At 39.0% G+C, this 144,179-nt stretch overlaps 3 protein-coding genes, 1 long non-coding RNA gene and 1 other non-coding gene across 9 annotated transcripts in view; 3 read left to right on the top strand and 2 right to left on the bottom strand.

Annotated features, from left to right (window-relative positions):
• Positions 1 to 15,010, bottom strand: part of SERINC3 (serine incorporator 3) — a 16,000-nt gene extending 990 nt beyond the window's left edge. Inside the window, 12 exon segments of the mRNA XM_032218601.1 lie at positions 56 to 272; positions 2,819 to 2,993; positions 3,630 to 3,668; positions 3,671 to 3,719; positions 5,054 to 5,223; positions 5,912 to 6,049; positions 7,251 to 7,330; positions 7,797 to 7,818; positions 7,821 to 7,953; positions 9,992 to 10,032; positions 10,035 to 10,152; positions 14,969 to 15,010. Of these exon segments, the coding sequence (XP_032074492.1) occupies positions 80 to 272; positions 2,819 to 2,993; positions 3,630 to 3,668; positions 3,671 to 3,719; positions 5,054 to 5,223; positions 5,912 to 6,049; positions 7,251 to 7,330; positions 7,797 to 7,818; positions 7,821 to 7,953; positions 9,992 to 10,032; positions 10,035 to 10,152; positions 14,969 to 15,010 (1,200 nt within the window). The 3' untranslated portion in view covers positions 56 to 79.
• Positions 15,011 to 24,857: 9,847 nt separating this feature from the next.
• LOC116509070 lies at positions 24,858 to 44,909 on the top strand. Its single transcript, XR_004255457.1, has 3 exons — positions 24,858 to 25,200; positions 41,370 to 41,544; positions 42,245 to 44,909. It is a non-coding gene; the product is annotated as an uncharacterized LOC116509070 (long non-coding RNA).
• A 505-nt stretch (positions 44,910 to 45,414) lies between these two features.
• Positions 45,415 to 73,614, bottom strand: ADA (adenosine deaminase). The gene is given in 12 exon segments (XM_032217983.1): positions 45,415 to 47,084; positions 48,729 to 48,858; positions 49,092 to 49,159; positions 51,190 to 51,291; positions 52,212 to 52,283; positions 54,586 to 54,707; positions 57,160 to 57,217; positions 57,220 to 57,277; positions 58,759 to 58,902; positions 62,624 to 62,746; positions 64,288 to 64,349; positions 73,491 to 73,614. Coding segments are annotated over 12 exon segments (1,080 nt in total). The 5' UTR covers positions 73,527 to 73,614; the 3' UTR covers positions 45,415 to 46,979.
• On the top strand, positions 61,690 to 61,794 carry LOC116509823. The gene has a single exon (XR_004255545.1). It is a non-coding gene; the product is annotated as a U6 spliceosomal RNA (small nuclear RNA).
• Positions 73,610 to 143,079, top strand: CCN5 (cellular communication network factor 5). 5 transcript variants are annotated; one of them, XM_032217978.1, is made up of 10 exons: positions 73,610 to 73,681; positions 82,525 to 82,708; positions 83,856 to 84,245; positions 84,674 to 84,799; positions 109,581 to 109,744; positions 132,412 to 132,628; positions 133,827 to 133,829; positions 135,539 to 135,790; positions 138,718 to 138,908; positions 142,305 to 143,079. In XM_032217978.1, exons 5-10 carry the CDS (start codon positions 109,616 to 109,618, stop codon positions 142,326 to 142,328), a joined length of 816 nt encoding a protein of 271 aa, XP_032073869.1. In that variant the 5' UTR covers positions 73,610 to 73,681; positions 82,525 to 82,708; positions 83,856 to 84,245; positions 84,674 to 84,799; positions 109,581 to 109,615; the 3' UTR covers positions 142,329 to 143,079. The 5 variants fall into 5 exon arrangements, with proteins under 5 accessions (XP_032073869.1, XP_032073868.1, XP_032073870.1 ...); XM_032217977.1 differs by having other exon boundaries at positions 83,856 to 84,799; XM_032217979.1 differs by lacking the exon at positions 133,827 to 133,829 and having other exon boundaries at positions 83,856 to 84,799.
• The last annotated feature ends 1,100 nt before the right edge of the window (positions 143,080 to 144,179 follow it).

The raw sequence follows: 144,179 nt of genomic DNA, 5'->3' as shown, positions 1-144,179 counted from the left end.
CAATCTACAGCGGTAAGGTTTTTTTGGTTAAAATTGCTGTCAAGAATATACTCACCTGTACCAATTGTAAGAGTCATCATTATGTAGAGGAAGCGAGAGTTAACAAGAAGTGGAAGACGCTATAGCTGTACTGGACACCATCCTTTTCATTGAAAACCCGGCGGACTTCTCCATCTTCTACATCAGCTGTATTTGGTGTATCATCCAGAATGACACTGTCACTGACAGATAGCGTCAACTTGTTCACTTGGCTGTTGTTAGAAGACCGGATGCTGCAAAACAAGGAAGGAGGCTTCAGAAATCTAGCTTATAAAAAAAGGACACTTTTAACCAAATTACAGCTGTTCAGCATTATTCAAATTCTATGAAAATTCCTTCAGCTACTGTTGGTTCTGCAAACACAGTACGCAGTTAAAGGAAACAATTATATGGCCCTTCTCAAAAAACCATCATTCCAACCCAGCAATCGCTCAACCTGTCTCTAACCTACATGAGGAAAGTGGTTGAGAAAATAGTGGGTCTGAATCAAAATTCTGCAGATTATCTGGACTTTTTCCATCTGGGTTTAGGTCAATGTTCCCTCTAAATTTTTTTCAGTGTGGGCAGAAAAGTATAGTGTTTGAGCGGCATATTTTCATGTCTGAGCACCTGAATTTTTTCACAGATGTCACCTAAGACAACAACGAAATCAGTATTATTTAAAGTTATGTTTATTCAAGGTACCCGCTTAATTAAAAGTGTTATATAATATCAGTATCACTTAACAACGGTCCTGCTTAGCAACCAAAATGTTGGCTCAGAAACTCTGGCATTGAAGCATGCAAGTCTTAAAGCTGTTAAAGTTACAAGACCCTTGCGCCCCTAACCCTTTAGGAAAAAAAAAAACCCAGGGGTCTTCAAACCTGACAGCTTTAAGCCTTGTGGACTTCAACTCCCAGAATTCTTCCTCCAGTCATGTTAGCTCAGGAACTCTGCCATTGAAGCATGCAAGTCTTAAAGCTGTCGAGTTACAAGACCTTTGCACACCCTTTAGGAAAAAAAAAAACCAGGGGTCTTCGAACCTGACAGCTTTAAGCCTTGTGGACTTCAACTCCCAGAATTCGTCCTCCAGTCATGTTGCAGCAATGTCATCTGCGTGGATCTGCTCCATCTTCTATTTTTTTCACAGGGGGCAGGGCTGCCGCTGAAGATGCCAATGAGCCCCCACCGCCACTAGAATAGCTGTTGCCGCCGCCTCCTCCTCCTCCAACAGCACCAACATATTTGCTGCCCAGCGCTGCAGCCGAGGTGAAGCCCCCAAAGCTCCCGCAGGCGGTGCCTCCCCCTCTGCTCGGAGCATCTCAGCTGGGCTCTGGGTTACCCCTGGGACAGGTACCTCCACGCAGAGCACCTGAGCTGGCCCCCGCGTTATCCCTCCCCCTTCCTCCGCCGTGCTTTTGAGGAGCCATTGGGCGGGAGCTAGTAGGAAGGCGGAGGGGCAGGAGCAGGAAACAAGGCCTCATGGCTTCTCAAAAGCACAGTGGAGGCGGCAGCAGGGGTAACCCAGAGCCCAGCTGAGGTGCTCCGAGCGGAGGGGGAGGCACCACCGCCGCTGCCATGGGTGGGGGCGCCTGCGGGAGCTTTGGAGGCTTCACCTCGGCTGCAGCATTGGCGGCAAATCCGGCAGTGCTGTTGGAGGAGGAGGAGGCGGCAGCAGATATTTCCCTCAGCTACCGGAGCCTGTGACAGAAATCACTGCGCGCAGTTAGAAACAGCTGCGCGGTGTTTTCTTGCCACGTGCACGGCCGCGCACCTTAGAGGGAACAGTGGTTTAGGTCTGTCTGGATACAAAATTAAGACCACACTCACTTTCTTGTGGGTGGCCTGTGGTAAGATTTGAGATACAGAAATGCAACCTCATGCTCTTTCCTTAATTCTGGTATCTTCCAATTCCAGTAATATGCCAATTTTGATCACACTTCCTTGTTCAGAGATGGTAAATTATCCTGTTTCAGAGTTCACGCTTGAATCACAGGTAAGCTGGGGCTAAATAGGCTTTTGCACAGAAGTGAACTGCAACAACCATGGCCATTCCTGAATCAGAAGACTGTTTGGTCTCCCAGAATACCGACTAATCTGTTCCAGGCTGCGGGAATCGCCACCACCTATTGCCACCTCCGTGCACCCTGTTTCTGGCCTGTTCCAGTGGTAGGTATTGCTGCTGCCGGCGATCCCCGCCGCCTGGAACAGGCCAAAAATAGGATATGCGGAGGCCAAAAATGGGACACACGGAGGCGGCGATCCCTGCAGCCTAGAACAGCTGATTGTTGGTATTCTGGGAGGCCGATTCAACCGCCAATCAGCTGCTTGTGCTAAATCAGGCTGTGCTGAAGCTGACTAGTCTTTGCTGTTTGCTGCAAGGAGGCAGATTTTTTTTCTTGTTTTCCTCCCCAAAAGCTAGGTGTGTTTTATAGTCCAGAGCATCTTATAGTCCAAAAAATACTGTAATTGGAAATGTTATGCAAGCTCTTCAGAGCTCATTAGAGCACTTTAAAACGATCATTTTCACATCAAGATCAACAATGGTCAAATTTCAGCTAAAACAAATTGAATTTTAAAAACTAATATTTAGTCGATTAACTCAAAAGAGTTTAATCAGCACGAATCCTACTACAATTAGAAGACACTGTAAGTACTTTTAATCAGGTAATTGACACCACTTCAATCAAAACTAATTTCCCTTCATTTAAAGAGAAAGTTTCTATTTCATACATCCAAATTTAATATAATATATAATAGATTATATTAGAATAGTTTCAGAAAACAAAACATATCTTACCTTGAATACAGGAGACAAACTACGAAGATAATAAGCCCAACAATGCTCTGTGTATCCCACCACTGAGGTGATTTTTCTGGTATAGGAGTAGGAATAGCAGTTGCATTCAACGAGATGGAAGTAGGTGCAGATATTTGGCTGATAATGTTCAGAAGGCTTGGGTTACAGTGGTGTTCTGAAAAGAAACATTTTAAAGAGAAAATATACATAAAACATATATTATATACAATTCTGAGAATTACTGTTGTCTGTTGTCAAGTAACCTAAATAGGCATTTGGCACTTGTTACAATGAAGTCTCTCTACAACAAAGTGTTTGCAAGATGTTTCTTAAGGAATTCAAGTACTTCTAAAAAAACAATCGAAATGTATAGTACTGAGTGAAGTGAAAAGGAAGTGTTTGTGTGCATGCAGCTGGGGCGAAACCCGGAAGAGGAACTGCCCAGGGGGCATGAGCGTGCTGGAAAATGAATTTCTGGTTTCCAATGCGCGCCAGCCACCTAATCTTCCGGTTACTAGCGAATATGCGCTCATGATCAGCTGGCCGGCACGCATGCTCATGCCAGAAAATGGAAGACCAGCTCTTCCAGTTTCTGACACTAGCACATGCGCAAAAGCCAGCTGATCATCGAACGTGCATGTGTGCAAGAAACCCAGAAGAAGAACGGGCGACGCTATGGGTTAAAAGCTATAGCTAAAAAGGTGATATGGCTCCACGTGCCACTTCAGGCACGCATGCCAGAGGTTCGCCATCAGGGATATAGCATAATGGTTTTGTTCCCGTCATACTATTTGCATTGATAGAAGCTTACCGGGCTCGTTAGACATGGCTGACCAAGTGAGGTACATGGGTAGAGAGTAATCACAGAAGACTGGAGAAGCCCAGAATGAGGTTGATGTTCCTATTTGAGAACAAGTAATTTTTAATAATGTAAATTATTTTATGATCATAATCATGAAGGTTTAAGAGGTTAAAGCTGTAGCTAGAAAGGCTTCATTTCTGCTACGGTATCAGGCTACAGGTAGTCCTCGACTTATAGCCGTAACTGAGCCTGGAATTATGGTTGTGAGTCAGGCAACATGTGAACGGATCTGATTTACACCATGTTTTGTGATAGTTGTGAAGATGGTCCATTTTACCCAATGGGCATACTTTGTCAATAATTGGAAGTAACTACCAGAAACCAACGAAAAATATCAAAAATTGTGATGCAAGATGCTGCATGTAGCCATGAGAATTAGCTGCCTAATGCCTAAAAATGAGATCACATGACTGCAGCATGTATTCAGCCATTATAACATTGAAATTGGGTCATAAGCTTTCCGTGCTCTAAGTGGCCAGTCATAAATCAAGAACTACTTTTATTCAGCATTAAGCATTGTCAGAGGCATAAAAATGATCTGGGGCTACTATCCACATCTTGCTTCTTGCAGCCACAAGAACACTCTCTTATCAGCCACAGAACCAAAGTATCAGTAACTCACAATGTGATTTTCACCATTTTGAAGAGGGGAAACGCATCCAAACTGTTGTACATTCCACAAATATGTTTAGCACTTAAAAAAAACCTAACCATTTTTTTCTCAAAACTCAAAATTGTGTGTCTGGCTTATTATATCAGCAGATTGCTCCAACCTTTCCCCTATCCCCAAAGTTAAATCTAGTCCTTATGTTAAAAGGCTACTCAAACTTGACCAAAATAATTTATGTTCTGTATTCACTGATTTATTCTTAGAAGCATTTGCAAGATATACAATCCTCCAATATAACACCTAAAGCAAATAAACCATCTACCGTATTTTTGGGAGTATAAGACGCACCAAGATTTTGAAGAGGCAAATTTTTTTTAAAAAGTTTTTGCACTCTCCAAGCCTCCCAAAAACGGCCCATTTTTGGGAAAATGCACCTCCCCCCCCCCCCAAGGGCATGAATAGCCTTTAGGAGGCTTGTAGAGTGCTCTGGGGGGAGGGGAAGAAAGCAAAATTGAGCAAAGAAATGGCACGTTTTCCCCTCATTTTTGCCCTCCCCAACCTTCAGCCTTCACTCTGGAAGCCTCCTAAAGGCAACACACGACCATTTTGGTGAAGGGGGCGGGGTTTCGGGAAGCAAAAATGATGTATTCAGTGTATAAGACGCATCCAGATTTTCAGCCTCTTTTCTGGGAAAAAGGTGCGTCTTATACTCCAAAAAATACTGTAAGTTTGTTCATTTGAAAGCACTGCTTCATCATCATACCTGGACTTTGGGAAGGATTGATGTGATCGATACAGCAATGCATGCGATCATATTAAAGCTGATGAAGACCTTGTTCTCAATACAGCCATCTGGTTTTGTGTAGAAGACATAGAAGAGTACGATAGCAATGAACGACATAATGTAGTTCAAAATGGTGCAGGACAGGAGAGCTGAAGAAAACAAGCAGATCCCTTAGAAGTACTCAAGTGCTAAACTGGACCAACAATATTGTTTAAAGATGCAATTCATTTGTGGAAATTATTCTCACGAAGGGAGAGCCTAGTTTTCTCCTCCACAGAGAGCATCATTTTATCCTAACAAATGTGCATAATGCTACTTTCTAAAGCAAATGTTTGCTTATAGTGGCAGGTTTTGTACTTTTTCAATATTAAGACACACTTAACCCTCACTGCATTTGACAATCACAGCATTATCCCTCTTTAGCATTATCCAATACAATCAGGAAGCAAAATCAGGAAGTAAAACTGACACGACCAAAGATCAGTAGAATATCCAAAAAGCTGGATGCAAATGGAAACAAAAAACTATACCCAGTTCTTAAGAACATTCTTCGTATACAAACTTTGTTTGCTATTAACTATGTCTTCAGATGAATAATGCTGACATTTTTTAACGGCAACCCCATTTTTTGTTCTATGGAGTAGGGCAGGTTTTTCAAACTTGGCCTCTTTTTAAGATGTGTGACTTTCAACTCAGTATGTTGAAATTTACATGTGTGTCTTGGAGTTGCCAAGTTTGAAAAGCACTGTAATAGATGGCTCTAAATACAGTCAATAAATTGCCCAAGCAATTTAAAGCTGCTGTTTCATTTTATTATTCATCAGCCAAATGACTTACCAGCATACCAGCATCTGGAATTTCCCTCTTCCATCCGTTCAACCCAGGATTCATTCCAGGAATGAGCAAAATCCACAAGCAGCAGCAGCTGGATGAGAATGAAGAGGAAGGCACCCCCAGTTCCAAAACCAAATAATACTAGAAAGAAAGAATTTACCATCATGACAGCATCTGAGTAACTGTATCTCAATGGAGCCAGAGAGAATAATCATCTTCCATGTAATGTACTGAACAGGGATGTGAATGATGGGGCTATAACCCAAATAGGGGAGGACAGAAAGCTGATCAATCGTTATCAGCTTTCATACTGTACATACTTTAATTTGTATGCCTGTTAAAACTCATAAAGCTATTTCAGGTGCTATTTCAGGTGACACAAAATGTCTTTCTGATTGGTGCTGTGCCAGGGAATTTACTGATCAGCTAAAATCCATTTAAAACAATTCACGAGCAATCTTTTAAAATAAATTCAGGTGCATGCAGCACAGGAGTGCTTTGAACTGCATTTAAGGATAAGCCATCCTACTTGAGAACTATCAGAGCTGAGAACTCTAATGTGGATTTGAATATAAATAGGAAAGCCACTGTATGCAGTGGCTAAGTTGCTGGCCTAGAAACCAGGAAGCATGAATTCTAGTCCTCTCTTAGACTGGCTTGGTGGCTTTGGGCTAGTCACTCTTTGGCATCCCTCTCCACCAGATTATTGTTGAGGAAAATAGGACATGGGAACATTAGGCATGTATGCCTTGAGTAAATTAAAAAAAAGATGGGATAAAGACCTATATTTGAAGAGAACTTAGGATGGCAAATTGGGAAAGGTTATACATACTGCAGAGGACATATTTGCACTTCTATTGTTATCTCTTAGAGCGGTAACATACTACTGGAGTAGCAATCCTCAAGTCTGATAATCTTAAAGAGGAAGAAAATTATAGCTTGCTCACATCACTCCCTTTCCCTCGTGATCATACTGGAAGCCATGTTTTATAGCCTAATAGAATTTGGAGTTTGTCTCTCCTATACAACATTTACCTTTGCTTTCTTGAAAATGTGTGTATGTACAGAGGGTGTGCCTATGTACATGAAAGGAGGGTTTTCTATTAGATGTCTCTCTTCCTTGAAGCCATTATGATTGTAATAGCTTGGTGGAGCATTCAGTACCAACCACTGGGTGGTACACATTCATCAAATCCCCCTCTAGTAATTCTTCCTTGGACTATCAGACGGCTTTGTCTATATAAGCATTTCATTCAGTGGATATTATTTGACATTTAAAAAAAATACTTCCGGCTATTATAGTTCAATAAATGATGACATTTCCTGATCCATGCACACTTGCCTCTTGTGAAAGACCCTTCTGGAATATAAAATGCCCCAACCATGATTCCAACAATTGCAGCTACTTTGAAGAACCAAAATCTATTGAAAATAAAGAAGACAATGGAGAATTATTTCTCTGCCGATATTAAGCTAACAAAAGTAAATATTTCAAATGGGATGCATCTGGCTATAGGATAAGTCTCATTGGTGATTTTTAACTGAAGGACTATTAAGAGGCAGTTTTTAATATCTATGCCCTGAGAAAATGAGCCAAATTTTGGATGTTGGGTATTTATTTATTTACCATCATAATCTCCGGAACTTCAGGCAATTTACTAAACATACAACAATCACACTACCAATATAGCCAAGAATAAGGAATTGTTATTTAGTCATTATCCTGTTTCATTTCATGGGCATGTAGTTATTCAATTTTCCTGCTTGGAATAATGAATGTTTCCTAGTTTAACATTTGAATTAAAATGCATTCAGTTTTGGAAAATTATTATTTCAGGTGGTGGGCAAAATAAATAAGGGATTAGTCCCCATTTTCCATTTAACTCACCCATTGTGGATGGCAGCCCGTGGGTCTTACTTGATTTCACTTGTATCATAAGTAAGGCAAAGAGGAAGAAAAACACAGCCATAGCAAAACTGATTCGATAGACAGCTCTATATCCAACCAAAGCTTCACAATCAAAGCCATCACAAAAACCAGGCACCTAAAAGAACAATACATTCAAAAACTTTAATTACCATGTTTCCCGAAAATACGACCTGTCCTGACACTAAAGCCTTGCCACATATTTTGGATGGGCAAAAATATTAGCCCCTCCGCCCCAAAAATAAGCTCTATGGACAACCCCCGCCCCCTCTCTGGCCAGGCAGAGCACCGCTTGCCGACCTAGCGAAATCCCGAAGGCGCCAAGCTGCGGGAACGAGGTGGGGTGCAAAGGCACTCGCGTTGCTTTTAAGTCGGGGGAACGAGGTGGGTGCAAAGGCACTCGCGTTGCTTGGTGCTTTCGGGGTACCGCTAGGTCAGTCAACGGCGCTGTGCTCAGCTGAAGAGTGGGAGTTGCTGGGCAATCCCCCCCCCCCCGATTACGCTCTATGGCTGTGGGCTACGTTGCAGCTTCCAAAGCACGGACATAGGATACTGCTCTGGGAGTATGCTCTATAGTGTACGCTACCATAGACCGTACTTCCAGAGCAGCATCCATCCTCCTTGCTTTGAAAGCCACAAAAAAATAAAACCCAAGCAGCGGGCAGGGCACCAACAGCGAAGATGCCCTGGCTCTGCAGGTACTGTAGAGTTAGCCAAGGGCATTGTGAGCCTGCAAGTTGCGCAAGCGGGGAGCGGAAAGCCGCTAACGTAACCTCCCCCTCCAGCCATGCAGAGCCCCATTCACTCACTAGTAGTCAGAAGGCGCCGAGCCGCGGGAGGACAGAGGGCAGCGAACAGGCGCTCACATTGCTTGGTGCCTTCCAGGTACCACTAGGTCAGTCAGTGGCACTCTGCCCAGCTGGAAAAAGGGGTGTTGCCGGGCGGACTGCTCGCAAGTGTGGTCATCTCATGGCTGCTGTGTTGCTGCTGTGACAGTGCAACACAGCCATTCGACCCTGAGGCTGTGCCCGGCTCTTCAGGAGCCCAGTCGCAGGGAGCAGCTGCCCGGCAACCCAAAAACAATAAGCCCTCCCCTTAATAAGCCCAAAGCCATATTTCGTGGGTCAAAAAAATATAAGACCCTGTCGTATTTACGGTATATGCAAGTAGATTATACAATATTCATTTTCTTCAAATCCTAGTCTTACAGATGATGATCATGATTGAAAATCCATGGTTTATAAGTTGTTATTTTGTACCGCTCCAGGTATGACATGTTGTCAAGCTGACCATCTATAGGTAGTCCTCGACTTACAAGCGGTCACTTAGTGACAGTTTGAAGTTACAACAGGGCCCCAAAGCTACTTACAATTCAATGTTGAAGATACAACACTGTACAAATCCCCAACTGGTCATGTGATCACGTTTCAAGCACTTAGCAACTGGTTCTCCTTTATGGCCATTTGCAGCATCCATAAGTCTCAGGACTGCAATTTAAAGTTTGGCCAGAGTTTACCTCCAGTTTCTGGCAAAAAGAAATGCCTAGTGGGTAAAATGAATTTGCTTAATGGCATCCACTGATGTAATGACTGTGTTTACTTAATGACTGGTAAAAAAATACTATATGACCCACTTAATAATAACAGCTTACAACTGTAATTCAAGATCAATTATGATCTTAGGTAAAGGCTACCTGCGGCCAGAATGCCAGGATCTGCTGGCTCATCCTATCCTAAAATAGCTGTCACATAAACAATGCTCCCATTAGTATAAGCATTCCCAGTATATTAATCCGAGTCTGTGAAGATGCTGCCATTGTTTACAATTCCAAGGAGATAAAATATTGACTGGCTGCAGATTCTGATTCAGGACTTAATGCTGGTACAGACCAAATCAACTCAGTTTTGCTCATGTCTAGGGCTCAATGTTTAATAACTTCCTAGTTTGGTCATAGCTCCTAACTTGAAATGCTGATCTTTCAAATTAGTCTGGACTGGAGTCTTATTGCGCCTAATAAAATGATCTTCTTCTTATTAAGAAGACAACAAAATTCCACTTTTTTTTTTCCTTTCAACTTTCAGTGTGCCTCTATCTTAACTGGAGGGAATCAGTGCCCAATGATGTGTATTATAAACAAGATTTTAAAACCTCAGGACCTCTTTGAGATGTTTCTCCATTCCTGGTACCAGCATGATGCATGCACAAAAGTACTAAGAAGAAGCAGGGAAGCATAAATCAGCCGAGTAACTGTAGAATTCTTGCTGTTAGGACAACAGCCACATAACAAACATGATGCACCACTGCAAAGACATGGAATCTATAAAAAAAAAGAGGAATACATGAGAATATTTAAGTATTAGCAGTACTATACATCCTTCAAAGATATTATATATAATGGTCTTAGTGTAGTCATCGTGCTATTGGCCATATGTGACCAGGGCACACAACCATGTGAAATGCATTGAACACTGAATGCCAAATTAGAAAAAGCCAATATAGAAATGTCTTATGATTAGGAGGGAACTAATTTCTAGCACATTAACAGTCCAATACCAGTTTAACGCTCTGATTAGCATGAACAGATCACTTAGACATCCTAAAGAACAATGGCAAAGTACTCATATTGCAAGAAAGTTGTAGGAAGTAAAGCCAAATGAATAAATCATGCCAATCTCTGCAGGTAGCCACCTTAATGAGAGGTTATATAGTTCTCTTAACTGAAGCCTTCAATTAAACTTATTTCTGGTGATATATTTTTACTTTCTCATGACATAGTAGATTTAGGGTTAGCGTTCTCTACAGGAGGGGTCCCCAACCCCCAGTCCATGGACCAGCATCGGTCCGTGTCATGTCAGCAACTGGTCCATGCAAACAAGTGAATGCCCATCCACTGACGCAGGCAGCACATGAACCATGCCCCTCTGATCCATGGAAAAACGTCTCTCCACAGAACCGATCCCTAGTGCCCAAAAGGTTGGGGGCTGCTGCTCTACGGGCAGTGGTGGTTTTCAATGATTTAACAACCAACTTTTCTGTCCTAATGATTTCTTCCAACAACCAGTTCACCAAACTGCTCAGAATGTTAACAACCAGTTTCTCTCCGAAGTGGTGCGAACTGGCTGAATCCCACCACTGTCTACGGGGGTTGACTCCAGTCAGCCCTACTGAATTGCTGTAACGTAGTAGAAATGCTGTACTTCGTCAATGTGTGCATTGCACATGCTCCATATCTTAATTCATACCTAATTCACAATTTGCCTGCTCATATTAACTAGAACATTGTTGAGCACTCCACCTAACCTGTATCAACTCTGGGCAATAACCAACTCCATGTTATTAAATTGCCACCCAAATTAAGAGAGTAGGGTAAAGAAAAATATTGTTATACTGAAAAGATGACTGGTGAAGATTAAATGTAATATCAACACTAAATAACAGAAAACCCTTAATTTTCCAATAGTTGTATAGAATGGATGGAACTACTATATAAATTAGTGTAGCATTGGTTATTTTTGAAAGTTTAGTAATTCACAACATACTAATATATTTTATTGTAGGAAAAATCTATACCAGCCAACTAACATAGCACTTTGTACTTTGAATAAGTCTTAGTTCTGCTCAGACTGAAAGCAATCCAGAGGCACTCAAGTGGAAGCTTTGACCATCCTGATTCCCAAGCATTTTAATGTTTTAACCTCTCTGAAGAGCAGAAACATGAAAGCAGCCCTTTGTTCACTTTGCAATCTCTGCCTTCTTTAAATAGTTATATTCCCCTTTTGTCTTCATTGTAAAGTCCTTTGTTCTAAATGCCTGCAAACCAGTGGAAATGAATAGATGTATCTCTCTCCTATACAGCCTACAAAATATCCATGGTTCCAAACTGTTTTTAGGGAATAGGGATGACCACCTAAACCTGTTTAGAATAATTCACTGGGTTTTAAAGAAAGAGAAGTTAGAAGGGTTAGAAACATGGGATGGCTCCAGTCACCTTGATGGTTTGGTTATTATGTGGACATGCCATCTACCACACTCCACTCAAAAGGTTATGACTCAGCAGCCATTTCCTGACTGAGACATAAGTATAATTCTTAGAGATTAAATCACAAGGCACAGGAAACGGATGGAAGGAATGAAAGTACAACCCACAGAATCAAACACAAACCCTTAAACAAAATCAAAGCTGTAGATAATCCAATTTTTACTACCACCTTGACAGCTATATTTACATGAAATAACTCAATGTGTATGTTTCCACAACTTGGTAGGGTTTTTTTACCTATCGCCCATTCTCTGTTCAATGGGTTTAAATTATTTAATAAAACAATTTAAATAGTTTGATCGAACGCCTTATTTTTTTACACTACTTGGAAGAATTAATATTCGTTCGAATGGACATGAGGTTCACTCCCAGGTTTTAGGATTACAGCCTATCGAACCTCTTGGGGGTCTCGCTTGTTGCTAGGCGGATACCCCAAAAGAAGAGCAGAAGACACCGCCCCCTTGTTTATGTATCCTGCTTTAGACAATATATCGCCCCCAGATCTGAAATATTTTATTCTTTATTTTGTCCAGGCATATATAAGGTAACAGATATAAGTATAAACATGATTATGAATACAGGAAATGGATACAGAATAAGTGGGGATAGTAGGACAGGGACGGTAGGCACGTTGGTGGCTTATGCACGCTCAATAATAACAGAACAATAATCGGGATGTCCGAATTGCCAGATTTGCCATAAGAACTCACAGCAGGATTTGCTCCTTTGTAGGATACAAAGCTACGGATGTTCGTCTTTCATTTCCCTCTGGTTGCTGGATTCCGGGTCCCGGAATAGTGGGATCCACCCCCATCTGGACTGGGATCCATCTCAGTCTCACCCCCCCCGCCCCCCGCAGCACCCATCCACCCACCCGGACCTCACCCAACTGGCAAAGAGCAGATCACGAGCACAGCCCCCATGGCGATAGCGATGCCCCCACGGAGCCACTTCCGACTCTCTCCAACCTCGAGCACCCAGCGCTACTGCTAGCCCAGTCGACACCCTGTCGGGACGCGCTGATTGGCCGCACCTACGCTGCTCCCCGAGCCTGTCATCGGGGTGGGGGCGGAGAATAATGAACCGACCAATGGAAAGATTCGGTCCGCTGTTCCGCGAGCCAGGAAAGAAAAATAGCGGCCACCTTAGCAGCTGCTAGGGGGTGGGGGAAGCCTAATAAAGGAGAAGTGCGCTGATTGGGTGGAGGGTTATGATGGATGGGAGATTATTGTCTGAATTGACCAATGGGAAGTTAGACTTCCCAGATGATGAAAAGCATGGGGCAGAAAAGAGATGAAATAAGGGCAGAAGCATTTCCGCCCGTGTTCAGTCACGCAGACCTGGATACAGTACTGTATCTGGGGCGACCGTTGGTAAATGCGCGGTTGCTTCGCCTAAATAAAGAAGGAAGAGGTTCATTTCGTGGTATTCGTGGTATTCGCCATTGCGATCTGCTGCTCTAAGAAAACCTTGGTGTGTTTTAACTGCTTCTACCCCGCTGTATCCAGGGTGGTTTGTAACTGCAATCCACGTGCTCCATCCAAGTAAAAAAAAAATCTCGGATGGAAACGAAAATACAGCTGAGTTTTTTAAAATGAATTCACAGACCTTGCCAATGCTTAGTGACTTGAAGGGTTCAGTTTTTAAAGCGAGCAAAATATTTTAGCAAACAATTTCCGAATTATGTTGCTGCTCATTGCCATTTTTATTAGTCTTGAGTGAGACGAGCTCAAACTTGATCCATTTGGGTGCATTGTTTCAGCAGCTTGGAAGATCAGGGGCAGAAAGAAGATATTTCTATTGTTTAATTATTGGGATTAGAAACAACATTTACCATAGCAAAGGGGTCATTTTGCAAAGGGATCCAAGATATTCCTTAAATCCTGAACAATCAAAACCAAAAATTTCTGCTTTTATCCAAACTGGATTATCCGATTGCAGAATCCTCTAGCAGCTATTTAGCAATAAATCTGTTCCAGAGCCTCATTCAAATTATAATTTAATGAACAGTTGCCTGGGAGTGTTATGACACTGAACATAGTGGGATTTATTAATAAATGCTTTGGACTTGATTTTATTATTCCTTGGGTGAAATCAGGGATTTCATGTTTCTCCAGGCAATGTGTTTATCATTTGAGGTTTACAGTTTTAAACTTGGTTGTCATTAGCGATATATTACTATTGTAGCATTAATCCTTGTATACTACCCAGACATCTATCTGTTGGAGATAGGCAGTTAATGTAAATCATATCAATAAATAGATGACATTCATTTGCCTCAGTGTGTAACAAGAGACTACTGGTTTTGTTCAATGTTATTCTTACTACATACTTTTTAAAAACGGAGATTAGCTCTCTTGACTGTTGTAGGAAAAGAAACAGAAAGTGCCAGAAGGTTATCTCAATCAGCCGAGCTTGCAATAAATAGCTTAGGCCAGACATGGATTCCCTCTTGAGAAAATGAACTAAACTATCCTCTGTACGCAGAGGTGCAAAATGGAAATATTTGGATTTTCTTAATATTCTGTCCTTATCTTTCAAGCCATTTAAGTTTTCCTAACAGCTTCAGTGTTAGGAAACAGACAGATGTTCTACAGTTCACCAGATCTTTTGAAGTGAAGAGCACATTTGCAAAATGATTGGGAGAGGGAGCCTATTTGTGAACAGCATCTGCGTTGGAGAACTTTAAAACAGGCAAGATGGCAATGAGAGATGCAGTCAAACCCTGCCACTGTTTATGCAAATTGGCACATATACAAAATGGATGTTTAAAGTCTGGTGTCTGTTATGTACAAAATAGTATAAATAACACCAATTCACATTTCCAATTGCTTTAATTCGCCCTATGCTGACAAGCCTATATCTGATCTTTACTATTTCATTAGATAGGAAAATACATGACTTAGAAAAAAACAATAAAAATTTTAAGTTAAGGCAAGAAAAGGAAAACTAATAGAAAAAGAGAAAAAGATAGAAAAGGAGGAAAAGAAGAATAAATAATTTCTGCTCTTTTTAACAGCTGTTATATGTACATTTATATTTACTGTTCATTCTTAAAGTTGTATAATACAGGTAGTTCCTTTCCTTAACTCACCTGCCCTAAGCCTTCCAAGGCTTCCCCCACCCTCTGGGGCATCTCGTGCTCCACTTCCTGCTCTTTAAATCCCTAGATATCTTAGCCTCAAGGGAGCCTAAAGCTGAGCAGCAGATGCTACTGGGACCTACAAGGCTGTAAGAGCTTGTAGACCGAGATCATCTTCCCATTCTGTAGACACTCCATTTATTTTGAAGTTTGTGGCGCCTCCTTATAGAACTGAGCTGCCTATAGGACAATAGAAACTGCTTCAGAATAGTACATGGTTACCATGAGGCAGCCTCTGCAAAACAGCTGAGCCTTGCATTACATTGACCAGGTGCTCCCTACAAAAAAACAAAGATGATGCATGCTGTTGGACCCTGGATCTGCTTGAAGAGCAGGCTGAATCCTGCAGGTCCCCGGGTGGCTGAATGGGAAAAAGGCCTTGGCCTACAAACTCTCATAGTCCTGCGCAACTGGTAGCGTCTTCTTGTCTGGCTTTAGGCTCTTTGAATGGCTGAGTGGGAATACCAGCCTTAAGTTGCAAGCTCTCACAGTCCTGCATGCACAGTAGTATCTGCTACTTGTCTTTCAGCTCCCTTGAGTGGCTGGGTTGGGAGCAGATCAAAGCCTGAAGGGACTGAGCGGGATGGGGAGAGATATGGGGGTGTGGGTGGACTCTGCAGCATCTCTGTGGTTGGTCGTAGAGATGAAGAACGGTGCGAGGACTGCAGTGGCCATAACTTTGAACTGGGGTGTTAGTAGCTTTTGGAAACAAAATCACAAAACTGCATCTCACTTATTTTGGCCATATCATAGGGGGGAATTGCCTGGAGCAATTATTTCTGGGAGAGTTGGTGCCTGGACACCATTAAAGCAGACACCAGCCACAGCATAGAAAAACTCAAAAGAAGTAAGGCATGAGCAGAAGATGTGGAGAGACCTGGTCCATACAATCAACAAGAGATAGGATTGATTCAGTGGTGAGATTCAAATAATTTAACAACCGGTTCTCTGCCCTAATTATTCTTCCAACAATCAGTTCACCAACTGCTCAGAAAGTTAACAACCAATTTTCCCAAAGTGGTGAGAACTGGCTGAATCCCACCACTGGATTGACTGTATATTGGATAACATCATGAGTAGTTGTTGGAGTATCTATCATAACTTCTAAAGGATGCTAAACAACTGTAGTAATTCAAGAACCCCCTGGAAAAGTCTCCTTCCCCCCCATAATATACTCTTTCTATTTATCAAATCCATAGATCGTTCATTTTCTTTTTCAAAATCCATAAGAGATTTCCAGTCACAACTAAATGTAAGAATTGCCGTTACTCTAAGTAAATTTTGTCATTATCTGCTCATTCTGTCATCTTCACCAACTATTCCTCCATTGATAGTATTTCAGAATCTTTCCACTTTTATGCATATAATGGTTTCACAGCAGTGTTCACATATAAAAATCTTCCATGGTGTGACATTTAGTTTTTAAGATTAAATTACTATTTTAGGTTCAATTAATTTCAGCAAGTAGCAGTCACTTAGCTGGGATCCAACTCATTGTCTCTTTTTTCCCTAGCATATTTATACATTTCCAAATTCAGTGACTGAATAAAAAGAGTTAATAGTTTTCCCCTTAAATAGTTAACGTTCTCCTTAACATCATTGCTAATGTTTCAGATTCCAGATTTTTATAGAACACTAGAAAGTACTTCAGATGTTGCATGTTTACACAATTTTGCGATATGAATCCCCCAGGCTAGGAAATAGTTTCACATGATCTCCTTGGTATACAGCTCTCTTCCATGACTTTTTATTTGCTGAACTGAATAAGATTTGTCACAGGGCAGGGCAATATATTAACTGTATTAGCTGACTTTCTCAATTATTTCATTTAGCAACTTCAGGATATTTGGAACAATTTAGCAGCCAAATTCTGGACCAGAACAGCAACATTTAGCTATTCTTATTTTGGGTTTGTTATTTATCCAAAGTTGGCTTTGTCCTAAGGCAGGACTTCATAAATATTTAAGATAATAATGAATGCATTTGGACCATCAGAAGTGTGGGCATGTCTGCATTTCTACACATAATGCCATTTTATCAGTCTCAATTTTATTTTAACAGGTTAAAGTAGCTGCATTATGTCTGTGATAATCGGCTTCAAACTCCTGTACTATGAAAGTTGTTGGATGAATGTGCACCATGCACTGAGCCTTACTTATCAGCAGAAAATGTATGCAACCATGAGCTGTTGGAAGGAGATAAAATATATGGTAATACAATACCAGAGTAGGAAGAAACAACTTATAGTATTTCAAAGTTAAATAATCTATAATTAATGAATAATAAATGGCACTTAACTCATAGTACCCGAATTGTATATCATCCAATTACTACCAAGTTTTCCCCTCCTGGACAAGTTTGAGACAGGGATTGCAACTTGTCAAGCAGTTTAGGAGAAAAGACTTCGCACACACATATCCGATTTACTTCTCATAACAGTCAATTAACATTTAATGTAGGACCAGGTGGGGTTTTCTCCCTTTTTTAGTTTTTTGAATTTACATTTGAATACTCAAAATACTATGCAGTTCTTAATCTTTATAGTACCATTGATATGGACAGCTGCCTTTTCTTTCCTTAATATTTCTGTGTTTGCTGTGCTTCTTCTGTACTATGTGTTGTTATAGAATTGAGAGCACATTGGAACAAAAGATCTATGTGCGCCATCTGTTTTGGGCAATTGGTTGCTTTCCACTAATCCGTTCTAGTTAGGGCAGGTGAGACTCGTAGTCCAGACATAAAAGTGCGTCTCTGAGCATGTAACTATATTAAAGAGTACAAATAACCAAGTTCAAATTACTATATTTTGGACACATAGTCCAATGATCTAAGTCTCTTTAAGAAAATCTATAATGCTGTGAAAGAGGAAAGGAAGGAGAAAAGAGGGACAATCAGCACAAGGTCAATGGACTCAATGTCATGGTGGTACCACTGAAAAATCTGAAGGACCAGGTTGGGGGCAGGTCATCCTGGAGAAAAACTGTGTGGTAACTAAGAATTGACAGCAACACGATGACACATAATTTTATCTCACTCATACCTGAAACCAGCAGCCCCCAACATTTTTGGGCAACAGACGGTTCTGTGGAGAGAGGGTTTTCCGTGGACCGTAGGGGGCATGGTTTCACATGCTGCCTGCATCCCAAGAATGGAGCTTTGTTTGTGTGGTCCAGTTTCTGGTATGCTGTGGCCCAGTCAATGGACTAGGGGTTGAGGACCCTGACTGAAACTATCTTTAACTTACTTTTTACTAAAAAAAAAGAGCCTGTATATATCTCAAGGGTATAAATGAAAAGTTTAGAACACGTTTTACTCCTGTACCTTTTAGATAAATGCTCTGTTTATATTTTAATTATATTTTACCATGAATAAGTGATTAATAATGTAATAGACCATTTAAGGAACAAACATGCTGCTGATATACTGCATGAGTTTTTCTACATGTCCTGTACCATTTAACCTATATTTCTTGAAAGACATGTACTTACTATGGAAACTCCTATATATAAAATCAAGGTTGGGTTTCAGGAGTCTATGAGCTTAGTTTTCCATTTGCTGACATTTTATTACCATGCAGGTAACAATTTCAGTAGTGTTTACCTCTTCAAGAACATAACACTAAAGATATTACCCAGGCCTGCAACAAAACATTTACAAATGAAAAACTGCTTAGAGAACTCTTACACGTCAACTTTTCATTCTGAAATATATTCTGTATGACCTCTACAATTGTAAAAGAATGAGTGGCAGATCACTTCCACTTGTCATGTAATCACCGGGAAGTGAACTCAGTTTAATAGCATGTTTATTATCCTGTTAAATGGATAAAGTAAAAAAAAGCTGTTTTATTGTAGTGTAATCATTATATTCTATCTAAAGTATGGGAAAATCTTTACCATCTAGTTTGTGATTGCAGATTACAATTCTCAATGATAAGGCTTTTGATAAAACTTTTCTTTCACATCAAAGACTTAATAAGTATATATTATTCAGTGCTTGGGAAATTTGCAACTGTATTCTAGAGCTTGTCTAAATAAAATGTTTTTTTTTATTTCTTGTTTCAAATGTTTTTAGCAATGGTTAATTTGTCCAAATGCTCATTAAAATATATTAGATGCATACTTGACTTTCTCCATAATATATGAATAAAAATACCTGTGAATAAATCTTAAATGCCTTAGCAATCATTTCTTATGCAAGTTTCTTGGGTATGTCCAACACCAGTAATGTACTAAAAACTATGAACAAAGTATTCCTAATTAAAATACAAGTTGCTCATAACCTCTTCTATCAGAATGCAGTAACTTGCAGGTGGGAAACATTTTGTGAAACAACTGCAATTCAAACCGGTTTTTAAGAAGAGATTGGACAATCATTTGTTTGAAGTGATATAGATTTTGTGGTTGAGGAGGGGGTTGGGCTAGATACAGGGGTCTCCAACCTTGGCAATTTTGAGCCAGCTTTGCTTTGCTGAGGAATTATGGGAGTTAAAGTCCACAAGTCTTAAAGTTGCCCCTGGACTAAAAGACTTCCAAGGTCCCTTCCAATTCTGTTATTTTGTTATTCCACCTGAAGCAACAAAAAGAAAGAAGAAACAGAAATACAGTGTCAGTTAACTAACATTTGTCCAAATGAGAAACAGACCCAGTGGAATACAAGAAGGACCCTTCTATCTATTTATCATTATTTGTCTTAGAGGTCAAATAGGCACAGGAACAGATTGTACAGTTCTCAACAGTATTGAATTCACACTCCTCTTTTATGCAGCATTAGCATTAGGCATTTTTTAAACAGTCAAGTTGGTATAACCTGTAACTATTCTGTTATCTAAAAGGAAAGAGGCATTTCTCAAAAAAAAAATGTTTTACATGAAGGAATGGCCTAAATTCAATCCTCAGCTCCTGCTACAAACTCTTGTTTGAAACTTTAGAAATCACATGTTGGTAAGTGTCAATAATGCTAGGCTAGATGTACCCAGTTGTTTGAGCCAGAATCTGTTGATTTTTAAATCATGCTCAAACTCAATAGGACAATGAATTAAAATATCCCATCTCACCATCCCAGTCTGGAATCTTCTGTCTGCTAAGTGACTACTAAAGTCTGGCATACAATACCTATTGTATAGTTGCCATTAGGTCTAGTTTTGATCTTAGGCACATTCATATATGGAGCAGCAAATACGTACACTCACATAATTCTATAAAGAAATATTTTAAGGGCTTGATCCATGACTTCTTCCCATTACTTCCAGCTAACATAAGGTGACCAGACGTCCCGCTTTTGGTGTCCCGCACACTTTTTAAAAAGCACGCTTTTTTTGGCGCTCGCAGCTCCCGCCCATCAGCTGCTAGCTTGCTGGGCTGGCTCATCGTTCTGTTTCTATCTGCTACCTACAAATTTAAGCCAGCCCAGCCTGCCGCTCACTGATTTAATTGGCCAGGACTCCAGCCAATCAGTGAGCTGGCTGGGATGGAAAATTTTCCATCCAACCAGCTCACTGATTGGTGGACTCCTTAGCCTGAGGACGCCTGCGCGAGTCTCCATTTTCCTTTCGTCTTTTGGGGTTGCAAGCTGCGCTTGTTGGTGAGTAATGATAATCTAATCTAATCAGAGAATTTTCCACTCGCCGCGGCAGGAGGAGAGGGTGTGGGGGGCGCTGGCAGCCGCCCGGCAGAGGTTCTCTGCTGGCGTCTGCCGCTGCCCCGACCTCTCCTCCTTCCGTGGAGTCCGTTCGTGAATCAATTGTGATTCGCCGGGGAAGGAGAGAGGTCGTGGCAGCGGCAGACGCCAGCAGAGAACGTCCTCTGGCTTCTGGGGCTCCCGCTGCTGTCCCGACCTCTCCTCCTTCCGTGGAGTCCGTTCGTGAATCAATGGGATTCTGTTAAGGTTACAATTGGATGTGTTGGACGAATCTTAAAAGATGAAACTTTTATTAAAACGTTTGACTTAACTAATAACGTCTTCCTTTTTCTTCTTCTTCTTAAATATGATTTATTTATTTATTTTTACTTCAGAAGTTTGATGACCGTTGTACAAACTAATCCAACCTAAATGTAGAGGAGGAGAAGAAGGGGGGGGGGTTTAAAAAGAGCAGAGGAAAAAGAAAAGAAAGCATGAAGAAAACCTAAAGAAAGGGATGGGAGGGAGGGAAGGAAGGAAGGCAGTTTATGTTGAAACAGAAATATTATATAAGGAAGAAAATGGAAATAACTCAGGAAGGAAGGAAGGAAGGAAGGAAGGAAGGAAGGAAGGAAGGAAGGAATTGCACTTAATATTGAAGGAAAAGAGAATGAAGGAAAAGTATTGGAAGGATTGAAAGAAGGAAGGAGGAACAAAGAATTACACTTAATATTGAAATGGAAAAGAAAATATAATGAATGAAAGAAGAAGTATAGGAAGGAAGGGAAGGAAGGAAGGAAGGAAGAAACAAAGACTGTTGAAACAGAAAAGATAATATAAGGAAGAAAATGGAAAGACGTATAGGAAGGAAGGAAGGAAAAAAAGGAAGACAATGTGAAATGGAAAAGAATATAAGGAAGAAAATGGAAAAAATTATAGGAAGAAAGGAAGAAATGTACTTAATATTGAAACAGACAAGGGAATGAAGGAAAAAAATATTGGAAGGATTGAAAGAACAAGGTTTTCCTTGTATGGGATTGATAGTGTCATTCTTAAATTTATTCCCCAAAATTTTTCCCATTTGTCTAGTTCAATGTTATAGCCAAAGTTCTGTGCCCATTTTATCATTGGTTCTTTTACAGTTTCCAATTTCCTCTTCCATTTGATACTTCAAGAGGAATTTGTATATTTTCCCTATCATCTTTCTGTCCAGACTTTGAATAATTTTATTCAATTTGTGTGGTTCTGTTTCAATACCATATATTTTAGTGTCTTTATTGTATTTAGTTTTAATTTGGAGGTAGGTTAGCCAGTCACCTTTCATATTCTGATCTGCCAATTCTTCAATTGTTTTTAAATTTCCCTGTCTGTCAATTAGATCTCTGTATCTTAGAATTTTGTTCCAATCTGTAAAATTTGGGTGTGTCGTTCTTTCTGTTGGTGATAGCCAATTTGGGGTTTTCACATAGTGGATTTTTTTGATTTTGAGCCATTGTTGCAGTAAAGTTCTAATTAAATGATTTGAAAGTATTTGTGCGTTTTATGTTTGTCATTCATTCCATAAGAAATTATGCAGCCTGCCTGCAGGTCATGGCCTTCTAAGATCAGATTCTTTTATTCTTTACTCAATCCAATCCTTCATCATTGTCATTGTTACTGCAGTTGCGTATATATAGGCTCCCTGTGTGCTTCCATCCATCCCTACGAAGATCTGCTGACTCTGCCTGCCTGCTGGTAAGTGAGCTGGGTTTTTTTCTTTTATTTTTTTAATGTATTTTAAAATAATATTTTATTTATTGTGCATATGATTTTTAAAAATAGTGTTATTCTGTGTTGATTCTTTTTTTAAATTGTCTTAAACTATTTAAAAAAGATTCTATCCAAAATAAATTGAAACAAGCCATTTTTAAAATTTCTATGCACAATACTTTGAAATGGACTCAGGAGTCATGATTGACACTGAGTGAATTTGCACTTTTAATAATCAGGAAGATACAATGGCATTGAAAAAAGTGACTGATGATCATTTTTCACACTTAGCGACCGTTGCGACCATTTTTCACACTTAGCGACCGTTGCAGCATCCTCATGGTCACGTGATCAAAATTTTGTTTGGCAACAGATTCGTATTTATGCTGGTTTACACATGTTTCTAGAGTTACCACTAATACTGTTGGACTGAAAAGCAAAGTCATGCTAATTAAGGCAATAATTTGTTGGAATCTATTTGTAAGACGATTTGTCAAGCTGAATTTTGTGACTTCTTCCATTTCAAAGTAGACATTGAATAAGTTGCCATTTAGTAGCATTATTTATTCCACTATTTGCTAAAGATGAGGGACCAATTTTCTGATAAACATTACATTTGAGAAATATGTTTGCATTTTCCCAAGAAAATATTCACATACTTCTGTTAGCAAAGAACTGATACTACATTTAAAAAAGATGTTTGTGCAATTTAGGACCACAAGCAGTTTTTCTTTGGAAGTAACAGACTATACTTGTGGAATGAAATCCCAAGGGATGGGAAAAAAAACGCACTATCTTGCCTCTCCTCCGTAGTTTATCATTTCAATACAGATTACTACAGCTATAAATAGCTAGTTGAGAATAAACATTTGCCTTGGTCTTCAGTGCAGTTTTCAAAGAATCATGTTTTCTCTTTGCACGTCCACACTTCAGAGACCAAGAGGTACAAACCCCAATAGTTAAGATAATATGCTTTTAACAATACTTTTGTACAGTTGAAAATTATTTGTAGAATTCTCAATTTCCAAACCAATTTTGGTTTGGTGGCTGACAAGAATAATAAAATAGCAACTTCCCAGGGTTTTTATTTTGCCTTTAATAAAGTTTCCAGGCAATCTGCTAACCTAAAAAAGTATTGAACTATAGTTTTCATCATCCCATGTTTTATTTTTAATGGAGAAATAGTAATTTGTTACTGTTTGTCATCTTTGTAAGTCCAGACAGACAAACAGACAGACAAACAGTCAGACAATCTTTTAAATTAATAAATTCTAAATAAGGCTCCAGGGCAGTGTTCCCAACCTTGGCAACTTTAATATACGCTGGATTTCAATTCCTAAAATTCTCCAGTGAGCATGGCTGACTGGAAATTCTAGGAATTATAGTCTACACGTCTTAAGTTGCCAAGTTTGAAAAACTCTGCTCCAAGACATTACTGTTGGCTGAGGAATTCTGGGAGTTAAAGTCCAGACATCTTAAAGTTGTCAAGGTTGAGCAACACTGATTTGTTCTTGCATCCCTTTTCTTAAAAAGAAAAGTAACCTGCCTGACCTAGAGAAAGTTGCTGGTACTTTTTTTAAAAGGAAAGAAAGAAATGCAGGTTTATTAGAATCAAGTATTATAAACACCTAGTGTTATATGGATTTTGGAAATTCCTTGAAACAAAAGATTATACATTCCCTGCAATTTAAAGCTATACTCATTCCCAGAGCACTCACTGAACTTTAAGAATAACCGTAGTGACTGAATTTGCACTCATAATATGGCTTATTTGGCTTTGACTTGTGTGAACCCAACAATCATGGTTTGTTAAGCATATTATCGCTTAATTATAACCCAGCCGACTATAATTGATTCAGCAAGCCAGAATTAAACAAACTATTATTTTAGCCTATCAAAGGCCATCTAGTGAATTCTACAGTGGTTCATATAGAGAATACTTAGATAAAGTACCTGTTAGATGGCATCTAATAAATCACAAGTTTTACACTCTGTGTTTTGAATCTAATGATAGTTAGATTGCCCCAGATTTAATACAGTGGCTCCTAAGTAGCCAGACTATTCCATGTTTATTCAGCACCTATATCTCAAGAAATATAAGTTAAAGAGTAAAATGTACTCTAAACATTTCTGTTAAAAGACTTGTGGTAAACAGTTGGTGTGAATACTTTTTCATGCAACATCAGGCTGATTACATTTTGCATCAATAGTTTAAGTAGCAGTTACACAATGGAGTTGTATGTGCCTGTTGGGCTAATATATTTCCATGTGGAAAGTGATAATCAAATTTTCTAACACCTAAGCCACATTCTAGTTTTGTTGAGTCATAATTCACATGCATTTGACCCAAAGAAGGACATTCCTGCAGAAGTAGGTCTGCGCCTAAAAATTTGGTGAGTGCATTAAGTCGGAAGCTCTGTTGAATTAAAGAGAAAATTGGAGGAAGGATGTTTCAGTGCACACAGCTGTTGGGAGATGAGGTTACAATGCAGCTAAACAAAGCAGAGGAAATAGATCCCTCCTGTGTACAGTGAGATGGAAGCAAGCAAGAAGCTCTTTGACATCATCCAGACTGAGCATTGGATTACAACAAACAAGACTTACTGACAAAGGAGTAAGGAAACGCCTCCTAAACTCTAGAAAGGGCAGCTTCGTCAATCTGCGTGTAGAAACAGAAGCAGCAAGTCTAAAGCAAGAATACATCTAGGAACTCTGGCTATTTGCCATCATATGCACACATGTGGGACTGAACTGTGTCTGATCCTTGAATTTTAAGAGACTAACTTGTTGGCCTGAGAGCTGCTGAAGCCATTTCTGTGAGTAAAGTTGTGCAGCATGCTAAACTATGCTTGATAACAGCTGTAGAAATGAGTTTTACCTCACAGAGTTAAGGGAGTTATATTGCAAGGACAGCCAAATTCTAATAGAGGCATGTTGGACTGATGATATCAAGTCCTCAGGAATATTTCTTTCATATGTATTGTACTTTTTCTATAATATTAATGTGCTAGCCTCTTACTAACATAAATTTTAATTAGGGAGAAGTTTTTGCTTCCTGCTACAAATCATATATTATAGGAACAAATTTGAAATAAATATATGAAGCATTTCTTGGAGAAAATGGAGCAGATTAAAGTTATTAGAAAATTTGTCTTTTTCAGAAATAGCAGTGATATATCTCATTGTAGTGATCTGTATACAACTGCTTGCCTCTAAAGATTATTGCATTCTGCTGATGAAGGAACTGGAAAAAAAGAGAAGCTATTAATTGTTATCTTAATGATGTCACTGATTGTTTGATTCATTTATTGTATTAATATATAATCAGTTAATATTAATATGTACCATTAAAACTCTTTTCCTAATTAACAATGTATTACATAAACCCAAGATTTGTGTTGTTTATCCTTACAATTATAGTAAAGCATTGAACAATATCAATGAAATAATAATTTGGAATATATTTGCTAATGTTTGATAACATTTGAGTTTTGAAATACTGATTATATGATCAAACACTGCTTAATGTCCAAAATAAAAATAGAAAATATGAAATGATCAATTGGCAAAGCACTATTACAAACTCAAGTATACTATGAACTTGTCTCACATAAATCATTGATTCCTCTGTAATCAACTATTGCAAATTCTAAATTGGGAAATATTATTCTCAGCCTGTGTCGGAAGGATTTCCGACTTATTTTTTTAGGGGGTAAATTTAAAATGTTCTGCATTCAGAATGTGGTTTGATACAGCAAAGTGTAGCTGCAGTAACATGGTCCTATTCTTTTAAAAAAAAACGGGTATGACTAACTTGAATAATCCAGGCCAAATATTATTAAATGATAGATGGAACTGCAAAGGGATTAAAATCATTACAAAAAAAAATAACCCTAGGCAGACATCCATTTTATCATAAATTGTCTTTAACTGAAAGATACTTTGTCCTAAATTGTGCTGTTTTCTGCTGTCCTTTTTAATGAAGTAGTTTCTCTAATATATAACTATAATCAGACTATAATTACACACACACACACACACACACACACACACCATAAAAGCATTGATCAAATTACTGAAAAGCATAAGGCAAATGGCAAAATATACATCATAATGCAACCTGTGCCACTTACATAGTTGTGTGTGAGATATCGTGAAAGAAATACAAATGGGTGGAGATATCATTTTGGCATCATTCTGTCTGGGTGTGAATGTCTATGCTCAATAAACATTTTTTTTCAGTTTAATGGCAAGATGCAACCTACTGTTCAGTCTATTTTATCTAGAAATCTATTGCTTAACATTTGATGCAGATCTATATTGCATAATAAGTCATTTTTACTTTCCTTAAAATGTCCACAGTTCTCCTATAGAAGATTTATCTAAGAAAAAAAATTCCACCCAAAATGCAGTTATGGCCTAAAGTTATATTAATGTTCATTCTGAAAATTTCAACACAAAATAATGCATCCTCAGAACAAGTTACAGCTTGAATTCTTGAGCAACAGTTGCAATCATCTAGTATTCTATGTTTTTTGAAATGATCAATATGTGTAAAACAAAAAAAATATTTTTCACTTTTTAAGATGAAATAAATTAAACGAATAAAGTAAATGTTCATAATTTCACAATCACAGAGCCATCTATCTCATTATCTCTCAAATAATATAAATAATTACTATGAATTTCATCTATTCTTATGTAGTATCCTACTGGCTTTAGAGCTGCAACAGGTTTTTCCAAAGGTTTTAACAAGTATGGAATTTCAGAAGCAGCAATGGCCTCATGTCCAGATAATAAATGCTTAAATTGAATAAACTGCCAAAAAGTACTCCAAGTAAATTAAACTTGATGTCGAGTCCAAGAAATGTTTTAAAAATTACTGACAGAACTGAATTAGTCCAAGATGAATAATAGTCACGCGTTTTTATATCCAGTCAGTTACAGTAGACCTACCTGGGGGCAGGGGTGGGTTCCTGCCAATTCTAACCTCTTCTATAGAAGAGGTCCCACAAATCTACAGTGCCGTTTAGAACCGGTTCCAGCTCGCTCCCCTCACCCGTCCACACATCATCAAGATAAAGAGCGAGAGGAGGAATTCTGGGAGTTGAAGTCCACAAGTCTTAAAGCTGTCAAGTTTGAACACCCCTGGGGTTTTTTCCCTAAAGGGATAGGGGTGCAAGAGTTTTGTAACTTGACAGCTTTAAGACTTGTGTGTTTCAAATGCCAGAGTTTTGGTTGCTAAGCAAGAGCATTGTTAAGTGAGTTTCACCACATTTTACAAGTTGGCCATGCCCACCCAATCACATGGCTGGCAAGCCACTCCCACCTGGTCACATGGCCGGCAGGCCACTCCCACCTGGTCACATGGCCAGCAAGCCACTCTCACAAAGCAGGCCACACTTACAGAAGAGGTTCTAAAAAATTTTGAAACCTGCCACTGCCTGGGGGGGTACTTATCACCCAAATTTGAAGTTCCAGTGATCAGTCTCCCCCTACCCACACAGTCACATGATCAAATTTCAGGCCTCATTTATGATTGTTTGCAGCAACCAATAGTCACATGACTGCATTGTACAACAGTTTTACTGAAAACTGGCATTTATTTCTGGCTTTCAGCAAAACCTCACCCATAATGATCCATAGTTTCACTCTAAAAACTGGCATACACTTGACAAAAGGTCTGCAAAAAGGGGCATAAAATTGAGTTGGTCATGAATGACCCGTTTTAAGACTTATAGCTGTGATGAGCAGGTTCTCTTACAGTCATAGTTGAGGACTACCCGTATTCCTTAAAATATGTGATATTTTTCATTATATTCCTTAGTATGATTCCATAAAGGGACTCATTGGCTAAGACGCTGACCTTGTTGATCGAAAGGTTGGCAGTTCGGTGGTTTGAATCCCTAACACCGCATAATGGAGTGAGCTCCAGTTACTTGTCCCAGCTTCTGCCAACTTAGCAGTTAAAAAGCATGTAAAAATGCAAGTAGAAAAATAGGAACCACTTTGGTGGGCAGGTAACAGCGTTCCATGTGCCTTTGGCATTTAGTCATGCCAGCCACATGACCATGGAGATGTCTTTGAACAGCGCTGGCTCTTCGGTTTTGAAACGGAGATGAGCACCACTCCCTAGAATCAGAAACGACTAGCACATATGTGCGAGGGAAACCTTTACCTTTTACCTATAATTCCATAATGTAAAGTTTTACTGTGTTTTGCAACGTAATAGTTTCCATATGTAACAGGCAGCATTAAATCAGATATTCAAACAGATCCCTAATTTAAAAAGGTTTCCAAGATTTCAATGCAATCAAACAGTCACTTTCAGATTGTTTTTTCCCCTGGATTTTCAGCTGACCAAAGCTAAAATAAACACATAATAATAGAACTGCATATGTGGAAAATTAAATCTATCTTTTCCAATATGCAATTTATGTAGTGAAACTCTCAAAGGATGTTCCTGTCAAAAAATGTTACTTAACAGCATATAAATTCACTTAAAATTATGTGTAGGAATAAAAATAGGGAAAAAATTTAAAATATAAATGAAACTCAGATTTAAATTCATGTAATCAAATTATCTCACCTCTAACTCTCAGAGGAATGCTGGATTATTTAGAACTTCTTTAATTTATGTAAAATTGGGATATGCTAAAATTTATCAGGTTAGAGGTAAAAAGGGAATATTTGTATCAAGATAAATAAAGGAATTAGAGTAAAATCTAAAACGCAAACCCCAATTAGTTTTATGTCTTCTGTATATGAGTTCCAGCTCTCCTTTTTAAACATACTGTAATTCAAGGAAGTGAATATACCTAATACTCTTGCTACCTACTGTATTTAACCTCAACAACAGCCCTGTGAGGTGATAAGATGTGTCTTTAACAGGGTCTCTTTTTTAGCAGAGTCCTTGAATCACACAGTGGCTCAGTGCCTAAGACACTGAGCTTGTTGATCAGAAAGGGTTGGCAGTTTGGCGGTTGAATCCCTAGTGCCTCGTAACAGGGGTGAGCTCCGGTTACTTGTCCCAGCTTCTGCCAACCTAGCAGTTCGAAAGCATGTAAAAATGCAAGTAGAAAAATAGGAAACATCTTTGGTGGGAAGGTAACAGTGTTCCTTGTGCCTTCAGTGTTTAGTCATGCCAGCCACATGACTACGGAGAGGTTTTCAGACAGCGCTGGCTCTTCGGCTTTGAAAGGGAGATGAGCACTGCCCCTAGAGTTGGGAATGACTAACACATATGTGCAAGGGGAGCCTTTACCTTTACCTTTTTTTTCAGCTTTACTGCATGCATTTTCAAAACTATGTGGATGGATAAGAAATTTGTTCCATCTCAAATTTTATATGAAAATACTCATTTTGAACTTCTGAATGCAAGGCATATTGAAATCCATTTTCACTGCAGTTCACATCTCAAGATAACTTAAGAAAAGCCCTTACAAATAAACATACATATTACTGGAAGAATATGTTGGAACAAATGGCATTTAATCACAGAATATTCCACAATGAATATTTAGCATCTTTTGATAAATGACCCCAAAACAGAGGGAGAGAGTCATGTCTGTTCCTTAAAGATTCTGGGAATTGTAGTTCTATGCAGGCAACAAAGCCTCAAAAGAGAGGTCATGTCTATTAAATCAGTTTATAACATAAATCCTTCATAATGAAATGAGCCCCTTGAAAGGCATTGGTTACCAGTTTGCTTCTGGGTCCAACTCGATCATTATGTTTAAAGCCCTTTATGTCATGGATCCAGGGTATCTGAGGAACCATCTCACTCCAATGGGGTTAGCCTGCCACAGTCGTTCCAGCAGAAGGGACTTACTGTAGATCGTCTGCTAATCATCTGCTAAAGAATTTCAGCTAGCGTGATTGAGGAATAGAGCTTGTTGCACTGTGGCCCCCACCTTGTAGAACATTCTACTTTTGGAGGTGAGATCTGTTCCCACCTTTCTGGCCTTCCAGAGCAATCTAAAAACTTGTTTTTGCCCGTTGGCTTGGTGTTCTGATGGGAGCATTCCTTGCTAGAGATGGTTGACACAATAAGACCACCTCTCAACCCCATGCTATCCATCTCCTTCATAGGTAGCATTTTTAATTGTATTTGTGTGTGTGTGTGTGTGTGTGTGTGTGTGTGTATATTATAATATATATATATATATATTAATATATATATATATATATATATATATATATATATATTCTTTTGTCATTTATAAGCCTCCCTGTGTCACCTTATCAGTGAGGTGGGCGCACATTAAATAATAAATAAATAATAAATAAATAAATAAATAAATAAATAAATTGAATGAGATTATTATGGAGTTTATTCACATTGTTGCATCAGTTTATGCTAATTCAACTTGGTTCACCAGAGGAAAGGATATCCTTTCTGGAACAAACAGTAGCTCATACAGCATTTGCTTAGCAGCTGCACTTTAAAACATCTGGACTGACATCATTGTTGTAACTCAGATAATAATCCTTACAACCTTCAATTACAATTTATATCAAAATTGTATTCCTTTACAGAATGACTTGTGATATCTTTATAAATATATTTATATAAATTTTGCACCAATATGGAAATAGTTTACTATTGTCGTCTTCTCTATGGTCTTTATATTTCCATTCTAGTCTTCAGGTCTGGCATTTATTGATTGTCTTTCATCTAAGTATTGCTTAGATCCAATCTTGCCTAAGGTTAATGCTTAGTGTTGATATACTGTAGGTCAATTAATATAAGTACATTTATGAATTCTAAAATTTAGTTTCTGGATTATAGAAAATTATTAATTACTTGTAGAGCATAGACCCGTGATGGTGAACCTATGACACGTGAAGCCATATTTGGTGGTATGCCAGCCGTCAGCTCTGGCGCATATGTGCGTGCTGGCCAGCTGAGTTTTTGCCCTTCTGGAGGGCCGCAGGAGACCGTTCCACCCACCCCCAGGCTTCAGGAAAGCCTCCAGAGCCTGGGGAGAGGTCGCGCGTGCATGCGCAGGGGGGATTGAGTGACACACGCACACACTTTTGGCACACAGTAAGAAAAAGTTTCACCATCACTGCCATAAACTAAATTCTATAATGGTGGGTTTTGCATGGTGGTACATTTACTAAAAGGCCCCAAGGAGTATGTCTCTTGGTTTATTGATTTTAACAGGCCTTAGAGCCTGAAACTAGTCATGACTAATCTCATGGAAAATCTGCTAAATGTATGGTGAGTTACTTTGAACTCAACAGACATACAGTCCTAAATCTTAAGAATTAAAAGGCCGTTATTACATAACAGCCCCTTGGACAGATTGAACTAAAGCTGAGATAAAACTGTCAACTTTATCCCGAGAAGACCTATTATAGCCACAGAAGACAGAAACCTAGGCATCATCTTAAAGAAGGTTCCTATACCCTAGCTTTACTCAGATGTGTTGGATTATGCTGTCATCATCTCCAAACGCTGCAACAGTGTCTGGTAGGTCTTGTAGCCCAAGGCATCTGAATGGCAATAGGTTATCTAGTGACCATGAAACCAGGTTTTTCATCAGTGGGAAACAAAATGCTTTACTCTCTTGGATTTCTGGAACCATTTATAGTTAGTGTGTTAAATGAAGTCTGCTCATTTCCCCCCAAGATCTTTGAATTCTTCTTCAGTCCTGGGGAAGTTTCCTTTTCAATCCTCTTTAATTTCTCAGGTTTCCCTTGAATGTAAATACATTTTCTTTAAAATAGGCACAGAGTACCACTCAGGATTTGTAAAGAAACTGGAAAGGGTGAAAATCCCATATGAGAGACATACACATAAATATGCACATGCATACTTTTTTCAGATAGCACAAAGATAAGTACCTGACCACCAAAAGTAATTCAAGGCAGAAGAAAAGTGTATGCACTCTAAGACAAATATATTCTGATATTCCTTGATTCTGGTGTTTTTAGTATAGATGATTTAAAAAATGACTGGATCTTGTAATGTGCAACAAAACTCAGTCCAGTGCATAATATTTGTACTAAGAATCATATGCAACAAAATCTCACGTTTTAAAACATATTTATTCAACTTGTACAAAGGGTGTTAACTGCTACTTTTCTCTATTGTAAAAGGTACACAGGAAAAGAAAATGTAGATAGGGATCAGTTGTGATACCCAGCATGAATTTGGAAAGAGCTGGAGTTCACTGGCGTTACAATAATACAATAATACAATACAATAGCAGAGTTGGAAGGGACCTTGGAGGTCTTCTAATCCAACCCCCTGCTAGGCAGGAAACCCTATACCGTTCCAGACAAAGGGCTAGCCAACATCTTCTTAAAGACTTCCTTCATTTGTCACACCAGCACAGCCTATCCCATCAGTGAAGGGTCCTTCCAAATATGTCCTATTAGAAGCCTCACTGATGGATGGATTATGTGCCATCAAAAGGTACATTCATCAATTCTGTAATTGAATTCATGCATAATGCTGCAGAAGTTCCATAATCTTTACCAAATATGGCTAAACCTTGTGGACTGGGAACTTTGGGAAATGAACACATTTGATCAGTTTGGCAAAGTCTAAACTATGTTGAAAAGATGTTTACTTTAGGTCACACTGACAGTGCTAGTTCAAATAGAAAAAAATGTTTTAGTTTCATTCATACCGAGAAGTTCAGAAAATAAATTATGAAACCCTGTACAATCTAGAGTTTAGTAACTGCATATCTACCAATTAATTGTGATTCATTAATTGTTTAGAATTTGAAACTTTCTATTGAAGATACAACTTCTGATTCAAATCTCGTTTTATTTTAGCATTTGGAGTCACAGATAGTTGGTCTAAAAAATCTAGATGAAGAATTTGCTAAGAACTAAATGCCTTAGGAATTTTTATTATGCTTATTTTATTTATTAATTTATAAAATTTATATAGTGCCCATTTCGCTTACAATATTCTTTTTCCCTTTGCTCAAAGAATTTCTCAGAACTATGCAGTATTGTTACTAGACATTTATGGGCTGCACTATATAGAAATAAAATTAATTTTATTTCAAGAGGTTGGCCATCCTACGGTTTAAGGGCAATTTTCCACTGGGCACATTATAATGGAGTGCACATTCTATAATTTCTGTACATAGACAATTAATAGAAAATTAATTCTTTGCTTTATGAATACTCTACCATGTGATGTCAAGTAGAGTAAATTGCCTGAATATAACCTAGCTAGATTAGTATATATTTTGCATTCTTGCCACATAAAGCAATATGTCCGTAAAAATTTTATCAGTTTTCTAACAATGTATTCCAAAACTGGAATTATTCACGTCTTTCAGTGGCAACTAAGAGAAAGATTGCTGGCTTATATATTTTTTGAATCAGGATGATAAAGGAATAAAAATAATCATGTCTTCAGAGAATAAAAATCTCTGTGCTGCCATTTGGCAAAATCTCTTTCCATAGTGATGCCCTCATGGGTGCTGTTTTATTTCTGTTTACTAAAAGCTGGAGAACTGTAGAGTGAAGGGAGTTTCCTACTTTTCTGTTTCCTACAGACAAAGTGAAATTCATTTTCTCACAGGTCAAGGATAGGGGAGAAGAGATTCATTTCCTTATTTACCAGATGAAACCTCTTAGTTTAGTTTGGGAATTTAATGTGAGACTGTTCTAGATCTCTTTGAAGGGAATCATGGGGATATAGTACATAGAGAGGTCCAAAATCTGCAGGCTTCAATAATGTGGTTTCTAAAACCTGGATAATGTCATGAAAAGGAACAACAGCATTTGTCTGAGACAGAAAACAGCAATACCGAGATGCAAGAGAGAATGAAAGCGAAAGTGACACAATTCATTATAGAGGTGAGCATTTGATGTTGTTCTTCTCCTAGAAGTCAGAGATAATATAGTTCTGTGATAGCAAACCTCTGGCACCATGGTGGTGCAGAGGTGGCATGCACAGCCCACTCTGTGGGCACATGCACCATCACCAGCTGCTCTTCTGGTTTCTGGTGCACATATGCGCGCCAGCCAGCTGGTCTTTGTGGGCACCGTTTTCCGGGCCTTTGGGGGGCTTTGGGGCAGGGCGTTTCCGTGCCATTTTTGCCCAGAAAATCAGACTGAAAACGGCCCCAAAAATAACCCGGAAAACAGACAAAAACAGCCCAAAACAAGGCATGCACATGCTGGCCAGCTGGTCTTCAGGTTTCCGGTGACCAGTTGGCCGGTGCACGTGTGCGTGCTGGAAACCCGAAGACTAACTGGCCGGCATGCACACCCGCCAGCTGGTTTTTGGGTTGCCGGCGCTCCAGCAGGTGCCCATGCATACGCATGCACGAACATTCCGGTTTGGGCACTTAGTGCCGAAAAGGTTCACCATCACTGGTATTAAAGTAGAAAAATATATAAAATGGATTAAAATGAATGAAGACATGGCAAAAGGGACAGTTAGAAGCTTGCTTAAAGGGACAGGGAAATGTCATCAGCCTCTAACCACAAGATGTTCCAGCCAACCTCCCTATGTCAAAAGTCTAAACCACAAATAAAGTTCGTTAATGACACGTAGTCCATACCTGTAACAAAAGGAGAAGTAAGACCCCATCTCCTTATAAGGCTTTTTCCTCAAAGGTACCAATAAGAAATGAGTTAAGTGTTTCCGGGCCTTTGATAATGTATAAGAAAATGCGTGCTTCGCTAATGAAGGTTGTTCAAACTTGCAATGTTACCATTTTGCTAACTTTCTGAACCTGGCTGCCAAATAACACTTTTCCTGTATCCTGAGAAGTCTAAAGCCTGTCAGTTTCTGCAACAGTATAGTTGATGACATCATGCTATCACAGTATGTCAAAGGCAACATGTTGGGGCCATTTTTGGTTTAAAGGGTGGGGTGGGGGTAAAGTATCAAAAGCCTTGGATGAATTTAGCCTGGAGTGGTGCCCATTTTAAGGGTGAAATGACAAAGTGTCCAAGCCACCTTAGAGAAAGTGGGTAAGTGGAGTACCAAGATTGGGAGGGTCCTATCATGATGTTACTTCAAGCAGCAGAAGTGGGTCATTATGAATGGTCATGTTTCCTAGTCGTATAAGCTGTCATACTTAGATAATTGATGCCTGCTGAGAACTTTTTAAACTACATTTTGGGGATTTCAGTGAGAAATTTTCTGCATACAAAATACTGTATATTGTCTTCTTTCCATTAGGACTGTAGACCTTCAGTAGAGGTGTCTGCAAATCTAGGTGCAGAGGCTGGTATTCTTGAGATGCATATTGCAGAATAAGCTATGCAAACGATATGCAAATCTATTTCCTCTTACTATCTTTAGGTGACACCTTTCCTTTTGGAAAGAATAGTGTATAATTGAAGTCTAACCACAATACAACCTCTTTTCCCGAAAGCTACAAATATTGTGAGTCTGGAGACTAAGTAAGGAGTCTGGAGCCTAAATCATGTTGATGAATAGCTAAATGAATTTGGTATGTTTAGTCGAACGAAGAGAAGAATGTTACTTCTAAATAAGTTTAAATTAGAAATAGCTAGTGTGCAACTTTTTAAGTGTTTATTAAAGTCCCCTTCTGTGTAATGTGTGTTACCTCTTGTTCTAATGACAGTGTTGTCCAGTTATGGAATCATTGGCCAAAGAAAAAAAAAACCGAATCAAGCCAAACTGAAACAAATAGGGAGATCTCACAGTCTGAGAAGAGCTCTCCTTTATCCGACAGCATTGCTGTTTTGGCACCCCTAAAACCCAAGGCAATATCCAGTCCCGCATTTTACAAAGTCAAAATTGCGAATGACTCTGTTCTAACCCCCAAAGCTTCAAGAGTCATGGGTGAACTTCAGGTGGCCTGACCATTGGAGTGTTGGAGCCTAACTGCCAGGGCATTTGAATGGGATGCTGCTACACAGAGAAACACAGGAGGTACAAGTCTTCCATTCTCCATGCCTGAAGTGAGATCAACAGGGCTAGGTGGATGAGGAAGGTGGTTTTGCCTGAAGCCAGCACAAGGCCTAACCTGAGGCCTGGCTGGCTTTCCTCCTTTGGAAATAAGCCTTTGGTTGCCATGGCGCTCCCTTATTCTATAGTGGGGGCTCTGGAAAGAGCAGAGCCTCAGACTGACACCAGATCCCACAGTAGTCAGGTCACCAGGTAAGGGTAGAAAAATAAGCCGGGAACAGATGGGACACGTTGACAAGGAGCACTTCAAAGCAGAAGCTGTAAGAATAATATGCCCTGCTAGAGAAAATAGCCAGGAGAATTTCGAATGAAATGACCGTTTTTCATTTATATGTATATCTGTGTCACCATTGCTGCATTAGCTAACAGCAGCAATCTGGGAAAACACTGGTTTCTGTGTACTTGTTTGGTCCCTATTTTTACCGCATCTCAGGAAAATTATCTTGATGTGGGTTGCTGCAATAATTATTGAGGTTTAAACCCCTCTTGAGTTCATGAATTAAATCTACAGTTGGGAGAGGACTTTGTCTTAAGCCCCTATGGATAATAAGGTGGAATGCATTGCATGTGTCCTGCCCTTTTAATACATTTTGTTGCTGCAATATTTTTTTTGAATTACTAATGCTCTCCTAAACGATTGTATTTTATTATCAGATAGATGACTAGTAAAAGAAAAGTAGCTTATTTTAATAAAGAAGGCAAGAAAAACTCACACATACACAGAGGAAGAGAACTAACTCCACACATGACAATTTTAAACATGCTTTTGAAAAAGGGTGTTTAAAACTATGACTTACATTTTTGAGGGCAGAGCAGAAGAAAAAAAGTTTATTTCTAGGGAGTGTCTTAAAGAGTTTTTTAGCATCATCCAGCCATTGTTAAAGTCTTATTGTTGTTACAGTGGCACAAAAATGTGGGTAGTTCAAGAAGACAGTATTAACTCGGTTCCTGCTAGGGTAAATATAATAGTAAAGTCACAAGTATTTTATTCAGTCTCAGGAGCAGAGCAGCTATGACTATTTCTTTAGATGAGTAATTATTTTTAGTTGTGCTCTGGAGAAAAAAATGAAGATAGATTTCAAAGTCCTATGATTTGGTTGCCTATACTATGGTCTAGCAAGTGGACTTAAGCATGCTGAACTATAATATATTATGGATCCTACCTATTACAATGGATAAAACTGCTTTGACCAAAATAACTGTTATTTTTAAGTTGATATAAATTTTTCACATTCCCATTCGCTGCAGTAAATCCAAGAGCTGAGCAGACCAAGTTAACATTTAGAATGTCTGAAAACATAAAGGAAACCTGTCTCAAACAATGTCAGAAGTGCGATGTTGACATGAATGGAGACATGTTAGACGCACAAGGTGTTTGTCTTCACTGCAAAACTGAGGCAAAAGAGGAGCATCAAAAAAATCAGAAAAGCAGAAGGTAAGGTACAGTAAAGAATAGGCTTGGATTATCTTACAGATCACAAGAGGAAAGGTGATAGCTAGTGATCAGTTAAAATGCCTTTGAAATAACAAGCAATAAACAAAGAAATCCATGGACAGGTTGCCTTTCATAGTTGTTGGCCATGGTAAGACAAATATTAATATTAAAAGGCATTATAACTCTAAATTAGGTGTGGACAACCCACCAACTGCACGCAGTCCCCAAAGTCCTACTTTGCTGTTCCTGGAAGTCACTAAATAATGATCACACTTTTCACTGATTTGGGTGGAAATTTAGTAAAGTTCTGTAGATATTTTTGCAATTTTCCCCCTTCAACAAGGAATTTCATCTATCAAAGTAGTATAAGCATAGGAAGTTGTTGCTTAGCAATTTTAATTTCGGTTTCTATTTCTTTATATCCAGTATTCAACTAAACTTCTCCTGTTATACAATATACTGTCTCTAAATACAAGCAGTTTTTTGGGGGGTGGGGAGGAATTGTTATTTTCTAGCCCTGTAAATGTATTGAAATCCTTTGGAATCACTAGTTGTTGACATACAATGCTTGATTCAAAGCCTCTTCTTTTTGATTGAGGATGGTTTTATTTAAGGACATCAAAAGAATCTTGATAAATGAGGCTAAATGTTGACTTGTGAAGTCAGGGTTCGTGATATAAAATAATCTCTACGGTTTCTTAGTTGATTATCATCTAGTGCAAATGATACACTTTTTGCAAGCATTTGTATTAATATTGACAAAACATGGAGGAGGAGGAGGAGGAGGAGGAGGAGGAGGAGGAGGAGGAGGAGGAGGAGGAGGTGGAGGAGGAGGAGGAGGAGGAGGAGGAAGATGATTTTGGAAATGAATATGAATTCATTTCATATTGCAAACCAATTGGCATAAGATGCCTCTTTCCTGTAAGATTTTCAGATGGTGATTTTCATTTTGTTAAGTTGTCAAATTGAGCAAAAAATAACTGTAAAATTAAATCTTAATTATTTAGTTAATATTATTAACTCTTTTCTTCAGGTATCTTCTGAGAATCTTGCTTTGCCGAAGATTTGGGTGCAAACAATTTATAGCCATTTTTTGGGACCTACTTTCTTTATACCAATTTTGTTTATTATCATATCAAGCTTCTGGAGAAAAAGTGTTCAACCACATGACACTATATATGTAGATTTTCTTCCTTCTCTGCTTCTGACATTACCAAGCCCTATGTATACCAATTGAGTATTTCTGCTTGAAAACAAAAATATAACCATTTCATATGGGAATCTATTTTCAAAACAGTTCCATTGCAATTCAACCAACTCATTTATTCTGATTCAAGAGTAATCAAAACTGTTTTATGAGACATTGAGATTGAGTCAACACTCCACATATGTTATAGTATTGGGGTGGGGGGGTGAGTGGTGGTGGGACAGTAATCCAAGTCTGCCCTCTGCTGGCCAACACATACCAAATCTAACCACAATTTTAAAATCTAAACCAAGACTTCAAAGTTGAGACCAACAGTTGTCCTCTTAAAAAGTTCATATTTAAGAAGTACAAGTTCTATCCAACTGATCAAAATGCTGTTCCAAACAATATATTCTACCAAAAGAAATGCATTAGTCTTTAAGATGCCATTACTTTCTGTCTTTAAAGTATGAATAGCACTTTGTCACATAAACTAGTATTATCATATATTTTAATATTTTTTGAAACTATTGATAAACATTTAACTCTTAATATATTTATATGTTTATCAATAAACACACATTAACCTTTTAATACTACATTTATACTACCTCCAGAAGAAAGTTGGAGGCGGCTTATCAATTTCATCAGCCTGTTTCTCTTCTCTGCAATTAATTTAAAATGTGATCAAGAATAATAATATAACAATTCAAAATCTGAATCAACTAAGAGTGCACATGAATACATGCTTTTTAAAAAATTAAATGCATTTGTATGTAGTAACACTTTGAATATATGGTTTTGCTATTATTTGTAGCTTTTATCCTACTCCATTTTGAGTTCGGTAAATCATTTGCATTTCTTATTTGGAGGTCTGTAGTTTACCTTCAGTCTAAAGGCAAATACTTTCCTTCTCCTGTGGACTCATTATTTTGTGAATTGTAGGTGTGAATCATTTAATTTCCAGAATCTTTCTTTGCATTCTGTCCTGTTCACTTCCTTTTGATGTGTAACTGGTGTTTCTAGGGCAAGACATTCTTTATTTCTTTTCCTGAACTATTTATTTTCTTCTTTGCTAAGAATGATCATCTGTATTGTACTGTCTCCAAGGGAGAAAACATTGTGAAAGCCTTTGAATTCTATAATGTGTGAGCACCCTATTTGAATTGTTTGAGGGGGTGGAGAGAGCTGCATATATATCCATTCCACCTTTAGAAATAGTATAGTTGGGTAAAACCAGGATATTAGCATAAGCTGCTTTTCAGATTTTTATGAATGTATTTTTCTTCTGTGCATATATTAAAAATGAAGTTTGTTTGGTTCTGAATGGCTGTTTGAATGATTTATGTTCTGCTTTAGAAATAATAATTCTTCATTGTCTGCCTCCATGAATAGTTTCCCCAGAAACTCAAAACAATACAGCTAGGGAGTTACATTTTATTGCAACTCCAGAAATGAAACTTACTTCTAGTAGTTGTTTACCTCTGACTAAGCTTTCATTTTACATTATAGTATAACACTTTAGGTTCAATCTTGGTGACTTTCCTTCTCAGCTTTTCCAAAGGTTAATAGAAACTTTGCTTTACATTTTCCACGGCGCATTGTAAGAGACCATGTATTAATAGCAATAGCAGTTAGACTTATACCACTTCATAGGGCTTTCAGCCCTCTCTAAGCGGTTTTACAGAGTCAGCATATTGCCCCCACAGTCTGGGTCCTCATTTCACCCACCTCGGAAGGATGGAAGGCTGAGTCAACCTTGAGCCGGTGAGATTAGAACTGCTGAACTGCAGATAACAGTCAGCTGAAGTGGCCTGCAGTACTGCACCCTAACCACTGTGCCACCTTGGCTTTTGACATTCTCTACTACTATTCTGAGAAACTATAGTTCCACATTTCCCTTCACTGAAAGCCGGTATATAAATCTGTGATTGTAAAAGAGAATGCATTGTAATAGCTGTTTCTAATTATCATTGGTAACATCTGAAGAATTCAACAACCATTCACAGTACTTGTACTTGCCTCAGTAATAGAATGTAAATGTTTGGTTGGCTGATCTTAATTTAATTGGGTCCTACGACAGTTGCAAAATATTTTAATATTTCAGTTCTACATGACAAATTTAAATTTTGGAAATTTACTGACATGATAGGATGCTGTCACTCATAATGGTCTAACACAGTATCATCTTGGTAAGCTGATAAACAAACATAGGATAAGGAAAAAGATAGGAATGTAGGATTTAATGCTGACCTTAGCCAAACATTCTAATCTTTTTCCTCCCAGCAAGATTCCCCCCTCCTTAACACTTACTGTATATTCCATTTTTTGTATCAGTCATATCTTATGACTACCTAGGTAGCTTTATGTGATCAATATATTTTAATAAGAAGGTATCCTATGCCCATTAATAATATTGCATTATTGTACTACCTAGGGATTCTGCCACATACAATGTTGGTGAGATGATGGAGACTGAGCCTGCCTATGCTGACTTCATCACCTGTGATCGGACTGGTCGGAGAAATGCTGTTCATGTTCTTCCAGGGGATGCAGTTGCCATTAAGTTGGAGAACCAGCAAACACCATGGATATTTCTGTTGCAGATGAAGGTGAACTCTTCTTTGTTCAATCAAAGCTTTTCAAGGACCGAATATCATTCAGGAAGCTCAGATGTAATGTTATAATTCATATTCTACTTGTTTGAATGTTTATGCAAACTGTATTATGCAATATCATATTTGCTGGCATGCCATTATCATGACTATCAGGTTTCTAAGCCAACCATTCAAATGCCAGGAGCATGCCATCCTTCCTTTATATAAAGGGCCTAGTATATCTTTTAACACCTGTTCATTGGAAGAGTCTGTCCTATGTGGGGTGTTTTTTTTAAAAATCAGTATCCCTTCTTTAAAATTCTGAGTAATATTATCCTATGCTTCTTTGTGATCATAATTTACTGGTTTTTATTTTGTTAAGATTTTTTCTAAACCACCTATGTAAATCTTTTAAAACTAAGCAGTCTAATTTTGTACTGAACTTCTTCCATTATCATATAAACCCCATATAAATCTTGATCCATAATCTTGTACCAGGCAGCCAACTGAGTATCCAATCTCCGTATTTATGAGCATTTCTAAACAAGACTTCTCTCTTTTTTGTAGATAAAAGTCTTATACTGAATTAGCCAGTTTGGAATAAAATATTTCTCCCAATGCAAATAATTGTAGGCAAATAACATTTATGTTCAATTATTTTTACTGGATGCATTTATTGGATGGGAAAAAAATCCACTTTTTTTTTTTTTTGCAGAAAATCAACCAAAGGAAGCTGCTAATGAAAAAAACCCTGGGCTGATTCCTGAAAGGAAGAATGATAATTCAACCTTCTAATTTAGGATGCAGAAGGTGGAAGACTAGATAACAACACTTGATAATTACTCTATATGCTAAGAAATCAGACTGCAACAGGAAAATCTTTACTTACCATTTGGATGTCATAGTCACTTTGTGCAGCAATTAATTGGTATCGCCGAAGTTATTTCTTTCTTTAAAGCTACAAATAAGATCTGTTCTGGTAACCTGACCCAGTTAGAGAGCGTTAAGCAGCTATTTTCTGTACAGTTAAACAACATTTCCATAATATGTATTTCAGATTTTATTGTAAAAGGTGCATTTTGTTCACTTAGTAAATTTAAACTATTTATTTCTATCTCCTGTAAATTATTAGATGGTTATTGTGTTCCTCACGATACATATATAAAATCCCACACCCGGTTGATCTTTTAAGCTATGAACATGGGAATTATAGGATATAATATACCAGACATTTCACCAGCATGAATCTCATTAAATAATTGAGCTTGATATTGGCAACAGTGCTTGTATATAGCTCTAGTTCAGTTCACCTTATTCTGTTTTAAACAAATACTATAGAAATTCCTGCTATAGATGTCACCAAGTGATTCAGTATTTCTGAACAGGTACACTTAACATTTGGTTTGCTTAGCTTTTTTTTTAAAGAAAAGGTGATGCAGGCTAAGGCATAATATTTGTTGTATACAATTCAGATAACTCTGATATATTTGCATTATCTGTTAATAGCAATTTCCTTTTAGGTAAAAGTATTGAGCCAAGGTTGACTTCTGGTGACTACATAGATGCATCCTTGCTGGTATCCTTATAATAATCCTTACATTTTCCATTGCCTTCTTCAACAGTTCCAGTAAATATTATGCAATTCTATAAATTTGTTTTTCAGCAAATAAAACTGAGTATTATACGTTTTGCTGTTTCCTACATTTACCTCTATAGGCTTGCAATTTCCTTTTCTGGTTTTATAATCTGACATTAAAAATCAATAGAACAAAGATTTTCAAAATATTCTGTGATGCTAAGATTGGTATAGCAATCTGCAGAAACAAATACAGAAATGTCGAATATGTACTATAGAAATATATAAAACCAAAGTATTAATCCTGTCTATCCACAGAATATGCCAGAGTTTTCAAATAACATCAGAATGCAGGTCTGTATGAAGATTAGGAAACATATATTTAATTGCGTATACTACAATATGAATTTAGCAGTATGAATATTGACAACTTAAACACAAAAATTATCTGAAACTGGCATAATGTACTCCCAGGGATGGGTGCAAAAAAATTCAATCCTCAACATTTTTACCTTTGTGACTTCAATAAAAAGATGGAAGCAAAAGCTCATAATGTAATAACATATATAACCTATAATACAAATTGGCAAGAAAGCTAATGTCCTAGAAGTCAGAAATAAAATTCAAAGTCAACTTGTTAGGTAGAGAAATGCACTGGAAATAGTATAATTTAGTGAGATAAAGGAAAATTTGTATTCAGAAAATGCAGACCAAATGCAGAGATTCAGGAGCACAATACTTGTCTGGGTAATATTACATATGAAAACTTTAGATTACTATTTGAATACAAATAGTATGAGCCAGAAGTCTGATGTAGCTGCAAGAAATGCTATTATTTTAGGCTGTATCCACATAATCAAAATTTTTCATTGAGGAGAATACCACCTGATTCCAAATGCATTTCTGTAAATTTAGACATTGTAGGAAGATGACCAAGTTCAACTGAGGTAGCAAACAATCAGAGTCTGATAGCATCTTCTCCAACTTACAATTTTTATTATGTACTTTATGTATCTAATAAAGTGAGCCATGCTCATAAATGCTTAAGTCTTGTTAGAAAAGATGCTATACTGTATATTGCTATGTCACAGAACAATACTAAAATTTTAGGCCCCTTCTAGCTTAATGAAAGTTTTTTTTTGCTTCTTGTTTTACTAAAACAATGAAACATCTTATTTTGTAGTGAAACGTAAACAAAGACTCAGACTCTACTTTTCATTTAATGTTTTTTAAATTATTTTATTTGTAGATTTTGGCTTGACTGTTTTTTTCTCATATGCCAGACAAAAATGAAACATACCTTTAAGTAAAAATGGACTTTATTTCATTAAATGAAGACTTAAGTTCTGCTCTTTCCTCAAAATGAATTCTGAAGATATATTGTGTTACACAGCAAGAATATGGATCACAATATTAAAACCATTTACAAGCAGGATAATTTTTTACTGGTACTAAAAAAATATTAAACAATTCTTTATATAATCCTGAATATAGACGATATGCTTGTTGACATTAAGAACTTTTTATTTAACATTCATATAAACCAGTATTTACTGGCTTGCTGTTTTCTGAAATACTTAGTATGCATAGCTAAGCCTACACCTCTGCACACATGACACTAATGTAAAAACTATTCTTCAGACAAACTTTTGATTTTAGTCACCAACAACATGGTATCACAAACATGTAGGAGTTCCTTAGTATTGATTACGAACTTTTAAAAAAAAATCATTACCAAATCAAATCAAACCAGAACCATTTCTATACACAAAATAAGTAATAACAGTGTGAGTTTGTGTTTAGAGACAAGCTCTAACAAATTACAAGAAATACTACATAACTAAAGATACAGAGAAAATTATAAGAAGTACAAGAAAGGCTTGGATTCTATGTTTTAATCCTCTGGTCAGTTTTGCTGAATTATATGAAAACATTCCAAATTAAATGTTTTAAGTTCTGGCAGCAATGTCAGATTTCTACTTTCATTTTTTTCTAAAACTTGGCTTAATTTTTCAAGCAGTCTCTATCATTCATGTATTCAGCACACTTTCATAATGTCCCAAGCACAAGTACTCAAGTCTAGAAATATCAAACCCATAAAATAAACGAAATAATCTTGTGATGGTTGAGGAAAAAGAGAAGAAAAAAAATGAAGCAAATGATTCTTACATGGCTACGGATTTGTCTCTCTGAACTGAAATATGCTAAATATGCACCTGCTCCTGAAATAGCAGTTGAGTGTTTAGCTGCCACCCTCCCTTCATTGTCAGAAATTGCTGTGCTTTGATACTGCAATGATTCTCACTTCCAACTTCATGTTGTTGCTACTTACAAGGTATACAGAAACAAGTAATAGTATGATTTGCACGTAAGACTTACTTGAGATCTAAGCCCGTAAGAACTTATATTTGGGGTTTTCTGCAACAAAAACTGTAAATCAGTGTAAGACACCAATTTCATAATATACCAGCTTAAATCTTGAATGTGCAAGACTTTCACACTATAATATAAAAACATGGATCTAAGTTCCTGAGTATATAAATTGGGGCTTCAAAGATAGTCAATGCAAAATAAAATAAAAAAACTTACAATTATTAAAGGCATCTAGCATATTATTTGGGAATGAGAATTGTTGGCTATGATTTTAATTTGCATTTGCTATTGTATTTTCCTGCTCAAAACAATAATTTCATTATACTACATATTGGTTACAGCTTTCCTCATAATCCAGTTAACTGAAGCACCTTACAATTAACTCATTTTGTTTTTTAGTTTCCTTAGGGAACAAAATCCAATAAAATAGTCAGTTTAGTACTAGATATTTAGTTTAAATTTGTTTGTGTGTGTGGGGGGTGTTATTCCAGTTAAAACAAGGTAACTGAGCACCATTAGATAATGTTGCCTTTCTGTTAGCTCAACAATCAAAAAATAAACAAAAGTGTCAGTATGCTATAGTTAAATCACATAATTCCAGTTAAACATATAGTACAGATAAGAAAAATACAAATGGCTCAGTGAATAGGTTAGAATACAAACTTTAAATTTGCATTTCTATACAATCCCTATAAGAACAGAAATTCTATGCAATTCTATTTTTTAAAATACTGTTTTTTCCCATGGCACATCTCCAGCATAAGACATTTTAGGCAAGATCGGTTTTTGAGAAGGCAAATGTTGAATCAGCATTACGAGAATTTCTACCATACAACTTTCACTGGGTCAAATATATTTTGATACCATTGAAATGAACGAAATGGCAAAAAAACATGAACTACTATTCAGTGTAAGTAAAATAAAGTAGAGAAATAAGATCCATCTATAATCAAATTAAATGATAAAGTATGTTTGCTTTTCTGAGATTTATGAGCACAATATGATTTTCTAAAAAAAAAATCAATCTTAACAATACTTATGATCTTTCTCCCTTTTGTTAATGTAGGAGTGCACAAAAGACATCACTTGTAGATAATTTAGTGAGGCAGATTATTTTTTAAAAAAAATATTTTAAAAATGTCTGAGATAGGTTTTGACTGCTGTTTCAAATAAATAGTTTATTTGACCTACTGGTAAGTTTTGAAATAATAATGGCCTGCAGATTTGGTGTACCAGAGATGGTGAGTGTAATTGCAATAAATGTATCCCTATTTCCAATCTCTAGATGTCTGAGCAGCTTACATTCCATTTAAAATTTTTTTTAAAAATTAAACTCATGGTACCTACCATCATAAGAATACTGTTTTGTACATTCGGTAGTTATTAAGAGTAAACAAGAGTAATACGAAGTTTGCTCATTGTCTTCCAAGAAGCAAAACAAAGACTTTGGGCAAGCATAACATTGGTCAAGAAAACAAACTGATGCCTGGTACAGAAGAGTTCAGAATTCTGTGCTTTTTACCATCCCATAGGCTTTTTGTAGCTTGTACACAAGCTCCTTTTTCTCTTTTTCTTCCAAGAAGCAGGACTTTGCTGCATTTATATTCTGTAAAAAGAAGAAGGAGGCACGCCTGATCATATTCCATTAATGTGGGCTGTACTATTTTAAATAAATAGTTGACAATGCTGCTTTTAAATGCTATACTTTTATCTTTGAAAATGAATGTGTTTTTACAAAAGTTTAAAGCGGAGTTAACAAACATAAGGATGCCACAGATGGGGTTTTAGGCAAGCACTCTTCCCATTTAAAGCGCACCTGAAGTTGCTCAAATACTAAGATAAATTCATATATACAGCATATCTTAAGCCACATGCTGCAGATTTGACTACTTTTACATTGGGGCAAAGCAAATAAGTAACCCAGTAAAAAATTATAGACTGATAGCGCTCTTCAGAATCCAACATGCTGTTTGTTCTTCTGTTACGGCTACCAAAGATTTTTTAAGCAGTTAGGAGATGCACTGGCAGGATCCCAAAACAATAAAAAGTTTGAAAGTCCTATTACTCAGCAAAATGCTCTAAGGCTACGGTAATGCAAACTGAATAACACTGAGGTCATGGGATATTAAACTACAAACTTTGCGATCATATTTTGGTAGAGCTGTGGGGGCACAATGGTTAGAATGCAGTATTGCAGACTAATTCTGCTGACTGCCCACAATCGATCCTAATCAGTTAAAGGTTGACTCAATCTTCCATCCTTCCTATGTTGGTAAAATTGTTGGGGGCAATATGCTGGTTCTGTAAACCGCTTAGGGAGGGTTGTAAAGCACTGTGAAGCAGTATATAAGTCGCAGTGCTATTGCTATTGCTATTTAGCCTATTATGTTGAACAACACCTATGCATATGCTTATAGTTCAGTATGTAGTACCAATCCAGAAACTTTAACTGATTTTAAAACAATTAACATATGGTGTTAACAAGTTACATCTTCTAATTTTGAAAGCAATTAAATTGGTGTTAAACTTACCCTTTCATCTATTGTAGAGCGCCATATAAATTGCGAAGAGCCATGGAAAACACTATATCAATAACTACTTTTTTTATTAACAATCCAATATACCAAAACAAAATGTCTTTGAATATGCAGAGATTTATCAGAAATAGGATATGATTGCTAGGATACAACAAAAACAACCACAATAAAGTATAATATCATTTGAAATTAATAAGAAACAGTAGTGTGCTAATGAGCCTACACAGTTTTTTGAGCATTAATTTCTTAATTAATTCCAATTTCTTAACTATTTCAGATTAGGAGTAAATAGATCCCAGAGAACTGTGAGATTTTTTTAAAGACAAGTTGTCAGCTGACAGTGTTTGTGAATACATGAAGGTCCATATGGAATACAGAAATGACTATTTATTAACAAATACCTTGCCACAATGAGCATATGTTTACATAAGAAACCATTACCCGAAGGATGTATTTAAATGGTAATAATATTAGCATTTCTCTACAAATGAAGTAGGTAAAATGTCCCTTCTGTTCTCCACAGTATGGTCTTCATGTGACCATCTTGTTTGATGCCTATATTTCTATCTCTAAAAAGCTTGAAAAGATTAACCATATCTACATCTGCAATTTCAGTTTATTAGGAAGATTTTACTTTAAAACAAACAGATCAAACAAGTCAGACATTACAAAAAGGGCAAAGTATTGCCAATATGAAAAACAGATCAACTTACCATTTTCTCAAATTCCTGTTCTGTAAATTCCATGTATTCTTGAGTAATTCTATAGTCTGTGTTAATTGTGGATCTGAAAATGAGTGGATCATCTGAATTCAAGGAGTAATTTGCACCATCGTTCTTAAATCTGGAAAGACAAAAATGAAATGTTAAATGATTTATTATCCATGGATAGAAATATAGTATATAGTAAGCTTTCCTACTGCATTTTGCTACACATTTACCAAAATCTAAAATGGTGCTTCTCTTTTCAAAATATTTTATAACAATTTCTTGCAAATTCAAAAAGTAATCAAAAGGAAACGTAAATGAGCTGAAGTATAATTTATCTGAAGTAATTATAGTAATAGCAATACTTACCTTTTAACGGGATGTTCTTTGAAGCTGGTTTTACATGCTCCAGTGAGATAACTAGACCAAGGACAGAGCTATATATTTAAGCAGAGAGAAATGAAGATGCTCAATATAGATCTTTTTAAAAGTGTTTAATGTGAATAAATATTTATTAAATTAATAAAATGAAAATCCTACTTGAGAGTGAATGTTTTCTATAAAAAGCTCATAACAGCTGAGAATAATTCTATGCATAGATTCAGACCAAATAATTCATTTGTTCATCCTGAAATATTGTTTATAAATTACCTGAACCACTTCATATAAAGTGAACATATGAACTGAAAAATGCACATGATCCATTTGGTATTATTAATCTGTACCACTGCAGTCAATTTCTACAGACTCTTCGGAAAGATTATGGAATAAACTACACCTATCTAATTAAGAATGGACTGTTGTCAGTTGTAAAAAGAACAATTAATGCCAGTTAAAGGATAGTTAATTCAAAGATTTGAGATCAGTCAGATATAGACCAAGAACCAAGTCATGTTTGTGAAAAGAGTTCATTTACACCTTTTGTTGCAGTAAAATGCAACAGTATGAATCTGACATTCATCTTATCATTCTAGTTATATATGATGGCTCTAACATGTGGCTTTGTCTCTTGGTATCAAACTATAGACATTAATACACTTCAGGTGATATCCCCAAAAGCAAAATAAGAAGACATAACATGTTAATATAGTTTTCTTTCATTAAGCAATCAGGTTTAACATAGGACAGTATATTTATAACCTGCCGTGTGACAAATAAGGAACAGGCTTACATTATGTATATCTTGTACATAATGCAAGCATCCAAAAGTTGACTCACTCCCTGTCAAGTTGTAGGTGTCAATGAATCTCTAAATGAATCTAAACTGACACACCCTTTACATAATATTGTATACAGTGAGACCTTGGTATTCAACTGCTTTGAAACTCATCAAATTTGGTACTCAACACATTTGACACGAAAATTTTGTCCTGATACTCCTCATTTGTTTGGTACTGAATGCACAAGTTAGAACTTTTCAGTGTTAGCTGCCTTATGATTCACTACAATATTCCTTATGGGAAATTTTATTTGGTACTCATTGCGCCTCCCAGAATCAATTAACAACAAGTACTGAGCTACCACTGTAGACTTAAATGCAACATATTTGCATTTAACAATTGCACTTTCTGTGCTGTTGCTTTCCTGTAGCTAACTGCAGGCCTAAGAAATCAATCACCTTTGGAGGCCTTAAAAATGTTAATTAAGCAATGTATCCACAGGGAATAGTATCCCAATTTGTCCACTTGGCATTTTCACTATTTACTTATTAATCTTATTTCTTATAAGAAATAAAGAGTGGATTGCAAAACTAATGGAATTGGCAAAGGTAACAAAATTGATTATTTGATGAAGATAAAAGTTTATTTACTTGGTTTTTACTCAAGACTACTTTTGAATTTTTTGCTTGAGAAAGATAAAAATGAAGTTTTAGAATTTGATAATTAGATTTGTTATGATTATAGAAATATGGTATACTATAATTATTCAATATATAGATTGTATATTTTAAGGTTTATGGTTAAATTTAGAATAAGGAGTCTGTAGTTTTGGGGAAATTTGGATTTAGTTTCTATACTGTTTATATGATGTTTTTGTTATAATTTAGAGTAAGCGGTTACTATACTTCATATTTGTACTGAAGAAGATTCAAAATCCTTTTTATGTTATTTTTCTTTTGTCACTTTTTAATTCTCCCCCTCTTTAATCCCCTCCCTCTTCTTTTAATGTTTTTCTTTTTAATTTGTATTTTATCCTTTTTTGAAATTACAGGCTTAGAAGTTTTTTCTTTTATGAAAACTGATGATATGCATGCTGTATTGCAAAATAAATTTCATATTAATTCAAACCACAAGATTTTACTTCCAAGAAGTTCCTCATTCAAGCTTCAGCTTTTCCAAGAAAGGCAGAAAAAAGCAGAGAAATGCAGATTGATTAGTGCGCTGACTCAGTATTTAACAATTTTATCTTTGTCTTTAAAAATTGTTAAGGAAGTACCTACAGAGATTTGTAGAAGATATTCTATTACCTCAAAATGTATATTTTGTTCCAACAATTGTTTGTAAAGCTGTTCATCCTCAAAGACGTGGTAGCCATGGCCAATTCGTTCTGTCTTAAGAATGTTGACTGCCTATAGTGATATAAAGAGAAAAAAATAGGAAGAAATTACTATTCGCAGATTAGGCTACCTCTACAATTGACACATCAATCCCTCAACGTTAGATGGTGTTTAATGAATTTCTAACACAAAATCGTAAAGTACAGTGTAAGATACATATATAGCAATTCAAGAGTAGAGTTTAGGTATACATGAGCATGCCTTAGATTTACATATTACTTCCTTTTAATATTATTCCCATACTCATTTTTTCTGACCTAAACCTGAATTTCTCTTATGTAGAAATTCACAAATGATAGATTTTATACTCCAGATTATAACCTCAAACCATTTTTGCATAAACTTAACAAAAAACACAGCAAAGCTTGAGTAGTTTAAAACGGATGGAAACTATTAACTGATTTCAAGAAAAGGGCCAACATTGTAAGTAATGTCTCTGCCAGTAGGATTTGGGAATTTATAGTTTGTCCCGTAGAGCTGGATTTTTCTAATTCTTATTTAGACAGAAAAGAACTGAGCTACAGTGTTCTGTAAGGTACACCTTGTATAATGGAAAATGATGGCAACATTATTTGCAGTCTGATTCTAGAAAATCAAAATATATTATTTGGTTTAAAAAATAAAAGCAGAATTTTAATATTAGTAGAATAATGAATGGAAATGAAGGGGTACTACTTAATTAATGATTAAGAAACAATTTGGGGCACAGATTGAATTCACTGGATGACAAGACATTTTGCAAAACCATCCTAATTATTTATGCTATAACAAAAGAAATATTTAAATTACCTCTTCTTATCTTTTACCTCTTCTAAAAAAAATTGAAAACATTTTTTTGTTAAGCAGTCCTTACAGGATTTTACAATTTTCTACATTAGTTCTAGCTGGCAGCTTTCCAGATGACACACAAGTTATATGGTACTATTTCCTACCTCTTTGATGACTTGGGATGATCCAACCTCTCCAGCATGAACAGTCCGATGAATACCAGAGCTTTCAGCTTCCTGAGCAATAGGAATAGAAACGGTAATTTGCAATTGTTACATAAGATAACACATTTTTGACAATTGTATCTGCTATTTCATATTCTGGTTGGTAGTGAACATGGAATTGCCAAACAAATCAATCCTACTTAGAATTGTTTTTGCTCTTAAAGAGGAAAAATGATTATTAAAATGAATGCAAAGCTCAGAATGTTGATAGAGCCAGTGCTGTCCAAAGACGTCTCCATGGTCATATGGCCAGCATGACTAAATGCCAAAGGCATTTAGTCACCCAGTGTCATCAGCCGCCCAGTGTCGACTGGCGACTACCCGGAGGAGGGCCTTCTCTGTGGCTGCTCCGACCCTGTGGAACGAACTCCCCGTGGAGATTCGTACCCTCACCACCCTCCAGGCCTTCCGCATAGCCCTTAAAACCTGGCTGTTCCGACAGGCCTGGGGCTAAAGACTTGCAGCCCCACTTCAAATGGTATGATTGTTGTGTTTTTTAGCTGTGTATGGTCTTTATGTTTTGTAACTTTGTTTGTTTTTTTCCCCTCCCTTGAATTGTGAGCCGCCCTGAGTCCCTCTCAGGGAAAAGGGCGGCATACAAATAAAGTAAATTCAAATTCAAATTCAAAGGCGCACGGAACACTGTTACCTTCTCACCAAAAGTGGTCCCTATTTTTCTACTTGCATTTTTACATGCTTTCTAACTGCTAGGTTGGCAAAAGCTGGGACAAGTAATAGGAGCTCACTCTGTTACGCGGTGCTAGGGATTCGAACCGCTGAACTGCCAATCTTTCTGATCGACAAGCTCAGTGTCTTAGCTTAGTTCTTCATAGACACAGACAATTTGTATTAAGAGACAAAAACTCTTGGGATAGTCACTGGTTTGTCACTGGTTTGTCTCTTCCCTGTTGTCCAAGCCAAAGAGTGGGAAGGGAAGAGAAAGTAGGCTGGACTTTTTCTCAGCTCTGCTAGAAAACCAGAAAATTGAATTGTTTTGAAAGCAACTGGGATAAGAAAACCTGTAATTCTGATTCCATTACAGTTCTATTTCCCTTCTGTATAAATCGAAGCCCATTATGTTTCATTAATGTCATGTCTTTTTAGATTGTAAATAGAAGGAAATGGATTCTAAGTGACCTTGGAAGCCTTTCCTGATCAAAAACTAAAAGGATGAAATAGAAATGATAATAATGAACCATTTGAAATTGTATGGATTTTTCAATCACTCAAGAGGGCATATGTAGAATGGTTTCTACAGAAGCTTTTCTGAAATGAAGCAGACAGCATCTACCCAAAGTACTATCCTAGCTTCAGTGTGATAAACAACAAATCACTGGTTTCAGTCCCACAGTAAACTTTGAGTTGTCACTAAATGAACTGTTGTAAGTTGAGGACTATTTTCCTCACAGCAACAACCCTGTAAGGTGGATTGGATTGAGAGAGAGTGACTGGCCCAGAGGCACCCAGCCAGCTTTCCTGGCTAAAGTGGGCCTTGAACTCACGGTCTCGTGTTTCTAAATTGATAGTTCATAGGAGAAAATATCAGCACGTTTGAATGATTAAAGAAAGAAGATTGATATTTTTAATACTTTTGAAAACTAATACATCAAAAATTAACATGTAATTCAACTTTTCTCTATAGGAAATAAACACAAGATACTGCATGCCATGAAGGCCACATTAAAACAATTTGTGTCAAGGAAGTGTTTTGAAAGGATGGCTGTCTCACCCTGAATAATCATTACTTAGGAGAGACTGGCTAAAGATAAATAGGTTACTCTCAAATGTGGGAAAGTAATTTTGAATAAAAAAACCTCTACTCCTCCTAGTTCAAAAATTAGGTTTGTCCCAGGTTCTTACTGATGGGACTTGGAAAGGAAGAGAAATCCATTCATTAAAAATAATGTGACCAAAAAACAGTAGAGCACTTTTCAGGCTCTGCCAAAATCTGGAAAAGTCAGGCTGTTTCAAGGAACAAAAAGAAGGAAAGGCCATGTGAAAGCCAAAGGATTTCTCATTTTTAAACAAACACAACCCTAAAACGTATCAGTAAGATGCGTAAATAGAAGGGAAATCTAAAACAGAGAAGTGACCATATACATATTTTCCTCAGAGTTTTTAACCAGAGATTTTTTCATTCAAGGCTGAAACATTACTTGTAATTGAAATCTGGATATTGTATTACACATGGGAAGTAGAAATTTTGATCCGAACAATGATTTGGAACATTAAATATTGCTGAAAATAAGAGAATGATTGGTCCTGAACTACTCCCTTACTGGGAATCTTAGGCTGATTATAAAACTGAACATACTTTATAAGCTTCTAGGTGGCCTGAACAGTCAGCAATAATCGATTCATCTCCAGCTAAATCTATAGCAACCACTGTATCGTTCCAATACTTCTTACACAGTCTCAGTATTTCTGGCGACCACGCTGGAAAGGAAAACATAAATAAGGATCATTTTTTAAAATTTTTGGCAGAATCCAAGGTCTTGCTTAAATAAGACTTGTAATCATTAATTAAAAATGGTTATACATAAATGACACTTTTATTTTGTTGACTTCCCTTTGACAACTTCTGTGGAGATCAAGCAAATGTTGTAAAATAGCGGAATGGCCACAAATAATTACAATGTTTAAGATACTTTTGTTTATTTCTGGTTAGTTTTTAATCATTTCAGTATGATTGAAATTTCTAGAAGAGTTTGAGGACTCTCCATAACTATGCTACAGTGTAAAAGTATTACATTTTATCACTTCCTAGAATTTCTAACTAAATATATTTCAAGGAAAGCGCATAATCATACCAAGGACACGGAGATTCATAATCGTGTCACACAGTTTTGCATGCTGTGCAGGCTTGGTACATACAAGATAGAATCAAATATATCCAAACTTATGCACTGTTGTCAAAGCGTAACTTTTTCTCCACTGAAAGGTTATTATTTATGAAGTTTTATATATAATTTTAAGGTAACAAATATATCTTTTCTCATGTTGTTTAATCTTCAATAAAAATTATTTCACCATACTCTAAAACAGAGGAGTAGCAAAATAACAAAGTAGTTCATATAATAGCTAATTATAAAAGAAAAAATATACAGTATTACAAAGAGTAATGCAACCATATAAATTGACCACAATATAAATTATTGATATAGACTACAAACTGTTGATAAATAATCATGAGATTAATTGATAGTGGCTCACTGTACAAATGCAAGCCTTTATTCAAAGGAACACATTACCATTAAATAATAATTATCTAAGCTAGAAAAAATATTCTCTGGAGAAAATATTCTGGAAATCTTATTACATACTATTACATAAAAGTGCAACTATTACTGCCAAATTGAAGTTCTGAATAACTGGAGCATATGTAGGGTTATAGCAACAATCAAATAAGAAATAATTTGTAGATTCCCTTGACTCTGGAAATAAGATTTAGTTCAGTAAAATTATTCACTCCAGTCACTGAAACTTCCATCTTTTCAAGAAGAAAGATAGGAATTTCTTTCTTCAACTAAATAGATTGATAACTCTGTCCTGGCATTTCTCATTACATTCTATGTGATATTTATACATGTATAGACATATAGCACATAATGTATCTAGAAATAAAGCTGTTTCCAAAACTTTCAGATTGACAACCTAATTCTGAAAGGTTGGTGTACCAGCATCCAGCAGATTATCATTGCAATCATTAGATATATTGAATTGAGTTATAGGGGCACAACTAATTTATCAATTAGAATTTTTAAGGAGCAATGGTCAATAACCCATTACTACCCTGTTTTCCCCAAAATAAGACCTCTCCGGATAATAAGCCCAATTGGGCTTTTGAGTGCTTGCGCTAAAATAAGCCCCTCCCCCAAAAATAAGCCCTCCCCGAAAATATTGCAACACAACAGCAGCATGAGGTGACCATGCTCGCCACCTCCTGCGCCTCAAAAATAATAAGACCTTCCTGAAAATAAAGCCAAATGCTTATTTCAGAGGTCAAAAGAAAATAAGACCCTGTCTTGTTTTCAAGGAAAGACGATACATAGAAGCACTAAGTAAACTGGCTGTATTCCAACACATGCCTTTTGTTCAAACAAGGACCTCAACAAATGTGTTTAGGATAGAGATGTTGGGGGAAGGCAAGGTCACAAGCAGTGTTATGGAAGAAGAGAAAGGAAATCACTGGGAAGATCAGAGGACAGACAATTGACCAGCTGCATATATTACAGCAGCCACATGGCATTAGCCTTCCCATTACCTTTCTTTCACCATCATCTCCTAGTCACTGTGTCTAAGATCTAAATTGGGTGGATGGACAGGTTGGCTAGTTGGATACGCTGTGCCTGAATTAAGGGTGGAGATGATGAGCAAGTGACTTATCAGTGGCTAAATTTGTCTAGCTAGCCCTTTGGGGAAAAGTGATGTAAAGATCAGTGGGTGTGTCTGCACAAAAGCATGTGGAGAAGAGAAGCATAAAGAGCCTTGCCCTATTCATCCTACAAGATCCCAGCTGAAACCTGGAGCAACTAAGTTTCTTATTTCAGTTCAGAGCCATTTGTTTTATTCACAAAACTCTTTTACATCATGCCTACCTTTTAATGTGGAAACACCTACGAGCAGGTTCCAAATTCATTTATTTATTAAATTTAAATGCAGCAGACAACTACAGCCCTAAACATCAATCACAACTTTTATGCTGATATATGAACTACTGATTTCAATATTGCATTAGGAAATCTTGCTTTTATCTCAACTAGGAATAAATAATATTCTTTGCCTAATTACAGAAGGATTTAAATCTGAACACTCAATGTGGGGAGGGAGGAAGATGGAGAAAAGAAAACAGAGAGCGCAGTACTATCAGTAAACGGTTATACATTACATGGCTTGTCACGCATGCAGCAGAGAATAGACTTGACTTTGATGTTGAAATCCTTTTCTCTCCATCTTTTAATCCTTGATTAACACAGTTAACGACGTCATCTGGAGTAACATCTCCCCTTTGAAAAATAAATAATCAGTGTACTATATATATTAGATAATTAATTGTTATGAATTTGTTTATTGACATGAACACATATAGATATTAATAATCATATTGCTAACATTATCCAGCTTTATTTATTATGGGGCAAATAGTTTCTTTTCTACATGGAGATAGCACTCACATTTCAGATAAGCTAATTAACAACAAAATATAGCATGCCAGGCTACCTTGGCAGGAATTTAAAAACCAAGAGGAGCAGTAAATCTTCTAGACTCCTTTAAGCTTCCAAGAGGTTTCCCTACAAAACTGGTTTGAGAGCTAAGTTTGCAGTTAGTTTTCAATAATGCTTCACAGTTCTATCTAAAAAAATGTAACTGTTGTAAAGTTCTCCAGAAGGGTCAACTTACTATGTGTAATTTTATATATAATGGCCAGAAGGCAAGACAAGAAACTAAACAAGGAGAGAAACAACCTAGAACTAAGGAGAAATTTCCTAGCAGGTGGAACAATTAACCAGAGGAAGGGTTTGCCTTCAAACGTAACTGGAGGTTTATAAGAAGAAACTGGATAGCCATTTGTCTGAAATGTTACAGGTTCTCCTGCTTGAGAAGGGGGTTGGACTAGAAGATCCCAAAGTCCCTTCCAACTCTATTATTTGGTTATTCTGATTATTGATCCCACAAAGTGAGAAATTAGAAACATGAACTAGTTTAAATCCTTTAAAGTACTCGATTTAAACTGGACAGTAAAGCCATAAAATACATCCCCGTATTAATATCTTATTAATATCATAATATAATGCATCAATACTGGAGAAATATTTATAGTTGAAAGAAGTTCACAGATTGGAGCATAAAATGCTTAATCTTAGTTGCACTGTGTTTATATTTTTTGTTTGTCATAATAAATGATAAAAAAATGATAAAAAAAATATATTCATGGAAATTATAGTATTGTTAATCAGAGCTAAGTACTGAACCAGAAGAACAAATAGTAAAGAAATGTCCACTTTCTAGTGAACAAAGTAACTCTATATCAGTGTTTCTCAACCTTGGCAACTTGAAGATGTCCGGACTTCAACTTCCAGAATTCCCCAGCCAGCGAATGCTGGCTGGGGAATTCTGGGAGTTGAAGTCCGGACATCTTCAAGTTGCCAAGGTTGAGAAACACTGCTCTATACTGATCTCTTATATGCTATGAAAAATTAAAAGATACGCAGAGTCATTATACTGTCAACTGTCATTATATATCAGTATTGCATGTTCACTGAATACAAATACAGTGTGCCATTAGTCACAAAACTGCAAAGTCACCTGCCATCCAGTAAAATTTAATTGCTCCTCTTAGAATACTATAATTTATATCTTTTATTTGTGTTTCCAGGGATGTGAACTTCAATTCCCAGAACTCTCAGCAACTGCCTGGGAGATGAAATACGTTAGGAAGTTTCCAAGACAAGGAAGCATTATCTTATGCATTTAAACAATAACTCACTTTTTCTGGTTCCATGGGATTGGATCTACTTCACAATTGGCAAGAAGATGAGGGCTGTACCTCACCTCAGCATAGATCACACCCTCCTTTGCTTTCATCTCCACAAATTCATAAGCAATTTTTCGTATAGCTTCTCGGTCACCTCTGCAAATAAAAAAGCTTGTTTTAGAATCTGTAATCTGTCTTGGCTAATTCAGAATCTGTAAAACATGGATCTGCAGAACTATAAGAGTACCAGGAAACAAAGTTCTAAAATAGTAGCATACTGTTTACAACTCTAATGTGTCCCCAACCAAAACAACAACATAACCTCCCCACCCGCAATAATCTGACTTTTCAAAAAAGTTTGGTAGTATATAATAAAGATCATACAAAAAGATCAAGATTCTGATTCAGATCCAATCCCCAAAATGTAATGCAATAAGCTATATTTACAAGATTATGAAGGAAAAATATTTTCCTTATTTTAACATTATCTAAATAGATTCAATTAATGGGAAAGTTTGGAATATTTAAAATTCCAGATAGTTGAGGCATAGAATCTTTCCAGTCCTTTTTGCATCCAAGTCCAATAATTTTCCTCTAACACATGTACAGGTCCCAAGTCACATGTGCCTAGAATTGAGTAAAATAGTTTTAATTCCAGCTGTGCAAAAGAGCCACACACAAATGTATAATCAGAAATTATTGGCAATATTCCTTGCATCAATTCTGATCTGGAAACAGGACATTGTGTACTGCCAATGTTCTTTTACTGTCCATTAAATCTGTTGCTTATGATTGCGTAAATTCTAAGAATGGCATCCAAAATCTATGAGACTGTTTCGAATTAGTACTTTGGGGAGAAAAATGAGCCAACAATGTCAATATTAAACCAAGTAATGTATGGAGTGCCAAGAGATTTATGGACCCCAAAGAAATAGGCCATTTGTTCTTCCCAGTTTTTAAACACTTTGTGTTCTGACCCAGTTCCCCAAAACATGACAAACCCTCTGAAGTTAACTCAAATATTTCTTTATTAGGAGCCCCGCAACCCAGGGAAAAAGTCTCATCATAGGCTAACAAGTCCGTCTGTCCAGAAGATGAATAGTTGTCTTCCATATCTATTCATCTCTGCCCTCTCCCTTTTTCCCCCAGAACTAGGGTGGGGCTTCGCTACAGCAGTGGCTCTTCCTTCCCAAGGATCGGCTCATGAATTTCCACTGCTCTCCTCTGCCTTTTGGGAATCTGCGTGTCAGGCACTGGACCCAACTGTTCCTCCTCTTCCTCGTAAGCCACCTCCAGACCTGGGAGCTGTTGACTCTCCATCTGAGGGCTGATGGGTGGTCCAGGCTCCACCTCTGTCTCTCTCTCTCTCTGCCAGCTCCACTTCCTCTTCTTTCTTGGAGCACTCAGATTGCCTTAATGCTGGCCCTGATTCCCACGCCTCCTCTTGCCCTGATTCAGCAGCTGGAGGGGCTGGAGGCCAACAGGACACAACACTATGCCTCATCTAAATCATTATTAGCGTTAGTACCCAGTGCTAGTGTTAGTCCAAAAATAACAAAATACATGACTTTGATTTTTTTTGTATGAGATTCACAGTCATGTGTTTCCTCTCACATCTCCTTTCTCCCCTCAATTTCTCATCTTAGGCCTGGATTCTCAAAAAGTCATAATTTGTCTATTGTAAACTAGTATTAAAACCTAGGTTTCAGAAATAGTTGCCCCATACAGATGAAACAGACTTTAATTGCCTGAAAATCATGATAGAAGTTGGTATCAGGGACAAAACTGATATATGAAACCCCAAAAACATTACCTGGTGTTCTATCTAATCTAATTTGATTCAATGCAGACAAACTCGTTTTTATCAAAATGCTATTTCTCCTACCCATTAGATCTGCCATTTCTTCATTTTGCTCTTAATGTGTGAATGAATATAATAAAGACTGCCTAACTACCTGAATTTTCTTCTTCAACCCTTCCCCAAAAGATCGCCTTCAGCTTTATAGCCTATGAATGCTAAACTCAACTTTAAGAATAACTACAAATTTAAAAGAGCACAGACGGATTCAAATGCCATGGAAGCTTCAAATAGAAAATACAAACATCTACAATTTTAACTGAATTTATTCAATAAAAACTGCATATCCCCACAATTTTCCCTTCAACAGAAATGTATCCCCGAGTAAGCATGGAGAGCACTTTAAATGTTTGAAATGCTGTCTATCAGAAAAGATGGTTCTCTCAACTGATTGTGGATTTTAAACCTATAACCCCAGTCAGCCTGTTCAAAGATAAGGACAATGGAGATTAAAGTCCAAATATCTGGAGGGCACCAGATTGCCTACTCCTGCTCTATATAAATGCAAAGTATATTTTCGTATTTGCTATAATCATATCTTCTAGTAAGAATAAAACGCTATAGTATGCACTTTGGAACCAATTTATACTAATATACCTGCTATATGAATTTGTTTGGATTCTTAAGCCAAGAGCACAATTTGTTGAACATTCACTGTCCACATTGGAACCAACTGGATATATAGTGACAGCTGTGAACCTGTGAGCTCAATTCTCCTTAACCAAAATCCCACCATCATTTAGTTCAAAGTTTAAAGACAAAAATATTCCTCTGCTTTTCTATAGCAATTTAAAACACAGATAAAAATGCCATGTAAGAGAAAATTTTCATGTGGTTAATTCCAGACTTGTGGAGAAAGTAGGAGGAGGAGGAAGGAGTATCAGTTCTGTTCGCTGCACTGAGTTGTTTATAAAAATAATGAAGATGTGATAAAAACTAAAATAATATAAAACCACAAACATTTGTTACAGAAGGGTGTTTCTCTAGCAATACAAATTGGGACATTATATACATTGAAGCAAGAAAATGTGTAAGGAGGAGCATCCAATTTTAAGATTGCACTAATCTCAGGGTCACAGCAAGCAGTGCTCGCTTCGGCAGCACATATACTAAAATTGGAACGATACAGAGAAGATTAGCATGGCCCCTGTGTGGTGCAATACTGGAAGAAGGAAGATTTGCCTACTATTCAAGAATGGACATTAAAAGTAACAAACCTAGCAGAGATGGCTAAAATATCAGCATATCTCAAGGATCACTTAAATGAGAGATATAACTGGAGTGGAGAAGATGGATCGATTATATTCAAAATAAATATGGGATTAAGAAATTCCAGATAGTTTACGACTGAATAAACAAGGAATGATATAATCTGTTTAGAGTTAGCCTAGCAAAGAGGAGTTAAAGCTCAAATGAAAGATGATAGTAACTTTCTTTAAGTTTATTTTAGAAAATCTTTGTTAAAGATTTATACCCTGTATTTGTTCTGGGAAGTCGGGGGAGGGGGAAGGTTGGGGGTGTGTGGTTCGGTTGGGGAGGGCGGGGGGGGGAGGTAAACATTTGTAAAAGTTTTTTTTCTAAAAATTTTCAATAAAAAAAAAGATCACAGCAAGTTGTGCTGATCTTAAGAAATCTCTTGTGACAGCAGAAGTGCCTATATGGCTTCAAGAAATTTTTAAATACCCTTCAAAACTATTCCGCTTACATGGTAATTGATAAGCATAGAGGATTATCATTTACCAGTGAGTCATGTACAATAGATTAATATTCTCTCAAATGGAACAATGGCATTGATCTTTAAGCAGCAAATTAGATGGGGGAGGAGGGGAGAGAGAGAGAGGGAGAATCAGAGAATGCATAAATGCAAATACATAACACACCCAGAAGCTAATACAGGAAGGTAATAAAAAAGGATAAGCTTGACGTAACAGATTGCTAACCTAGCAAAATGAATATCAGTTTTTAGATATCGAAAATCTTTTTTACAATAAGTAAATTGGAACAAATTATTTCACTTACGCAATAGCTGGCATGTACAAATCAAACTTTTGAAGAAAAGTAGTGAGACATCCTGGTTTATCACAAGTAATTTGTTTCAGAAGGCCATCTGTTGTATCTGCAGGTAGATGTATTCCTCTTTTTCTAGGAATTTAAAAAGTTTGTATATCAACTGCTGAAATTAATTTAGGATTAGTTTTGAACAGTCATTTCTTTTGTGAGTGCATATGCTGATAAAAAAACGGAATAGTCAAATAGCCCTGGCTAACCATTATATAATACTTTTTAATGTATCCCCAGCTAACTTTTAACCTTAAAAATGAAGCATCCAATAAAATACGTATTTCCTTTTCTGGTATAACTTTGTTGATAAATTATATCCGTGCACATCAGATGTTTCCTGAATCTTAATATCAATTCTATTGTCTCATTTCCTCGTGCCACAAAATGCTTTAATAAACAAAACTGCCTTACTATTAACTCACAAACAGGAATTTTTAAGCTTTACACAACAGTATAAATTTCCATTAGAGTAGTAACTTTTTAGTTACTGAAATTATATTATTACGCAACAGCTTCCACTGGGATATAAGCCCTATTCTCACTGTTTTCCATTTTCCTAGCATTTTGCCAAAAATTTGTGATACAATTGTTTTATTCATAAATGTGCTTTTTTCATGTTCAGAAGTTTTAAAACAGTCAGATATAGTAGTGGAGTCAGATCCCAAATTTTTGCATCCTATTCTTTCCTAACTTTCAGATTTTTCCATCTATCTTAGGTAAGGTAAAGGTTCCCCTCGCATATATGTGCTAGTTGTTCCCGACTCTAAGAGGCAGTGCTCATCTCCTTTTCAAAGCCGAAGAATCAGCGCTGTCCGAAGATATCTCTGTGGTCATGTGGCCGGTATGACTAAATGCCAAAGGTGCACAGAACGCTGTTGCCTTCCCACCAAAGGTGGTTCCTATTTTTCTATTTGCATTTTTACATGCTTTCAAACTGCTAGGTTGGCAGAAGCTGGGACAAGTAATGGAGCTCACTCCATTATATGGTGCTAGGGATTCGAAGTGCCAAACTGTCAACCTTTCTAATCAACAACCTCAGCGTCTTAGCCACTGAGCCACCGCATCTGAGAAAATGATAGAAGAGATTATTGATACGATGGGAACCATGATGCCCACTTTTAAGTAGATTATACAGATGAGTAAATATAACTATGACTACATCATTAATTTACTTCCTGAAATAAAACCTGGTTGTTCTACCGTGTTTCCCCCTGAAATAAGTGCTTGGCCTTATTTTCAGGGAGGTCTTATTATTTTTTGAGGTGCAGGAGGCGGCGAGCATGGTCACCTCATGGCTGCTGCTGTATTGCAATATTTTCAGAGGTGACTTATTTTCAGGGGAGGGTTTATTTCAACACATGTACTGAAAAGCCCGATTGGGCTTATTATCCAGGGAGGTCTTATTTTGGGGAAAACAGGGTAGCTATATGGAATTTTACTTCTAAATTCATAAATCAACAACATCACATAAGAAATGGGATCAAACATCAAAATGTTTCCCTTTTAAAATTTAAACAGAATAATTGAGAGACAGACTGCAAACAATGTTGATTAATGATAAAGTACTAATGGCATGGTTGCTTAAAAAAAAAAAAGAAGAAGATCCAGAGTTGTTAACTTACTTGCCAAAGTGTAGAATAGTTTCTGGTTTAATGGCTCCATCCAAGTGGACATGAAGTTCAACCTGCAAGAGATAAAAAGTTATATAAGTCTTATTGTAATTAGCCATCTAATTTTCACATTCAGCTGCATTTTCAGTCCCTTATAACAAATGTGTTCTCCACCTTTTATCCAAATGCAAGCGGTTTGAAAATTTGATGAAAATTCAAATAACCTTGTGAAATAACGCAGAAAATTTCAAGTTCAAAACAATAACAAAACCCTCTGACTGACTTACACATAAACTGCCTTCGCTTGTTGAGGTGTTCTGAACAGAGGCTGATGACTATCCATGACTATTTGTTAGAGGGGAAAAATTGTGTAACTGAAAATACAACAGTACCTATTCTTTCTGTGAAAGATCTTAGTATCCAATAAAAAGTAAAGGTTTTCCCTGTCCAACTCTAGTGGTGAGGCTCTCATCTCTATTATCTAAAAACTATCTAAAATATATCTAAAATCAGTGTTGTCCAAAGACATTTCCACAGTCATATAACCAGCATGACTATACAGCAAGGTGCAGAGAAAGCCGTTACCTTCTCACCAAAGTGGTACCTATTTATTTACTCACATTTGTATGCTTTCGAATTGCTAAGTGGGCAGGAGCTGAGGCAAGTAATGGGAACTCACCCTGTTGCTCAGCACTCGGGTCTCAAACCCAGGCCTTCAAGCATTCCAGCTGACAAGCTCAGCGTCTTTGACCACTGAGCCATTGCGCCTTCTTTGTACCAATTTATTACATTTTGAATTTCCCTGAGGAACTCAAGATATGTGATCTAAGCTTCATTCATACAATAACTATGTGAAGTACCTGATCACTAAATCAAGACAATATATGTCCCCCAAATTGATCCTGTAATCGAAGTATTGTCATACTATATTTTATTATCTGTCATCTTGTACTAATATGAAGGCAGCTTTAGTGACATAGATTATTGAAAAAATGTCTTTTTCCTCTTTTCATTCCTTTCACTCTTGCAGAGAGTATTTGCAGACTAGAGAAAATATTCTGATGAACATGTAAGTAACATCCAATCCAGATGAATTCTTGTTTCCCTATTACAAGTAGTCCTTCACTTACGACTGTTCATTTAACAACAGTTCAAAGTTATGAGGGCCTTGGGAAAAATTAATTTACCACCTGTCCCTGAAGTTATGACCATTGCAATAGCCTCACTGTTATGTTATTACAATTTGGATATTTGGCAACTAGCTTGCATTTACAACTAGTTGCACCAATATCAATTGGGGAAGCTAGTTTTGCTTAACAACTATACTTAATAATCATCGTAAAAATGGTAGTAAAATCAGGTCTGGTAATATGATGAGTTGTTTTACAACATACGATGGCAATACCAGTCCCATTTCTGATGGTAAGTTGAGTACAACCGTTGTATTAATTTTCTATAAATGACACCAAGAAACATATACAAAGCAGGACTAGTGATGATAGAATTGATTTTCATAACAGTGCCAAAGGCATGATAAAATATACAGAATTCAGAATTATGAAGGAAGCTTCTGGGAAAAGATCTGTTTCAATAGGTTTCAGGTTAATATGTACAAATTAGAATTTTTGTTATGTCAAAAGAATAAAAAGATATTCCAAAAATAAAAAGTATATATATAGCTAAAAAGAAAAACTATGCAAGGGTGTATAAATTATGTGAGAGAAAAATGTAGCCTGCATATGATACAAGCAGTACCCTGTTTTCCCGAAAACAAGCCCTCCCTCGATAATAAGCCCAATTGGGCTTTTGAGCGTATGTGCTAAAATAAGCCCTCCCCCAAAATAAGCCCTCCCCCAAAATATTGCAACACAAGACCAGCCATGAGGTGACCATACTCTCCACCTCCTGCACCTCAAAAATAATAAGACCTCCCCAAAAATAAGTGCTTATTTTGGGAATCAAAAGAAAATAAGACCCTGTCTTATTTTCATGGAAACATGATACTTTTGACATTCCTGGATTGAACACCAGCAAATAGGCAGCACTGTAAGAAAATTCTTGAATTTACTAATGGAATTATCATTAGGCTTTCCAGCTGGCTTCTAACGTCTCAGTTATAATCAAATGATCTCATATGAATGACATGTACTTTTGAGTTTGTTTTACTAAGTCACCCAGCTGGTTGGGACTACAACTCATATCTCTGGGCTTCTAGGCCAGCACTTTAACCATTAGGCCACAATGGCTTTCTTACATGCTCATCAGATATACAGAAGGTTAATTTATATATAAAACATAGATATCTTACATATAATCCATGTCAGTTATTTCATATATTGTCACATTATTGAGGAAGCCAAGCCAAATCTATCAAGTTAAACAATACTAATTCTATACAACACGTTACTGTTCTGCTTGAAAGATTTTAGTACAGTAACAAGCCCACAATAATTCTACAACTGAATGCATATCCAATTTCTAATGGAGCTTGACACTCGTAGAGTTCCACTCAATAAGAATTACATCCAGTCTTTTTATAATTAAAATCAAGAAAATTCATCAATTAACTGATATACTGAAACAGTATGGTTTCTAATTAATTAAAGGAGAGCTGCCAAACTTAGAACAATATGATCCCATTAGCCTGCCCAGCAAATTATCATGAGTCTGCTTGAACATTAATTTTTAGAGAGAACATGCAGTTTAATAGTATATTAAGTTTTTGTATATTAATTCTACTAACAAAAAGGTGAGAAATATTGTACATTTTTGAATGCATGAATTGCCCAGTTATTTGATCTCTAGATGAATAGATGATTGCACACGTCAAAGTTAGGAAACTATTTAAATGAAATAAATGTGACACTGCTCGTTTCATTGTTTTCCAATGGAAGGAAAAGATACAAAATTTCTGGCTGTAGTTTGTGCGTACATTTACTTGGGACTAAGTTCCATAAAGTCCACCAGGGACTTTTAATTATACATGTACAATTTTAGGATACCACTAGAGAAGGGATCTCCAACTCCCGGACTTTGGCCCAGTACCGGGCCAGGCCCGTTCGGAACTGGGCTGTGGGAGCAGCCCGTGAGAAGCGCACCTGTGCAACTCCACTTGCACAAGTGGCTGGTGAGCAAGCATGCAGCTCCATTTGTCCAAGCGGCAGGCGCATGTTCCCACCACTTGTGCAAAGGAAGCTGCATGCATGCTCACTCATCACTTGTGCAAGTGGAGTTGTGCACACACATGCCTCACTTGCTACTTCTGCAGCCCAATTCCCTCCCTTCCAGTCCAGAAAGCCAGAAAAGTTGGAGACCACTGCCCTAGAGAATGACAACTCTTTCTGGAATGTTATTTAATGATTGAAAAAGAGTATATCTTGTCTAATATTCACTGTAATTGTACCACAAGATTGGTAATTTATCTGACCTCACAGTATCATTACCAGTCCTATAATGCTTCTTTACATAAAGCTGATGTACCAAACCTATGCACACATCCTGGATCCCTTTCAGTCGGGTTTCAGGCCTGGTTACAGCACGGAAACTGCTTTGGTCGTGCTGATCGATGATCTCTGGCGAGCCAGGGATAGGGGTCACCCCTCTATCCTTGTGCTCCTTGACCTCTCAGAGGCCTTCGATACCATTGACCATGTTATCCTTCTGCGACGGTTGCGAGAGGTGGGAGTGGGAGGCACCATCCTTCGGTGGTTCTCCTCCTACCTCTCGGACAGGTCGCAGTCGGTGTTGGTCGGAGGACAGAGGTCGACCCCAAGGCCCCTCAATTATGGGGTGCCGCAGGGTTCGGTCCTGTCCCCCCTCCTATTTAACATCTACATGAAGCTGCTGGGTGAGATCATATGCACGGGATTAAGTACCACCAATATGCGGACGATACACAGCTGTATCTGTCTGCCCCGTGCCAACTCAGCGAAGCAGTGGAAGTGATGTGCCAGCCTGGAGGCTGTTAGGGTCTGGATGGGAGTAAACAAGTTGGCACTCAATCCAGACAAGACCGAGTGGCTACTGATGTTCCCTCCCAAAGATTGGCCAAGTATTCCATCTCTCAGGCTGGGGGGTGAAATTATACGCCCCTCAGAGAGGGTTCGCAATTTGGGAGTCCTCCTGGATCCGCAGCTGACTTTAGAACACCATTTGTCGGCTGTGACCAGGGGGACCTTTGCCCAGGTTTGCCTGGTGCACCAATTGCGACCCTACCTGGATCGGGAGGCCCTTCAGATAGTCACTCACGCCCTTGTGACCTCAAGACTGGATTACTGTAACGCGCTCTACATGGGGCTGCCCTTGAAGAGTGTTCGAAGACTTCAGCTAGTCCAGAACGCAGTCGCGCGAGCGATCGTGGGTGCACCCAGGTACACCCACGTTACACCTATCCTCCGCGAGCTGCACTGGCTACCCATTAGTCTCTGAACTCGCTTCAAGGTGCTAGTCGTCACTTATAAAGCCCTACATGGCATCGGACCTGGGTACTTGAGGGACCGCCTCCTGCCAATTACTTCCCATAGACCGATCAGATCGCACAGACTAGGCCTCCTCCGGATTTCATCTGCCAGCCAATGTCGGCTGGTGACTTCCCGGGGGAGAGCCTTCTCTGTTGCAGCTCCAGCCCTCTGGAACGAGCTCCTCGTGGAGATCCGGACCCTTACTACTCCCCCGGCCTTCTGCAAAGCCACTAAGATCTGGCTGCTCCGGCAGCCTGGGGGGCTGTTGAAATAGCCAGCCCCACGGTAACTATGAATGTTGTGCATTTTAAATTGTTGTTTATCTATTTGTCTATTTATCCCCTTCCCTTGTTTATTGTAAGCTGCCCGGAGTCCTTCGGGAGTGGGCGGCATACAAGACCAATAAAATACAAATACAAATAAATAAATACATGAGCAAAAATGATCATCTCGTTCCAAATCTTTTAGAATACATAGTTGAGATTGATTTGTTCTTTTTAAATTAGAAATTAGGTAGCACATTTTTACTGCAGACTCAAGTCCTTAGTTCATCAAAAGAAGATGCCTGTCATAAGGTGATGAAGAGGCAAATAGTTTAGGTCAGTTTATTCACCAAGGGACTAGTGTAACAGAGTGAGGAAAATTTGAACATATTTAATTATGCATGCATAAGATTTTAACTCAGTTTAGTTTCACACAGGAAAAAGATTTAGCTACCATTTATTTTTCCTGAAAAGGCTTGGTTTCAAATTAAAAGGATATATGACGTAAACTGGTGGCCCCAACCATTTGGGCATCAGGGACTGGTTCCATGGAACAGTTTTTTCATGCATTCGAGAGGGCATGGTTTTGCATCCTGCAGATGGGGTTTTGCTTGTTTGTGCAGCCCGATTGCTGGCATGCCATGGACTGGTGGTGGTCCATGGACCAGGGTTTGGGAACCCTGATGTAAATGGTATAAACTTGAATTCAGAATACCTTTGAACTGTTCTGCTAATGGGTTAATTTCAACATTATAATTGTTCAAATATTTGGAGATACTTTGGAAAGATAAAGACAGTAGTCTGGGAACTCTAAGAAAAAAGAGGAATTGTGTGTATGTGGGATTATTCAGAACTTCCGTTACACCACAATTCCTTCTACAGACAGAAGGAAATTTTTGTTTGCAGAACATACATTCAGAACACACTTTAGAGTTAATTCTCTTTTGAACTGATCAGCAACTGAAAATGGCTCTAGTGTTTAAGATGGAATTGAAACCAAAAAACAAAGTCTCAGCTTAGAGAAATATAAAGAATGAACAGAGCTGCAGGGTAAAATAAGGGTAGAATATAGAATATTGGGATTCCTCTTCTCCCACAAACCAGTTTATTTGTGCCTTTTTGCATTAAAATCAGCAAAATACAATTTTTTACAATCTGTGCTGTGTACCACATATTTAGCATTCTAAGAAAGTCAATTTCCTAAGGGAAACAACTGCTCATCTTAATACAAGTTTGAAAGTTTCAGTATATAATTTTCATGATTCAATTGCTGGCAGTTAATGAATTTTTCTATGAACCAACATGGGACCAAAGACTAATAATACACTTAGATATTTTAGCTAAAATACATGAAGTGATCAGAACATCTCTAAAACAAGGGTAGAGGAGGTAGGGTGCAAATGGGAGGTGTAATTGTGGACTGCATGCATAGATACAAGATTTCAATCTATAGTAGCATCTATCACTTCGGACCTTTTGCCCCACCCCAGTTAACTCTGCAGGAGATACCAATGTTTATACATTTTGTCTGTCCATAATTGTCAAGAATTTTCTACCGGTAGATGATATTACTAAGTCTGTGTGAGGCAGTATTTTTTTGTTGTTGTTTGTTTCTAGGATACATCAGCAATTCTGACAAGTTCTTTTTTTTTTAATCTCCTTTGAGTCAATCTTATCTTCCAGCAGTTGCAGGGATAAGCCTCTGCAATTTCCTTGGCAACATTTTCAGAAGCCATGGAGTTAGGTTCCCTGGAGCTGAAAGAAAGGTTGATTTGCCTAAACGTGCCCAGCTGGCTTCTGTAACTAAGGCAGGATTAAAACTTGGGTTTCCCTGTTGCTAGTCCAACATTTTAACCACTAGAACTGGCTCTCTAGAATAGCCAAATCCATAACCTGGATTAAAACAGATAAAATCAGTGTAACAGATCATACATTCCACAAAGCATTAAATATAAAAAATAAAATATATTTTCAACTTTATTACTCATTATGACAAACCAGATTATATCAATAACATCTTTCCGCCATAACATAAAAGCCTGTAGCCCAGAATAATGTTCTCTCATTCAAAATTACATTAGATTTAAATAAGATCAGAGCCAAAACGTATTTTATAAAACTGAGGTGTTCTTGATTTTTGTTAAATAATTGGATTAGTTTCACAAGAACCTGCTTGGAAATAATTAAGCAGATTCCAGCAAATGGTTTCAGCTTTATCAGTAATGCACTATATGGATTAGAGCCATATATTTGGGAAAGAAAAATATAATGTCATATAAGTAAAATAGATGTAAAAGCTGTCAATTATTTCAGCCAACAGGAAAGGGTTATGACGTATTTTATGTTATATGATTTAACTAGGAACTCAGTTCAAGTTATGTATTGACCTGCAAAACTATCTTTGGCCGACTATATTAGCCCATCCCACCTGGTCAGGCAGGGAGGATATGCTGTGGACTCCATCAGTTAAAGACTTTTGACTGGCAGGGTCCAGGAAGAAGCCTGCTCTGCCATTGTCCCCACCCTTTGGAACATTCTCCCCCACCCAGAGATGAGGTGGGTCCCCCCTCTCGCGGATGTTCAGAAACGTCTGAAGATTTGGTTCTGCCAATTCACTTGGGGCTCAAAGAGGAACACATAGCTGTGAGGTTTGTTAGCGCCTTTATCTCCACTGCCTTTTTAACTTTGTTTTTATAATTCTATTTCTGTCTTAACTGCCCCCTGTGGGAATAGATTTACATTTTTTATATTTAATTGTACACTGCTGAGTCGCTCTGCTAGTGAGATAGGTGGTTTCCAAATTTGATAAATGAATAGAATAAAAGACCCAGAGCTGCCTTGAACTGTGAGATGGGTGGGAAATAAATGTAAGAAAAAAAATGTTCAAATAATGCATATAAACATCTCTTTGAAACATCTATCCAGATAGTAGTTTAAGAGTACAGTAATAGAAGCTACTAAGCCACACTATCCTATGAGCATTTAGAATTTGCACTGTGAAATGTAAATGCAAAAATTCTTACATACACCAGTTTTGTAAATGTCTAGTCAAACATTTAGGTATCAGTGGCAAAAATAATTTAGTTTTCCTCAAAAGTGAATATTTAACATTGACATTCACTTGTGTTTTTCAGATAAGACTTGGAGAGATAAAGTCAAACTTCATTCCAGGTGATTTCAACACCACAGTCATCTTGGCAGCAATGCACAATATCCTTGTGGGATTTTGTTTTTAATCTCCCAGTCTAATGTATAACCATATTTCCTAGCGGTGTCTCATCCAAAATTGATCATAGACAGCGCCAACTTAGGAGAAAACGATTATCCATTAGATGTTGCTACCTGATTGGACAAAGGCTAGGGATCACATAATAAAGATAATTCTTTAATTAAACAGGCAGAATTACTGATGAAACAAGAAACTGCAAGAGAGTAAAATGATGAATAGCTGAGGGAAGTGACAGCAGAAAGACAACAGAGGCAATGAAGACAGGAAAGAGATGAAATGTCAAAGGGTGAAAAATATATAACATAAGCAACTTAGGCTAATTAAGACAGGATGAGATAGCAATCTTAAAGCGTTGTTGTCAAAAGGATGGGAAAGCAAGAGTTAGGCTGGGGACAATCAAGTGTAATTTGGATTATCTGATTCAGACATTATTGGATGGAGCCAGCCAGTACAAAGTACAAGGTAGTCCTTGACTTAGAAATACAACTGAGCCTAAGATTTCTGCTGCTAAGTGAGACATTTGTTAGGCGAATTTTGCCCCATTTTACAACCTTTCTTGCTACAGTTGTTAAGTGAATCACTGCCGTTAACTGGATCTGGCCACCCCATTGACTTTGCTTGTCAGAAGGCCGCAAAAAGTGATCACATGATCCCAGAACACTGCAACCGTCATAAATAGGAGTCAGTTGCCAAGCGGCTGATTTTTGCTCATGTGACCAAGAGGATGCTGCAACGGTCGTTAAGTATGAAACACTGTCATAAACCACTTTTTTCAGTGCCATTGTAACATGCTGAACTGTCACTAAATGGACTGTTGTAAGTTGAGGACTACCTGTAGAAGGTCAGGTCCATCCAGCAGTCCCTACTCTACCCTGAATAAGGACGTAAAAAGGGAGCGTTTGATCCAGTCATGATGACCCTTGAGCTGCATTTCTGGCGGAAGGCGGGTCACCATTAAGTCGGTGGGAAGAGGCTGATGAGCAACGAGGAAAATACGCGGGAGGGAAGCGCTCCTCGGAGTTGTGGAGTGGACTCAGGCAGGGGAAGCCGGGATAACAAGCAGCTCTCCAATTACAAAGAAATAAGCCCCCGGCACTCTGCGAATCACCGGAGAGCAGAAAGGGAAGTCTGCAGCTTTCAAGGAAAGACTAGCTGGGGTCTCTCAGCGGGCGTTAGCGCCTCCAACTCCCCGCCGAAGAAAGAGCGGCTCCTCGGCGTCCAGGAGAAGCGCCAAGTCAGACCCCGCACCGGCTGCTCACTCACCTTGGGCTTATCGAAAACAGGCGGGTCGCGCTCCATGCTGCCGCCGCCTCTGACTGCTGAGTTAGCCAGGATTTCTGTGACTGTACCAGCCCGTCCTGTCAGGCTTTTGCAGGGATGGCTCCGCCCAGCGGTCGCTTCCGAGGCCGGGCCGCCCGCCCAGTGGCTCTCCGGGAGCTGGAAGCGTGGCTGGGGTGAGAAACTATTTGCTTTTTAAAATATATAATATATTTTCGAGCGAAAAGCGACTCTGGGAGGCGTGCAACAAAATTATAGAACAATAAACTCTCCCCGCTCTTTGCTTCCCCGCCAAGCGCGGTTGTGCCAACCCCGGGCTCGGCCAAAGGCTTCAGAGACAGATTAAAGTTAGTTGTGCATGGGCAGAGGTGTTTTTTTTTTTTTTTGCGGGGTGGCAGCAGGAGGAGGAGCTTTAGACTGAATTCCAGTCAGAGTTTTAAGAAGATGGGAGGAAAACAAAATAATGGCAAAGCCACAAGGGTTTCCCTGATGAACACGTGTTGCTGTAGTTCCTAAATCTTTCCAAGGGATCCCATTCAGCAATGCGGTGGATAATTTTAGAATAGATCCCATGGTTTCAAATACTGAGTGGTCTTGCGAATAAGTACCACTGGCATTCAGAGCAAAATTATGTAGTTTTAAAACGGGAAATTAAACGACTTTTGGAAACTAGGACGAATGTTTTGCCCAGCCTCATTTATTCAACCTGATGTTCCAGTAAGAATTCGGTGTTTACATTCTCTTCCTGTTATGTAAAGAAAACCAAAAACCTTGCAATATAGACAAATGAAAAGTACAGATGTTACTGAAACAATTTTACAAGTATGCTTATTGTTCCCATACCAGCTGAACAGGTTTAAATTAATCTTTGTACACAACTCAGAATGAAGTGTTTGAATTATGTACTATGCGGTGCATTTAGCAACACTGAAGGTACTAATAGTCTTGTACAAATAGCCAATAATGTGACATATATTAAACTCCACTATTTTACTGCTACAGGTGTCTACAAGATGGTTTTATTGGACATTGACATACAATGTACATACAATAAAATGAAGTATTTTAATTCAATCAGAATTATGAATAGCCTTTAGAGGGTTTTTTCCCAATATTACAATGAAATATTCCAATTACTCATTCTGTGTTAGTAAGACTTCAAACAATGATTTTGCCATTGTCAGGGTTACAAAATCTTTATGTTAATTATATAGCTGTATAAAAAGGCTTATTACTCTGTATTTCTGATTGTCACTGCTTATTTTATACTGTTATTTAATATATGTGTAAATAGATTCTAGTCTCCAGATTAAAATGTATTTTTAAGAATATCCTGCTAGTTGACTGCTGAGTCGTCCTAGGGCCTCTCCCCACCTGCATTTAAATACAATCCTGGCAACTTCTGAAGTCATCCTTACTTACATTGGACTAGCATTAAAATAATATTTTCCCCCTTTCAAAGGTAGTTTCAGCATGTACACAACCTGTTGAGTATTCCATGCATTACCTTGAAGAGAAGTCAGGAAATTGGCAGTAAAATTAAGATAGGGATTACAGCAGTAATAAGAAAGCAGATTACATGCCTATCAAATTGTATGCTGACTCAAGTGATTTGTAAATAGCCTTGTAAGTTTAAAAGGCATTACACCTTACGTTAGACCAGAAGTGAAGTTGGAAGTTTAAAATGTTGCTTAACTATAGCTTCCAATGCCCAAAATCATATGCATAATTGTAAAAGATGCTGGGAGTTGTAGTTCAAACTAGACGTAGAAAGCCATAGATTACTAATCCATATGTCAGAGTTTTAAAATACACATATCTAGTGTTTTGCTTTATCATACAGGCAAGCCAGATCTTGGTGTTCATAAGTCTGGGAGCTCCAATCTCTTCACTTCCAACATGGCTCACTATAGTTCAGACATCAAGTCGTAACAAAAAAAAATCGCATTCAATTCTATATACGCTTGAATTCCCATTTTCTCTTTTCCTCTTATTTTTATGCACACGTATTCATGCTAGCTATATTAATACATCAATTAATGCAAAACTCTTGTGTTTATTACAATTTGCAGTGAGGTGTGAAGTGACACGCCAAACCAGTACTTGAAATGGTTTAAAATGTTTTATTTATTTTGAACTTTTATTGTGGAAATTACAATTTATTTTCATTGGGTATTTGAATATTCTGAATTTGAATCTTTATTTTGTGATGTTAGTGTGGGAGAACGATTCTGGGGAAACTTGACTATGAAGGATAGCATGCAATTAAAAATAGATAGCATAATACATTGTGTGGTCAGGCGTTGGCCTAGCATAGTGTACTAACTGGTGCAAATCCATTCTAATGTCTGGTCATAAGAATACTAGGATTTCCCTTGACCTCCCATTTTTGTTAATATTTTTCATTGCTTTAATTGTTGCTACTTTCTTATTCTAGTGGGAACCTAAAACAAGAATTATTGCAAATTAATGATGATATAAACAAGTGCAGTTAAAACTGAGGAAACCACACTGAGAAAGGAAGTATGTGGTTCTTCTTCTTGCTTGGTGAAACAAAATACCAACATTAAAATAAGACAATTCCTAGAATTGGTTTCTAAAAACATGATTATTGCAGCTAGATCAGAAGGGGATTAATGCTTTTCTAAGGAAGGGCAAAATACCATATGTTTTAAAGAGGTGGTAATGTGACCTTCCTTGAAATGTGACAGATAAAGGTAAAGGTTCCCCTCACACATATGTGCTAGTCATTCCCGACTCTAGGGGGCAGTACTCATCTCTGTTTCAAAGCCAAAGAGCCAGTGCTGTCCAAAGACATCTCTGTGGTCATGTGACCCGCATGACTAAACACCAAGGGCGCATCTTCCCACCAAAGGTGGTTCCTATTTTTCTACTTGCATTTTTGCATGCTTTCGGACTGCTAGGTTGGCAGAAGCTGGGACAAGTAATGGGAGCCCACTCCGTTACGTGGCACTAGGGATTCAAACCGTCTAATTGCCAACCTTTCTGATTGACAAGCTCAGCGTCTTAGCCACTGAGCCACTGCATCCTGTTTATTCACCACTCTATTCTGATCTTCTGCCCCAAGTGCTAATTATTACCTATAACCTATAACAACCCCCCAATAGGTTATAATTAGCATTACAGTGCCAAGATTGATTATGATTATGATTCTGTCACGTCCAGGCAATCCAGGCAGGATCTGAATACGCTTCCTCCAAGAAGTCAAGCATCTCTGATTGCCATAGCATAATGAAACATGCTGCCCTAAGTGTCATGGCCCCTCATGTTTGGCATTCAGGAAAACACTTAAAACGTTTATTTGAAAATGGAATATTGGTTACTTTGATTCCTAGTTGATGGTGTCTGAGTGAATAGATATAGACTTAAATATGCTATGTTGAGAGGATGTTTTATTGATGGGACAGATAAAATGACTGGGGGATAGTTTTTATGTTACATTGATTTGTCCTGTTTACCACCCAGAGTTATCTGTTTGAAAAATATAGACATTTTGTGAATACACACAAAACGTTATAGACATGAATTGAGACCTGTCTCTAAGCACATAACTCATTAGATAGTCACTATTCTCATTCATTCTTGGCTCTCACATTGGGTCAGTCATCCTTCCTCTCATCCACTGAATTGTTGAACTTGCACAACTTAACAAAATTAATTTCTGTTTAACTGTGAACTTTACATAGAAAGGTCACTTAGAAAACACCTATTTCTTAAGAAACTAATAACTAAAAAAATAAAGGAAATAGTAACAGAAAGCCAAGTGGATGCAGTGGTTACTTACTGTATTGTGTACAGTATATTGTGTACTGTATAGTTGAAAACTGTGTGACCATGAATTCTAGCCTGGTGAGATGCTTGTTAGCTAGTCAAGCTCCTTTGGCTCTGGGACAGGGATCTCCAAACTTGGCAACTTTAAGACTTGTGGATTTCAACTTCCAGAATTCCCCAGCCAGCAATACAAGACTTAAAGTTGCCAAGGTTGGAGACCCCTGCTCGAGGAAAAAGACAGTGGCAAACTGTTTACAGAAAATGTTGCCAAGAAAACTGCATAGATTTGTCCAGGTATCTATTAAGATTGACTGAAAGACACTAAATAAATAAACACTACAGAATAAACATTTTTTTTGTAAATATAAATGTCAAATAATAGATGACAGCAACATTTAAATGTACTTTCCTAAAACTTAAACACAAACAGGCATTGTGTATGGTTTACATAGGATGCCAATTTGAAAGCATTTTACAAATAGTCTTTTTTTAGCAACCACAATTGGGACCACTCAGTTGTTAAGTGAAGTGTTCATGAAATGAAACCATGACAGTGCTAAAGATCTTACTTCAGCTTTCCTATGTTTTAAAGATTCGTGAAAGTCATAAATGTGAGGATTGGTTGCAAAGCTACTTTTCATCACTGACATAACTCTAACTAGTCACTAAATGAGGCAATCACTAAATGAGGACTGCCTGTAGTATGTTGTTCAGTTTCCTTGCAAATCTGAGAACAAATATAACCAATATGAATGGTGACTCCAACACAATCAAGTCAGTGCAGAAGAACTGCAATTTAAATACAGTGGCTGAATGATTTAAACACGCTGGCTGGGAAAATCTGGAAATTGAAGTCAATACAATTTAAAATTGCTAAATATGAGAAACTCTGAACTATGCGTAGGAGGAAATTCTGAACTATGAACTATTTTATAGCTATTTCATTATATTAAATAGAAATATAATTGATTTTATCAGTTAGCCTGGAACATGGCTTTTATTGGCCTGGAAAATGGAAGATGAAAGCAGATTTTTATTTACAGCTCTAAAGCAAGGTTTGTCTTTATAGCCTGCTGCAGAAAGGTTCAACTTTGGCAATGCTCAGATGACCTTGGCTGACTTCATAAAGCTCAGCAGAATTAAACCTGGTTAATACTTGGGTGGAGACAATCAGGAAATACCAGAACTATAGGCTTGAGTTCTTTTGTTAGGAAAGTTAGAGTTTTGTAAAGTCAAGTTATTAGAATGTTTCCTGTTCAGTTATTCTGTGTACTTCCTGTTTCTCTTACACTAAAGACGGTTTGATGGAAATTTGGAGCATCTCTGACCATACCCCAAAACTCGGGAGAGTACTTGTACCTCAAGTGCCTCAGGTTCTGTACATCTAATTTACAAGATAGAACTAAAGATCAGCACTTTCTTTGCTTTCTAAATAGTTTCCTAAGAAAGCAATAGATGATATATTTCTGATGATGCTGAATGACTTCAGTTTAGCCACCCAAATAGATTTATTCAGAATATGGCTGGCTTCCAGGACTTGTCCTTAGCTGCTATTGAAACTGAGAGAAATGAGTTGAGTCTCTCATTTGAGCCCAGGAAATTAGGAGAGGAAATTAAGGCTTACAAAGCTGGTTCTTGTTTCAGATGTGTTGGACTTTATTCTCAAAATCCCACTGCCCTGGGAATTCTGGTAGTTGGAATCTAGCACCTGGTTGGGAATGGCTGGTTAACACAGCCACTAAGGAATCTGAGAGAACTGCTAGAAACTTTTTCTTAAAATGCCATTGCTAGTTCTGTAATTCATTTGGATAGCAACACTTATTTGTGCTCTATAGCATGGGTGTCAAACTTACAACGGCACATTGCGGTCATGTGATGTTTTGTGACCTTTTCCCCCTTCTTGGAAGTGGGATGGGCATGGCCTGTGCATGATGGATCTGGCCCATGGCCCGCCAGTTTGACACTCCTGCTATATAGATACTTCATTAATATATGAATAAATAGCAGAAATAATAGAAATAGAGTAAATAGCAATAGAATAAATAAGAAGTAAATAAATGAATGAATAATAAGTGAATAAATAGCTAGCAACAAGGAAACACAATTGCTACTGAATAATGACATGTCCTCACACTTTGCTAAGTGTAGCAAAATAATGCCTCACTAGCTGATGTGGAAGGACCCATTCATGTGCGTTGGCCTTTGTCTCATTCTCAGCTTGTGGAGACAGACTATGTTGGGTTGGTTCTTAGTTGTTTCAGTTTAAAAGCATTTTTAAGCTTATCCTACCTCTGTATTCGTTGGTGATGCAATGAATGACATATTCCCATAGTGGCATCTGCCTAGCAGGATAGCTTTAGACCAAGTGGTTCGCAAGCTCAGTAAATGAAGGTGTGTGGAGTTCAGCTCCCAGAATTCCATCCAACATTTTTCAATGAGGCTGCTACAGACTTCAAGAGCTGCTTCTCTACCCCTCAAACCCAGTTCATCCAGAGAAGGTGAGAGTCCAGCATGCAATTAACAGAGGACAAAACTAATTGTGTCCTGTTTCTTCTGAGTAATGAGATTAAGGTGTGATGCTGTCCTTATTATTTGAGGCTGGACAAGTTAAAGCAATTGGCAGATGCCTTAATTTGCTCTCTCACCAAAGGTCATCAGTCATCAGCAAAAATATCCATTAAAGTGGGCTGGGGAAGAGACAAGTTTTGATAATTGCTCAGCTGGGCAGGTTTAATCATGGTCAAATGTCACTCAAACGTCAGAGGGTTCTGCACAAATATCTTGCAAAGTAAGCTACTGTACTTCTCTGTTGATTTAAGGACTGGAGGAAAGCCTATTTGAAGAAAGACACATAGAGGCAAAAGTGATCACATTTAGCATCTTTTTTCCCTGGAATCAGATTATATCTGCATTTTATTTTTCTTTATCACTAAGGTTGCAAGACTAATTAATAAACTATTCCATTGTATTAATAGTAAATGATCAAAATTTTAGAGGCATGCAACTGAATCAGAGTCCTTCTAGATTTGTTTTTGTAGTTTAAAATAAATGGGTGCCCTTCCCTCTTCCATCCTTTTGGTTTAGCATTCACCTAGTGAAGATTTCTTGGGAAATCAAAAGCCTCCTCACTTCTTTGTTACTTCTTAGCTTAATGATTGTAACCTTCTTGTTCCAAGAAAGCCTTCTTTTGCTGCTCTTAAAATTCGAACCCACCTTGAATTTTAATTTGCTGCCTTACATGCTACACTGAATGGATATTCTGTCCTTCACGTACAAACTAGGCATTAGTATGCCAACTCTAAATAGTGACTGGATGGTAATTTACTGTAGGTTATATTAGGAAAAATGAGATAAAGCCATTTTAAACTCTTAAAACCATCACAGTTTTTTGCTTGGCTTTTATTTGTGTGTGAGTAAGTGGTTTTTTTTAAAAAACAACAACAAAACAGGACAAAAATAGCTGAGTATCAGTATGCAACAAAGGGCTGTTAGAAAGCATTACGGGAGAAAGTCAAATGTAGTAGTTCTACTGAGTCAGCACAGCTCGGGATACTTTTCCAAAAGAATGTAAATACCCGTATTCTTGTTTATAAAGCACACAATCCTCTTGTGAGAAGCTTTGTCTTTAGGGTCAGGCTGCTTTAAACTCGGCTGATCTTGATCCAGGGCATCTATTTTTATCCTGTCATAAGTTGCTTTGGCTTCTCATACAGAGAATTCTATACAGCAATTATTGGGAGCAATTTAACGAATGCCTGTGTACAAAATAGTAGCATTTTTAACTAGCAGATCACATTAGCAGAAACAATTTTTTTTTTAAAGCAAGGATTTCTCGTGTTTTGAACAAAAGCAGAAATGTCTCCCAACGACACTAGAAATAGATCAACAAAATTCTTCTAAGTATTCTGAGGTTACTTTCCATGGGTATTGAGAGCAAAGGGCAGCAAATGATACCTACATGATAATCTCATCATATAAATTCTGAGGTTTACTGTATGTAATTATGCCAAATATTGGGACAAAAGAAGTAAGGATAGTATAGTATTTGATGACAATTCATGTATCATGATTTTGCATCTTCATGGTTTGCTGAAGACCACATTTACCCAAACCGGTAGCGGCGAACTGCGGGTGGCCCTGCCCCGCCCACCCGCCCAGGCTCTAAAACGTCCTATGTAGCCTCATTTTTGAAATTGCATGCTTGTGTGCACGCTGCACGCACAAGCAAAGTGCATGAGTGAATGGCCACACACATGTGCAGAAGGCGCATGCAATGAGAGCGTTGACATTTACAAACCAGTGGTAAACTTATGTGAATCCCACTGCTGCTGAAGACCTCATAGTTACATTTTAATTGCAGAAAATTAATCTAGGGTTTCAAGTAAATTCACTGAACTTTCTTAGCTGTTAGTCAGCTATCTCTTTAAAAGGCTAAATTTACTCTCCAACCTAAGTGTTAGCTTGTTTTTACTACAGTTCATTCAATCAGAGGTTTTATGTGCCTGTCTATACATACATACATACAAACAAGTACATCTAGGTCAAAACTTACAGTTTACAAACCAAAAAATTGATTGGGCCAAAATCAAATATACCATATTATGGTTTACTTGCAATATGCTAATTCAATTACATACAGTATATGTATAAAATAAACAGAATGTGTAAGCTGTTTTAACAAAAGTATTGCTTGTTGAACAAGCCACAGTTGCCTGGATTTATGCATCATGCTCCAGTAAAACTAAAATGATATAATGCATGATGCATATGATTTATGAATCCAGACTAACTATGGTATTAGAGTTTGAAAATGCAGAAAAATAATGCCTGTGTGTCTGAAAGAGAAACAAGAGAGAGGTCATTTTTACTGAAAGATCAGATAGTTTGCACTGATTATTTTCCCCGTTAGAAGAGCTCCCAAAGAGTAGGATAATAGTTGATGGACAGAATTACTTTCACTACTTTCTGGCCATACTCTCTATATTTTTGGACCAGCCACATCTGCCCTGCAAAATTCCAGACCACAGTTAAATATGCCAGCAGATATGCAGTCCACCACCTTTCATTGCCTGTGTAGAGGCGATGTAGTTCTGCAGCCCCAATCAGACCATCTCCATTTTGTTTGCTTCTTCTTTAACATTGTACATTGAATGTCCACTGAGATTTGTACAATCCATAGTAAAAATCCTATGCTAATGTTAATATGTGATGTTAATTTTTTCTAAAGTGTGAATTCATCATGTGCCAAAGAGGTGTTTAAAAAATCCTTCTCCCTGCTGGTCAAATGATCTACATCAGGAGTGTCAAACTGGCAGCTGGCGGGCCAGATGCATCATACACAGGCCATGCCCACCCCAGCTCCCTGAATGGGAAAAATGTCATGAAACATCACATGATGGCAATGTGACATGGTGAGTTTGACACTGGTGATCTCCATTAACTTCTTCCAACCTGTTGCCCATGGTATTGTGAACTTGCATCATTTCTGGCCTAGAATAATGGGAATTATACTTTAAAACAAATTCAGGGAATCTGATGTTTGTTCCTACATGATGAGTAAGACTTTTTTTAAAAAAAAATGTGGAATTTTGTTTTTGTGACTTATTGTTATATTGTGATATGTACTTTGATTCTGAATGAGCATTATTACTTGCTTCCAGTTAATGATATGTTGGATTAAATAGAGATACTTTATATTGATCAACACATTTTCTGTCTGTCGAATTCAGCAGTGTCAAATTCACGTCGTCATGTGACGTATCACAACTTTTGCCCCCCCTTCGCTAAACCGAGTGTGGGCGTTATAGCACATGACACAACCTTCCTGCGAGTTTGACAGCCCTGGTCTAGTTGAAGTCTCTCTTCCTAGGCCAAGGGATACAACACTATATTTTCTCCTTTCCGAAACTTTTTTTTATGTGAGAGAAGATCTCTAAAATAGCTGCAAACTTTTCACAACTACAACTGTAGAAATGTATTTATCTGAACAGAATCTCACTGATCCTGAGAGATTAAATCAGACTGAAATCTGGAAAAGATTAGGGAAACTCTCCTGACTTATTTGGAGGCCCAAGTAATTATTTTTTAGGAACATAAAAAACTGTCTTTTGCCAAGTCAGTTATTTTATTTTTTGTTACCGTTTACTATTTGTCTCCCAGCGGCAGTTTCCATTGAGGTGTTAACAAGCAATTCATTCATTCTCCATAGGGAAACATAATAGATTAAAGCTATCAAACCATCAGAATTAAAACAAAGATGAGGTTAAAAGCTGTTGTAGCATAGATGAAGAAAATTAAATTAAATATTCAAAGGCTGGGAGGTATTTTTTAAACATGAATAAGACAGTAAAATAGCTACCAACCTTGCCTTATACCCCTGCGATTCCCTTGCCATCTTCTTTGAATTACTAAATGAGTTCAAGTCCGCTAAGCTTTTTTTTTTAGAGCATCCGAAATAGTTTAAATTCTGTCATATGCTTTATCTGTATTTGAGATAATATATAGCCTTGTTGAATTAATGGTTGTCAATTTATATATTATTTCATTACCTATTTACAGATAATTGTCACAGAATCATAGAATGGAAGAAATGAAAAGAACATTGGAAATTATCTACTCCAATATCCTGGCGTTTTTCCTTCTTACTGCTTAAAATGTGTGGTGGCCATTATCCTTTTTCAACTTTATGGAAGACTTTGGAGATCTTACAAGGGAAGTGACTTGGATAAAATAAATGACATTTACTTTCATTATACAATCATTCTTTACAATTTAATACTGAACAAAATCCAGTGTTTTTCAGTATTTTGAACAGAATCATCTGTTCCATGAATAATGGAAGCCTTTTGAAACTTGTCAGGAATACATATTGTGTCTGCCCTGAATTTCATTTGTAATCCTTGCTGGAAGCCAAGAGTCCCCTCTGAAATATTTAATTTTATTTTAAAGGTAAAAGTTTCTCTATATAGTTGGGACACTATAATCTTTAATACCAGATGTAGCCATACAAATGGCACAGATCTATTTCTACATGACTTTTTAGGCATTGTAAGATGACATTGATTTGCGTCAGTTGCACACAATATAATGTTGTGCAATTGTTATGAGAGCTTGGAGTGTAGAAACAATTGCTATTATTTAAATTAGGAATGCATAACATTCTACTGAGTCTTAGGTGTTTTGTACAGGTTTAGAATTGGTATCAGATCCAAATCTTCTCATCCTTTAGAAATGGCTTTAATCTGCTCGCTTGATGGATAAATCCTGAAAGCTGTTTAAGACACTTGCATGCAAATGACCAAACAACGCTTGTGGAAATTAACCAGATTTGCTTTCTACAGTGATAGTATGAAGTTAATTTTGTTCATCTTTTTCAGAGGTGGGCTGCTGCTGGTTCGGGCGAACCGGTAGTTTCGACCAGCGGCTGGGCCTGCCCACCCACTCCAGTGCTATCCCGTCCTATGCAATCATCGTAATTTTGCAGCCACGCACATGCACGGAAGGTACGCAGGCTCTCACATTTTTGCATTCTGGGCAAACCAGTTGTCGCAGTATGTGGCACACGCCTCTGATCTTTTTCCATTCATTTATTTCCAGAAAAAAAGAATAAATAAAACACAATATAAAATCTATGCCTCATATATTCGAAACTCTTGCTAAATTGAGGTCTTTCTTCATTGAGAGAATGAAGAAGTTTATCAACCTTCACCATACAGTTAAAGGGTAAAAAATGATATGGCCTTTCTTCTTCTTTAGGCAACAAAAACTGACACATAATCAGTTAGTATAGCCTTTTTCCTGTGATGCAGGTCTTAAGAACATAAAAGCCGTACAAGGTAAATCCTAAAATGTATTTATCATTAATTTACTGCATTTTCCCCTCTCCCTTCAAATTTTTAGATAATGTATAGGCTCCAAAAGTTAACTTCTTGTTTCCTGCTTTTTTCTTCAATATCTGCAAGACGTGAGTTATGTTTACGTAGTTTTGAATATTCCTCTTGCTTTCCTGTGCACCGCTTGGAGAGTCCAAGCAAAGGGGTAAATTCAGTCTGGTTGCCCTGGAACTGAGGAAACATTTTCCTTGGCCACGCCTCCTGATGTTGCTAATCCCCAGAATTTTTCCTCAGTCTGCCCGTTCAGGATTGTTTTGTGTGAGCTCCAGCTAAATTATTCCCTAGGCTTGGACTCTCTACTCTAAATTACTTTTTCCTTCAGTTTTTTACCTTCCTTCCCTACTACCTTCAGAGATTTATTATACTTTTCAATTCTTGGTGTGTTTTCTTTGTCGTCGCTGATTCCTTTGGAGGCCAAGAGGTAGGTGTGGTGGTGGAAGGGGGTACTCGGTTGCTGTGCCACACTAGGTCGGCTTTGGAGGCCTGCCGCTCACTTTTAAAAAGTGCAGCAAGGCGTTTGGCGGTGACAGCGACTCCCTGCATGGTCCCCTTATTTGTTTTAGCCGAGTTTTTTCATTCCTCGCCCCTTTCACGTATGCCTGCCACGGAGAGGCATACGACCGCCATTTAAAAGTGCGGTCACTGCTTTTGCCGCCTCATTCCCCCCACGCTGCAGCAGCGGCCATTTTGGAGGACAGATACTTTTTGCGCCATTTCCTCATGGCCATAACCGCTCGACCACGCTTCAGCAGAAGGCTGCAGGGTGAGCAGTGGCCCTGTCTGGGTTTCCGGCTGGGCCTCTGTCACCCACACCGTTCACGAGGAGGCGCTGGTTCCTAGGCCACCGGTGGTCTTTGCACTGGCGCAGGGAAGGCCCTCTTGCCAATGTTTTCTGTGGCCTGGCCCTCCCTGTCCTTCTGCCAGGCATTGTAGCCTTGGCTGCAGGCATCCTACTCGCCTCCTACACCTGTGTTTTTCTGACTGAACATTTTTTCTTTTATTGTGTAACACTAATCACATTAGCAATTTTGCCATTTGTCCTTACCTTTTCTCATTATTCTTCTCTGTTTTTTCCAGCATAGCCAGCCAGAGCCTCCAGTCCTCCAGCCTTCTACCTGCACTCGGCCTATTATCTTGTGTTGTCATTGGCCATGGAGCTACCCAGCCCATCGAGTACCTCTGATGGTAGACCAGGCCCCTAGCAAGGGATCCTCCTCAACTAGGGGTGGTGGGCCTAGGAAAGGCAGGGTGGCTAGCCCGGACAATCAACCTCACAAGGCTCCCTCCGTGGCTGAGGCCAAAGACTCTGAGAGGCACCAACGGGCTCTTGACAAACAATTTGAGAAGGCCCGACGCCAGTCAGCAAAAGATTCTTCCTAGGCCAATCCTCCTGGGGAACCTTTTCTTTTCCCTTTACCAAGGGGAGATCCTCTCTCCTTAATTGCTGAGGAGGTGGAGTCCCAGGACCTGTCTCCGGACAGATCGCTGGTGGAGCCGGGTTCCCCGGCCCCCTCTTAGGTGTCCGAACAGGGTCCCCTCCCTGAGAGCCCCACCCAGAGTGGCTCGTCCAAGCGCATTCCCTTTCACCTGGACCGTGGCACGACAAAACCGCACTCGACTAAAGCGCGCCCGATTAAACCGCGTCTCTGACGTCATCAACAGGGCGACAACAGCGAGCGCGGAGAAAGAAGGGCGCTTTAAATAGCGCTTTGAAAGCAAGCCGATTCAAGTCAAGGTAAGGGTTAGGTTTAGGGTTAGGTTAAGGGTTAGGGTTAGGTTAAGGGTTAGGGTTAGGTTAGGGTTAGGTTAAGGGTTAGGGTTAGGGTTAGGGTTAGGTTAAGGGTTAGGATTAGGGTTAGGATTAGGGTTAGGTTTAGGATTAGGTTTAGGGGGGTTAGGTTTAGGTTTAGGGGTTAATTTTAGGTTTAGCGTTTACAGCGTGCTTCTGTCTCCGCGCTGTTGTCGCGCTGTGATGATGTCAGCTACGCGGTTTCGTCGAGCGCCCTTTAGTCGAACGCGGTTTTGTGGTGGAACCACCTGGAGTCCATCGGGCAGGATCCTGAGTTGAACCAGGAGCCTGAGCTTTCTGCCCACATGCAGGCCGTAGTTGCCCATGCCATAGACAAGGGCATTGTGGAGGGCATGCAAAAATGTGCCGAGCCTCCCGCTGCCCCAGTACCTCCCAGCCCAGCCAAGGGGCCCCTCCCCCTGCTAAAAGGGCCCGTCACCCCTCCATGGAATCCTCGGTAGTTAGTGAGGCCTCCGCCCTGGAGGACCCAGACCAGGAGGAGCAGGAGGACGAGGACCTCCCCCCCCCGATGCCCCTGCCTTCTCAGGACTCTTTAAACCCAGTCTCTTCAAGTCTATATTGCACAAAGCGAAAAACACGACCCGGGTGGGGATTAAACCTAAGGCTGCGCAGGGGTCTTCTGACTCACCCCCGACCAACCCAAACGCGAGCATGTTTGATGTTCAGGCTCCCCAGCAGGAGCTGGTCCCAGCCCCCGGGTTGTTCTTAGATGTCATTCAGCGGCAGTGGGCCCAACCAGCTACACTGGCTTCTCCCAGCAACAGGGATAAGAAGCTGTACTCAGTGGAACCTGCCCTGGAGGACATCCTGGTCCTCCTGATCGTGGACCCCCGCATAGCGGCCCTTACCTCTAATTCGACCCTCCCTGCAGATTTACTGGAGGGCCTAAAAGCAGAGGACAAAAAGGCGGAAAAGGCTTGCCACAAGACCCACCAAGTGGCTGCTTGAGCCATCAAGGCATCCTCCTCCACGTCCTTCTTCAACAGAGCCTCCGTTATCTGGCTGCATGAACTGCAGGCTAAACTCCCTGCGGGAGACGTCTGTCTCCACGAGGACATAACCAAGATTATCGCAGCATCCCAATATGCGGCTGATGCCTCCCTTAATGCAACAAAATTCGCCTCCAGGGCATTGGCATCTAATGTAACCTCCCGCTGTCTGATCTGACTCCGCCATTGGCAGGTGGATCAGAAGAATAAGTGGAAATTGGCTTATGCCCCGTTTAAGGGTACAAATTGTTTGGGGAGGTTCTGGATCCCGTCCTTATTGAGTCTAAGGAAAAACGGAAGGTGCTACCTTCCTTGACTAAGAAGCAGGACTGTAAGTCCACCCCTTACTCCAAAAGGCAGCCCTTTCATTCCTCAGAAGCGTCTACTTCCTTCTTCTCTCCCCCCAGCAGACCAACTGGCCAATCTGGGAATAGGTCTCAGGACAGACCGTCCTTTCGGGACAGGGGTAGGCAGCAGTTCGGGTACCGTAAGTACAACCGTGGCAGGGTCTCCAATAGGCCTTTCCGCAAGTCCAAGTGACCACCAAAGCTCCATAGGGGGTCGGCTCCAGCTGTTCGCCCTCCATTAGGCCCTGACCACGGAGGACGCCTGGGTCCTCCAGACTGTCAGGGAGGGACTCTCTCTGGAGTTCCTATCCCCTCCACCTCGGAACTTCATCCGCTGCCCCACTCCCTCCTGCCCCCTCAAGAGGGAGCTCATGAACCAGGAAGTTCTCCATCTCCTGGAGTTAAACGCGGTAGAGCAGGTCCCCGTCCCCCCCAACCAGGAAGGAAAGGGGTTTGGCTCTATTCTTTTCCTGGTACCCAAAAACTCGGGGGGTGGTGGTGGAGGGCCATCTTGGACCTCAAGAACCTCAACAGGCACATTGCCTACTGGAGGTTCAAGATGCAGTCCCTCCAATCCATCCTGGCGGGAATCTGCCAGGAAGACCTCCTCACTTCCATCGACCTAAAGGAGGCTTACTTCCACATCCCCATCCACCCTCAACACAGAAGGTTTCTGCGGTTCTTTTATGCTGGCCGACACTATCAGTACACTCACTGGCCCCGGAGGTCGTGGTACGCCAACCTTGTCAGCCTGTCGGTGTCCCCTCCGTGGCGGATCCCTCCAGATCAGGTCTCCCTCAGGCAGGGGCCATCGTCCATCCAGAACCCCAGTGGCTCCAGCTGGCTGTCTGGCACTTGAGGGGGTCCTCCTGAGGAGCAAGGACCTGTCGGAGGAGGTGGTCCATACCATTCAGGCTGCTAGACACCCTTCGACAACCAGAATCTATGACTCTTCCAGGGCTACCTTCGCCCAGTGGTGTGACAACTTGCAGCTTGACCTTGTCATTGCTCCTGTGTCCCGCGTCTTAGACTTTCTCCAAGGAAGCCTCAAAAAGGGCCTCACCCCAAATACTCTCCGCTGTCAGGTGGCAGCCCTGTCCACCATTTGGTCTGGCAATCCCGATCTGCCCCTCAACAGAATTCCCAGGGTTTCTCTGTTTCCTCAAGGGCGCTTCCAACTTATGCCCTCCAATGGTGTACCATTATCCCACCTAGCAACTGTCGATGGTCTTACAAGCTCTCACTTCACCACCCTTCGAACCTATTTGTACCTCCTCTCTTCTCTATCTTACCTTGAAAATGGCTTTTCTCATTGCTGTAACGTCCGCAAGACGTATTTCAGAGCTGGCAGCCCTGTCCGTCCGACAGGATCTGTGTATTATTCACCCTGACAGAGTTGTTTTGCAGCTAGATCCAGCCTTCATTCCGAAAGTTAACACTTGGTTCCACAGGGTGCAGGAAAGTATCCTGCCTAACTTTTGTCCACGTCCCTCTCACCCTTGGGAGCACACCTGGCACAGGTTGGACATCTGACGGGCCCTGTGGGTCTACATCAGTCGCACTGCAGATTTCCGCAAGTCAGAGGCTCTCTTCCTGTCGTTCCAGCCTGGCTCCTTGGGCAAAAAGATCTCATCTTCCACGGTAGGCAGTGCACAGGAAAAAGGCCATTGGTTTACCTGAAGGGTCCTTTTCTGTGCACCACGGGAGAGTCCAACCCGCCCTAGTTGAACCATCCAGGGATTCGTGACCGTTGTGTCAATTTGAACTTACCATTCTCTGACGCTTCACGCTTCCAATCTTCACAGCTCCAGACCATCTCAAAATTCTGGAGATTAGCAACACCAGGAGGTGTGGCCAAGGAAAAAGTTTCCTCAGTCCCAGGGCAACCAGACTGAATTAACCCATTGCTTGGACTCTCCCGCGCTGCACAGAAAAGGACCCTTCAGGTAAACCAATGGTCTTTTCAAGTAATATGTGTAAGAGACCTTTTGTTGATGATAGTATTGCTCAGTATTCATACACAATAGTTAAATAAAAAAGATAAGATTTAGCACGTTCCAGTTGCAAAGGAAAAATATGTAGTAAAACCCTCCATAAATAATGCTTTCTTTTTGATCCCCAGAGCCAGCATGGTCTAGAGATAGAAATGATGGGACCTGTAGTCTAAAACAAGTAGAGATCACAATTTTGGAGAAATTCTGGATTATTGCACCAGAGAAAAGGCATTTAAATATGTTCCTTCCTTTGTTGTCTTAATTATTTATTAATTCATTTGCTCATTCAACTTAAATGGATGCCCATCCTAAACCAGTTGCTCTAGGCATTTAACAGTAAAAATGTTAAAATATGAAACACATTGCCACTAATTACACAGCTGCATCTAAGCTGCATTGCTTAGAAACAGCAATATGACTCACTTCTAGAAGATTAAATGATTACAGCTGATTTTCATCAACTGCTGTTGTGAACAATTATGTGTGGTTCCCAAATAACAAAAGCCTAGTTTACACTATTATGATAATGTTATGTAGCATTTGCAAAGCTTGAGTGAATGAGCCCCCTTCCTAGTAAACAATAAATGGGCAATACAAGATCTTCTAAAAGAGTTTCTGGTGACCCTTTCTCTATCTACCTAGATCAGCCACTAGAGGACGTTATATGCTAGCTGCGTGAATAGTCAAACACATTGTTATATTTTATCCACATGCTGTATTTTTTGAAGTTTTCTAATATGGCACAGCTCAGAACTGAATCTTGAATCCAACACTTTTTTAGACAACTTTGTCAGGATCTTATTCCAATTTTTTTCTGAGATTGAGTGGGGATTTTTATTATATAAAACTTTTGACTATCAGTTCCAGGAGCACACTAAGAATCAGAATATTTTTGTGCTGCTTTTAGATGTCTTCTTTCCCCCTAATTTCACTTTCTTTTTAGAGTCACATTTATTGAAAAGACAATTCAGATGAGGAAATCAGAAAATGTGTTGATTCAAACTTTTTTCTGCACTAGCTTATTGTCGTTTATGATCCTCCTTCCCTTTTCTCATCTTGGTGAAGAATTTAGAAATCAATTAAGTGTGAGAATGCCATTGAGGCTATGAAAATACATTATTTTGCAATTTGAACCACACATATACACACACACACACACAGAGCAAAACTTAAGGAAAAGGTTGATTGCAAGATTTTCTCATGACTAGCTTCATCATAGTTGAGTTACCCAGTTAGCTAAGTATTTTTATAAGTTCATGATATATTATGAATCATCAGCATACAGTATAGGCTACTTTGACACAGCCTATACTAAATTCAAGAGCCATAGCATGGAAGGGATTGTAGAGGTCAGGGATGTGCAGTCACTAGAGGCAAGGGAGGCGGGGCCTCACCAGTCTCCTAAGGGAAAGGAAAGAATTTTAAATAATTTTTTAAAAATAATTAAAGCCGGGGTAGTTGCTACCAGATTTCAAGTCACAGTGGCTTGGTGTCTGCTCTCAGTATTAACTAGGAGAAGGCCAGAGAACTCGGGGCCTCCTTTGCATAAGGAATTTTTTGCCTTTTAAAAGTTAAGAAAGGGTTAAAAAGCAAAAACTTTCATATGCAAAGGAGGCACTGATTCTCCCGCCTCCTGATCGGGGAGCAGTGAATCATGCCTTATGAGCACACTTACGTTGAGCACGCTTATGTTGGGCGGACAAGAGGAGAGTTAACAGAGTTTCCACAGCTGGAAAAGGTATGTGGATCGGACGGAGGGACGTTCTCGCTGCTGTGTCCCAACAGGCCAGGCGTCTCACGTTTATGTCCGCCATAAATGCGAGGCGCCTGGCCTGTTGGACACAGTGGTGGTGGGGGGAGGAATGGGCTGGGTGGGCTGCCTGTTGGGGAGGGGGGAGCCCTTTAAAGCCCTGCTGCCGCATCTTCCCAGCAAGACTTCCTTTTGGTTCGTGGTTTCCCTTGCCTGCCTTAACTAATTTTAGAATGCCGGCAGGCAGGGCTTGGCCACCATTCAGCGAAACATGTTTCGCTGAATGGCGGCTGAGCCCATGCCTTTAAAGTGCCGGCTTGCCTTCTGGGCCGGCCAGCGCAGAAGGCAAGCCGGCACTTAAAGGCATGCCGACACTTTAGAGCTCGGCCACCATTCAGTGAAACATGTTTCGCCCAGCACCAAGCGGGTAGGAGGAGGAGGAGGAGAGTGGTGAGTCTTTGTGCCTGCCGGCTGGCCAGGCAGGGAGCAGGTCGGGTGGTGGGTGGGTGGGCTGGCTGCAGGCCGGGGCAGCAGGATTGTTCGTTGGAGGAGGCGGGGAAGGCAAGGCGGTGGAATGCGATGGCGGCGAGAAGCCACACCCCCACTGCTGTGTCCGACAGGCGTCTCGCGTTTATGTCCGCCATAAACACAAGACGTCTGTCGGACACAGCGGTGGGGACGTTGCTTCTCACCGCTGCTGCGGTCTTGCCTCACCAATGGTAACCCTCACCGCACGTCACTGGTAGAGGTCATCTGATCAAATTCCCTGCCCAATGAAGTAATCTAAACAACCACAGTTGAGACCGGCAACTCTATTGCTAAGTGATGTAGATATCAAACAAAACATCATACAACCATACCAGAATTATGACAGACTTACCACTGAGTCAGTAAGCAAACCGCCCACAGCTGTTAAGTGAAACATCATATGACTAACTTGCCATTTTACTGCTGACTTCTCCATTGAATTGCTTGTCAGAAGCCAGCTGTGAAGCTTGCAGATGGAGATCATGTGATTCTGTGGTAGTTTCTGCACATCCCAGCCCTCCCTCATGACCAGTCTGTCTTCAGCCAATAAGAGTCTGCCTAGGTGTTTTGAGAATGCTGAGATATTCAGAGTAATCCACATTTTTTTCCCCTCAGGGTGTATGGCCTTGAGTATTGCCAAACTGGTTCCAAGCTTTCCTGTTGTTTGTCAAGCTGTCATTCCCTCCTCCCAGTTTCCCATCATGTACACAGGCAGGTTGATTCCCCATTTGCTCCTCCCGCCTTCTAGCCTTTGATGGCAGGATGCCAGCAAATCATGGAATTTCTTAAGCAGCCTAAAAGCTATAATATGTTTGGCACCAACTCGTTCAGTCTTTGAGGGAGGTCTATCCTTCCATGCTACTAAATGCTAGATTTTCCCTCGATGTGTGTAAGAGTCCAATGTGTCTTCAAAACACATTGATGGGATCAGGAGAAAGGTGGATTCTGGGTGTAGGGACGGTGTGATTAGCATTTGGTTATTTCCTAGATCAGATGAATATCATGGGAAGTAAATGAAAGCTAATAAAACCCCAAAGCACAAACAACATGAGATTGAGCAAAAATCCATATCACTATGTTTTAGAGAAGTTCATTTGGCTGATGTATTCCCATAAATATTTTGGATAATTTTTCCTGAAGAATGACAGAGCTGGTAGCATTGTAAGTCACCAAGATGTTCAAAAGGATCAATAAGTTTGTCTCTCTCCCAGTGAAGATCATCCAGAAAATGGGCATAGTAGTTTCGGTGCCAAATTAAATCTTAGATTCTGGCTGAAATAGAACTATAGGCTCTATTTCACCCAAGAGAGCTTCATTCTGTTTTATGTACAGTAGAGTTTACCAGCCTTAGTAACTTACAGAATTCTCAACATGGCCATGCTGGCTGAGAAATTCTAGGAACTGACATTCCCACATTTAGAAGCTGTTAAATTTGAGAAATATCCTTAAAACTTTGAGCCAGCATTTTTTAAACTAAAATAACTTGCCGTTGTTATATTGGCTGGGGCTGTTGGGAATTGTAGATAATGTACTCAGAACCATTGTCCATTTTCATTATGTTATATGGGCAGCATTGATACCCATTTTTTCCCCAGAAATTTTCAAGAGACCCTGTCTTCACATTGTTGGCGACTCTGTATAAAAATACTAAAAGCATTTATTTTGTGTGGATCTTGGCAAGGAAAAAAAGTGTAAAAAAAATAGAAACAGATCATTGGGGAATTATCAACTTTAGTTTGCAGGCGGCTGACCGTCTCTTAGGAAATTGGCACTCTTTTGAACCATTCCTTGATTGTGATGCAATTCTAGGCTAAAATAAGTTTTTTCCCCTCTAAAGACATCACAAAACTCTGGATTTGCAAGGAAAGTGAAAATACATGCTCCCTTTCCTCTTTTCTAACACATAGGCGTGCACAAATTTATCCTGGAGAAAGATTTTTTTTAAAAAAAATCAATTTTTGTCCTGTCTTTTCTTGAATAACTTATAAGTTCTTTAATTTCACGGAATACTTAAGTGGTGGGTTCCTACCAATTTGGACTGTTTCGGCCAATAGTGGTTTGGTGGCCTGGGTCGCTGGAACAGGCAGTGACCCAGGCCTGCCACATCCCTGAACCAGTTCCCTGGGCAGCGCCATTGATGACGCCATCTTGTTTTTCAGTTCTGTGCATGCGCACAGAAGGAAACTGGCACTAGTGCCTGCCAGAATACCCCTGGAATACTTCCCCCAAGCCAACTTCCCTTTCCACAATACTTGCTACAAAAGAAGTTTGGGCAGGGGCATGGAACTTCTCAGCGCCTCTGAAGGTCATGAAGTAATACTATCGCACAATGAGGTAGGATCGATAAATCAGTTGGATTTAGGGTTCTGTGTAATGCCATTAGGGACAAAAATCTTTGCAGATGCTCCAACCTTCCTATTTACCCCAATCATTCCATTCCATTGTCTCTTTCTACAAGACAATGCTCTGTTTTTATTACATTTTTATAAGAATTCGATTTTAAATCCCAAAACAGCTATCCATTAGACCATTGGACTGGTAGAATATTGCAAAGTGTCTGAGAGTTTACTTTAGATTTTAAAATAACATTACCACAGCACTTGTCTTTTTTCTCATACTTTTTCGAATGACTATGTGACCATACAACATTACACAGTCACATGAGTGTTCCATAAAGTACCGTATTTTTCAGAGTATCAAATGCACCTTTTTCCCTGAAAAAATAGGGTGAAAATCTGGGTGCGTCTTATACACTGAATACAGCATTTTTTGCCTCCTGAAACCCTGCCCTCTTTGCAAAAATGGACGTGCAGAGGGTTTGGGAGGTCTGCAAAGTGCTCCTGAGGGCTGGAGCAAAAAATGAGCTGTTTCCCCCCTCAACCCCCAGGAGCACCCTACAATAGCAATAGCAGTTAGACTTATATACCGCTTCATTAGGCTTTCAGCCCTCTCTAAGCGGTTTACAGAGTCAGCATATTGCCCCCAACAACAATCCGGGTCCTCATTTTACCCACCTCGGAAGGATTGAAGGCTGAGTCAACCCTGAGCCGGTGAGATTTGAACAGCCAAACTGCAGAACTGCAGTCAGCTGAAGTAGCCTGCAGTGCTGCATTTAACCACTGCGCCACCTCGGCTCTCTACAAGCCTCGCAAAGCTTCTGCATGCCCCCCTTTTTTTCAAAAAAGGCTCATTTTTGAGAAAAACTGGCCATTTTTTGCTCGTTTGTGGCCTCAGCCCCCAGGAACACTCTTAAGAGGCTACCAAAGGTCTCTCTCCCCGCTCTTTTTTTGCAAAAAAATGAGGTATGTAGAGGGTTTGGGGGCCCCTGCAGAGTGAAAAAACTTTTTTTAAAAAATTACCTCTTCAAAATCATGGTGCGTCTTATACTCTGGTGCATCTTATAGTCTAAAAATATGGTCATAGACAAGTGAAGAAATGTCGAAGGGTCATTGGTGTCCTCTGAGTTTGGTTGTTTTCTTGCAGATGTTTCATTATCTGAATTAGGTAACATCATTGCTTTTACTTTGGAAAAAATCGTAGCGTTGTAGATCCTCAGCAATGGGTATTTGTTGTAAAAGAGGTAAATTAAGAGGTACCTGGCTAGAAAGCAAAAGACCACGAGTTTGAGTCCCAGCGTGGCCATGAAAGCTGGGTGACTTTGGGCCAGTCAATCTCGGGTCCTCTCAACTCATAGGATGGTTGTTGTGGGGAAAGTAGAAGGAAGAAGCTATGTTGGGTATGTTCACTGCCTTCAGTTATTTGTAAAAATAATAAGGATGGGTTATAAGTAAGTGCTTTCTTCATCCTTCTCCAATCTGGTGAGCTTTTCCCCAGATTTTTAAAACCCTTACAAAAATATCATTTCGAAGTCTTTTGCAAATTTGTTTGAAGGAAGGATAAATACTGTTCAGCCTTTATTTATGTTTATCCCATCACAGTTCTTTTTTTTTTTGGTCAGTATTATCCAGAAATTATTTCCAGGGGGATTGTGGGGATTTTAAAAATAATGTTATGCTACATGGTCCATCTGTAGGACTTGCAGTGTATATTTCCCAGGCTCCAGGAACATGTCACAGTGGAACACTACAGACAAAGCTAATAATCACAAAATGTTGCCACTTAGTTCAGTTCTTCGTTAGTAATTTATAGTGTCTTCTAAAGTCATCCAACCATTGTTGTGCCAAAATAACAGTTTTTATATCCTTTCAGAGATGACTGGGTACAGCTAAATGCCATGTCACTACTTTGGAAATGACCCCAATGTCTATATACAAATCAATCCATGGGCTGTCAGTTTTTATAACTGCTAATAACATTTGTGGTGTTTGGCCATGTAAACACTCCTCGTAGGAATTAAAAGTACCCAAAATTGTTGTTTTATTCTCTTAGTAGGTTTGGATAAGTATAACAAGTGCACCATGTTCTGCTGAAATTATGTCTTTGTTGAGGTCAAGTCAACATACATAGGGATGAAAATGTGTTCTTTGAACAAGAAGCAGGGGGGGAAAAGAATATGAAGCAGTGGGAGAAATATCTCCTATATTTCCGTTTTTCATCTGCCAAATTGCAGCCCGTATAATTACTCACTCCATCTGGGAAAGGTTTGCCATAGTCATCAATATTTTATCATGTTGTTTTAATTATTTGAAAGATTAATTAAAAATTGGTCATAAGATTCCCGGAACACAATTTTCAGTGCTGCCAGAAAAAGTTGCAGACTTTTCAATTCAGATTTCTTAAATGTCACTGATTATAGTAACACTGTTGTTAAATATTGGCTGAATTTGATCACAAATGAAGGCAAAAATCTTTGTTCCAGGATAGCGTTGCAGGATCCAATCTAAGTTGGTTACCAGAACCAAAGTTTTATTCTTCCAAGCGTTTGGGCTCATACTGGAGCCCATCATCAGGAAACTTCTCTCTTTCCAGAATATGCATTGGGCTGTTCTACTCCTTCTATTTACATGGTGCCTGGTTGTGTGTAGTTTTTAGTTGTTAATTAGGGTGTTGATGGCTGCACCGGGGTGAAATTCAGCAGGTTCTGACAGGTTCTGGAGAACAGGTAGCGGAAATTTTGAGTAGTTCTGAGAACCGGGAAATGCCACCTCTGGCTGGCCTCAGAGTGGGGTGGGAATGGAGATTTTGCAGTGTCCTTCTCCTGCCACGCCCAGAACCGGTAGCAATTTTTTTTTTGAATTACAGCCTTGGACTGCACCCTAAGTACCTGATAAGTTGCTGGTAAATCAGCATTCCTTTTGACTAATAAGGGGCCCATTTTCCAGGTTTCAATCATTTCTCTGGCTATTTTTGTAACCTTTGGTCCTAGTGACTGACTCAGATTAGATTCTGATTTGATCACCATATAAAGCAATATTTCCTTTTCACTTCTATAAGTAGTCTTTTATCCAGAAAAGGAGTTTGGGGGATCTTGGACATGAGTTTTTAGAATAATGTTACAAGAAAGGGAAGTTATATTTCTTGGTTTGCATTTGAGTATCACTCATACTGACAAAACCACACTTATGAAAAAAGCACCTTCCCTTTGAGAGCAAGATACAGTTCAATTTGCCTATTCATATTTGTCCTGTTTCCTCTCAGGTTTTCTTAAGGCTGCATTACTATTACTATTAGTCTTCTCATCGTTCCTATCACCCATCTCCCCCCACTTATGACTGCAGGACTGTACCTTTGTTGCTTGTATCCTTACGATTTATATTGATATTGTCTCCTGATTGTTCATTTCTACCCTATGACTATCATTAAGTGTTGTACCTTATGATTCTTGACGAATGCATCCTGTCTTTTTATGTACACTGAGAGCATAGGCACCAAAGACAAATTTCTTGTGTGTCCAATCACACTTGGCCAATAAAGAATTCTTCTAAACAATCTAAACATGTCAAGAAATGACCGAGGAAGGAAACACTTAATTTTCTGTTCTAAATTTGCTGCAGATGAAGATGTTTGTAGTATTTAAAAAGAGCCAGGAAAGCGTCATAGCTAGTTCCTGTTTTTTTTCCATCTTCTATTCCCTCCATCTTTTTTGCCCCTCTGAATGATGCTTGAAGTATGCAAAACAAACCATAGCACATAAAACAAGCATAAGTGGCTCTGGATCAGATTCCATATTTGAAAGCAGTGTTGTCTGCTCCAATAGTGCTGCTTAATGGTCATTGTATTCCCTGTTTAGCAATAGCAATAGCAATAGCAGTAGACTTATATACCGCTTCATAGGGCTTTCAGCCCTCTCTAAGCGGTTTACAGAGTCAGCATATTGCCCCCAACAACAATCCGGGTCCTCATTTTACCCACCTCGGAAGGATGGAAGGCTGAGTCAACCCTGAGCCGGTGAGATTTGAACCACTGAACTGCTGATCTAGCAGTCAGCTGAAGTAGCCTGCAGTGCTGCATTTAACCACCGTGCCACCTCGGCTCGGTGTTTAATAAATATTTGACTCTAATGCAGTTCATATGCTGCTCCAACTGCCAAGTATAAAGTTATTTTCCTGATCCAGATTGCAGAAATCCTGCATGCATTCATTCAGACATCGGAAGACCGTATTATGTGTTATAATAGAGGTATCTTAACTGCACCCTCTTTTTATGGAATTTTGGCTAATATACAAGAGGTGAACCAAAGCAAAGACCAACAGAGGTTACTATATCCTCAGTAACATTTGTAGGCATTGCGTAATAATTTAAAATATTATAGTGGGTAATAGGCCACCGGGTACACTATTTTGATTTCCTGGAGTATGCATGGGATACAAACCTATAAGCAACCAAATGCCTGATAACAGAATATATCGAGCTAGGTGTGAGCCCATAGCCGACTTCAAAAAGCAAAGCAAACTCAAATCTCATGAGTATTTGGATGAGGGAATCACCCACAAATATGAAGATTAGACCAAAAAATTGAAAAATATTCCAGAAGAAGGCAATGAAAAACTATATTAGGCTATATTAAACTGTTTTAAGTATTGGGAAAGAATTTAAATCCTAAATGTTTTTCATTAGGTGTGGTCTCAAGCCTCACGCTCATATCATGGTTTCTACTGGGGACCTCATCATGCTGTCTGCAAAAGATTGGACAGCAGGGATATATTCATGTGACTCCCCACGTGCAATTTTGTCCTTGTCTACTGCCATCACAATCCCTCTATTCAAACAACAGTTTTAGATAAATAGGATGGTTGTTGGATGAGTGCAATCCAGTCTCCCACAAAATTGGTGATTTCCTCCCACATCTGACATAGAAAATGCATAGACATCTGTTTTCCATAGTAGCAATGCCTGCCTGATGTTAAATGTTCATATGATGGAAATCCAGACAGTGGAAACTTCAGCTGCTGCCCATTCCACTGAGGAAATTCCTCAGATTCCATAGCTTTCCCAGAGCCTTGTTTCAACAATTTCACATTGGGTTCTTCCTATCTGGAAAGCAACTCTATTGAGAAACAAGATAAAAATTGGATCAAAAAATTAGTGAATCATAAAAGTCATAAGGGAAGAGACAAATTGACTAATGGGCTTAGATGAAAATTCAAGTTCTTTTATCTCACTATAGCTGGGGGTGGGGGCAATGACACAAGTAAAGGATATATTGGTCTGAAGTGTTTTAAACAAAGCATGTTTTGATTGCTTTCACAGGCTTTCTCTATTAGTATGTTGGCAGATAAGAATACAGAATGTAAAGAACAGAAACAAGATGAGTTGAGCTACAAAAAGGCATTACATGGAATGAAAATCTGCACCAAGGAATACCCATGTAGGACTTCCTTACGAAGCTTTTTCCTACCGGTACTATTGAGTTATAATACTATATATCCCCTCTCGAATTGGCAGAAAATTATATCAGCATAAAAAAATTCATCTCAACTGCTTCAGTTCCTAGAGCCTGACCAGAGGTGGGTTCCTACTGGTTTAGACCAGTTCGGCTGAGTGCAATCCAGTCTCCCACAGTAGGTAGTAACTCGGCCTGCCATGCCCCCAAACCGGTTCTATCGGCGGCACCATAGATGCCATCATCTTGTTTTTTGCTTCTGCGCATGCACATAAGCATTTTTGTAGTGTGCATGTGTGCAGCGCATCCCTGAACAAACCAGCAGCAGCAGCTGGAACCCACCCCTGAACCTGACCCTTTTCTGATGCATAAATAACCATGCCATAAATACACCCTGGCAAGAAAAAATCTGCCACATTTATTTATTTGTCAAACATGTACAAGATAACCAGTATAGGTATGAACATAAACATGAACAAAGGAAGTAAATACAGATAAATAAGACAGGGGCAATAGGCACACTGGTGTGCTTATGCACGCCCTCTTGACGGATCTCTTAAGAATGGGGTGAGGTGCCTGGTAGACAGTTTGAGATTGAAGCTGTGAGAGTTTGAAGCTGTAACCACAGAGTCGGGTAGAGCATTCCAGGTGTTGACCACTCTGTTGCTGAAGTTGTATTTTCTGCAATTGAGTTTGAAGCGGTTTGCCTTCAGTTTTTATCAATTGTTTGCCCATTATTTTGGTTGACCATGGTATTTTCTTGGAGTGGCTTCGGGAGTGGATGTACTACCCCCATCCCACTCCCGCCAGAGATCATCCAAAAATAGGACCAATGCCATTTCTGTCCCAATCCAGGCCTGAATCCTGTCTGGTAGGGGTCAAGATAATCCGTTTCACCCAGAAACTTCTGGAGTTGCCATGCAACCACCTCAACAAACTTCCCCAGAAAGGGAAAATTGGAGACAGGTCAGAAATTACCCAACTGGGTGGAATCCAGCGATGGCTTCTTAAGAAGGCAGATGATAGCCTACTTAAAGTGCTGGGGCACTGCTCCCTTCTGTAGGGAAGCATTAATCACCGCCAGAGTCCACCCACTTGTCACCTCCTGGGAAGCTTTTACAAGTCAGGAGGGACTTGGGTTTAAAACACAGGTGTTTGCATGTATACTCCCTAGGATCCTGTCCACTTCCTGAGGAGCAACAGGGTCAAACTGTTCCCAGATAACAGGCCAAGAACCTGCCTCAAGGGCTTCCACCAGACCATCAACCACACCAGCATCTAACTGGAAATGAAGTTGAGTGATTTTGACTTCCAGAAAACCGGCAAATTCTTAAGCATGCCCCTTCAGGTGGACCCCAAGCTCCTCATTCCCCAGGAGGAGGAGGCTCACCTTAAAGAGCGTCGCTGGCTGATTATCTGCAGATGCAATTAGTGTGGAGAAACACTGCAGCACAAATTGTCACGAGGTAGGCCTTTATAGCAGCTCTTACTCATGTTCAATCGGTTTTATCCCTTTTGCCAGTGGTGCTCTAGATGTCTCCTCATGTGTTTCATCCCTCTCAGTTCCTCTATACCACAGGGCACAGAGTGGTCTACAGCAGTGGTGGGTTTCCATTTTTTTTACCACCAGTTCACTTGTGCGCGCTTGCAACACTTCTGCACATACGCAGAAGCATCCGGGTGGGTGGACAGAGCCTCCCGCTGCCACCGCTACCAGTTCACCCGAACCGGGCCAAACTGAGAGCAATCCACTTCTGGTCTACAGATGAGGAGAGGTCGCATGGGTGCAATCCTATCCAGAGCCTCAGTCACCTTCCTATTCCAAACAGTGACTGACAGCTCGACTGACTGCGCAGTAGATCTGCAATTATAACCCCCAGCTCCTTCTGGAACCCATCTGGGTCCATTAGTCAATGGGGGCAGACCAGTCTAATAAGTCCTGCCTCCCTATGGGGGTGGGATACAAGGGGACCAAGGACAGGTCCACCAATTCCGGGTCACATAGGCACTACTCCGAGAAGAACACCAAATCGGGTATGTAGATACATAGCTGTGTAAAGCCATTCTGATTAGGTGCAGAATAGATTTCCACCAATACCAAGTGTTTCCATGCACTGAGATGATAGGAAACATCACCATTATCAGAGAATATGAGAAACATGAAACATCATCTCAGTATTGTTTCAAGAGCAGAGAAACTGCCATCTGCTCACCATAAAAGCAACTTGTTTGAACGTTGAAGCCAAACACCTTTTACAAATTACTCTGCATTCCCTACATTCTCAGCCTCTTTATATTGCTCAGATAAATCACGGCTGGAGCCAGAGCAATTATGTTTCCCAATGATTCCCACTGATTTTGAATCCATCTGGCTCCTCCCACCCACCCCATGCCTCCAAATACAGGGTGTTTTGTGGCCTTGCATAGCTTTTAGGCGACATCGTTGCTTTCATAACCAGACTAAACCAAAAGTTTATTTTGCTCAGATGAATCACACACACACACAATACAGGCACATTCACGGTCTCTCTCTTACACACACAATTGCAGCTGCATTTTTTTTTAATTGGCTCAAGAGGATAAAAAAAATGAAACCCCTTGGTTTACAGGATAAAAATTGTGGAAATTGACAGCACTTGGTCAACCTAATCTCTCCGAAGTCAGAACACAGAAGATGTCAAAGACTATCTTGAAACTCCCATTTAAAGGCTCTGAGAGGCAGGTGATGGGAAAACTAATGTCTGAGACCTAGAGCAAAGGAAAGCAGCCATTTCTAGCTGGGAGAACATTTTGAAGTTAAGGCAGCAGATGATGAGTTCATTCACAAAATGATAGCCATGAAAGCCTTGCATACACAAAATGGCTGCCAGTTGGAAAATACCCATTTATTAGGGTAGAAAGTCATCTGCCAGCTTGCAAAGCACAAGCCTGTAGGGTGGCCGTGACTTCCCATGTAAAATAATACAGAGATCTCAAAATATGCAACACAGACTTTTTTCTTCTTCTTTTACTTTGGTCAACTCAGATGTGACATTCCAGAAGAATGAAGAATTCATCCCACAGGATATCTTTGAAATGAAGGAGAGCATATCAAAAACATGCTTTTTTTCCTCCGACTTAACAAAATGACTATGAGATCAAGTTGTTCTTATTAAAGAATCTGTATTTATTATCATTGAAGGGGATTAAAAAAATACAAGGATAGAGACAAGATCCAGATCCAGATTTTGAAATGAGGATAAAATGAGGGACGTTTGGGTGGGGAGTGCCAAAAAATTCAGTATGACTGAGAGGTCAATACCCCCCCCCCCTTTTTACATGCATTCTGAATGCAATGCATGTTAAAAATTGGCGAGGTTTGAACTGAAGTCACTGCTGTCACCTTGATATTTTTATACACAGACAAATGCTCCTTATTAAAATTAAGGGAAAAAGCAATTCACTGAGCCAGTACATTCCATACAAATCAAATCAGAATACAGCTGGAAGGGACTTTGGAGGTCTTCTAGTCCAGCCCCCTGCTCAAGCAGGAGATCCTATACCATTTCACCTAACATCTTTTTGTACAAGACAATGATAAACAAACTAACCAATCACATGTTAGTGTACTAATCACAGCAAACACATATCTCTGCAAACCCAGAGATGGAGTTAGATGACAACTAAGCAGGTTGTGCAAATCCAAGAGAATTAGATTGAATATGTTTAGTAAGCATTGTGCACAAATGCTACCACTGTGGACATCATCTGTGACTAATCGTTTGGTGTAATAAATGGTTATTTTACATTCCAACTGGGAAGAGCAATGGTTCTTAACCTGGCCAACTTTAAGATGTGTGGACTTCAATTCCCAAAATCCTCCACTCGCGGAGAAACACTGGTCAAGATGGAAATAGGCTGTGCTTGGGAATGCCCAGATTTACAGGAATACCAAACTGTTGCCCCCCCTTCTACTGAGTAGTTTCTTCAGGGCCACTGAATGTGGGTTGATAGCTGCAAAATGACTAAGCTGTCCTTCTGACTTTGTGAAATAGGTGATCATTTCTTAATTCCCACTTGCTCATACCATAATCTATTCAGGTTATTTTACCACACCAGCATAAAATATCCCACATGCATCTCTCTTCATTCGTAATGACAGAATACCACTTCAATAAAGTAACAATTTGCACGCTTTTCACAAAATTGCAAACCTTGGCAATATTTGTGGTAGGTCGACTACTTTATGGCTGAATTGTGCAAACCCAGGCCATGTCGAATTATGGTAAAAAATTAAAAAGAAATGGAAGATCTAGACAGCCCACAATTCTCTAGTGCACACCTAATTTCTAAACATCATTTTTATTCTCTACTTCATAATGTTCCACATAAAGCTGCTGTGAAAGAGATATCAGATAATCCCTTGCGTTCTGCCTTTGTCCCACTCAGATGGCTTTTCCAATCAGTGAAGTTGTCAGCATGCAAAAAATGTTAATTGGCATGCTTGTATTCTCTCCTGGCGCTGGGCACCAGTCCATTTGCCAACAGGCCAAGAGCGAGAAAACGTTTGATCTTGGCAAGCAAATAGCTCAGGGAGGAAGTTTGTATTACCAACACAAAATCAGACTTCCAGAAATTGAGAAGGTAGAATTCTTGAGCTGGGAGGTTCTTTATTCAGAAAGATATTGGCAAGAATTTATTTTCTTTTCTCTTTGAATTTTTTCTTCCTATTGTTGGAATGGTACGGGCAATGGGTGGAGGTAGTCAAATCAATTTCAATCTTGCCCTCATGCTGTTCAATATTTTTGTGATCCTCCATATTCAGATCTGTTTTTCCTATACAGACTCTTGTGCATTGCTCCCATAGATTTTTCCTCAAGCTTCCTTGAGAATCTTTGCAGTCCCAGCCTCTCCCTCCCACCCTGGCAAAACTGTTCCTTAGAGATTAGTCTATTGAGTTGATCATCTTTTAAAACGTGTGGACTTCAGCTCCCAGAATTCCCCAGCTAATCCCAGTGATTGAAGCTCAGCCCATTTTATTAATTGCTTTTCAGAAATTTTAGGGGAGTTTTTTTTTAAGGAAGGCTTTCAATCTGTACTCCTTTTGTTCTTTTAAATTTAGGCGTCTGGATTATGTTTTCTTGCTTCTTCAGAAGTTAATTTGGATTGTTTTTATTCTTCTGCACTTTGAGCATTTTGAGTGCCGATGTTTATGCTCCTAGAACTATAAAAAGACTACCTCAAGTCAAGCTTAACTGCTGATGATCTTGTGAATATCACCATATAGATATTTTTGGGGCATTTCTATATTGTGGCCAAATACAGTAATACATACTATATTGCTGCTTTCTTGCAGAAAACAGGAAAAAACATGGTGAATCACAATCATGCAACTATAGGATGTTGCAACTGTGTCTAAATGTGAGCAGTTGCCAAGTGCCCAAAATGCACTCGTGTGCCTGGGGGAAGGGGGGGGGGCATGTGGCAGTTGTAACTAGGAAGATATTGTAAGTACTGTAACTTTTTTTATTTCATTCATAACTTTGAACGGTCATTAAGCAACCAGTCACAAATTGAGGATTACCTTTAGGCATCCCTTATCATGTAAATGGGCAGCAGTATCTCTCATGTGTGAAAAGATATTTTAACGGAGGATTAAAGGGATCAGAGAAAGCTCCTCCTTAACATATGGTACTTACTGATAAATGGAGCCCAGAAACCTACCTATTCTGTTTTCAGATGCTGTAATCTTATATCTTTCCTTTTCAACAAATCTAACTAATAAGGCTTAGTTGTGAGCAGCTGTTAGGAGTTGACAGCTTTTGAGCAGAGATATGCTGACTGCCATGTGTGCCCTGTGATATAGAGAATAACTCTTTAGATGTTGTGTTTCTTGTTTCCCAGATCCTGTGGCTATGTCAGTTTCTCTGGCAAGCTCCCATAGGAATGCAAGATTGTTGGCTTAACCTCTATCAGTTCTGCTGCCACAGATTGTGCATTATTTTATTTTATTTTATTAGTTTGTCAAATATGTAACAGGTATAAGTATAAACATAAGTATGAACACAGTAAATGGGTACGAATAAATGGAGACAGTAGGACAGGGGCGGTAGGCATGCTGGTGTGCTTATGCACACCCCTACTGACCTATTAGGAATGGGGTGAGGTCAACAGTAGACAGTCTTAGGTTAAAATTATGGGGGTTTGGGGATGTAACAACAGAGTCAAGTAGTTCATTCCAGGCATTAACCACTTCGTTGCTGAAGTCGTATTTTCTGCAATCGAGTTTGGTGTGGTTTACCTTGAGTTTGTATCTATTGTTTGCTCATGGTTGAAGCTGAAGTAGTCATTGACATGTAGGATGTTGTAGTGGATAATTTTGTGTACTACACTTAGGTCAGACTGTAGAATTGTTCTAGCAAAGGGTTTTTTTTTCCAATATATTTTTATTATTTTTACATTTAAAATGCAGTACCGTGAAGTCAGAGTAACTATACATTCACATTATATACAGCTAATCACAACTATTGACAATTAGCCTACTTAATACATTATCAATCCTTCTGTCCAATCACAATATATACAGTTTGTTCCAGTCTTGTCACCTTGTCTTATACCAGTCATAAAATCTGTTCCAGACTTCAAAATATTCTGATTCCTCTTTATTTTTAAGTTCAAGAGTGAGCCTATCTGCTTCCGCACAGGCCAACACTTTTCTGATTATATCTAGCTCTGATGGTGTATTTTCTTTTTTCCAATATTGTGCATAGGTTTTGTATGCCCTAGTTTGCAGTACAATATTACTGGCGAAGAAGCTTCACAAGATTAGGCTGACAACTCTTAATGCCTTTTTGGCAATGTTGTTACTTAGATCGTTTGAGATGAGTACTCCAAGATCCTTCACAAAGTGGGGTCATCTACGAGGTTGTATCATGGAATTCTGCAAATTGATCATTGGTGCATCCACTTGGTGCTGGTGTTGCAACAATGCTACAGCCAGATGTTTGGCAGATAGCAGAATTCCTTGAAGACTGAAATTCTTCTCTTTGAAAGAGAGTATCAGATTTGCAAGATTGATAATAGCTTTCCCAGGTAGACCAGATAGGCAGCACAACCAGATGAGCTTATTCTGTTGTAAGTCTGAAAGTATAAATCTCCCACCATTTCCATTACTACTTGGGCTTCTTTCTCCACCCATTATGCATCTCTGGGTTATGGTCTCTCTCTTATCTGCCTGTCCCTAGGAATATCTCTTCACCTGTTTCTCAAAATCTTTCTCAGATACCATTAGACTTGTGCCTTTTCACAAAAAAGCAGCTTACTGCAAAAATTACTCATGTAAAAAAAAAAACTATGTTTGGTGTTTGTGTCTGATATTACAAAACTATTTCTTTCCTGATTTATATTCTCATTTCCTCTTTGGTTTATAATTCAATATATAAGCTGAGCAATTATGTACTTTGCTTTTCCCCTGAAGAATTTTTGCGGTTTATCCACTAGATGGAGTATAATGTAAGGTACCAGTTTGGTCCACTGTTTGCTAGTACATAAATAAAAAATATACCTCTGCACAAATATAGTTATGCTGAAATAATTTGGGAGGTGGTCTTCTACATTGGTATTGCCCAGGTATGTGCACTTCAGCATCCAGAATGGCTATATCAAGAATTCTGGAAGTTGAGACCCACAAATCTAGAATACACTTGTGTTTGGGGAAAGCTATCTAAGATTATTCTGGAAAATATAGAATGAATCACTTAAAGTTTAAAGCAGAGGTGCGTTGCCAATTTCTTTACTACTGGTTCGGGGGGGGGGGATGCTTTTGCACATGCGCAGAAGCGCCTGTGCGGGTGGGCGGAGCCTCCCACTGCTGCTGCTTCTGGTTCAGACAATTTGGGCCGAACCGGCAGCAAACCACCTCTGGTTTAAAGCTGTATAAGAACTAAAGCTTAGTGGTAGAATACATGATTTGTGCATTGGAGAAGCTATCTACTAACTAACAGTCATGTAGTTTTTTAAATTATTGCATTTTTTGGATTCACATGTTATTGAGCTTTTTAACATTTTTGCCATTTGCTAAATAAATAAATAACATGTGATGGGATCTTTGAGTTTGCAACTAACTTCACAGAAATATTTTTACTCAAGCGTGAAGACTCTGAGGGATTTGGGGACCACCATTAATCTCTCATCTTAATATATCTCACATGGCTATTTTGTTGGAGCTCAATTTTTCTGTACTTGATAACGATCGTCCACTTGGGAAAGAACTGGTTGGGAAGAATGAAGTGGTTGGATTTATGAATTGGATCCAAGATATCTAGGAGTCTGTGGAAACACTAGGCTAAAAATAATATAATCATTCATTCCATGGACAAGCCTTGAGAGTCTTTATAAATTCCTCAAATCATTGATGTTCATCCTAACTGTAGCAAGAGCATATTACAGTGAATCACATTGGTTCCCTATAGATTTCTGGAATCAGTTTAACATGCATGCCATGTTATTGTGTAAAGCCTAAAAATGATGCATCATTGAAGTTTCCCTAGATATTTTCCTGAATTACAGCCCCTAACATTCCTCACACTTGGCCACAAGGGAATGCTGGGAGTCAGTGCAATATAATGCATACACTTTGGAAAGTAGATGAGAGAGAGAGGGTTTCAATTTCTACAAGGGTTATTTTGGACAGTCATTATTTCCAAACCTATCTTATCTAACAGGATTGTTGATGATACTGCATTAAGGGTGAAAAATGGGTGGATTTCTTCTATAAGTAAATTAGAAGGGTTGTCTGAGTTAGAAGATAGGAACCTTCTAAGGTGGTGCTGTCTGATAACTTTTGAAAGGAGCGTTGTAGGAAAATAAGCTCTCCTTTTGATGTGCACAAGGGCTGTGCTATTACACCATGTTTGCTATTTACTGAAAGAGGAAAAGATTTTGCCAATGGGAAAAGTCTAACTGAGACACACTTTTCTGATCAAAGCAAATTTAACAGTTGAAATCCTCATTAAATCCCAGAGAGGTTTTTTTTTTAATGAGAAGAGACAAAATATTTACAGAACAAAACTTATAAATCTTCATGTTTTGCAATAGCCAGAGTAACACTTGAAAAGCCCCATTTTATTTCAAGATTGGGCTGCTTGATATTTAATAATATCTGATGGACGTATTAGTAAGATTTATTCATTTATTTGTTTCTTGTTTCTAGGCAACCCATGTGACATAAAACAATCTGTTAAATGAATGGACAACAAAACTATTCATAACTATAAAGAAACTCATAGCTGCTGTCAAGTGAAAATGATTAATCAATGGAACAGCTTGCCTCCAGGAGTTGTGGGGGTTTCATTGCTGGAAGTTTTCAAGAAAAAGGTAGGACAGCCATTTGTCCAGGATGGTATAAGGACTCCTGTTTTGAGCTGGGTGTTGGACTAGAAGACCTCCAAGGTCCCTTCCAACCCTCTGATTCTATGAAATAAGTTATATGACATCAAAATATGGCACTGAAATGACAGCAGGGATTAGAAATTAATATATGCCCAGATCTCTGATGAAAATGTAGTATGGCAGATCAAGGCTTGTTACATAGGTACCTGGGATTTGAGACAGCTGTTTAAAAGCACAGCGTTATTGAATAGCAAAATTGATAGAGTAATTGATATTAAAATAATTGCACCTCTGATATTTAATTATAAATTCTTGTTTGGTGCTGACTGGCTGGCAACACTAAATTTAATGTCCTCCTTAGTATCTATTGTTTCTTTCTTGATATTGTGAAATTGCAGTTAATCAACTGATAAATGAAGTCTATTCCATACCTTAGATATGTCATATCCGTCCATGGTTCAGATAGCAAGGAATTATTATGATCCATACAGATCACGCAACAGGTAAGAATAATTATGAAGTCTCCTTCAATCTTAGATCTTGAGAAAAGGCTAAGGAGGCTGTTGGCTCATTTGAGAAGTTGAAATAAATATTCCAAATGAAGGCACTGACAAACCACTTCCATACTAGTACCACAAAAACTACATAACCACATGTCCCCCTATAAAAAGTGGAAAGAGGGGGACATAACTAAGGCAGAATATCAGCAAATAACCCGAGCCTGTAAAGATGAAGTAAGGAAAGCTAAGGCTCACAATGAAGAAAGGCTTGCCACAAAAGTAAAAAATAACAAAAAAAGGTTCTTTCAACATGTTAAAAACAAGAAAAGGGTTAAGGAAACAATTGGTACATTGCTGGGAGAAAATGGCAAAAAGGTGACAAGCAACAGACAAAAAGCAGAACTATTTAACTCATTTTTTGCATCTGTCTTTACACAAAGGGATAGAACAGTCCAACCTTTCAAAAACAGCACCACAAAAATCAATTAGGAACACAAGTTGAAATAGGGAAGAAAATGGTAAGTGAGCACATATTTACCCTAGACGAGTTCAAATCACCAGGACCGGACAGATTACACCCCAGGGTTCTGAAGGAACTGGCAGATGAGATCTCAGAACCACTGAACTATATCTTTCAGAGATCCTGGAGCACCGGGGAACTGCCAGAGGACTGGAAAAGAGCTGATGTGGTTCCCATCTTCAAAAAACGGGGGGAAAATAGATCCAGGAAACTATAGATCTATCAGCCTGACCTCAATTCCAGGAAAAATTCTGGAAAAGATAATCAAGCAACAAATTAGCAAACACCTAGAAGTAAACAAAGTAATAGCCAAAAGCCAACATGGGTTTGTCAAAAACAGATCATGCCAGGCTAATCTTATTGCATTCTTTGACAAAGTGACAAAATTAGTGGACCAGAGGAATGCCGTCGATATAGTTTACTTGGACTTCAGTAAGGCATTTGATAAGGTACACCATAATCTACTACTAGATAAAGTAGAAGAATGTGGGTTGGACAGCATCACCACCAGATGGATTTGTAACTGGCTGACCAACCGCACTCAATGTGTAGTCCTCAATGGAACTGCATCTACATGGAGGAAAGTATGTAGTGGAGTACCCCAAGGCTCTGTTTTAGGCCTAGTACTCTTCAACATCTTCATCAATGATTTGGATGAGGGAATAAATGGGGAATTCATCAAATTTGCAGATGACACCAAGCTGGCAGGAATAGCCAACACTCCAGAAAACAGGCTTAAGATACAGAAGGATCTTGACAAACTTGAACATTGGGCACTATCTAATAAAATGAAATTTAATGGTGAAAAGAGTAAGGTTCTACATTTAGGCAAGAAAAACAAAATGCACAGGTACAGTATAGGTGGTACCTTCTTCAATAGTAGTAACTGTGAGAGGGATCTTGGAGTCCTAGTGGACAACCATTTAAATCTGAACCAGCAGTGTGCAGCAGCTGCCAAAAAAGCCAGCACAGTTCTAGGCTGTATAAACAAAGGGATAGAATCAAGATCACATGAAGTGTTAATACCACTTTATAACGCCTTGGTAAGGCCACGCTTGGAATACTGCATTCTGTTTTGGTCACCACGATGTAGAAAAGATGTGGACACTCTAGAAAGAGTGCAGAGAAGAGCAACAAAAATGATTAGGGGACTGGAGGCTAAAACTTATGAAGAATGGTTACAAGAACTGGGTATGTCCAGTTTAATGAAAAGAAGGACTAGGGGAGACATGATAGCAGTGTTCCAATATCTCAGGGGTGGCCACAAAGAAGAGGAAGTCAAACTATTATCTAAGCACCTGAGGGTAGAACAAGAAGCAATGGGTGGAAACTAATCAAGGAGAGAAGCAACTTAGAACTGAAGAGAAATTTCCTAGACAGTTAGAACAATTAATCAGTGGAATAACTTGCCTCCAGACATTGTGAATACCCCAACACTGGAAGTCTTTAAGAAGATGTTGGATGCCAGGGTTTCCTGCCTAGGCAGGGGGTTGAACTAGAAGGCCTCCAAGGTCCCTTCCAACTCTGCTATTGTATTGTATTGTACATAAATATGTTCACTAAATAATCAAGAGTTGAGCCTTACTTGTAAGAGGGTTTATCTTTAAGGACACATTCATATAGCTTTTCTTAGCAGCAGTATTGTTGCTGTTGTTGTTGTTAAAGTTGTTTGTGTTACCTTCCTCTGGGATATTTTTTACGTTTTGACCAAAACCCTGCCTTGCCTGGGTTTTAAATATTAATTAATATTAATTAGATAATTTATTATTATTATCCAAATAATAACCAGGTTTGAGCCTACTTAATTTTCCAGACCAAAGTCAGCCAAGTCTGAACTTTCTGACAGAAAGAATTCTTTTAACAGAACTAAAAATAAAAGTCTTGCTCCATATCTAAGACTGTATAATCAGTAATTTTGGATTTTACTAGCTAACCAATTTACATATGTGGACCAGCTTTCAATTACTTCAGGGGTTTCAAATTCGTGGTATCAAGTGACATATCGTGACTTTTTTCCCCCTTTACTAAACCGAGCGTGGGTGCGGCCAGCTCATGACACATCCGGGTCATGGACCGGGAGTTTGACGCCCCTAAGTTACTTCATATGAAGTTATTACAAAATTCTGCATATCAAATGTGACTGGAATCTTAGTTTAATGTCAGAGCTAACAACTTTGATAACATATCTAAAGTATTTGAAAATGATTTATAATGCTTGAAAGCAATATCTGAAAAATTCTCCAATTTTTTGTAGGGGATGTCTCAATCACTAACTGTTTTTAATCCATTCTCAATAAATTCAGTAAATATCCACTTGCTTAACATAGAATGTAGATTTTCATCTGGCAAATATTAAAATTCTGTTGAAAATCTTCCTTGAAAAGGAAACAGTATTTCTATCCAATGGGATGGATTTGTAAACATAGTTGCTACATCAAACTTGTACCCATTGCTTTAATTTTCCACTTTCTATAGTAACAATCCCCCTCTTGCCAATTCTTAATGCAAAGGAATTTTATTCTGTCCTTATGTCAACTCTTCTCTTACACAACTGGCCACAGGGAGACAATCCAAATGTTGCACACCATGGAAAAATTGTAACAAACATCATGATTTAATTAACAGATAATGAAGTTCTATGCAAAATATAGAACACATTTTAGACATATTGTGTGATGAAGAATTGTAATGTACTCTTTCACCACGAGACTAACCCATTCTCATGGTGACTGGGTTAGGAGAATGAGATAAACAACTTTGTCTTTTGGCTCTTATTTTCAGGCAATGTGGACTGATTTTTCCTGATTTCAGCCAGTCTGTTCAGAGTACATCTATAAGGGAGTTGGCTAGTTTCTAGGAGAGAGAGAATAGAAAAGCATCATGAAAAAAACATGATGTGAAATGGTGACATGGTGTGATAGGTTGGCTTTAACAGTTTTGATCCTGACCATGGATTTTATGTAATTAATTTACAATGAACAATATTTTTAATTTGGTTTGAATCCAATGTTTTCAATCCCAATTACATAGCACAGAATTCTATGTAGCATCGTGTCAGTTGATTAAAGATAAAGTAAAGATTCTCTCGCACGTATGTGCTCGTTCCTGACTCTAGAGGATGGTGCTCATCTCCATTTAAAAGCCGAAGAGCCAGTGCTGTCCGAAGACATCTCCATGGTCATGTGACCGGCATGACTAAATGCCTAAGGCACACAGAACTCTGTTACCTTCCCACCAAAGATGGTCTCTATTTTTCAACTTGCATTTTTTAAACTGCTAGGTTGGCAGAAGCTGGGATAAGTAACAGGAGCTTACTCCATTATGCGGTGCTAGGGATTCGAACCACTGAACTGCCAACCTTCTGATCGACAAGTCAGTGTCTTAGCCACTGAGCCACTGCATCCCTCTGTCAGTGGATTAGAGGAGCCTTTAAGTAAACAAGAAAGCAAAGAAGCACAGCAATATACCAAAAGATTAGACAGGTGAAAGAGAAGTAAAAAGTCAAGATGGCAGCTGGATTCATGCAATGGAGGGCCTGCTCTTTTTTTAACATATATTTTCATATTCCCTCTAATCAATGGAACTAAAAAGTGCTTTATTAATGATGTTGAACTGGACTTTGCTATTTAAAGATGACCCAGTAGTCCCAATGATGCTTTTTCAGGAAGCAAGTAGACTTTCTGGTTTTTTCTTTTGAAGATGTTTCACTTCTCATCCAAGAAGCTTCTTCAGCTCTGACAGGATTTGGAAAAACCCTGACCTAGATGACTGAGACTCTTTACAGACTTTTAGCTATTCAATTTGAGATGAACACCCCCTGAATGGTGTGGGAGTAGGAATGGATTTCCAGAGGGAAAAAATGGCAGACTATGGGAATCAAGAACACTGCTAAGGTGACCCTGAGGGTGCAGATAAACCTCCAAGTGCTTCAAGGATCTTCTAAAAGGATGGAAATGACCAGCTGTCTGCAAGGAATATAAATCCTTCCATTCCCCACTATACTGTCAAAACTGAAGAAGCTTCTTGGATGAAAAGAAAAAATAAGAAAGTCCAGTTGCCTCCTGAAAAAGCATCTTTGGGACAACCATGACCTGGATGACTGAGAATCTACAGATGACCCATTATTTTTTTAAAGGCATGACTTTCAGTATTCACACTGGTGCATGTGGCCTTTCATATTGATACATCCTTTGATGCATACTTGGTTCGGAACTGTCTTTATCTTTGACACCTGAGGAAGAAATAATGCAATAATCCAGCATTACTGATTCCTGCCTGGAGAATGGCAGTGGAAGCTGTCTGGTAGAGACACTGCCTGGTTCCCACGGATTTTCCCCTGGAGAGAGATGCTGTGAAATCTGGTGCAGGCAGGAGCAAAACCAAAAGTGGTATTCAGTCGGTTTAGACTGGTACAAGCAAACCGGTAGTGGAGATCATGGGTGGGCCTGTCCACCCCCCCCTGGCTCTATGCTGTCCTATTTAGCCATGGTTTTTTTGAGGCTGGGCGCATATGCAGAAGGTGTGCACACATGCTGGGAACCGGTGGTAAAAATAAGTGAAACCGACTGCTGAGCAAAACCTTCTGTGGGACACTTAGTAAACAATCTTGATAAAAATCTTAAGTATGGGCTGTTGGCTATTTTCTGGGTTTGGCCTCCTTGCTTGGTATTTTCAGAAAATTGTAGCAACTTCTTGACTTCCTGAGTTCAGCTGGGCAGTGCCAATGTATTATACAGGTTTTTCATTGATTTCTGATGAGCAATGCTTAAAGGACATACGTTTCTTATTGTTACACACCCATTTCTGCTATTGTTGAAGCAGAGCTGCTAGGATTTCATTGCTAGAGCACCGGAGTTTAATGAGATTTTTGTATGGCAGAATCTATATTATATAAAATGATGCATAAATGCAGTGGTGAAATTCAAAAGTTTTCCCTACCGGTTCTGTGGGCGTGGCTTGGTGGTGGAGGGGGTCCTGTGACTGAGTGGGCATGACCAACTTGACATTACTCATGCCCACACCCACTCAATCACATGACACCCCCCACCACCACCAAGCCATGCCACAGAACCCGGTAGGAAAATTTTTAAATTTCTATTCTACATATTTTCTGCCCAGGCCTGGCCTAATATGTCAAAGGCCATTTGCTCTCCCTTCGCCCAAAACTATACAATGCCAAAAATGGGATATCAAAGTATGAAATGCTTAATATTTCACACATTTCTTACTCATTTTGTGCAATGCCAAAAGACAAACCAGCAAAGTATAAAATGCTTAGACTAAAATGCCATTCTAGCTTTCTTGGTTGCAAGGAACAAGTAGGTCAATGCTAGTCCATTTATATATTTTTTTTAAGTAAGAAAGTTCTATACTTTATTCAGCATATTTTCTGTCATTTTCATATACTTCTTTTCATGACTCTCTTTTCATAGTTTGCTAAATAGTTCTTGTCAGCCTACACAATGCCTAAGTATGTATACAATCCCTTGGGAAAGTATATGCCATATTAAATAACATGGGCATTTCATAATATGGTTGAAACATCACACATTCTATAAGTTTTCTAGAGATTCTGTACAATGCCAGCTTTTCACACTTTGCTAGTGTTGTAGGAAATATCCATCTGGGTTCAGTTCCAAGTGGGGAGAAAGACACTGGAAACATGGAGGCTGATTAGAAAGATGGTTTAATGATGAAGCAAAACCACCAAGCACGTGTGATTCTGAGTAGCTGACCACATGGAGTGGAGAGTGCGACATATTAATACTCTCTTTTGGGCTTTGAACTTGAGCTTCCTGTTCCTGTGGCAAGGAATGTATTCTATTGGTGGCAGTCAGACTCCCATGTTGTGGAGTTATGTTGGTCTGAATCAAGTTTGGTGGAACCTTTCTAGGTGATGTAATAAAGGGGCTTGGTTGTGCTATGTGGTGAGCTCTGCTGATAGATAATCCTATTATGTCCTGGAGGGGTCATGTCTTAATCCCATCACCCTGGAGCTGGGAGACTTTTGTTTTGTAGATAGGCTGAGCCAGTCTTGTCTTGTAGATAAGATGGCATCCAAATATCTGCTAGGGGCAGGGAGTTGGGGCAGAGTTTCTGTCTCCAAGAGCATGTTTCTCAATTTCTCATTCAGGGAAATACAATATTCTGCCTTTTTAATATTTCATAAAATATTTCATTCTTCTAGGAGAGGTGCAGGTGCTAATTTTATACACTAGTAACATAAATGATACGACTAGCCATTCAAGGTCAGTTGGCTTGTGTCAGCTAGCATCTCTCAGGGTTATTGTGAACCTAACATTGGGAAGTAGAGAAGAAAATTTTATGAGTAATTCTTCCATTGAAGATTGAGTGAGATTTCTTATTCACCAGTCATTCAGCTGTTTCCAATTCTCTGTGACTTGATGGACGTCAGTTTGCCAGGATTGTCAATAACTACTTCTTTGAGTTCTTGCAAACTTGTGCTTGTGACGTCAGTGACACTACAACTATCCTTTGTTCTGTTGGTCACTTTTTCCAGTACATTGAATTTTCATAACCATCAGATCTCCTCCAGAGACTCTTGCTTCCACATTATGTGTACAACATAATGAAGCTTTAGCTTTAGCCTTAATATTAGTGCTTCCAGTGAGCAATCTGTTTTTACTTCCTCCTGTTTTGAATGAGTGTAATTAATTTAATTAAATGACAGTAATGTTCTCTATATTGAAAAAAAATCATTGCTTCTGCCACTGCGCCAAGTTAGAGTTTAGAGTTAGAGTTTATTGGTTTTGTATGCCGCCCACTCCCGAAGGACTCCGGGCGGCCCACAATAAACAGGGGAGGGAATAAATAAGACAATACAAACAATTTTAAAATCCACAACAGTCACAATTAAGACGGGGCTGGGTGCTTTAACAGCCCCAGCCTGCCGGAACAGCCAGGACTTAGTAACTTTACGGAAGGCTGGGAGGGTAGTAAGGGTCTGGATCTCCACGGGGAGCTCGTTCCAGAGGGCCGGAGCAGTTACTTGTTCACCTTCAGATATAAATGTTCTGACTTATAGATATTCTGCGTAAATATTATATTTATCATGGAAGGCTTAGACTTGGAAAGCATAATGCTTTGGCATCGCTAGATTCAATATATTCCTAATAGTTCTATGCTTCTATCATAGGCTGAAACGGCTTTGGTTAATTTTAGGAAAGAGTAGTCAACCTGGAAGATTACCAGTTAAAAAAGCATCAATGAAAACATGTGGATTTCTTGTGTTCTCTGAACTTGGATGTTTGCAGACATTTCATTCTCTAACTAGGTGATATCATCAATGCAGGTGAGTTTGCTGCTTGCTTATATATGGTATCCTCCCTGCAGGTTTTGGTGGTGATAGTGGTATTTGTTCCTGGTGGTTCCTTATAATTAGAGTATTGTTTTCTGCCTGAGTTTGTCTGGTGTTGATCCAGGCTTATCAGTTATTAGTTACTGGAGGGGATATGTTCAAGTTCTTTTGTTTCTTTATTAATTTTTAATGAATCTTTTAAATGGCATGTAAATGTGGTTTATCTCTGTATGTCTATTGATGGCTGATTTGTTTGAATCTAAGCCTCCAGGAATTCCCTAGCATTTTGGGATTTGGCTTGATCTATAATGCTAATATTTCTCAGTTGAACTGTGGTTGAACTTGTCTATATGCTGTGAAAGTAAGGAGTTTTTGTCATGTTTTCTGACTGCTAGTTTGTGTTTGTGGGGATGCACTTTGCTGTCTTCTGACTGACTGTCCTCTATAGTGGCTGTTACAGTCCTTGCCCTGTATTTTGTAGATGAGAATACTGGGTCTTTTAGTTAAAATATTTTGGAGTGCTTTAATTGGTTTGTATGCTACAGTAATACCATGTGGTTGTAATAGTCTGTTGGTTGTTTAAGATATTTTTGATGCATGAGTATTATCCATTTTATAGGTTATACCAGGGGTTGGCAATCTTAAATACTCAAAGAGCCATTTGGACCCGTTTCCCACAGAAAAGAAAGACTATTTCCTGAGCAGCCACAAAACTAGTATACGTAGTTGAAGTAAGCGTTGTTTTCTTCTGAAACTTTTCTTTTCTTGGATTTCACCATGTTTGGCCTATCGGGGGTTGAAAAGCTCAAGAAATCATGTTCCAGGTGTTGCACATTAGCGGGTGTAACACATATTTTGAGCAACAGGGAGCCGCAGCAGAGGGATTAAAGAGCCACATGTGGCTCCAGAGCCGCAGATTGCTGACCCCTGGGTTATACTAATTGTGTTGTAGCAGGCTGTATACTATGGACCTTTTGACAAAGGTCTTTGGATATCCATTGTATTGGAGGATGTGCAAGTGGTCTAATTCCTCTTTCTGGTATTCCATGTTGCTGCAGTGTGTTATGCTGGTCTGAATTATGCTCTTATGCAGCTCCTCTTGTGGGAGGTTGGGTTGGGTTGTAGTGGTACTCTCTCTCTCTCTTGAGAGAGATATATCAGAGATGCCATGATCTAAATTCTTTGCAAAGAATTGAAAAGGTTCTGAATGTAAGACTAAAGAGAATAAAAGTACAGGTGAACAAAAGAAACACAAGGGCTAGATGTATACATGACATGAAAAAGGTCTTGCATTTAATGTGAAGTCTTCTTAAAAATTCCAACAGCTTCATCTGGGAGTTGAATCTGGTAATTTTTAGAATCACAGCAGACCAAGCCCTGTCGAGAAGTAAAGATGTGAATCGAAACATACCAGTTTCAATGGAACAATTTCCTTGGGGGGGGGGGCATCCTGTCTGTCTGTCTGTCTGCCTGCCTGTCTTTCTCACCCACACCCATCCACCAGTGTTATTTGATTTTAAAAAAAAAACTCTGCATGTCTAGTAAAGTGATATGTTTAATATTAGACTTAGTTTGTCATTTTGATTTTAATCCAGTTTTTGATTGCATATGGAATTGTATCTAAGGCTGATGGAGTAAAGAAACAGTGGTGCAGCTGGAAATCACCAAAGCCTTTACTTGAATGTCTGTAACCACATTCCAATGTATAACTGCAATTAAATACAGATGCTAAGGGCCCAATACAGGCCAGGTCCTCTCCCTTCATGGCTTTGTTTATCTTCAAGCCTGATGGAAAATTCTAGAGTGTCTGGAAGCTTGCAAACTGTTGACCAATTTCTGGGTTTATTTTTTTATTGCTGGTTATCATTATAGCTAACCCTGTATATTTATCACAGTCTTTCCCAATCAGATGCTCTTCAAATGTGTTGGCAAAGGATTTGAGCAGGAGTTTAACACATCTGGAAGGTACCAGACTAAAGAAGTCTGATTTAGCCTATTCACATCAGGCTCTAAACAGGGATTACTGAACTATAATCTGTTTTCCAACATGGATTGTGAAACAAGATAAATTAAGCAAGGAAGACTGCAAACCACTGGGAAGTCCAGGTTACTTATGTATGTTGCATGTACTTGAGAGACCGCCTGCTGCCAATTACCTCCAATAGACCGATCAGATCCCACAGATTAGGCCTCCTCCGAATTCCATCCGCCGGCCAATGCGGACTGGCGACTACCCGGAGGAGAGCCTTCTCTGTGGCTGCTCCGACCCTCTGGAACAAGCTCCCCGTGGAGATTCGAACCCTCACCACCCTCCAGGCCTTCCGCAAAGCCCTTAAAACCTGGCTGTTCCGACAGGCCTGGGGTTAAAGAGTTTTTGCCCCCCTTCTCGAATGGTCTGGTTGTTGTGTGTTTTTAAATTTTGTATTGTTATGTCTTGTCTTTTTTATCCCCCTGTCTGTACCCCCTTCCCTGATTGAATTGTGAGCCGCCCTGAGTCCCCTTCGGGGAAAAGGGCGGCATATAAATCAATCAATCAATGTTGACCATGTGATGACTATGTTGTTGTTAGTTGCAATGTCGTGTCCGACCCATCACGACCCCATGGGCAAAGATCCTCCAGGCCTTCCTGTCCTCTACCATCCTCTGGAGTCCATTTAAGCACACACCTACTGCTTCAGTGACTCCATCCAGCCACCTCATTCTCATTCTTGCTATAGTCATTATGATGACTAAAGCAAGAAAAATTAACTTTTACTGAATTGTTGCAGCTGAGACACCATGACAGAGTATTCTGTCATGACTGAGACAGGGTATTTTCTTTGTCTCTGTGTTAATACTTCCAACAAACATGTTGTTCATGTGTTATTTGTATGTAGGGAAAAGGCAAGGGATGAGCCAAGTGGTTTTCTCTTTGTATCTAGCAAGCCCAGACATTTCTGTTTTTTCTCAAATAAGCATCCAACAAGACATTCCTCTAATATAAGCATGTCTCTCCAAATGATTTTTTTCTCCCCAGAAGTCAGGATTGGAGATCATTTAGAGAAAAGCAGATTTTCTCTATGTATTAGGTAAACAGGAGAACGATTTCCCATCATTGCCTGATAGATCAAAAGGATGGGTTTTTTCCCCCAGCCCAGCCTGTTGTGACAGACTTCCCTAAACTGAAATTAACATCCTTCGGAAATTTGGATTTTAATTTGAAGGATTTCCTGAATACAATGACCTTGGCTAAGAATTCTTGGAGTGGATGTCTGGCGAATCTGGAGAACACCCAGACTGCAGAGGGAAGTGTAAGACGTACTCTGTTAAACAGGAAGAAGGTGACACTGTTGGTCCTATTCTCATGTTATTGATGGCATCTATGTATTGGACACAATTGTTGGCAAGCAGTTGTTCACCTGTAGGGATTTTGCAAGATCGGAATTTCATTCCAGCCAGAAATTCAGGTCACATAAAATTTGTCTTTGCAAATACTAGCTCAAACATTATTTGCAAACATCCACATTGAATCAAAAAAGTGCTGTTGGGACCCAGGGCAGAAATATGGCTTTCCTTTTCCTATTTCAAAATGGCAAGACCCTTTTGGTATGTGTGTGTATGCCTTCAAGTCGTGACCTGACAAATGTGTGCACGACAAAAGCACGCCGACAAAACCGCGGGGCTAGAACCGCGACATCATCAACGTGCCGACAACAGCACGCCGACAACAGCGCACCGACTTAAGGTAAGGGTTAGGGTTAGGTTTAGGGTTAAGTTTAGGGTTAGGGTTAGGTTTAGAGTGCGCTTCTGTTGGCGCGCTGTTGTCGGCACGCTTCAGCGCTCATTCATCGGCGCGGTTTAGGACTCGCGGTTTTGTCACCGCGGTTTAGTCAGGCGCACTTTTGTCGAGCACCTTTTTGTTGGTGAACCCCTTCAAGTAAGTGTTAACTTCTGGTGACTGCCTGGATATGTGTCTGCAGTTTTCTTAGCAAGATTTCAGATTTGCCTCTTTCCTAGGGCTGAGAGAGAGTGATTGGCCCATGGTCACCTAGCTGGCTTTGTACTTAAGGCAGGACTAAAAGTTCTGATCTCCTGGTTTGTAGCCTGGTGCCATAATCACTACACAAAATTGGCTCTCCGACAAGACTTTACAGGTAAGAAATATTACAATTCTGAGCCTTTACTGGTAGAGTGAATGTAAGGAATGGGAAGAGAGCAATCCATACTATTTCTCTTACCCCTCCACTCCCACGTTCTGTTCACTTTAGAGAAGACCTGCAAAGGTAAGCCTTTACAGGTATAGCTGGACCTGCATTTAAACAGCTGGCAGTAAGAGCCCTGTGCAAGCTTGGGTTTTTTTCCAGCTTTAGGCATATGATATCCAATATTGGAAAGATGGGGCTTCCTGCATTTAGATGTGTAAAGGGTAAAGTAAAGGTAAAGGTTGCCCTTACACATAATTGCTAGTCATTCCCAACACTAGGGCGAGGTGCTCATTTCCGTTTCAAAGCCGAAGAGACAGTGCTGTCTGAAGATGTCTCCATGGTCATGTGGCTGGCATGACTAAACTCTGAAGACGCACCACCTTCCTGCTACCTTCCCACCAAAGGTGGTTCCTATTTTTCTACTTGCATTTTTACATGCTTTTGAACTGCTAGGTTGGCAGAAGCTGGGACAAGTAACAGGACCTCACTCTGTTATGTGGATCTAGGTATTTGAACCGCCGAACTGCCAAGCTCAGCGTCTTAGCCATCGAGCCACCGTGTCCCTTTGTGTAAAGGGTAGGAGCTCATAAAGTTGGGTTGAGGATAGTAAGCGGTCACAGTTTACAAATGTGAAGGAAGGGGAAGACTTGACCAAAAAGCACAAGCAATGATGCTTCTAGTGAGTTTCAGCATGGCACATATAGTGATGATTCAGCAACTGTTCTCTTTGTCTGTCTGTCTGTCTGTCTGTCTGTCTCTCCATCCATCTTCTATCTGTCTTTTTCATCTCCAGTCATGGAGACCACCCTTGAGTATCCATCCTTTCTATAGTATATAAATGATAAATTCTATAGTTGTAGTACACAGAACATCCTGTAAGCATAAAAATTCTTAGATTATTTTATCTATTTGGTATTATTACTTATTGCTTTTATTCAATAAAGATCTGCAGTGATCATACAACAAATTGTCTTCTTCGTTTGCTTTCTTGATGGGCTGCATGTTCTCACCTTGAAGTGTGTGGAAGTATTAACTGGAATGTTGAGTGGAAGGGGGGGGGAGAGAGAAACTCCTTGATTCTTGCCCAAACCAACTTGTGTTTATACTGGAGCTTAGGAATGACATCAGAGCAGGGAAGAGTATAAACACTTGCAGGAGTTTACTCGCAGGCTCTAAAGACTGCAGCCTCCAAACAGCTTGAGGAGGGATATGCTGAAGTGTCAGAATGAAACTCCAGTTTATCTTGATCTTCCTCTGTCTTCTTTCCAAGGTAAGGAAACTGGAAAATGCTAACTTACACAATAAGGAAATTTTAAACTAATGTTCATTGTGCATGCTCAGCTGAAGTATCATATGTAAGCAAAACTTAGTATAACATGTTGCTTTGAATGAACTGTGGAAGTCCAATTTTTTTTAAAAAAAACAATAGGACAAAGCAATTCCTTTACAATGATTCATACTTTGCAGCCAGATCTGTTAATTATTTGTTAATTATGCCAATATAGCATGGGATCACGTTGGCTGAGGATCGTGTGTGGAAATCAATTAAATAGTTTTCTCCTTCATAAACAGTTTTTGGTATTACAACATAGGCAAAAAGCCAACTAGCTGACATTCCTTTTCAGATTTCTCAATTGTTCAGCTTTGGCTCTATAAAATATCTAAAGGTCATGTTCAACCAATGCTTCCTGCAGGAATATGCAGGAGGAACAACATGGTACAATTAAAACACAATCTATTTTTCATACACACACCCGTATGAACAAAACATATATGGAAAAGCAAACATTTGGTAAATGTCCCAGTGGTTTTGGACTGTTCCTTGAATTCCAAATTTTAGACTTTTACTAAGAGTTCAGATTACTGTGATTGTCTTTAAACTTTGTAATATGGAGACTTTAGGTCTGTGACCATAAGATTACCTAACTACACAACGTTATCTAATTATACAAAAAGCTACAATAGTCCAGACAGAGAAATAAAATTAATTGTTACAACCTTTCAGCATCTAAGAACAGCAAGTACTGGACAAAAGTAAAACACTTGAAAATACTAATAGTGTGTTGAATATTCTTACCAGCTATTCTTTCTTAGTGATTGAAATAGTTTATTCATTTTTCTGATAAAGTGATAGCTCCTAATCTTACTTATGTTATCATAGTCAAAATAAAAAAAACTTTCCTTTACTACAAGCTAAGCTTTGATACAAGAAATAATTCAGCATTACTCAGTTATTCAAAATTCTTAGTTGAATGAAACTGGGTAAGTTTTTCCCAGTTCCAAGACTTTTTGTGTTAATTAATTGGGTAGATGCAGGAATCAGGAAATAAGGAATTTAGAAGGAGATGCATTATAAGATGAAGAGGAACATTGTTGCACAGTTGTTCTTGAGCAGGTTATTAAGCAACTAAAGTCTAATTATTGCCCTTTATCAAATGTCAAGTGTATGTTTCCTTGCAAAATTGTTAGACCAAATCCAGAAAGCAAGAAACATGTCAAGTGGCACCCACAGGTATTACACTTTTTGAAAAACAAATGTCTTCATTCTCTACTTCCCTTGAAGCTTTAATGAATGCATTCTTCCTTCTTTGTACAGGGTGACAAGATTGGTTTTTACTGCAAAGTAGCCCTACCTGTTATTGAACTATTAGAATTATAGTCACAGGGCTATGCTTTCCTCATACTGGATTACACCACTTCTGCCATTTCCTATGATGTTGCTTTCATCCAGTGGTGGGATCCTGCCAGTTTAACAACCGGTTCAGTGATTGCATGTTTTGCTGTGCAGTTTTACCAAAACTTACCTTCCCATGTTACTTCTTGGGGAGTAATACAGCTGAGGCGTGGCAATCCACTCTGCCATGCTAATCAGCTGAGAGGTAAGTAAAGCGCAAGGGCAGGAGGGCAACCTGATTGTCAAAGTGAACCGGTTCACTCTCAGCTGATCATTGGAGCTACCGGTTCACCCAAACCAATCCGAATCTGAATCCCACCCCTGCTTTCATCTCCTTCCCAGCCCATGAAAGAGACAGGTTTAAGTCATTCTTAGTTGTACAATAATATGCTGGCCCCTTATTCTGATATTAGCCAAGGGCAGCCTAAAGAAATGCAAAATATTTTAGGCTTTGTAACTTATTATCTTGAAGAAGATGAGTTGGCTGTCAGTGGCTTTGAGCAGGCAGCCAGAGTGATGGCTATGGCCTTGCTCTTGCATACATTTCTGCTCACCTAGGCAATTGGATTACATTTCAAACTCAGGAGTGAAAATATAGGATTGTCACATTGGGAGGAGCAAAAAATCTCCAGTGCTGGAACCTAAATTAAAGCATCCATGTCAGATACTTATCCAGCCTTTGTTTGAGCACATCCGGTGCTCTAGTTCTAGTGTTGGACAGCTCTTTCATACTGCTAGGGCTTCATTCTAACATTTAAAGTGATTTGCCTTCCTGTAATTTGTATCTATTATTTTACATGCTGAATCTCAAAATACTAGGGAATAAATATTCTTTAAGGACATCATACATTTTTAAATATGTGTATCATATCTTTCCTACAAAGCAGCATAGATTCAGAAAAAAATGACCCAAGAAGTAGAATAATCAGGTGAAAATATAATCCCAGGTATTTTTGACACTAGCCAATTCTAACACAGAAAGGTACTTTTGTTTACAAAATTAAGGCCATTGTCCATCTGCATGCAAACCATATATGTGATAATCAAACTTGACATGAGTCCTATAAGAAATTATGGCATGGTTCAGAACATCATGGTCTCAATGTTAGACATGTAATTTATACAGATATCTGACTCTGTAATTCAGCAGAGTATTACCTTGATTTTATGTTTTATGTTGAGTAGGATAACAGTAATGTGGTATGAAGGAAGTCTTCATTTTCAGATCATCATGAATAGACCTCTACCAGATATTAGAAGTGTAGAATGATAGAATGGATGCTAACATATACAATATGGGCTAGTCTAACTATTGTCCCATTATGTCTTATTATCCATATGTTAATATGGTCTGAGAAGGGTGATACAATTTAGAGATGTGATTCTGAATTAAATATCAAAAAAATTTGGACTCTACTATTATATCAGCAATTATGCTTTTTTAAGCCCAGAGAATAGCAGTACACATTACTTTTTTATAAAGAAAGACATTGTCATTCTGGAATTACACTCTTTCTGATTATGAATTCCTATTCTGTTGGAGGCCTGATCAAAATTTCTCAGTGTGCTTAAGATTTAATCTTCTGTTTAAAATCAAAGTGTTTTCTATATATATTATGTGGTTTGCCCTTTCTCTATTTTTTCTGTTTTTTTTTCTTTTTTGTAACTTTTTTCTTTCTATCTGTATATGAAAGTAAATACATAAATAAATTAAACAACTTAGAATGAAGGTATTGTTTTGTTTTTACAGAAATTCACATTCTTCCACAACATAAGATCGCCTTGTCTATGGGTTGTGTTAGCTGAAGGGGTGGGAATAGAATGGCCAAACATTAGTTGACTTGAAAGGACAGAAGGAAAAGGCTTAAGATTTACCCTCTGGATATATCATATGTAGACGTAGGATTTGTTTGTTTGTTTGTTTGTTCATATTTGTATGCCACAATAATAAAAAAATGATTCTCGGTGGTTCCCATAGAAAAATACAATACAAATTCTACACAAAAATAAAATCACCACAGTAGAAGAACAGAAAGAAAATACAACGTGGCAACAACAACTCAAATTCTCCAACAAAGTGACAGTTGTTAGAAGCTTGGGGAAAACCAGCAAACAAGTCTGCCTGATCTCCACAGGGAGATCATTCAAAGGCAGTTCTCACCTTATGACCACAACTGGGACTGGAATATCTGTCATAGGACAGTGCAATCGCAAGTCACGTTGGAAACGATTTTACAACAACTTAATGGCATTATTTTTGCTGAATATCAGCAGAAAAGGTTGCGAATCCCAATCACTTGCATGTACATGCACACTGGTTGCCAAGCGTCCATATTGCAATCACGTGACAATGGGGGTGGTGTGACATACATAACTGGAAGTACAAGTTGTCAGTCACTTTTTTCCAAGGCTGTCATAACTTTGGCCCATCATTAAATGAACAATTGTAAATTAAGGACTACCTACACAACAATGTCCATGACAGAAAAGCAGTGTCTTCTTACCACAGTCCCACAAACCTCCTAATTTCAAGGGTTTTGAGCAGTTTCTCCTTGCTAGATCTAATAGGTTTCTCTGAAGCTGGTTGGAGATTGGTTTCTTTTCTGCCCAGGCACATCTTCTGCATATATCTGACTCCATTCTTGCATTTCTAAGCTAGCAGTTCTCTATTATAATAATAAAATTAGCCAGCTCATTTGAAGATGCTAACCATGAATACTTTGCATTATTGGCCTTTCTCCTGAATATTAATGCCAATTAATCCTGAAGAAGACCAAATCAATAGTAAAACAATCAGGGACATTGGTCATCAAAATGATATCACTGATGCCCCGATGTCTATCATTAAACGTATGAAGATGCAAGCCCTCCACTGCAGCTATCTATACAATCTAACCTAAACAAATATTGATGGGCTTTTTTCAGAGCCCACTTCAACACTCTCTCCCATCAACTCTACTGGCAGGAAGATTTAATTGGGACTTCTTATTTATAGAGACTTTCCCTTGTGGATCCAGAGAGGTAGAAACTCACACTCATGTGCTCATATGGTGTCCATTTTATGATGCACCAAGACATACTCCCATCATCCCAACCATTTACCTATAAGAAGGCCAGACTGATCAATTTTATGGTTATATCTAAGGGATGTTAACCCCACACCCACATATCGGGTGGCCAAATACCTTCACCAACTTATACAATTGCATAAAACTTTTAATTAGATATGTTGTTTTATTGCCTGTTTGTTTTTTCCATTTCTCAATAATAAATTGTTATGTCAAACTATCTCTTTTTTATGTAAAGGCTAGACAAAGATCATAATAAAGATATTTTATTTCATTGTTACATCAAACTCTCTTTTTTTACTATAAAGACTAGACAAGGGGACTTCCTGGGGGCGTGGCCTGTTGCCGAGGAGGGCTCCACCGAGCTCCTCAGAGATCTGGTGTGTATATCTAAATAAGATCATAGATAGCACCCCTTTTTGGCAAAAAAAGGGGCAGGGAGTAGCTCTGTAGGCGAGGGTCTATTCGTAAGCCACAGCCTTTTTCTTTTTTTTGGCTGTGGACAGAGATTAGATCCAGCCGGAGCAGAGCTTTTATCTCCAGCCAGTTCTTCTCAGCTGCCTTTTTTTTTTTTGGCAGCCCCAGACAGGCTAGCCCCCCCCAGGACAAAACAAAGTTTTTTCAAGCTAGAATTGATACGGGCGGGTCCCACCCCTGTGAGATTTATGCTTTTATTACTATCTTAAATACCAGCACCATTTGTCTTAGAGACTTCTTTGTCTAAATGGACTTCAAAATGGCGATTTCTCTCCGTGGATGATTGATAGTGGATGTACTTAGCCGGTTTTACCTTCCTGCAGACCGCTCCTTAACAAAATAAACTCTTCTTCTTTGGAAATAGAGGGGAGCAAAGCGCTGCTTACTTGTTTATTTATTATGGCACCCAGGTCAAAGAAGCGTCTTGCTACAAATGTGTCTAAAGAATTTAAAGAATTTTTACTGGAACCACAGCCTTTGTCTCCTATGCCCTCTACTGGAGAATTTCTAACACAGGAATATTTCTTTAAAATGTTTAATGCCTTTAAACAAGAAATTAAGGAATTTGTATTGGAACTATATGATGATTTAAAGTCTAAAGTTAATCAAATGAAGGCGAATACGTTTGCAGCCGTGTCTGCCCTGTCAGATTACTCTGCTGAAATAGAGAACAAATTGGAAAGTTTGGAGAAGGCTAATTTTAATTTGACTACCAATATTCAAATTTTACAACAAAAAATTAGAGACAATGAAGAACAGCTCATGATGATAAATTTTAATAGGAAGGCATTTGCAATAAGAGTCAGAGGATTCCGTGAAAAGGAGCAAGAGAATTTGAAACAGACCTTTGCTGAAGCCTTCAGCTATGCGGTGGGAAGCCCGGGACTTAACTTTGATTGGCAGATTCGGAAAATCTATCGCCAGAACTCATTGATAGCGGAACAGCGACAGCTCCCGAGGGACATAATTATACATTTCTCTACAAAAGAATCTAGAAATGCGATTGTGCAAAAGTTTTATAATAACAGTCTCCGAGTTGATGGCCAGAACTTGATTGTCTTCAAAGAAATACCTTTCCAGATGTTAAAGGCAAGAAGGGACTACACCTTTTTAACTAAGGAGCTTAGGAGTCAACAGATTCGATACAGATGGGAGGCCCCTGCCGGCATCACGGTTACATTTGAGAATCAAAGATTTCGTCTTAACTCTGTTTCGGAGGCTCAAGATTTCTATTGCAGGATTCTGAAGGCGGGACTTCCTGACTCGCTTGGAAGAGAGGAGAGACAAGCGGAAGGAGAAGGCAAACGGCAGGCCATGTGGTTGCAAGATGGAGGGGGTAGCCCTTCCTCCCTCGGAGAAGCAGAAAAACGGAGATCGAGAATTTAGACATTTTAAAATACTCGCCAAAGTTGAGGACTGAATGGGGGTTTGAGACCTCTCTCCGGTAGAAAAAGCGGACTAATTCTTATTAGAAGGGAAAGCTGGGTGAAACTACTTTGAGCTAGATTTAAATTAACGTTAGCATAAATTTGATAGTGGTAAACATCAGACAAGCAAGGGATGAGGGTAAAATATATGTGGAATGATTTACGTTGTTTAAGGCTTATTAGAACAGAAAGCCGGTTGGGATTATCTTAAGATAAGTGTAAAAAGAATGCGGAATGATTTATGTTGTTTAAACTTTGTTAGAAGGGACTATTTTAAAACAGAAGGTTAACTGACTCTTGCTGAAAGTATTGTTTGAATATGTGGAATGATCCATGCTATTTAACTTTTATTAGAAGGGAAAGTTGGTTGAAATTGCTTTGAGTTAGATTTTAAACAAATGCTAGTATAAATTTGATAGTGGTAAATATTAGACAAGTAAGGGATGAGGGTAAAATGCATGTGGAATGAACTACGTTATTTAAATCCTATTAGAAGAGAAAGTCGGTTGGAATTATCTTAAGATAGAAATTGATTTCTGTGTAAAGTAATATTTGATCTACGCTGCTTAATTTTACTAAGAAGGGGAAGCTTGGCTAGATTATTTTGAATTACTGTTTGAAAAGGAGGTTAAGAAAGATCACTTACGCTGTTTAAATTTTACTAGAAGGGAAAGTTTGATTACTCTTCTGTAAAGTCATATTTGAATATGTGGCATGAACCACGTTGCTTAAATCTTATCGGAAGGGATCATGAGGTTTAGGAAGAGGAACGGGAGAGTCTACAGAAGGTTGGGGTAAATAGCAAAGAAGTAAGAGACGAGAATAAAATATAGATAGAATGATTTATACTATTTAAGCATAGATAAAGATGGGGGGCTGAGATCAACACAAAGAGTGGTTTCTTTTTTTTTTCTTCTTTTTTCTTTTCTCTTTTTTTTTCTCTCTTCTTTTTTTTTCTGTTTTTCTTTCTTTTGACATATTACTTTTATTTTTTAATCCATATGTATACAAGATATTTTAGACAGAAGGTAGTGCCAGGTGTGGGCCCTGGGAAGTCGGGAGGATTGGGGATGGGGATTTGTGGGGGGGGGGTGGGGGGTGTTAATATAGTCTTAATAAGAATAAGAATGTATTTATATACGGTGGTTTTTTCTTTCTTTTATTTTTTTATTTTTTTTTTCCTTGGTTCATTTTACTTTTATCAGATCAAACAACACTCGAATAAAGGCATACACCAAGGAGGGAGGTAGAGGGAAAGAAGAGGGAGGAGTAAGGAAGGAGTAAGGGGAATGTAAGGAGGGTGTCTGGGGAGTAAGGAGAGAAAGGTTTGTGGGGAAAGGGAAGTAGGAGGGGAGTGTTAGAGGGAGAAAGGAAAGTTGGAGGGGGTAGATGGGGTGTATGGAGGATGGAAGGGTTAGGTGGGGTTGTGAATGATGAGTTGTGTTTCCTTTTTATTTGTTCGTTTTATTCCCTTTTTCTTTTTTTCTTTTCTTATAGTAAATACCCTGTATATAAGTGATTGCAAATGGAATGTGAAAAATGAATAAAATATATTTTTTAAAAAAAAAAAGACTAGACAAGGATCATAATAAAGAGTTTTGATTTTATTTACTGATAGATAATCGTGCTCAGCTATTATTCATTGATTTAAAGAGTTGGAACCAACTAAACAATAAGAATCCAAATCTTTCAAATTTCTGATTATCTGTTTTCTGGATCTAGGGTTGAGTTTCTGCATGAGTAGAAATGTAAAACTGTGCCTGAAATGTGACAGCAAGATTCGTTGTCCTATTCCAGGCCTGTGCTCTGGAGACCTGATCTTCTCACAGTCCTGTTGACTATGAATCAAATTGCTATTGCCTTAGTTCAGTATTAGAAATGTGGCTAGATGATTAACATAGATAATGAACCAACTGGTCCAGCAGGTGTGACAGAATTTGTCCCATCCAATGGCTATAGCACCACTCCCAGCCTTAGAGTACCACTAGCAGCAATAACTGCTGTAACATGACAACTCTGGTGTTAAGTACCTGCCTCCGTTTTCACTGGCAGAGGGTCGCAGGGAGCCGTTGCAGCTGAAAACAGAGCTCGGGAGCCCATTTTCGCTGGCAGAGTGCTTGGGCTGCCACAGGCACCCCTGACATGAGTGATATCAAGCTGGCCATGCCCACCATGGCATTGCCCACTCTGGCCCCCTGAGGTCAAACACAACCCTGATGCAACCCTCAATGAAATTGAGTTTGACATCCCTGCATTAGAACATCTTTCCCCTATCAAATGAGTTTTTGCTGGCAGAGGCACCGCAGGCCAGTCCACTGTTTCCCTGCGGGCCAGCTCTAAACACCCCACGGGCTGGATCCAGCCCCCGGGCCTTCAGTTTGACACCCCCTGTTCTAATGGAAGGTTCCTTAAATAAAATATTCCTTTTAACAGGTATAAATTGAATTTGGCATTTTGTTATAATAATATTCTCTCTCCTCCCAGGCGAACTTCCAGCACTGTCAAACTCCATGCTACTGTCCATGGCTCCCTCCCCGTTGTCCACCTGGGTCTCGCTTGGTTGTGGATGGATGCGGCTGTTGCAGCATATGCGCTCGGAGGTTAGGGGAGTCATGCAACCACCTTATTGTTTGTGATCAGAACCAGGGACTCATCTGTGACTACAGCAATGCTCCCACGCGAAGGGCGGGAATCTGCAACTGTGAGCAATCTTTGTTATTCTTAATAGGAATCTTTCCAAGTATGAGGAGAACATCAGCTTCCTAAAAATAGATGGAGTTATCTGACTTTAATGCATGCCAGAATAACACAGTATGATTAGTTAATTCATTTGACTAAGACCTCAAAATCTCAGTTCCCAAATCTACAAACTTTCCATACAGATTCGTGTCAAATTAGAAATGGTTATTATTCATGAATGTTCACTGCTTCAAAAGTGTCAATAGCAACTAAAAGAAGGGAGAACTGAGATAATGGGATGATGGAAAATAAGCCTTTTAACGCTTGTTTTTGGCTTTTTACCTCAGTTAAACTATAGGCCTGGATTGGGCCTGAACTGGAAAAAAATTGGAAATTGTATTGAGTTAAAAAGAAGAGAATAGGCTCATAGTCCTTGTGAAAACCTTTTTCAATCTGCCAGCATTTATTGCTGCTTTGCTTATTTTTTTATTATCTTAGTTATTCATATACTGGAATTCTCACAATCATTCTTGTGTAAAGCGTAAATAAAATATAGGAAGTGTATGAAATATTAAGCATTTGATAGCAATAGCAATAGCACTTAGACTAATATACTGTTTCTTAGTGCTTTAACAGCCTTCTCTAAGTGGTTTACAGAGTCAGCATATTAGCCCCAACAATCTGAGTCCTCATTTTATATGCTTGAGATTTAAGCGGCATATTCAAGCCATGTTTTTGATGTCAAACATTCCCATCATTCAATAGAAATCTTGCTGAAAAATAGAATACTGCAGTTGCAATCATAGATATAAATATCATGATTATAGTCCAGGAGGTAGGCAGGTAATGATGGTTTGATTTTATGACACTAAGCTTTTCTGTTCTGCCTTTGATGCTCCCAAGATAGCTGAGAGGAATGCAAGCAAAGCTTGGCAAATATGCTTCAATTTCCTATCTCATTTGGAGAGTGCTAGTCAGCTGGCAGAAATGTAAACAAATATTAATTCCCCACAAAGTAAAATCCCATCCTCTCCTGTCCTGTTCTGTCCTATCATATCCTATTCTATCCTACCCTACCCTATCCTGATACATTGAAGGCTTCTTAGAAACAATAAGAGACAAATAACCAAATATTTTCTGTCCTCATTAAAAATAATATATCAGAGTCTTATGCAGATGTGTTTCATAGTTTGTCTTTCATTAAAAGTGAGAGAAAGTAGATGGTATCACTAGATTTCTTTTGTAGACAAATGATTTGATCTAGCAAAGATATGGTCCTTACTAGTCAAAGATAAATATTATTATTGCTCTTTCCTGTAACAACGATATAGGTTTTACAATAACAATAAAACCTCAGGTAATTGCTGATTAAATTGTTTGTTAGTCTCTAGGCCTGACTCAGTCTACAATGCCTATGATACCTTTCTTTTTCATCTATGGCAGTGTTTCTCAACCTTGGCGACTTTAAGTCCTGCGGACTCACTTCAACTCCCAGAATTCCCCAGCCAGCTATGCTGGCTGGGGGATTCTGGGAGTTGAAGTCCATAGGACTTAAAGTCACCAAGGTTGAGAAACACTGATCTATGGGCTCTCCTCTGAGGTGTCTCCTCTCTTCAGTCCCTTATTCTTCTCTCTTATTCCTGAGTCTCATTGTGATTTCTTCTTCTACCATGATAAAACCGCCAGTGTCTTCCCAGTGATCTAGTGTTTGACCTATAGATATAAGCTGTAGAGTTGGAAGGGCCATTTCAGCCATTGAATTCCATCCAATACATAATGCAAGAATTCAAATTAAACTACTGGAAATAGATAGTTGTCTGCAATTTCAGTAAAAAGGAGCGCACCATCTTTCTGGGTAGCTAGTTGTACTATAAAACGTATTTCATCTTTGCAAAGCTTTTGTTAACATACACTTAGAACCTTACTTTCTGTCGCTTATTTTGCTTGTTTGATTGTTTATTTATATCCTGCTTTTATTATTTGTACAACTAACTGAAGGTATTGAATATATCCAACACACTTTTCTCCTCCTATTTTCCTCCCAACAACTCTGTGAGGTGAGTTGGGCTGAGATAGAGAATGACTGGCCCAAAGTCACCCTGCTGGCTAAAGTGGGACTAGAACTCAAGGGCGCCTTCTTTCTAGCCAGGTGCCTTAATCACTAGACCAAACTGGCTCTTTATTTATAATTATGTTTGTTTGTTTGTTTGTTTATGGGGAAATTTATTTATTTATGAGGAAATTTATTTATTTATTTATTCATGAGGAAATTTATATTGATGCCTATTCGCACATGGCAACTCAAGGCACTTACAGGGATATAAAAGCCTCATATATAAATAATAAAACTAATAAAAGAACATAAATAATAAAATAATATAATAATCACCAACCCCTCACCCTGGCGTCAACACATCACACAAGGCATTGAATGAGCTTCATCCCACTCTGGGTTCTCTCCAGGCCCGCTGGCAGAACCAGATCTTCAGTACCTTCCGGAAGAGTGCTAGAGTGGAGGTCATTCCAATCTTTTGGGGAATGATGTTCCAGAGAGAAGGACCCACCATGGAGAAGGCCCTTCTTCTGGGTCCCACAGGTGTATCTCCCTAGGGGATGGGACCGATAACATTCCTTGCTTCCCCACTCTAGTGGGTCATGTAGATGTGACTGGCAAGAAACAGTCCCTCAGATAACCTGTTTATTACATGTTACACCCATGGATAATAAAGAACAGGTAACCTTCTGTGTGATGATCCTTTGTGTATTAAATAGTAACATCAGATCCCATTTCAATATTCGTTACTTAAGGCTACAGGTACTCTTTCAGACTGTGAAATAATCACAGTCCAGTGTTAATATTAGGTGTGAATTCTGTCTGAGTTCTAAATATTTCCATTTGATTTATCTCATTGGTTCCCAATGTTGGCTGCAGATGAAGATGACCAAGACAGTTGTGAAGTAAATGGAAAGATCTATCAAGATGGAGAAGTATTCCAGCCAAGTTGTAAGCTCCAATGTCGCTGCTCAGGAGGAGGATTTATATGTGTTCCTCTCTGCAGTGAAGATGTTCGTCTCCCCACCCCAGATTGCCCATACCCAAGGCGTGTGGAAATCCCAGGGAAGTGTTGTCAAGAATGGATTTGTGACAGAGAACCCAGACAGATCTTGCAAGACAACGTGGCAGGTAAAATCCATAGATCCTGACACCCCTTTTCAGTGTCTTTTTATTGGTAAAACCTTGGTGGTTGGAATCAAGTGTGCCTGGAACTCCATTCAGATGAGTGGAGAGCTACTGAGTATCCCAGTCTTTTCCTCCATGAGTTGCTGAAGATTGGACAGAGGGAGGAGTGGGCTTCCAAAATTTTTGCAAGGGGTTCTCTGCCTGGTTGCTGGGTGGGTGTGGCCTAGTCAGGGCAGGGGGTGGGGGTGTTTTTGGTCTCCCTGGGCTCTGGAGGCTTTCCTCAAGCCTCAAGGATGGCAAAAATGGCCTCCCCAGGTTCCGGAGGCCCTCCGGAGGCCCTCTGGAGGCCGGAAATGGGCCTGAACGTCTGGTAGGCCTGTTTTTCACTCTCCCCGAGCCTCTGTGTGCACCCTGCACTTATCTGCATCCAAAACAGGCCTCATGGGGACTCCTGGGAGGGGAGGGTGGGGCCAGCCAGGAGTGGGATTTGGGGGTTCTCTGAACTGCACAGAATCTTAGCTAGAGATTCTCCTGAAACTCTGTGAACCCCCAGCAGCCCACCCCTGGACAAAGTCCATCTTTTTCCTCAGCTTTCATCAACTGAATAAATTGTTTTTCATTCTAATACACTTTGTGAAATTATTTGCCAGTCTGGCTTAAAACACAAGCTCTTTTTAAACTTTCAGCTTATTGTAGTGGTTAATGTGCTGGACTTGAAACTCTGAAACTGTGAGTTTTAGTCCTTCCTTCAGCATGAAAGCCAGCCCTAAACCTTTGAATGTCCTTTTTGTACTCTCTCATTTGTCAATTGAACTAACTCAAAGCACCTTATAAGTATTTTCTGCATTTCAAGGTCAAGAAAGATACTATGGTTGGTTTTGAACAGAACAATGTTCTGAGACATTAGAGGATAAGAAAGTCTGAGGAAGTGGATGAATTATATCCATCCACAGGTAGTTCTTGCTTACCAACAGTCTTAGCAACCATTTAAAGTTAACAATGGCACTGATACAGCAGCTTTATGATTGACCCTTAAACTTGTAGCTGTCATAGTGTACCCACATTGTGTGATTGCAACTGGGACACATTGGGTGCTTTGTAATATTTTGGCACATATTTGCAAGAGTTGCAGCGTCCCATGGTCACCTGATCACTATTTGCATGCTTCATAGCCAGCTTTTGACAGTGCAGAAACCAGTAGGAAGTTGCAAGTCATGATCACACCATGTCATGCTTAATGACCCACAGAGACTTAATGGCTGCAGCAAAACTACTGCCCTGAGTCTGATGTGGATACATTACTTTTCACTTAACAGTTGCATTGCTTGGCGATGGAGTTGCTGGTCCACATTACAGTCAATAAGTGAGAACTACCTGTATTAGACCATAACTGTACTACCTGTAGAGAGGAAATTGCTAAATTAATAAATTAAAAAGCATTGTGATCATCAAATGAATACCTGGCATACCAACCAGCTCTTTGGCAGCTAGTAGAGAGGTGCCAGTGATAGTGGTGATGAGCCCTGGAGGCACTGGAGGTGGTTTGCAGTATGTCTTTTGTTTTTTTAAAAAAAATCAGGGGGCCACACAAGATTGCTTAATGGGCTCCATGCAACCTGCAAACTATGTGTCACACAAGGCTTCTGTACATTAGATGGTACATGACAGCATCTTGATTGATCCTGAAAGTGAAGCAGGGTCAATTTTGTGTTTCCCCCAAAATAAGACCTGGTCTTATTTCCTTTTAGGCTCCGAAATAAGCACTAGGGATTATTTTCAAGGGATGTTTTATTTCTTTTGAGTGCCACCACCGTGAGGCAGGGGTGTGGAGCTGACCCATACGCCCTGCACTGGCTTACCTCAGGGTACCTGTAGCCAGGCCATCCATCCCCCCATAACTGCTTCAACTTGCAGTGGCAGCTCCAACAACTCTGTTCTGCAAGAACCCTAGCTGCTGGCCCACTTCTTCTGCTTGCTCGCAGCCGCAACGGAGCAGGAGGCGCCAGTGTCATGGCCATAAGGCAAGACAAGTGTTGAGGTGTGGATGGCCTGGCTGTGGGAACCTGAGATAAGCCGGTGTGCATGTGGTAGGGCTTATATTGGGTGCATGCGCAGAAAACATGTCAGCGCCTATTTTCAGGTTAGGTCTCATTTTCAGGGAAAATGATGGGGAACTATCTGGGTAGTTAGACCTATAGACACAACTAGGAAGTTGAAAAAAAAACATTCTGGAAAGAGGCAATGACAAATCATTTGTATAATGCCATAAAAACTGCATGAATTTGTCATCAGGAGTCATGCTTGACTCAGAGAAGGCTTTACTTTTTTTTAGAGCTAAAAATGTCACACACATTCAAAATCCAATCTTGCTTCTGGAAGGCAAGAGATGCTTTCCAAAAGGAAAATCTTATAGGTATAGGACAGGCAACCTGGGTCCCATGGGCTTCATATAGCTCTCCGTACCTTTTTAAGACCCTGTGAGGCCCCCATGCTTCTTAGGCAACTGGTATATATGTTATGTTTAAGGTCTAGACCACGAAAAATGAACAGCTGGTCCTACAAAATGGTTATAGAGATAATGTTATTATTTGTAAGGTGCATTTTGTTCATAAATTTAAGTTATATAGAATTCATCAGTATGCACGTAGTTTGGTATACTGAATCATGAAACAAAATATACTGACTTAACTATACTGACTTAACTATTCCTAAGCCAGGTTGAAATCACAACTTTGATCCCCCATAAAACTGCACCAGTTAATCAATCTAGTCCTTGAAAACTGATGCCCTGAAGTTTGGCTTGTTCTTACCAGTAGGTTCTATAACATGCTCTGGATGTAGCCACTACATGTCTCTGGAAGCTGTTACGACCATGCATGCCAATTTTTAATACCCAGCCTTTCTTCTTTTTTTCCCTGGTTTTGTTCCAGAAAGGTTAACTGGGATGGCTTTCCCCAATTTGTGTGAAGACTGGAGCACTGAGTGGTCTGCCTGCTCCACCACCTGTGGCATTGGGATTTCCACACGGGTGTCTAACAAGAATCCCTACTGCAGGCTTGAAAGTCAGAAGCGCTTGTGCACCCTTGGACCCTGCCCAACTCTCACGGGAATAGGCAACATGGTAAGGAACAGGTTTTCTTAAATTTTTAGACCCCTCCAGGACTTTTAAAATTGTGTGGAGAAAATTGTGTTGCCATTTTCCACCCCTGTGGGAATCCCACATAAAACAAAGTCCATACAATGTTGCAAAGATTGCTAATCTGCTTCCTTCACCAATAATTAAACTAATTAACCTGCACCAATTAATAGTAGTCAGAGAAAATCCTTTCACAATACAGAGTTTTTCCCTGGGGACACAGAAGTGCCATCCAAAGTCAGCACATAGACATGCATCAAAGAAAAAAGATCTATAAACTTACTAAAACCATGGCAAAAAAGTGCTGTAAGATCAGACACGATTCACTTAACAGCCACATTGGTAAGCAACAGAAATTCTGATGTCAATTGTGACCATAAATCAAGTACTGTATTTTTCAGAGTATAAGTTGCACCTTTTTCCCTCAAAAAAGAGGCTGAAAATCTGGGTGCATCTTATACACTGAATACAGCATTTTTTGCCTCCAAAAACCCCGCCCCTTCACCAAAATGACCATGCAGAACCTTTAGGAGCCTTGCAGAGTGCTCCTGGGGGGCTGGGGAGGGCAGAAATGAGCGAAAAATGGGCCATTTTTTTTGCTTGTTTCCCCCCCCCCCGCGCCCCTAGGAGCACTCTGCAAGGCTCCTAAAAGCTATGCACGGCCATTTTGGGGGGGGGGAAACGGGCCCATTTTTGCAAAAAATAGACTGTTTTGGGGAGGTCTGCAAAGTGCAGAAACTTTTTTTTTTAATTTGCCTCTTCAAAACCTTGTTGCGCCTTATACTCCGAAAAATATGGTATTACCTGTAAGCTGAAAGTCATGAAATCTTGTGCCTTTTAATAAACTTTGTTCTGATTTTTTTGCTAAACTGTTTTTGTTTTTTTTTTGCTGAAGCTGTGAACTGGTACTATAATCCATCTCATTCTCTTGTCTACATACACACACTGTGAACCACTAAGCTGTGTGATAAAAGGCAGAGCATGTCAAGAATAGCATCTCCTTGTGTTAGGTATAAATTCTTCCAACAAAATCAATACCAGCATTTTGACTGCAAAAGACTGTAAGCAATTGAATCCCAGAATAGCAAAGGCCCTTTCATGACCCCTAATTTGGCAGCATGATTTATTGATGCAGCTTAAACTACCTGGCTGCATTTGAAGTGGGCTATTTTGTTTAAGGAGGTGATTTTGTTGTTACTTGACCAAAGGAATCTAGCGTTGCCTGAAATGGTGTACACTTCACAGGTTCCCTGTAGGGGAAAAATGTAGAGTATGAAGCATTGAAACTAAATTTACTGTGCAAGTACTCAATGTGCCTCTGTTGTAGCACCCCTGTTGAGAATCAAAACATTCTTGCTGCTCTTCAAACGCACTGTTCCCAACCAAAGAAGGTAGGACATAGGAGATGATGGAGCTCCAGTTCGCATTATTAAACTGACAGAACAGAACATATCAGAGTTGGATAGAAAGGGGGCTGGAGAAAAATAGGAGGAGATACTGGCATCTTGAAGCAATGTCATGGACACCAACCTGACCAAATAATATTGATGACAAGCCCCCAAATAACACGTCCCAAAAACTAAAGTCCAAGGCATCCATCTTCCTTTTCAAATCCATTTATTAGGAACATATTAAATTGGCACGGATTTGGTGTAATTCTGACTCTGAACCGGATCCGGAATTACACCCAATAAAAGCAAAAGTTTGAAACTCCCCCGCACCCCCGAGTCACAATCTCCAATCAACTCTCAGTCCATCAAGCTGGGGACTCCAAACTCCATCTTCGGCTAGCTGTAGGCATCATCTCTCTTCCCACAGAAAAGGAATGCCACCTTGACATACCATTTCCTCTTTTATCTTTACAACCCTCTGTCAACAGTTAGAAAGTGGCGAACCTGAGTTATTTACTAAATTCAGTTACTACAAACCTAAAACCTAATAGAAAAAGATTATATAGGTTACAGTAAAACATGGCTACATACATGTCATCTTCAGGGTCGACAATTGACCCATTGTGTCTCCCCCTCTTGATTTATAGTTTATATTTTAAACAGATTGGTTCAAAATATTTGACTATTGATTCTTAAGTCCACAAAGCACCATGCCTAGAAAATGCCATAGAACCTCCAACTCTGCTTTGGACATTAGACCAGTCCAGACTAGATTAGTACTAGAAAATAACAACGTATTATATTAACTCTGGGAAGGAAGATCTATAGGAAATTGGCAACCCATATGCCCCTGGAATGTTCACATGTCTATATGCATTTGATTAACTAGTTCTAAACATGGAAACAGCATTCTCCTATTTCACAGCATGTCACTACAGTAATGCATTCTATTCCAAAGGAAAACATGTCACCACAGTAAGAACTGAATGATGCTCTCAGTCACTGTGTGAAAAGGCTTAAAATGATGACAAACACTTGGCACAATTTCTAGTTGCTTGTTGATGGATTTACTCAGGAAGTTTCTGAAGTTCCAAAAAACTTGAACAAATGTCTTAGTACTATTACAGTCATCCTTGCTGGGAATTCTGGATGTTCTAGTTCCAACACATCTGAAGGGTATTATGTTGGAGAAGGCTGAGTAAAATATTCATTTGAGTAAAATATTCATTTTTCAGATTATATCAGACAAAGAATAAATACAGTATATCACAGATGTGAGTACAGCCCCTCACATTTTGTAAATATGTTTAAGTATATTTACATTATACTGTACAATATATAATATATATATGCAATATACACATTTAAGTATATCTGTTCAGTGGTTTAGACATTAATGGCTGTGTGTTGCGTTATTTGAGGGAACAGCACTGTTATACAAGCTGTATGCTCACTACTTTACATTGTAGCCAAGTGTCATTTCTTCAGTGTTTCACATGAAAAGATATACTTAAATATGTGAGGGGGTATACACACTTCTGCAATATGCTGTATATCAGCATCCATTATCTGGAAAAATATGGAAAAGATGACAGTCAAATAATAAATTATGAAGAGGATTCATGCAGTGTTTTAATGAGAAGCTACCCATATGAACATGGTGCAAATCTGCTTCGTCTTTTATCATTATATCTGTGATGTATCAAATCTCCATTCTTTCCTTTGTAAGAAGGAAAAAATATAGGGCTCTTTTGCCTGGTTGAAACACAAAATGACCAAAGTGGAAGGAATGAAACAGTCTTCCTGCCCCCATCCCCACCCCTGCTCTTCCACTCCCATTGGCCGCTTTCTCTGGCTCTTTTTCAGTTTAAAACAAATTAGAAGATCAATTTTCTTCCATGGTCATGTCTAATTTGGCTGTCTGCCTCTTTGTTTGGCCACACTTTCCCAGACAGGGTTGGAATTTAAACTGAGTGTTTTATCTTTCCAGAGTGGAAGAGGAAGCCGCTTATAAACCAGTCCACTCCATTCAGAAGTTGACATGCTGGCTTCAATCCAGCAATTGGAACAACAACAGAAGCCCACGCTGATCTTGTTTCTGTGGTGATGAGAGAACCTCTGAAGAATGTAGAGACAAAGCGACTGTCCTCAACAGAGAGGAAGGACGTAGCAAACAAGTGTCCCCACATATGAGCTGACAATCATCATCTTCTCAATGCCAGGCCGATGACACTAGACAGCTTTAATGTTTGGTGGAAAAAATCCCAGACCATGTGTTTTCATGTTATTCAGTAGTGGTGTCTTTATGGCCGGCTTGAGACTACAATTATAAATCCATCCAATTAATGACATGGCGCTTTGCAGTTACAGTAATTCAAAGAAACATGTGTTATTCTTTCTTCATTATCCTTTCTCCAAATAATAGTTCTAGGAATCTAGCAAGTGAGATCATCATCCATTGTTCAATATAGGTTATTGTTTATGTTCTTGTTAGAAATAAATAAATCATTACAATGCTCAGTTGCCTGAAGCCAGATTAACCAGTTTTAGGGATCACAGCAATATATAATGTTTGGAGGCAAATGTTCATGTCATACAAAGAAACAAGTAGGCACTGCATACTATTAGTATTCTCTCTCTGTGTGTATAAAAGAGAATAATGTCTTCATAACAACATTGTTCATGGATGAAGTGTAACTTGACAAATGGAGATGAGTCTTTAATAACTTAGCAGACTTGGAGTAAAGATCAAAGCTTTCTTTGAAGCTTCTCTCTTGGTGTTGTTGTGACTTTTGCCTTTGTTTGCATGGAAAAAAATATGAGAAATATTAGTAAAAAAAAACCTGCAGAATGAAAACACGTGACAGGCTTCAACGGAGCACTAATACACAGTTTTCTGAAGCATAGGTGAAATACTGTAAGTCTGATTGGCTATACATTCAAAACCAGTGAAGATGGGAAAATCTAACTCCGGCTCGTCACATGAGGAATCTCAACTAATTAGAGACCAAGTCATAAAATCATATAATGTTGCAAGTTTATACATAGACAATTATGTATTGTTTGGAAACCAGTTTATTAAGTTTTGCTTTGTTAAGAATACAGTGAAAAGTTCTATCACCTTCATTACCCACTGGAATGTTTTTTTACCAGTACTGAAAGTGTTAGTGTGCCAACATACATTTTGGCCTCTATCAAAAGACTACAAGAGTTGAAATATAATTTAAAGCAGGGCTCTTCAAACTTCGCCAACTTATGTGTGGTGGTGCAGTGGTTAGAGTGTTGTAATGCAGACTACTTCATCTGACTGCTAGCTGCAGTTTTGCAGTTCAAATCTCACCAGGCTCAAGGTTGACTCGGCCTTCCATCCTTTCAAGGTTGGTCAAACGAGGACCCAGATTGTTGAGGGCAATATGCTGACTCTGTAAACTACTCTGTAAAGTTCTGTGAAGCGGTATATAAGTCTGCTATTGCTATTGCTATATCTTCATGTCTAGGCTGGAATACTGCAATGTGCTCTACATGGGGCTGCCCTTGAAGAGCATCCGGTGACTTCAGCTAGTCCAGAATGCGGCCGCGCGAGTGATCGTGGGCGCACCGCGGTTCGCCCACATAACACTGATCCTCCGTGAGCTGCGCTGGCTACCTGTTGATCTCCGGGTGCACTTCAAGGTCCTACTTACCATCCACAAAGCGCTCCATGGTAGTGGATCTGGCTATTTGAGAGACCGCCTTCTGCCAATTACCTCCCTGCGTCCAATCAGATCGCACAGGGTAGGCCTCCTCCGAATTCCATCCGCCAGTCAGTGCCGACTGGCGACTACGCGGAGGAGAGCCTTCTCAGTTGCAGCTCCGACGCTATGGA

The sequence above is a fragment of the Thamnophis elegans genome, chromosome 5 (assembly GCF_009769535.1).
Source record: "Thamnophis elegans isolate rThaEle1 chromosome 5, rThaEle1.pri, whole genome shotgun sequence".
In the NCBI taxonomy this organism is placed as follows: Eukaryota; Metazoa; Chordata; class Lepidosauria; order Squamata; family Colubridae; genus Thamnophis; species Thamnophis elegans.
Note: the sequence above shows the minus strand (reverse complement) of the source record. Positions and strands in the feature narration are given on the sequence as shown.

Excerpts from the sequence above, each read along its gene's own strand:
- CCN5 (XM_032217978.1), top strand. The coding sequence starts at position 109,616 with ATGGACAACAAAACTATTCATAACTATAAAGAAACTCATAGCTGCTGT. Across the intron at positions 109,745-132,411 it reads TGGAAGTTTTCAAGAAAAAG|GCGAACTTCCAGCACTGTCA; the intron begins GTAGGACAGCCA and ends CTCTCCTCCCAG. Across the intron at positions 135,791-138,717 it reads CTTGCAAGACAACGTGGCAG|AAAGGTTAACTGGGATGGCT; the intron begins GTAAAATCCATA and ends GTTTTGTTCCAG.